This window comes from Microchirus variegatus (genome assembly GCF_963457635.1).
Source record: "Microchirus variegatus genome assembly, chromosome: 6".
Taxonomy (NCBI): Eukaryota; Metazoa; Chordata; class Actinopteri; order Pleuronectiformes; family Soleidae; genus Microchirus; species Microchirus variegatus.
The window spans coordinates 13,277,770-13,418,685 of record NC_139807.1 but is presented as its reverse complement, the minus strand read 5'-3'; the positions used below and the strand labels follow the sequence as shown (position 1 = coordinate 13,418,685).

At 41.8% G+C, this 140,916-nt stretch overlaps 7 protein-coding genes across 9 annotated transcripts in view; 3 read left to right on the top strand and 4 right to left on the bottom strand.

Annotated features, from left to right (window-relative positions):
• Window positions 1-37,245: 37,245 nt before the first annotated feature.
• slc34a1b (solute carrier family 34 member 1b) lies at window positions 37,246-53,774 on the bottom strand (the record flags this gene model as incomplete). The annotated part of the gene is made up of 13 exons (XM_083891493.1): window positions 37,246-37,839; window positions 39,989-40,113; window positions 43,004-43,120; window positions 43,234-43,401; window positions 43,547-43,604; window positions 43,754-43,849; window positions 44,343-44,538; window positions 45,066-45,177; window positions 46,066-46,209; window positions 46,465-46,611; window positions 46,913-47,068; window positions 52,703-52,823; window positions 53,691-53,774. The coding sequence occupies 13 exons, from the start codon at window positions 53,772-53,774 to the stop codon at window positions 37,246-37,248; spliced, it is 2,118 nt and encodes a 705-aa protein (XP_083747619.1).
• A 4,747-nt stretch (window positions 53,775-58,521) lies between these two features.
• Window positions 58,522-68,210, bottom strand: LOC310928841 (regulator of G-protein signaling 14-like; the record flags this gene model as incomplete). Its single annotated transcript, XM_083891492.1, has 15 exons — window positions 58,522-58,823; window positions 60,001-60,100; window positions 60,347-60,399; window positions 61,040-61,121; window positions 61,405-61,531; window positions 62,782-62,855; window positions 63,076-63,300; window positions 63,912-64,012; window positions 64,141-64,222; window positions 64,319-64,489; window positions 64,576-64,719; window positions 65,253-65,345; window positions 65,471-65,622; window positions 65,769-65,790; window positions 68,166-68,210. 15 exons carry the CDS (start codon window positions 68,208-68,210, stop codon window positions 58,522-58,524), a joined length of 1,773 nt encoding a protein of 590 aa, XP_083747618.1.
• A 6,797-nt stretch (window positions 68,211-75,007) lies between these two features.
• On the top strand, window positions 75,008-78,536 carry arl3l1 (ADP ribosylation factor like GTPase 3, like 1; the record flags this gene model as incomplete). Its single annotated transcript, XM_083891194.1, has 6 exons — window positions 75,008-75,025; window positions 75,895-76,038; window positions 76,970-77,086; window positions 78,026-78,076; window positions 78,165-78,350; window positions 78,489-78,536. 6 exons carry the CDS (start codon window positions 75,008-75,010, stop codon window positions 78,534-78,536), a joined length of 564 nt encoding a protein of 187 aa, XP_083747320.1.
• Window positions 78,537-83,145: 4,609 nt separating this feature from the next.
• On the bottom strand, window positions 83,146-92,905 carry LOC310928840 (soluble guanylate cyclase 88E-like; the record flags this gene model as incomplete). Its single annotated transcript, XM_083891491.1, has 18 exons — window positions 83,146-83,298; window positions 83,414-83,551; window positions 83,659-83,805; window positions 84,424-84,513; window positions 85,315-85,424; window positions 85,510-85,666; window positions 85,762-85,908; window positions 87,086-87,232; window positions 87,389-87,518; window positions 88,009-88,126; window positions 89,144-89,275; window positions 90,023-90,107; window positions 90,216-90,335; window positions 90,425-90,548; window positions 91,138-91,272; window positions 91,376-91,515; window positions 92,442-92,582; window positions 92,786-92,905. 18 exons carry the CDS (start codon window positions 92,903-92,905, stop codon window positions 83,146-83,148), a joined length of 2,334 nt encoding a protein of 777 aa, XP_083747617.1.
• Window positions 92,906-94,333: 1,428 nt separating this feature from the next.
• Window positions 94,334-100,575, top strand: LOC310928153 (myozenin-2-like). Of its 2 annotated transcripts, none has more exons than XM_083890643.1 (6): window positions 94,334-94,514; window positions 94,954-95,024; window positions 95,983-96,140; window positions 97,664-97,757; window positions 98,297-98,474; window positions 99,270-100,575. In XM_083890643.1, exons 2-6 carry the CDS (start codon window positions 94,967-94,969, stop codon window positions 99,451-99,453), a joined length of 672 nt encoding a protein of 223 aa, XP_083746769.1. In that variant the 5' UTR covers window positions 94,334-94,514; window positions 94,954-94,966; the 3' UTR covers window positions 99,454-100,575. The 2 variants fall into 2 exon arrangements, with proteins under 2 accessions (XP_083746769.1, XP_083746768.1); XM_083890642.1 differs by having other exon boundaries at window positions 94,338-94,514; window positions 97,664-97,829; window positions 99,270-100,569.
• Window positions 100,576-104,607, bottom strand: rbm22 (RNA binding motif protein 22; the record flags this gene model as incomplete). Of its 2 annotated transcripts, none has more annotated exons than XM_083890641.1 (11): window positions 104,542-104,607; window positions 103,385-103,438; window positions 103,265-103,294; window positions 103,012-103,144; window positions 102,801-102,901; window positions 102,331-102,503; window positions 101,961-102,161; window positions 101,652-101,816; window positions 101,204-101,292; window positions 100,856-100,984; window positions 100,576-100,730 (listed from the first exon to the last, which is right to left on the bottom strand). In XM_083890641.1, the coding sequence occupies exons 1-11, from the start codon at window positions 104,593-104,595 to the stop codon at window positions 100,576-100,578; spliced, it is 1,284 nt and encodes a 427-aa protein (XP_083746767.1). In that variant the 5' UTR covers window positions 104,596-104,607. The 2 variants fall into 2 exon arrangements, with proteins under 2 accessions (XP_083746767.1, XP_083746766.1); XM_083890640.1 differs by lacking the exon at window positions 104,542-104,607 and adding an exon at window positions 103,541-103,603.
• Window positions 104,608-140,143: 35,536 nt separating this feature from the next.
• Window positions 140,144-140,916, top strand: part of LOC310928615 (bifunctional heparan sulfate N-deacetylase/N-sulfotransferase 1-like) — a gene marked incomplete at its 5' end in the record, with an annotated part of 11,483 nt that continues 10,710 nt past the window's right edge. The window contains 2 exon segments of the mRNA XM_083891229.1: window positions 140,144-140,495; window positions 140,498-140,688. Coding sequence (XP_083747355.1) covers window positions 140,144-140,495; window positions 140,498-140,688 — 543 coding nt within the window.

Genomic DNA, 140,916 nt, shown 5'->3' with positions numbered 1-140,916 from the left:
TGCAGCAGACGGATTTCTTATCAGCAAACTCCCAAACTTATATAAGAGTCTAATCTCACACCCCCTCCACATATTACAGCACCTCACTCCACAACAATTGCCCAGCCATGGGTGTGTGTGTGTGTGTGTATGTGTGTGTGTGTGTGTTTGTGTGTGTGTGTACAACTCTGTGGACAAATCTGTATCTTAACCTTCAACTCAATCTTTTGTGTGTAAATATTTAAACCGTGAAAAGGGAATGATCCTGCTTCACAGCCTGCTTTCAGCGTCGTGGGGCAGGAGTTTAAATCTGGGTTAGCCTATGTTGTCTCACCAGCTTTTTCCTATTCTTTGACAAATGAAAAACTTCCTGGCAAGATTATGAAAAAGAAAGCAAAATAAGATGACCTGGAAATGTTAAAAGGAGGGAAAATAATAGTATTTCTGGACAAACTACAGGTATAAATGGACTTCCATCCAGCGTCAAATCTCCTTATTAGAGAGATTATTATCAAGACTCATAGCATCATCAACGATGAAGCCACATTTACCTTGATAAATACTTATATAGATATATATATATATAAATATATATATCCATACAGCATCACACTGTGGTGGGTTTATAGCGTCTACAAAGTGTTTATATGCAAATTATTGAGTAGAATACGAGCCTTGCATGAAAAGGCCATATCGTCACTGGGGAAAACTCTGGTTAGTGAGAAAAAATGCTGACCAGCTCCACATCAGGGTATTGTCTGCACGGGGGTGCTGAGGATAAATAAACTATTTATATCCTCGTAGGAATGTCTTCAAAGCTCTCCCACTGCTCGCTGGTGCCTCGCCAAAGATAATCACCAAGTTTGAGGGTCGTCACGCTTATAAGGAATTTTTTTTTTCTTTTTTTGTGAAGTGAGCTCCTATTCACGAGAGGGTCTTGCTGAAATACCGTCAAAGGGAGCACGGGAGAAGGTGGCTGAACATTTCCCTTTTCTCTCGACGTACGGCATCATTTTATTCATGAGCAGAATTAGACTATCTGTGAGAAGCGGAGCTGATTTGAGGAGGGGAAACTTTATCTCAAAGGGGATTCACGGCGTCTCAGAAGAGAATGAAATGTCTGGGCAAAAAAAAAATCGCCTTCACAAGAGGCGGTGAAATGAACTTTACATCTTCATGTTTAGTAGCGCTAATTGGGATGTGCAACATAATATGATTTTAATACGTGTAATGTGATTTCTCCAGAGACCACAGTCATCATTCTGAATGCTTTCTGCATAACATATGGCTGGAAATGTTCGCATGAACCTTTCGCATGTAATTTCCTCCTCATGGTTTACTGATTACTATCTGACAGACGTGCAACTCCCCTGTTAAATCTCACTTCCTGATTCAATTATCTTTCTAATCAACTGCGCTGCTGTAGCAAGACTGGAGCACAATGCTTTTAATTAGCTGCGGTGAGGTCTGTTACTTTCAGGCATGTCTCCCCACACGCATCACCTATATCTCTGGGTTTCAAAGTGAAAGCAGTACACAGTGAGATGCATCATCATGATTCCACACAGTTCTGGACCCAGACCCCTCGCAATCCTTCATCCTTCATCAGATAAATGCTCCTCTAAGTGAATCTTTATTGAAGATAAAACACGAGTATTGTTTTCATTCTGTTCATTTGCAAGACTCTTAAGGCTGCACACCTGAGCTTTTAATTTCTCACAGACTGTAAAATAATTCTGTATTTTAGACATTATTCTGACTTAGCTGCTCACTTTTCAGTTTTATGTTTTAGACGTTATACTTAGTCAAGCTAGAGTTATGGTGAATTCCAATTCCTTGCTTAACCCTCAATCTTAACCCTCAATGTGCTGTCTCGATTTTATGAAAAATTAAGTTGAAGGGCAAGTTTAAGGGCTGTATCGCCCTCAATATTGAGATTTTCCGAGACCACCCTTGGGAGCAAGGGCTACCCAGAATGCACTGCGTGTTTTGACATAACAAAGATGGCGCCGAAAGCAGCGAAACGAGTACACTACAAATTAAATATTTTCTTTGTAAATAGAGATCTAAAAATTATGAAAACCATTGTATTATTGTATACGTCATTTTTTATTTTACGATCTTTTGTCAATAGCCGGCCGGTGCGGACAAGCGATCGTTTGCTATCGTTTACTTTTCAATAAGCCGTGGTGTGTGGTAACTGTCAGCTGAATATGTCCGTGGTTGTGGTATTTGTATGAGTATCATCTTATAACTAACTGACAACCTAATAACTTGACTGACAAACGGATCGTAATGAATAATCGTGACGTAAATGCGTTCTTCTTCTTCTTTTTTTGGAGTTGACAGACTGGACACAGTTATATCGCGTTATTCTGCCCCCCACAGTCTGAAGATGTATCTGCATTTAAGGGGTGTCCCATATCTAAGTGACAAAATAACCCTCAACACTTGGTTTTGAGGGCCAGTTAAGATTAAGGGTTCAGCTTGAGGGTTAAGATAGGAATTGGAATTGGCCTTTAGTGTCCCATTTCACATATCAATTTGCACGTCTGTCTTATATATATACTCAACAAGCAAAGTTAAGGGAGGGAAGTGGAGCTGTGGAGATCCTTGACCTCCCAAATCCTCTTCTAAAGGCCTAATGAGGGAAACAGACCAACTGGACAGAGGCAAAAACATTTCCTCGTGTGAGAGGGAAACGCTTTATTGCGGCTCTTTTAAAGGAGCAGCGAGAGAGGAAAGTCAAAGTTGGCTGCCAAGGCTGTTTAGGGTCAACAGTGAAAAAGACTATTTGTAGTCACAATAGTCAGAGGAGATCAGGTTATAAATGTTTCAAGATGTGTTCAGCGCAGGGAAAAAACAGGAGCCACAGGGGATCAGAGAGAGAGAGAGAGAGAGAGAGAGAGAGAGACCATGTGCTTGTTGCCTGCTACATTACCTTGTTTGTCAGAGACAATCCAGCATCTGCAGGTAATTGCCTTTTTCAATTGACTCTAACAACATAAGGGTTGTGAGCGAGCAAGGCCAAAACGCGTCGCTCCCAGGATGCTGCGTATCTTAGAGAAGAAGTGCCAGTTTGTCATTAGTGTAAATCAGCTGTTGTCATGTCGAAAAGCGAGGGTGAAGCTGACATCGGTGTCTCCAGGCCATTCTAATATATTGCCCTCTTGAACGCCAACAACCCATGTATGACTTGAAGTGTCGGAGGAAATCAGGTGGCTGCAGTTGTAACTTAAAGATGACACTCACATTATAGTCGCCACTGTATTTTTTTTATCTGTCTCTAAACATTTACAGTTGTGCTCCCCCTAGGCTTCTTGATAGACCAATAATGTGGTAATAATGCAGGACGATGAAGCAAAAATCACATTAACAAGTCCAAACGTGTTTCTGTAAACAGGCAGTGGATTCATTTTTTTGCATAGTGTGTATCTTTCTCAATCTCTGCTGGAAGGTGCTATTCTTGGTACACTCAAGCACTTCCCTTGTTCCTGTGCTGAGGCAGGTTACTCACATAATACAATGCCCTCCTGGACCTCAGTGCATCTCTTGTTTGTCTACAGTAAATGTTCTCTTTCTGCCATTATCTGTAAAACACACACACACACACACAAACTTATTTGTATATCTTAGTGAGGGCACATTGTAGATACAATGCATTCCCTACCCCTTATCCTAACCCTACCATCACAATAAGTGCCTAACCCTAACCTAATCCTAAAACCAGGTCTTAACCCTGAAAAAGCCCTTTAAAGTTATGGGGCCCAGACATAATGTCCCCCTCAAGGTCAACATGTCCTCACAAAGATAGGTTGGACGTTTATTTGGACCTCACAAAGATAGAAATACATGCACACGTACAATCACCTGCATGTTGTCGTTTTGGTTTGCCCCTTTCACACACTGTGTTTTAGTAGCTGCACCATTAAATGAATGCGTCTGATGTATGACATAATATGACATCTTTTATATCTAAACACAGGAAATGGAGTGGTCTCTCGCTAACAGGGTCACTGCTTCACCAGAGAGGGGCATTGTGAAACAACATCCTTGCATGTACTATTACGCTCGGAAACGACACCTTACCGTACACCTTCTCGCGTTATTTTCATCCCTCTTGTGTTACCATGTTGTTGACTCGTATCAAAAGTAATGATGGCTTTCTAGTGCTGTCTCCTGCAGCAACAATGCATATATGCCAAATAGTATTCAGAGCCAGGGGACAATGAGAATGAGTATCAGAAACAACAGCGGAAATGAGGGAGGCTATAATGAGTTTCACTGGCGTTAGGTGTGAGTGTGTGTGTGTGTGTGTTTTCTTCACTATGTAGAGATCACCTCCAGTGCTCTTCATGACAAGCAGCCAATCCTCCGGTGCACACTCTGCTCTGCTTCACTTCCAGTAAGCGAGGAGGATAGGTGTAAAAGCTGAGGGTGTAATTAGAGGATCCCCATGCATAACATTGCCTCAGGCCTCCAAGTTACTGTATGTATCATCGAGTTGGACACAGGCAGAGAGACTGTAACCCTTCACAGCACGAGGCGTTTTAATCACGCAGCCTTGTATTATACAACTTATGTTCATGAATCTTAGACTGAGACCAATAACTCATGGTCAAAATTGACCTGCATGAGACCACATATGAGAGGTAAAAAGCAAACTGTGCATGCAGATGAGTGTATACCTCTCGTGGTTTTACAATACAGCTAAATCTCAGTTGCTCTGCAGCCACAATCAGTAATGATGCGGGACTGTTTCACGACCCATAAATGACTTGGATCTTTTATTTGGCCTTCATCACTTTGTAATAACGTATACTTATTCATACGATGAATAAATCAAAGGTGCCATATGTAAGAATGTGGCCAAAAACAGTTACTACATTCAAATTCAAAATACAGAGGTCTTTTGGGTTTCGTTTTCTGACGTAACTGGCAACCCGTGGTTGCACGAAAGCTGAGACTCTACTGACTGCAATGATTGGTAGACGGCGGTAGGTGGCGCCACATGCCAAAACATGATTTCAAAACATAAACATGATTTGCAGTCTGCAAAATATTGATTTTAATGCAAATATTTTGTCTGTACTGTTGTTGTTGGTGAGTTCAGTTTGTTTTATGAACATTATTCCTGAGTCTCTGTGACATATTAGGAGGATTTTATGTCATGTTGATTTAGATTTATTACATAATGCACCTTTAATGTATAAATACATTTATTACTCGATATTTTCATTTGGCTCCAGCTCTCTCTGTGACTCTTAAAGGATAAGCAGTAGATAACAGATGGATGGATATTTTAATGTACAATCAGTTACAGTAACTAAATGATTTATTACTATTTCTGAGGCTGGAGCATAAGGACATTAATCAATCAAATTTTATTTGTATAGCCCACAGTTTACAAAACATAGTTTGTCTCACGGGGCTTCACAGGGTTGGTAACATCCTCTGTCATTAGACCTTCGACCAAGGTAAGGAAAAAATATCAGGGAAAAAAACCCTTATAACAGAAAAAAATGTAGAAACCTTAGGGAGAACCACTGGTGAGATGTGCAGTAGATGTTACCCAAAACATACAATACACAATTACAAAAAGTAAAAAGTCTTTAAATGCCACGATCCATCTTGATCACTGGGTTTGTCGCAGCCTATAATTGTAAGAGATTCAAAATCAGTTAGTTATGCGCTACATGTAGTTTTATGGGCTACATGGGACATCAGCTAAGTGGTGAAGGTTGAGAGTCAAGAGCAAACACATTGCATTTCAACACTGTAAGGTCATAATATCAGTGTGTGTCAATGCTGTCCTTATAGCTTATGGAGTAATACATGAGTGTCCTTTTCCAGAGGAGTCAGTTGGTCGGACAAGAACTGGAGAATGGTGTGGGGAGAGGAGAGGAGGGTTCCCTTGGTCCTGGCCTCAACCACAGTGACCCTGAACCCAATGAGACACTAATGCGGCCCGACACTACACAACACGATCACCCAGAAAATATGTGGCAGTAATTTAACTGTGCCATACACTCTGTAATGATCGTGTGTGGACGGGCGAGCCAGATGAGGAGATTACGTGCTATTTGTGCTAATTCAGGAACAAGTTTTTGCCCTCGCAAACCCACACACACACACAAAACTTCACATGATGTGTTTACACAGGCCTGCAACATGTCCACAAGCAGCCCAGCGCAGGAAGAGGTCATTTTCTTTTCCATCCCCTCATCTCTTATCTCCACAAACTATTCTGGACCCCACAGTTTTTCTGCCCTGCGGTCAGTTTCAAACATTTGCAGCACTGACCGCGTGTCGTGAAATTCACCGATCCCAAGGACAACAGGAAGTAATAAATCAAAAAGTGAGGGGCTGATTAAAAGTGACTCGTGAGGAGGGAACAGCTGTGCGAGATAGTGACCCCTTATATGCAATGGATTCCACAGTGGCATAAAAACAAATCAACAAGGATAATACACAAGTAATGAAGCATTAGCTCACGAGACTTGAAGGAAATAAAGTGATGCCCTGCAGAGTGAAAAACACAAGCTCGTCCCAACAAACTTTGGACTGTTTATTTTCATGACCCCTGACCCCTTTCTACTGCATCCATTTCTCTTCACTCACCGTGTTTACAAACTAAAGTTTGTGTTGGATATTTGACCAGATTTGCATTTCAGAAGGGTCATATGTGGAATTGCCTGTGAAGCACAAACAGCTCTTGAGACATCATCAGTCAGCTCTGCACTTTATACTTTACTGTGTTTACAAAAGTATCCTTATGTTCCATTGGAGAAAGTGAGACTCACATATATTTGTTGATTATTAAGCCGCGGCCTGTAAGGTGTTTGTGAGACATATTGTCTTTGTGTCCCAAACCATATTGTTTTGTCCCAGCTTTATCAACAACACAACATCGAGAGGTCATTGCATCAGTACACTAGCAAGCCACGGTACAAGACAGAAAATGTGCAGACATATCTTCTTTTCGGTCTCTCTGATCCAAAGGTGATGCTGAATATCAAGCCGAGGCAGTGACTGTCGAAGGTTGTGTGCGAGTGTATTATTTTCATCCCACCACAGTCACTATACTCTTTTCAAATAGAATTATAATGCTCTGCTTTATATTAATACCAAAGCAATATTATTAAAATATTGTGTGGATAATGCTGTTTTTGAGTGTCTTTTCTATCAGGATCACTGAAGGTTAAAGTAACTCATTAACTCATCCATTTATTCATCTTCTATGATTTTGTCGTCCACATGAGGGTCACAGTGAGCGCTGGTGCCAATCCCAACTGACATAGGGCAAAAGGCGACAGAGACAAACAACCACCCACTCTTAAACTCACACCTACGGTCAATTTATAATGTCCAATTTGCCAAAAATATTTATGTTTTTGGACTGAGGGAAGACAGTGGGAAGAAACCCACGCACACATGGGGAGAACGTGTAAGCTCCATGCAGAAAGGCCCTTGTTCTGACCAAGTCGCAAACCCGGATCTTCTTGCTGCAAAGACAAGAGTGCTGCAAAGTGCTCGGCTGGTAAATACAAACAAAAGTATGCTACATTCAAACCACAGTGAGAGAACTTCATGCACTTGGGGTACGGCTGAAAATGTCAACAAGTGCCCATGAAATTCTAATGAAAGTCTATTCTTCTGCTGAAAATAAACATGGACCTTCAGTAGAGTAATTCATTATGATCACAATTTTCGGCTTCTCACACCTGTGATTGGCCACCATCAAGCAGATGAAGCGCTCCCTCAACAGCTGACCGCATGTGCCAAAAACAGCGGCATTGCTGCTGTTCCTGCACCATGCAGCTCCAAGTTTCTTGGATGCCGCTTGCATAACAGAAAATACATCACATTACTCACGAAAGAACTGATAAAAGATAAAGGTGTGTGTGCGTGTGTGTTAGAGTGAGGAGGGGTGAGGGAGAGAGAAGCTATCGGAATAGAAATGACACGCTGGATCACACTGGAAGAGTGACTTCACAATGTTGTGCTCTCCATATAAGCCTTTTATCAGTGACAGCCATGTCCAGTCACTCAAAATAACCATTTAATGTTTCCAGTGAAATTATGATCATGTTAGGATTTTAACATTTCAATGTGTAGGCATGTGCACTCTTAGAAATAAAAGTGCTAAGTAGAACCATATAAGGTTCTTCGGCTTGTCCTCATAGGAGAACCCTTTTTGGCACCAGGTATAGAACCTTTTTATAAAGGTTCCACCTGGAACCGTTTTGGACGGTTCCACCAAGAACCAGAAATCTCTGAATCAAAATGGTTCTTACTGGAACCATTAGTGTTACCAAGAACCCCTTTCTTCGGGAAAGGGTTTTTCAGAAGCAAATGGTTCCAGGTAGAACCTCAGCCCTTGTAGAAGAACCCTTTTGGAACCCTTATTTCCAAGTGTGTAGGGATGAAATAAACCACTGCACAAGCAAACTGTTAGAATGTTTATTACAGGAAGACAGTCTTGAAATGGGACCGTTCTTGTGGGGTCACACCTTGGCTGAATACCAATTCCAACCTTTCCCCCTACCCCTTGTTTTTGTGTGTTCATGTGAGGGGTGGGGATGTCTCATTTCTCATTTGGGTGAAGGGCTAGGGCTAAGCCGTATCGCTACGTAGCCCTTGAAATGAAGCTTCCAAACGGCCGCACCAAAAGACCGATAATCCTTGACATTACGAGTTAAGGTTTTAAGTGAAATTAGTGCGCAGTGAATTTGTTACAAACTGTGTTCACAGTATTACTTAAACATATCAGTTATTTCAAGTGTTACTATTAAGGTTTAACGCTAAATATTTAAGTTTCCTTCCGCAATTTGCATCACTGTCAAACGTTTAACGCTCAGTTAAACACTAATATTGCACTCTACTGAGAACGGCTGAACTGAGGTCTGATTTCCGTCTGAAATCAATCCAAGCTTTTTTGGCAAATGTGTAGTGAAGGATCTCTGGGATGCAACAAAAGCCCACAGAGGATTAAGAGGTTGAGCACTGGGGTGTTAACGGGATGAAGAGTTTTTTTTTTTTTTTGTTGAATAATCACATTGGATATCCTGGTACATTGCTAATAAGCAATTGTGCTTGAAGCCCGTGTCAGAGTGCACCAGTAATGAACACCCCAAGGTCCAACTGTGTGAAAGATTATTGGTAAGAGAGTGTGTCTCTTAAACACACACACACACACACACAAAAAATACACACACCACTCCATTATCGATGTGAAACATGGACAAGCTTAGAAAATGAAACACTTTGAGCAGAATGTCCTCAAATGCATGTATGTTTTATACGGCGTGTGTGTTACATAAGTCAGTGAGCCGATTACTCAAATCCCTTCTGGTCTTGTTTTGTGTGAGGCCAAGTTTTTATTACACCTTGTTTGTGTACGAAGGTTTAGGGAGTAAATGTAAAGAGTCAGACATTATTTCTCCATGTAAAATCACTTTCACGAGCCATGTATCCATGGGGGTATATGTGAGCTCATACTTTTTTAAAATTATTTTTGAATCGCTGGCAGGTCAAAGATGAGTGAGCACCTCATGGGTTGAGATTCGTATTGTCAAAGATCAAACATAAAGGTGCTTTATTTGTCATTCAACATGTAAGGAAATGAAAATGACGAATGAGATACGGTACCCAGGTCTCTGTCTGCAATACTAACACGTAAAATAATTGAATATAAAATAGGTAAAAGGCAACCTAAAAACATAAATAAATAAAACTACCTGTGTGTGCAGAACCACACAGTGATGGAGAAAGAACCGAGGATGTCAGAGTTGAGCCTCACAGACGGGCGTTATTCCCAGCAGTGAGGTTGTTGGAGAGGTCCAGCCCGAGGCTCCTGAGGGAAAAAACAGTATGGGGATAATTCGTAAATTTTTTAATACCGTGTAATACCTCAGCAACCTGACATCAGCAAGATGTCGGAGGTGAGAAGCCTGCTTTCACCAGACAGATGTGGGTCACAGAAGCCATGTTTTGTTGCTGCAAAGTGGATGTAGGTTACATCCTAACTGTGAGACAAATGAGTTGGTTTGCTGCTGCTGCTGCTGCTGGGAAGGGGTAATATGTGTGAGGAGGAGAGGAGAGGCTGTGATTAACAAGCGGATGATGGAACTGAGTTTAGCCCAGAGCAGAATGGGATGGTGAAAAGAGAGAGGAGAGGCGCAGAAATATCCAGAGACTGAGGCGGATCTGTCACAGAGAAACAGAGGACAGACTTATGATGCTCTACTAGAACCAATACATGTGATTTATTATCAAAACCATCTTATTATAGTAATGTGTGAAGGATGCTGCTTTTAAGTGCTTTTTCTCCAAGAATCAATGAAGGTCAAAGCTGTTAAATATAAACACATATATGCTACATTCAAGCCATAGTGAAATGAGTTCACACAATGCTGATTATGCCTGAGTATCAGCTCCACACAACTTTGTCTTTGTTTCAGTGTCATGCAAAATAATGGATAGTGCAGAAAATGTATATTTTCTTATTTATGACTTAGCCACAATCATATCGTAACAGATTAAGCACCGTTTATAATATTGATTTAAAAAGTGACTGTTCTGTGTTGCGTTATTTGTGTGACTGTCTGCATCTGTGTTTACTGTCAAATTAACACAATCTGCAACTACTTGCCCATACAGGGCTAATGCTAGCGCTAACTACATTCATAGTACAGTGCAACCAACAGTTTGAAAGTACATACAATACTTTCAGAACTTCCCATGTGGTCCAGCATCTACTTTCTGCCAAGCCCTCTCCCAGTTTGACTGGTCTGGCTCATTTGGACTGGAAACATATGGTAACACATATGCATTGGGGCAACTGAAGAGTCTCAACACTAAAGGGGTTTGGTGACACAAATTTTGAATAATTTAAGTGTTTTAAATAATATGTTTCCCATTCATTTAGGACATTAATCTCTCTTGCATTTTTATCTAAATCCAAACATCAAAGTCAACACTGCACGCACTGGTGCCCTTAGTAAGTCACCTGCCAAGTTTGAGGTCTATGAAGAGATCCACTGGACAGTAATGTGATTAACAGGCAGACAGATGTTCCTTGCATTTATAGACAGATGGTATCTTGTATGTGCTTGTAGTTGAGACTACTCCAGTTGCCATAGAGTTGTTGATGTTAAAATTAAAATCGAAGACGTCAACCTCACAGTGATATATGAGAAAATGTCACATGTCAACAAGCCTTACACTCCGGGGACCATGAACATCTGTGCACATTTTCATGGCTGTACATCAGATCAGATCCCCGCAGGCTGAGAGTCTGGGTGTCATCGTCGACAGTACTCTATCTTTCCAATCCCACATCAGTAACATTACCCGGTCTGCATACTTTCCTCTATATAACATTAACCTCCCTCACACCCCATACTGCTGCTATTCTTGTTCACAGCCTTGTCACTCCTCGCCGAGACTATGCTGTAACTCCCTCCTCTTTGGTCTCGCTCACAAATCCCTCCATAAGCTTCGACTTGTTCTCAATTCAGCTGCCTGCATCATCACCAGAACCCCCCTCCATCCAGCACAGCCCTGTCCTGCAGCAGCTCCACTGGGTGCCCGGTTAAGTTCCACATTGAATTCAAAATCCTCCTGTTAACATTCAAGGCCACTCACAACCTTGCTCCTTCATATCTGTCCGACCTCCTCCACTCTCCTCTCTTGTACCCTCAGATCGTCCTCCTCCTCCATCCACTTGACTGTCCCCTCTGCCCATCTCATCCCCAGCTCTGGAACTCACCACCACCCCAAACTAAGAAATATCAACTCACCTCCACTCTTCATATCCACACTCAAAACCCATCTGTTTCAGAGTGCTTTTTCTTTATCAGTTTTGTGGATGTTTTCAATCCAGTGTGTGACAGTGAACGTGGATGTGGACAGATTACCAACTGACAGACCGCTCTATAAAAACAATGTCCCTCTGAGTGAAATAAAAATAATATTCATGAGGCTAAATATCTGTTTACTTAGAAATACGGGACCATCGACAGCACACAGTACTGTACTCTACAGTGTGCTGATGTTTCTCCGACACTTCTTTTCCAGCATTGAGGTGAGGATTCGTGTCACACTGGCTTATTACAGTGATGGGTCCCTGTGGCCTACCTATGAATTATGCAACACTCAGGTAGCTTAGACTGCATAGTCTAACAATGACAGCAGTGTAGACATTCAGCATTGTATCCCCTGGTGCACAGATTTAATACAAAATCCTGTGACCGGGGTGTTGTTACAGCTTGAGGAGCTCACCCACAGTGAATTTTGTTTTCCTGCAAATGATAAAAAAAACTATTGAATAAATGATGGGGGGGGGGGGGGGGGGTTCACAAAAAAAATCCTTTCACTTGACAGTCTAAATAGACCCATGGCTCCTTTGTGGACTTCACATACAGTGTCTTGATGGCTGCTGACAAAAAGAGTGTTAATCTGACATAGTAGACAAAGAGTGAGTGCAAAAATAATTCAGCATCATGTGACTCAGAGGTTTTCTCAAAACAAATGATCTGTGTGAGAAAACCACTGATGTCTTTCTCTCCGTTCACGTCAAGGTTTCCTTTAGCTTGAGTTGCAAATGAACAAACAAAGTACTTGAGTCCACTGATTAGCACAACACCAGTGAGTGAGCAGATAGAGTTTTATTAATGTACTCAGCAGGCTGCAATATTTGGTTAAAAGAAAACAATTATAACTCTTTGGCAAACAAACAAAAAAATACTGTTATTGTAGTATCAGTTAATCGCTTACCATAACTGAGATTCAAAGGATCTCAATATAGCTACGGTGAGAAGCTCGGTCATCCGGGAGAGGCTCAGAGTAGAACCGCTGCTCCTCCGCATCGAGAGAAGCCAGATGAGGTGGCTCGAGCATCTGGTTAGGATGCCTCCTGGACATCTCCCTGGTGAGGTGTTCCGGGCACATCCCACTGGGAGGAGGCCACAGGGAAGACCCAGGACTCACTGCAGAGACGATGTATCTCGGTTGGCCTGGGAATGCCTCGGTATTCCCCCAGAAGAGCTGGACGAAGTGGCCGGGGAGAGGGAAGTCTGGGCTTCTCTGCTCAAGCTGCTACCCCCGTGACCCGACCTCGGATAAGCGGTAGAAGATGGATGGATGGAAGGATCTCAATATGTAGGAGAGCGATGCGATCAGATCCTAATGACAATCCAGTGTAGAGTAGGTGATAGCTGACATAATCCATGTGTATATTCCTTTTAGAAAGAAAGAGAAGACAACAGTTTGTAGCAGGTGGATGCAGTCGTTGGAATTGTTTGAGGCCGTGCTGTGTGTAATTCTGGGTTTTTAGGGGTTTTATAGGATTACGTTAAGACGCAGTGGGTGCGGGGAGAGAGTGTCACCCAGAGAGGCACATTTTATTCCACGTCTCTGCACTTGTTCAGAGGTTTCTCACCTCATCACAGTTTCATCGTATCACTCCACACGTCTCAATCAATAGACTCCCAATCCATTGAGTCGAACAAATAACCAGATTAAATTATACAATGTCCATGTTCAAAAGAACAAAAACAAAGCCACACAATGAATCTCTGTGTATATTTGGACCACATGGTTGCTGTAGTGGTTCGCACTCTTGTTTTTGCATTAACAAAAAACCTGGGTTCGTGACCCAGTCGGAACAAGGGCCTTTTTGCATGGAGTTTGCCATCGTTTGCCAGTTCTCCATCGTGTGTGCATGAGTTTTCTCCAGGTTCTCCGGCTTTCTCCCACAGTTCAAAAACATGCAACATGGGGATTAGGCAAATTGGATACTCTAAATTGACTTTAGAGAGAGTGAGAGTGGATGGCAGTATTTCTCTAGATGTGGCTCTGTGATGGACTGGTGATTTGTCCCCATGTCAGCTGTGATTGACACAGCGTTCCCCACAGCCCTCATGTGACTGTATAAGACGGATGGATGGACTGTAGACCTGTATGAGTATCAAGCAATAAGTCTTCCAGGCAAAAAAACTGTGGTTTTCTTTCAGTTGTAGTAGAACAGGGGATGTTGAGAGAAGAGTCAAGTACAGTCACCAACACTCAGGATGCAGGGCCATCATCCTTTGAGCACTCATTGCTACCTCTATGGCCTCTCCAGATCGCGCATAGCAATTATAAACTGTTGCTGCATGTGCTCACCTCGAGTGAGCGAGACCGAGCGAAGACAGAGGGGCCTCATTAGAGTTAGCCTAGAAGAGCAGCTTGGAAAATATGTGTCACTTGATTCAAGTGGTTGGCTGCACTGTTATTAATTGGCTGTTGGTTAGATCTAGCATTAGCCCCGAGGTTCACTCAAGTAATGCAGGTAAACACGAATAATCCAGAAATGTGAAACTGTGTATTAAAATGCATTTAAAAAATGGTTTCACATTCAGTATGAACCGAGAAAGAAAGCATACTTTAGTCAAACCTGAATAGCAGCTCTCTACAAATCACAATATTAAATATACAAAATGTGTGAGTCCAAAGATCAACAACATCTGCACATCAGCAGCACATCTTTCTTGAAGCATGTTTGTGCTGCGGGGAGAGAGCTTTAATCAAAATGACACCACTTGCTCTGTCTCTGTCATGGTTAATGGAGTCTACGTGCAGTCCTGTGCAATATAATGTCACCTAATGTGATATATTAAACATTCTATGCCCGCATGGGAATATCATTTGGCGCCCTGAATCTACGAAGTCTCGCCTTTGGCTTCTTCTGTGCTCACATGTGTTATTCTTAACTAGCACTCAAACATGAATCCTTGTCAGACCTGAAGCTTCTTCAGATGTTCCTGTGTGTTAATTAGCTTGGCTAGTTCTATACTGTACATATGCACGGCCCTAAGTGTCAAGCCTTTGGGCTCTTCATTATTGCTGATGTTGGTCAAGCTGCTTCCTCCTCTTCCTGCTGCTTCCTCACTCAAAGCTCAACATGCACCTGTTTGCTTCCCAATTCAATCTTCAGTTGATAGAAGATAGAAACACATGTCACATCACTTCACAGTTTACTTTAGCAAAAAAACCTAACCTTTAAATCATAAACAGATGTCTATGCCACACTATGCTGTTTAGGCTCCATACAACTCTCATGTTCCGTGTTCCTCACTACAGCACTGTTTAAATCAGGGGTCTAAAACTGGCGGCCCCCCAATCGATTACATGTGGCCCCCACTTAATGTCATGTTATGATGAAAACATGACCCACACAGTGTGTCGCTGAGGCACAGCTGTCAGCGAGATGATGGAATATAATATATGTTTGCTAGCAATGTTTATTATAACAGTAATAATAAGACATTTTGTCAGGATTAGTTTTACGGTTGGACCCGGAAGCAGACGAAAACGTAAGTATGTTTCAAAACAAAAGGATATTTATTTACAAAATGAATAACAAAAAGCGACCTTCAAAAACTAAGGAAGCGATAGGGAATAGATTGAGAGATAGGAGGAAATAATGTTCTTGCAGCTACTGCGGGGGTGGCTCAGCAGGATGGCAGTGTTCCAGCGAGGAACGAACTCACGAGTCTTGAGACGAGGATCCCAGGAGCGTAGGGAAAACAGGAAACAACCAGTGAGTCCGTGGAGCGGCAGGAGACGTGGCAACCTGGAGCGAAGACAGGCAGGTGAGTATCCAGAGCAGGTAAGTTTCAGCGAGAGAACGATTAGCATGTCTTTACCATGTACGTGAGAAAACGATCTGACGCCGGTGACGAGGAAAGGCTCCGCTTTTAAGCCCAGTTGATTGCTCATCTGGAGCAGGTGAGGCGGAGCCGCGCAGGTGTAGACAATCACCGGCATCAAGGAGGAAGTAGGTTAACCACGCCCCCTGCAGAGTCAGAGTGGGAAGAAACAGCAGCAGCCACACACTAATACAAATAATAATAAAAATAGTGAGGAAGGTGCGGGTGAGATCGTGACACATTTGGTCATAATTATCCCATTATTAAATGTATCATATACAACATTCAGTTACATATATAAATACACTTGTTAGGGCCCAAGCGACGAATGGCATTGGCCAAAACGGCTCCTGGCACAAATTTTAATTACAGTTGTCCACACTATTATTAATGTAATTTAAAAATAAATGTCTGTTTTTGATATTAATACATTAATGTTGCATCATAAATAGTATTATTAAGTATATGTGTGATATCATGATGCAATATTGTGAACAGTTGTTTTTTTCCCCCACTTTTTGTTCTCGACTGGCCACCTCTTGACCACAATAGATGTGCATTGGCCCCCAGGTCATTTGAGTCTGAGACCCCTGGTTTAGATGTCATATTTTTGATTTAACCAGGAACCAATTCTCAATGTCAACGTGGCCAACACGAGAAAAGTAACGACATAAAAGAAAAACAAACAATTTTACACTGTATAAAATAACCATACCTCAAAGATAATATGTACAATAAATACAGAGACACATGAATGTCTGAAAGCAAGTGCAACTTTCTCAGACTATTGTTTGTAATGAACTTTTAAAAGCGGAGTGGAAGTGGAATGAATGAGCTGAGCTTGAGCATCTTTTGCCCAGTATCGTACCGTGTTGCACACAGGAAGGGATTTGTTTTATGTCAAAGACAGATGGAGGCACCAGAAACATCACACTAGTGGAGGGAGGGAGATGCCTGTAAACAAGTTGTGGTGTGACTGAAAACAGAACTGCCTCTTCCTTCTGTCTGTCCCTGTGCTGCTGGTCTGATAGTATTGCTTGGCAGAGTGAGTTTCCAGATGAAGAACACAGCACATTTGTGTAATGTACTATCATAAATTAAGGACATTTATGTTGCTAAACGTGGGCACCTGAGGCGATATGATCAAACCTGCTTTTACTGATACTGGATGATAAGGAAGAGAGCTTGGCAGAAACACATCAAGGAAGTTGGCGTGAAATTCTGAAAATAGTTACTCGATTGCTATCCTGTAGTCACACATGCGTGACTATGGTAAGAAATGTTAGAGAAGAGATTGAAGAAAAGACGCTTCTCACTGTTTTAATTTGTGATGGAAGTGGACGTGAGAGGAAGCCGTAAGCAGCTGGTGGAGCAGAGCAGAGGGAAGAGACATGGACTTGGATGAGTCCACAGGTCGCCTCCCCTCATTCTGTTAGCAGTGGACATCATACTCTCGCTGCCTCAGTCTCAAATGATAATGAATATCTGTGTGTGTGTGTGTGTGTGTGTCAGCGTATATCTGTGGTGTATTCAGGGACTGGCAGACAGGCGTTAAGCCTGTACTGTTCTTTTTCGGATTAAGTATACTCCCATGTGACACTGTCACTGAAGGAGAATAATTAAATTTTTTCCTTCGCTAAAAACCACATTTTGTTCATTTAAATCACAATAACAAATCCGGTATGCCAAGGAGGTTCAGCGGAGCTATGCTTAAATAATTCAGCAGAGAGAAGTCACTGAAAAGTGAAATTGTCAAACAGTGTTGTTAGCGGGGGTTTAATCACGATTAACTTTTATGACGCCTTTTGAGAATAACAGAGTGACATTTTGCCGCGTCGTAAACACACATTGATATTTTTAATGGGACCACACATGAGACAGCCACTGATGGACGTGTGTGGCGTCACTCTTGGGTGTTTCTCGAAAGATACATATTTTAAAAATTGACAATATGAAAGTATACAAGAAAACTTGAAGGGCATCAACTTGGTGTTTTCATGTTTGTGTCAGTTCTCTCCATTAACTAAACATTTTTGTATACAGCTCATTTGGACCAAGCTAGACTGGGGCACAAAAGGAATTATGAGTTAAGGCTCAATGTTTATGTTGGTTACTGTATGTTTTATGCTCTGTGTTGCACCTTGGTCGTGGAGAAACTCAGCTTCACTTCACTGTGTACTGTATATTCCATCGACTTTCTTTGGTTGACCTTCAGTTTGTACAGTAGAAGATGTTTTTCGAGGGCTGCTCACATTCCTCAAGTGTGCGGCCAGTGATGCGGCAACTCGTTTTGCCGCTGTGGCTAATTGGTTGGTTTGCGGACGATGAAAAGCAATAATGAGGACAAATTTAGAATGATTTGTTATGCATTCATATTGTGATATGTGGAAAAAAACACAGCTCATTCATTGTTTTTAATGAATGATTTAATTGATGCAGAGGATTAAAATCCCTCTACTGCCATAACTTTTCCACAGTTTTGAAAATCTGCCTCATGAATTTTTTGAATAAATCCTTTTCCCTGGAGGAAACCCATTTCCACTTTTCAGACTTTCGCTGCCTCCAACACATCGAGTGTTTACATATACAGCGCATGACTGTGAAACCCTTGGAGTATGTGCATACAAAAACTTAAAATAACTTATGATAATAATATCCAATAGGTAAAAAAAACAACCTTGTCAATTGATTTCATGTGAAATCTGCTTTATTACTACAGCATATCAACAAACCCTGGAAAATATACACCATTTTAAAGTCATTTGTTTCCCTCTGAAAGGATTTCTGTTTGTTTGCAAATGTGTCTCAAGGGATGATTAAAATAAATGAGTTGCTATATACAAATCCATTGTGGTATAAAATGAAAACACACACAGGAAAGACATCCTCACCGCAGAGAGTGGCCTCTGAAGGAAAACAAATTTTGGGTGAAAACACGAGTGTATTGTGTGTATCATTAAAATCCTGCTGACCTCTTTATCTCTCTTCTCCAGAGTCCCTCTCTCTCTCGACAGTGTAGTGATTTTGAAGTTTGATGTATCTTGTGTCTTTATCAGTGGCTCACTGTGAGCTCAAAGCACACACCCCAATATATATATATATTTTTGGTGGTTTATGGGAACGGGCTCCACGCTGAGAGGTGTCTGAGACGCCACGCTGATACAATCACTGTGGGACTGAGGGTCATCAGTGGGCATTCAGGCAGGTGAGGAGCTGTGAAGGGACACACCATTACTGCTGCTTTCAACAGTGATGCAAGACAGTTGAAGTCTGCCTATCTGCAAATCTTCTGTCTGATTGGTCTCTGCCTATCTGCCTTTTTTTTTTTTTTAAATCGCATAAAAAATGTATTTTACTCTTTATGCAAATCACCTCTCTCTCTTCCGTTGCTTTTACTCTGGTGATAACACCCTGAGGCAAAATCTAGTAGAGATCTAATCCGTCACCCAATTTCTGTTACCAACACCATTTCTTTAATCCTTTGAAATGTATTGTCTTATAGTAATATCCCCCCGCCATCTTGTTTCAGTTAAATTGGCAAAACATCTTTATTGGGATTCACTTCCCATTCGATATTTGATTAATGCCTTAATTAAAGAAGGCATTAATTTAAATTTAATTAAAGAATTTGACTAATACTCACTATGACATTGACTGCACAGTGTTAACAGTGCAGTCACCAGCAGCATCCTCCATGGTCCTCTATAGTCTTTTTAGTCAAGAGCTTTAGAAACACAACATGAGAATGAGAAGAGGGATGGTTGGTTTCAACGTGTAAATAAGTAAATAGTTCATTTCAACTTTAAAAACATGCAGTTAATTTCCCGTGAATGGTTATTTGCATTTAAGCTGTCTATCAAAGTTTTTTGGTGAAGTTGCATGTTGCAGCTCTTCTCTTCCACGTGTGTTGTTGAATCTATGTCGCCTTCAGTTAGCATCAAAATTGATATATATGTGTGTGTGTGTGTGTGTGTGCGTGTAAAAGGCTCATTTTAGAATACTGATAAACAACAGTTCATACAATCACTTGACTGTACACCTACAAAACAAAGTTATATATAATTTCACCCAAATTTCACACACCTGAGAACTCAGGTAAGCTACCCCTACTTACAGAAAGACAAAGGGGCGCTACATGATTATCAACAATTTAGAAATGACCATAAGATAGACTGGACTAGAGAGTTTTTCAAAAAAAAGAGAAATGAAACGACTCCCAACACAGACTTCTCTGCATCTTTGAACCTCAGAGTCTCAAGCCACAGATTGTGTCCTCTGATCAGCTTGTGGTTAGAGATGGAAAGTCTTCCAGTTAATGTCGGATCTTCTCCTTCCTTCAGGACATTTATAGTCAGCACTGCATGAGGAAGACACAGCGAATCCTCTCATGGACTTCCTCATTCTGCATCATCACCCGAACCAGGAGTTCAGAGGCAGCCTCAAGGCAAGGAGTACATGACATCATCTTTTCAATATGAAAACAGAAACTCTCATACCGACACACAATCACACACCAACTCTGAGGGACAAGCACCTGTGTCCTCACCGGTGTTTTTCTACCGCTGCAGCTTCACTAAAGCCACCATTGTCTGTTGCCTCTTTAAATGTGTGCTTACCCGTCCACCGACCTTGCTTTGTTTCCCACTGATTAACTTTGAGTTCGAAACTCAGCACTTCCACAAACAAAGCTGCATGTTTTCACATTCAGCCGCTCATGACTCCAAACCACGAAAGCGCACGAGCAAACGCCAAATGAGACGGATACCAACATGCGAGCTGTAATCCAATGGACACGAGGCTCTGCCAGTGCTCATGCGATGCCAGGTGAGTTGAGCATCTGCATACAAATCCACTCACAAGCAACACACACACACACACACACACACACACGCACACACACACACACAGGCCTGAAATGTATCTTTCCATTTATGCCTGACAGTTTAGTTCCTCACTGGGAACCAACCCAGGTTTGTCCCTCGTGCATTATCCACAGCACATAGCCAGGAGCCATGCATCAGGAACCTGTCAATTAAAAAGGATTAATGCTGCTCATTGTGCACCGACTCCATCCCAAAATAAGAAGTTTGAAAGGAGGGGTTTCGGAGAAGAGTGGTGAGTGTTTTCATGAGGTGTCATCCTGAGTGTGTGTGAAAACAATTATATGTTTTTTTTTTAAGACACTGACCCACAGAGTGTCAGTGTCAGCGAGGATGCTCTTAGTCAGCATCTGTTCTGGAGCTTCACACATATTCACTGTGGCTGTTCAAGCTGGAAAACGACTCCCACTGAGATCGACGTGGCAACCTCTGAACCTGTTATGTACCACAAGCCCCAAGAGGCCGCCCCAATAATTTTCGTCGCACTTTCGCATGGCTCATACAATGAAATGTATAGGCTTCATCGCTGATGTCTCTCGACAGGAGGATCTGGGTTTTCTTTCCTCTCTGTCTGTGCTCGTGATACAAAAAAAAAAAAATATCACGATGAGACTCATGGAGGTTCTTCAATGCAATTGAACATAATGGCATGAATTGTAAAGGAGCAGACCATCTGTTCTTGGGGACTTAATATTCTCTGTCTCCAGCTCCCTCTCTCTCTCACACACACACACACACAGGGAAATAAGTGGAACGGCGATCAAAAACAAAGTCACGACTCGCAAATGATGCGGCTGAGATCGAGGAGAACTCTTAATCTACCTGGATCCTTATCTGAAAACCCACTGTTGTCCACCCCAAAGGAATATTCAGAATGTGCAACACAAGACAAGATCCCATCAGTCTCACTGTGAGTAGAAGTAGAAACTCACTCTTAGAAAGAAGGGTTCCAAAAGGGTTCTTTTACAAGGGCTGAGGTTCTTCAGGTTTGCTTCTGAAAAACCCTTTCCAGAATAAAGGGGTTTAAAAGGGTTTTTAGTGGAACCCCTTCAAAAGGGTTCCAGGTGGAACCTTCATAAAAAGGTTCTAACTGGAGCCAAAAAGGGTTCTCCTATGAGGACAAGCCGAAGAACCTTATATGGTTCTACTTAGGACTTTTATTTCTAAGAGTGCAGTGATCCACACCTGACATCTCTTGGGAGTTTTGGTGATCCAGTAAAATGCTCTCTTTTGTCATCCTGGGGCACAACAGCTCCACCAGTGTCATCTTCACTGTATTTTATAAATACAACCAGTAAAGAGACAATAGTTGTCTGGCAGATTGGATCAGTGTGGCTCCCTGCCAGAATCATGCTGTTTTGATGATGTCAGACACAGGAGCTCTATAGTATTGACCAACCGTATAGGATTCGAATCAAACACAGACTCAAACGTCTGGGTTTTGAACACAGAAGATAAGAATAATAATACAAAAAAAAAAACTATTGGCACTCACACCAGCCACATCAGTGGAACACTGTATCAAGATGATCTGACAGAGAACAACGGGAAACACAGACCATAACCGGAGGAGGAAGAGGAGATAATGAGGCGCAGGTGAAACTGAAACTGGGCACATGAAGTTAAAGTGATAATGAGACTGAGATGTGAATACAAGATAAAACAGGAAGCAGCAAAGGCACACGATGGTATGAACAAAAACAGATAAGTTAACTAAACTTGCAGATCAGAGCAGCTGTTTCTGGTTTTCCACCTGCTGACCAGATGCAAAGACAAACAAAAGGTCTGTTCTTGTTTGTACTGTTTCGTTAGAATGAAGCTCTAGAGTTGCAGTATTCATGTTTATCACTTGTTGTTTCGTGGGTATATTAATAGAGAGATTGATTGTTCATTAGTTGGTCTTGTTTATTCAGTTGCACAGACACAAATAATGTCTATTACAACTGTTATCTTGCAGTCATGGTTTTACATATTCAATAATTGACTTGTCTTTGAACATTTTAATCTGACTCAACACATTCATGTAGAAGGAGGACACCAACCTCGGTCTGAGCTTATCAAAGAATTCCCAAACGACACCAAACAAAAGAATTCACCCGGCGTAAAAAACACATGAACCACAAATGATGCAATTCTCTCTCTCGTCTCTCCTCTCAGCATGAGACAGAGGGCAGTGGAAGCGGTGAGCTGCAGGACATGATGAGTTCACTGCTCGTCTCTTTGTGAGGATTGATGTGTTTGCCAAGTCAAAATAGTAAATCAATACACGATGAAGAATTATGGTTTGAAACACGGGAATGAAGTTATGTTCATACATTACTGAGCAGTTTTTAACCAGCATAAATTGTTAAAATCAAGGTTGATTCATAATCACTTCTCAGTCATGCACAGACATGGCAGTTTCCTCCAGTTTAATCGCTCATTATGATGCCCCAAGGTAATGCTGTGGAATTAAATATTTAAGTTGCCACATAAACGTTTTTTTTTTTATTCATTTGAAACTGCGTTGCAGAATACAGTGTAAAGACGTTATTTTTCCATGAGACAATATCATTAAATTTGGATCACAAGGATCAAGCGGGAAACTAGAGATGCAAAATAACTGTACGGGGATATGCAAATATATTCTAATTAAATGGAGAAATAATCACACATTTCTGTTTTGAGATGCAAAAGGTTCCCTCATGATGCATTGTTCATTAACACTCAGATTAATTTCCATACAATTTAGCGAGTGAGCTAAACGGACAGAGCCACTTGACATTTGGAACTCAGCTACATGTGATTCAACCTCTGACCCTTTTGAACAAAGAGCACTGCTGACAGACACTAGATGATATAACAGGGTTTCACATGTTGACGACGAAAAACAAAAAACACTTAAGCCAGAGGAGAGAATGACAGCTGAGACGAAAGAGCTCTTCAACCGTCAATAATTCCATTAACTTTCATTTCATTTCAGGATATCAGAAAATGGGACAACGTTTTGCACACATGTACCTGCCTATCACCCTATGTCAGCTGAGATAGTACAGCACCCTCCGCGACTCTCTGGTGGAGGATAAAGCGGTAGATAATGGATGGATGGATGGATGGAGATAAAATAAAAACAACAAAACTATTAACGGATGAAAGTTGGACGCAGATACAGAGATATCCTGAAGTGTCCCTTTAATTGCATGTGTGAACACACAGACAGGATCTTAGGCTGAGGTAGGTTTTTTCCTAACGTCCAATCATCTGTCATTGGTCTGACCTTTGATGACGCTTTTATATTTGACAAACAAGTGAAATCTGTAATTAGGAAAACTGTTTACCAACTGAGAGTTTGGAGAGGGTAATCCACGTTTTTATCACCTCGCAGCTGGATTACTGCAACTCCTTCTACTTTGGCATCGGACAATCGTTAACGACTCGTCTGCAACTCGAAATTCTCTTATTTCTTTTCAAATCATTAAATGGGCTGGCACTTCAGTATCTGGCTGAACTGCTGCACGTTCACAGACCAGTCAGAGCGCTTAGGTCGACTAACCAGCTGCTGTTAGAAGCCCTGGCACATTAGAAACACCGGCACATTAGAAACACCCAGACTGTTGAGCAGTTCTTTAGAAACCCCATTGCGTTTAACACAGATTGAGTTGGACTGTTTTAGTTAGTTTGTTTTGCTTCTTATGTGCTTTATATTAGTCATTTGTGTTGAGTTGAGTGGAGTTGAGTAACAACCAGGATTCAGACAAGGCAGATAGGTCAAGAACAGGCAACGTTGGCAGCAGAAAATTGAGTCACAGAGTCTTGGGAATGGCAAAGAACACTGTGGCAGTGAGTGTGCAGCAGGAGTCTTTATACTGGTTTGATTGGTGATGTCGAGCAGCTGAGTGAAGTGAACCAGGTGAGCAGAATCAACAGATGAGGTGAGGGAGAGGTGGAGTGAATAGTGAAACTGGAGCAAATGCTGCAGATTATGACTAAAACAAATACTCTGAAATGTTAGTAAGAAGACATGGATACAAGGGTTTAAAGACATAATGAATTGTTGTTTTGATTCTGGTGTCATGATGAAACACCGCAATCTAATTTGTGTGACATGTCTTTATTAATTAGGACACTACGCTTTAAAACTCCAACACTAGCAATAGTATCCATGTAATATGAGAGAGAAAACTGAGTAAACAGCTAAAGGCCTAGTAGACCTGAGAGGCCAATGAGAACAGCAGGGAGTTAGTGGTTCCCTAATATAAATCTGTCTCCAGGCCATATTAAGCTCTCTTTAAAAAAAAAAAAAAAATGAAATAATGTGGGAAATAATGTTTGGTCCTCGTCTGGCAGAGGAACAGTAGGATGAACGCTGTAGACGATGCTATGAAGGAGAGAGCAGTTGGCGTATAAAAATAATTATGCCACTGGCTGAAATTTCTTAATCATCCCATATCTGAACCTGAGCTGATTACTTTGCAATTACAGGGAGCACTGACACATGCATCGCATCAGTCAAATCAACCACTGACTTTGCCCATCGGGGTGAAATATTATTTTGCTCTTGACGCTGTGCTGAAATTAAACATGCAGCTCCAAGGATGCATTGCTCTTTGTGAAATTTGATGCCGACTCCAGAGCAAACGTTTGGATGCATGTGTTTTGGTGAGAGGGCGTGTTTGTTCTAATAAACTCCCTTTGCAGAACACCAGCTTAAAGCTAGACTAAAGGTTTGAGGTGAAACTGTTTTTTAATGACGTTCTGGGCTGAGTTAATGGGATATGTACCTCTCGACAGGACTGTCGGGCAAGGCTTGTTTGATTCTATCAACACAGATATGTACATCGATAGTACGCGTTACAATCGATTTGCCTCGGGTGCACTGTGGAGTCGGTATGAGTGTTTTTAATGTCATGCTAACTTGTATCATTGAGTTGCGCTAGCTATAGCATCAGCGAACTCGGCAACTAGAAGAACTGAATTAAATTTCTTGAAAACGTCTCCAGACGTCTCGATCACACCGGCTGAGTTGGAAAATAGGTCTTATGTCCAAAATTCCGAACTATCCCTTTAACCCTAAGAAAGAGCATTAAGGCTGCTTTTTTGTCCATTACTATGTTAAAACATACATACAGAGGCTGTCTTATATCCTTTTTTTCAGCACAACCGATTGGCAATCTGACGACATGAGACGTGAGCAAAAAGTACTCAAAATGTATGATGGTTGATGATTGAATTTGTGAAATTTGGAAAATGTGTCACAGTTCAAAGTTTGCTTGGCTTGTTTTTTTTTTTTAAACTAAAATAAATTAAAAGTAGTCCATTTTGTGACGTTTGCAAAATCATTGCTACTTCCGCTTTAAAAAACCAAAAAATACAGAGATTTAACACACCCCCCAGGATCTCCATATAAGGAGTTGTGTATTATTCCGGCAATTTACCAAGAGTGTGTACTAAGGGTGCACTTGTGACGCTGAAAAGAACATTGTGCCATTGGACATTTGTGCAAACCACACATTCATGTGACCTATCGCTGAAGATGTAACATGTTTACCTTTTTTGCATCCTAGGATTAAAAATACACAGAGATTGTGTCTGCATAACGCCACTAAATCACCACTAAATCAATTAAAAACACTGCGGTCCTAGTAGTTTAATACATAATGACACATGACGTGTAACCGTCTCATGCAATTTCTTCAAGACGAAAAAACTGAAGATTAGCCAAAACATCCTCACTTTCTCAAAATGTCCTCACAACATGGCGATCTTGACTCTGGCAGCCATTATAGGGACAAACACCACACATAGCAGGGAAACGCAGGGGGACATGGGGAGTGAGTATAGGCAGCACATCCCATCATGTTTAAGAACCGGGGTGATGAACTGACAATTTATTTCTGTTTCAGAGGCGGAGAATAAACAAACACACTTCTCTTCGGGTAATTTAAGGGATCATTTGGTCTCTGAATGTGCGTGCACGTGTGAGTCCATGTTGATGGTGTGCATGTGCATGTGATTAGTAAGCTAATCGACAAAAACAAATGAGCTCAGAGGCAAACTCATCCATGACGCCTGGTCACGACACCAAGCAAAGGTAGAAAGAACTGTCCAGTTCATCCAGCTAAGGATCGCATGGGTTTACAGGTAAATATCTACTTTACACTGATTTTATGATCATAAACAGTTAGGCCAGTCATTTTACAGTGGTCCCTTAAAAGGTATGGGATGACCTGGTATTGTTGGACAGATAAAACCCTCCATTTACAATATTTAAAAAAAAGTTTTTCTTTCACAACAAATGTAAATTCGTACTATCAGTATCTGTAGAGTCAAACAGTGGAGATGAGAGTAACCCAGCTACTGAATCACCACTACTACAAGCACCCAAACTTAACCCGTAATAACAGCAAAGTGAAATAAGCTAAATGAAAAACAGTTATCGTTCCTCCACATTCTGAATGTTTTGGCTGTGTTTGTCTGTCTGTGGCCACAGTTTCCAGTCTGCCACTGTAAATAGAAGAAATAAACAAATGCACAATAACCCAAGTCTGTTGGCTTCACTTGTGTTTGGTTAGTTTGTATATGCTGGCTCCCATCAGCCACGTCTTTATCCCACTGATTCAGTCAGATTTTACACTTAGTCCAAGGAGAAAACACTAAAATGGAGCAACCTGCTGTGGGAAAACTCAAACTGACTGTTGGATTGTCTTTGTTTTGCCCCCCCCCCAAAAAAATAAAGAATACTTTCTGTATTATACTGTACTATACTACACTCAAGTATTACTTATGTTTCACACAAATACTGCAGGAAATACAGGTTCCTATGCCCACAAAAAGAATTCACTTACTGAACCGTGCTACGTGCACTGTTGAATCCTGTTTTATTTCCAGATGTCTGCACTGAATAGGAAACGAAGAAACTTTACTCCTACTTCAGGGTAGTTACAATAATAACAAAGAAATCAGAGATGACAGACTTCACCCTATTCACGCAACAAGCATCTGGCGCCCACTGCTGGTCATAGTGGCAAGTGCAAGTGCGGAAACACCAATATCCGGACAAACAAACAAATACACAAACACACAGAGCTGCCAAAAACAATATACTTCACTCCCTCTCCATGGGTGGATTTATGACATCCATCCATCCACAGGAGGGTCATGGTCAGCTGATATAGGCGGGGCACAACCTTGGACAGTTCGCCAGTCCATCGCAGGGCCACATATAGAGACAAACAACCACATTGACTCTCTCTCACACCTACGGTCAAAAAAAAGTTCAATTTAAAGTGTCCAATTTACCTAATCACACATGGGGAGAACATGCAAACGTATTTTTGCCACTACACCAACCGTGTGGCCCCAATAATAATAATAATAACACTGTGAGAATATTGATTTTATCAAAAAAAAAGTTGGAAAGTGTTTTCTCATCAGTTACCCTTTGCAGCATGTATACATGTACATAAACACAAGCACCTCATACCACTCTGTCCCCATCCACAAAATATCTGATCTCACTCAGTTTCTTCTTAATGAATCCCAAGTTCATTTTAAAATCTTTGCTTTCTCTGTACTTGTGATGGTTGGATATTAGGGCCCATACACAGAGGGTTGGATACAGTATAGGTGGATTAATGAACAATAAAAAAGCAGGATGAAAAGGGTGAGGGACCCGACAATGTTTGGGGAAAGACCAAGGGTGCAGATGCTTGTGGATGGGTGGGTGGGGGTTGGGAATGCAGAGAAATAGAGGAAATCGGGTTCGAAGCAGAGTCTGTCCGTCTGCTGCTGCTGCACAATAACGATTAGTCTGTCCATTACATTGACATTTAGATATTTTCCTTCTCCATTTAATTAAAAAGATTGAAGGGTTTTTATTACATTTCTATTTGTTCTCCATAGGAATTTTTGATCTTAAACCAGGGAAGAATCAAATATTCAGTTGGGGTGGACGGTATGAACTAAAAATGATCAAACATCATGGTTGCAATGTGAGTAAAAAAAAGCTGTTTTGTTGTGACATACAATAATAATAATGTATAATAGTCCATCTATCCATCTTCTAGGGCTTTATCCTCCACATGAGGATTTGTTGTGTTGGAGGGAGGTCACCAGTTCATTACAGGACCACATATATAGAGACAAATAACCATCCACTCTCACACCTATGGTCAATTTAGAGTGTCCAGTTTACCTTATCCCCATATTGCATGTTTTTGGACTGTGGTAGGAGACCGGAGAACCCTGAGAATACCCCCCCCACACACACACATGGGGAGAACATGCAAACTCCATGCAGAAAGGCCCTTGTTCTGACCAGGTCAAAAAAACCCGGGTCTTCTTGCTGCAAAGGCAAGAGCGATTGTTGAAATGAGTCTCTAAAGTAACGCTAAACTTTAAAAACAGAGGCACACATACGCAGTACACAGGTACGCTGGTTATTTGCAGCGCTGCTCTTTTCGTTTAATAAACAGACCGCTCCAGTTCCACTGTAAGCGCTAACCGTCGCTAAAAGGAGCTAATGCTGCTAACAGAGCTAACTGGTAAACGGTGCTTGGACTCCGGTGTCGCGGCACGTAAACATGTTGTAACTTCATATTGTTTGGCAAACAATGACCAAACGCAAGTGTATCTTGGCAGGAGAGGAAGATTTAAAAATCCTGACGTTAATCCTTTTCAGCTGGTGACACCATTTAACTCTCTCCTGAGTTTGGGGGTCAGTTACTTAAATTTGAGAACATCTCAGATCACAAACATATATAAAAAACAAATATGTGTATTTAATTTGAGATCGGTCTTATAATCAAGGAATATAACATATATAAATTTGTATATTACCATATTTTACAGCAGTGTTTCTCAATCCCGGTCCCGAGTTTCCTTGCTCTATCACCTGATTCTAATACATGGCTCATTATCAGGCTCCTGCAGTGTTTGCTAACAAGCTGACATCAGAATATCAGGTGTGTTAGAGCAGGGAAACATGCAGAGAGGTAGTAGGTTCCCAGGACCACGATTGAGAGACCCTGTTCTGCAGTACATTTGCAGTGTAAATAAAACATTGTTATACAAACACACTGTGAAATATTTACTTCTAAAACATATGCAGTGTGAGACTTGATTAAAAATGTATAATGCCACACAGAGCAACACCCGGAATACACAAAAGACGGCTTTGGAGAAATAAACATTTATTTTTGTCGTCTTTTCTTGTGTGTGTGAGAGGAGCCAGACTGCTGGTGTTTTCTGCTTTCCTCTCTTGCTATTTATGTTTTTGGCTTGTTTACATTCTATTGTGTCATTATATTAAAAAAGCACCGAGTAGCTTTAACGAGAAGAGTTTTTAAAATTAGACATTAAGACACATTTGTTTTTAAATATAGACTTCAGGATCGTGTTTTCCTCATTATTAATGATATTGTAGAATTAAACACAATTAAAACATAATGCAAGATATTTCCCACCACAGCTCAAACTGCATTCCCACCGTAAACATAACAGTTATTGTGTCCTTTTTCTTTGTGCGTAAATATAATTCTGTTTCACCGTAGCGACAGACCAGAAATTATTAACATTACATTTTTAAATCATGGTTGTCACATAAAACAAAGACAACAACGTTGTTCAGTTTCCTTTGTAAGGGAGACTGAGTCACACATTAGCATTCAGCAGTCCACCAACACACACACGCACTAGGGGACATTACTTTGACTCACATTACTTTCCTGGGGACTCTAACCTTGACCAGAATAACTACTGCTCTAATCCTAATCCTAAACCTGACCTTAACCTAACCTTGACCTCACCCTAACTTTAAAACATTACTTCACCTTAAAATGTAGTCATTTACATTATGGGGACTTGATTTGATTTTTGTCCCCATAAGGAAGATAGGTCCCCATGATGTGAGTGTGTAAACAGCTTTAGGTCCCCACAACATAAGGAATACCCACACACACACACACACACACACAGAGAGAGAGAGAGAGAGAGAGAGAGAGAGAGAGAGAGAGAGAGAGAGAGAGAGAGCATATAAGCTATGCAAGCAAATTTCAAATCAACCACCCACCTTGCCTCGCAGGAAGAGAGCATTTTACCTCAATAACCCAGTCTGCTTCTTCCTCTCTCTCTCTTCCTCTCTCTTTTCTTCCTCTCCTTTCACATTCAAAATGAAAGGAGATAATTATGAAAGTGTGTTAAATAGAGCAGCTAAAGTTCCTCTGCGGTTGATTTACATCCGTTTTTCTGAAGAGTGTTTTCCTGCATTCTGTCACAAAGCATTTCTGTGATGAGAACTTTTCAAAACTTTCTTAAGTGAATAAAGTGATGAGAACATTTCAAGCCTCATGAATAATTTTTGATATCATTTTTTTGTGTGTGCGGATCTTGAATGAAGTAACTCTTTTATATTTCGTTTCGTAACGTTCCCCCACTTTTCTTGCTGCAGATGAACTGTTGCGGCTAAATGAAAGTTCTTGTGACATTATAGTAATTTACAGGGGACATATTATGCTAAATCAACTTTTTAATCATTTATATTTGGGACTCTGGAGGTCCTATCAGTCGGCAAAGTGTGAAAAAAAAGATGCCTCACTCATGTTTTTGTGGTCCTCCTCAGTCTAAGTACAGGAGATGAAACACGCAATGTTGACTTCCACACTCATTGGGACGTCACAATGCGCTAAATTCATGGAACTGTTGTCTCATGGAGCTCCGCTTTGTCCATAAAAAGTGCGAGAGTGCAGGCGAGGGCACCAGAAAACCGGAAGTCCGCGAAAAGTTCTATTCTTGGCTCCACAGTGCAGCACAGAGTTCTACACAAACTTCCAGCTTCAGAGGATTTATCTGTCCAGTGGATACATGTACGGCAATATGCCTGCTAGAGCCTGCACATGATCACTTTTCCAAATGCTAACTGCTGTTAGCTCCCAGTAGCCTCTGTGGCTGATGTCATTTCCTGTCCCTTAAGTTCCTTTTTACTTTTTTTTCTTCTTTTTTAAAAGAGATACTACTAAACTGAGCGTTCTGAACAGGGCTGTTTTGGCAGGGTGATTGAACTTCTACTGTGGTGCTTCATCCTTAATGTATTTTGACCAAAGCATGTCACAGACATGTTCATTAGGACACCAGGGAACTAGGTTAACTTGGAGAAATAGGGTATGAGTCCTTTAAATCTTGAGGGAAGGTTTCAATGATGACTGAGCGTGCGAGTATCTTCCAATATAACATTATATGAGTTGCAGCAGTAAGATTTGACCTTAACTTCTTTCTCCTTGGTTACTGTTGAACAAGCAGCTTCATCTGCTGCGACTGAATCACCCCCTCGTCTTATTATAGATATCACACTTTGCCACACTTGAATCCAGTTTGAGTCGTTCGCTTTCATGATCGTCGTCGTGGATCCTGTGTTAGTATGTGTGGACATGCAGATCTGTCATCATATAATGTGAAAAAAAAAAAAAAAACACTTCTCATTCAAATGCATCCACACGCTTCCATCAAGCACTGCCACACCTCACTTATATGAAAACCCAATGCAAACACATAAAATACACAATGCATTACACGGTTATTATTATTGGACTGATATGTGAAGCAGCGTCTGCAGGTTTTGGTAAACATGTGCTGACTCTACAGCAGCCGCTCGCCGTCAAAGTGCAGCTTGTTTTCAGACAAAAAGCAGAATAGTAATATATATATATATATATATATATACGCATATATATATACGTATATATAAATATATTATTTTCAGTTCTGTTAACACCGAGAATTACACAACAATTATTACGCGACAGTTTGTGCTATCAGACAAATTCCAACGGTTTCTGAAAGCCGAGAAGTTGCACATCAAAGCCAATATTAACGGAACAAAAAATCTGTGGTGTTCATGTACAGGTACAGTGGATTAAAAAAAAAAAACATCTTGTACACTACTTTAAAAATTAAATTAACTATAACTGCCAGACATTGTAGGTTATTCTGGACAAATGGGCAAAAGCACTGATTGACAGGACATTTTCCTGGTTTGTTTATGATTAAAATAAGCAAACAAATACATCAATTTGAGGCTTAGGTGTTAAAAGGTTTAGGTGGTTACATTTTTTTTATTTTTAAGAAAAAATGAACTAGTCGTATAGTGAAAGCTTTGATTTTTGAGCTTTTAATTTATCAAAGGACAGAGATGTGGGACTGTTAATTTGTAATAAATTATGAAAGAAATTCTAGTGAATTATTACTGAATTTGACAAACAATGTGGAAGCAAAATCCACATTTCTTTCATATTTTAATTATGTTTTAATATGGTGTGCTTGGTCACTACACTCTTAGAAATAAAAGTGCGAAGTAGAACTATATAAGGTTCTTCGGCTTGTCCTCATAGGAGAACCCTTTAGGAGGGTTTCCACCAAGAACCCTTTTAAAACCCTTTATTCAGGAAAGGGGGTTTAAAGGGTTCTCTGGACCAAAATGGTTCTTACTGGAACCATAAGTGTTACCAAGAACCCTTGAAAAACCCTTTCAGAAGCAAATGGTTCCAGGTAGAACCTCAGCCCTTGTAGAAGAACCCTTCTGGAACCCTTATTTCAAGGGCAATCTGCCTTCATTTACCTCCTAACATAGTACATGTGAATCTCAGTCTGGCATTAAGCGTAATCATTAACTGTTATTAGACATGTGGTAATTTAATGACTAAAAATATTTAAAAGCATTTAAAGCACATATAAGTTTATGTTTTACTGGTGAGGAAGCTCAGGTTCAGTTTTACAACTACTTCTGTTGTTTCACCAGTAACAAGGCTGGATGATTAGCGATTAGTTGTATTGCCAATCCTTTGGGAAATACCAAACAACGGACACATCACACACAGCAAGTAAAGGCTAAGGACAGATTTCTGCTGCATCAGCAGCTGGGGATTATAAAGCAGAATGCTTCGAAAGCAAAATGTGAGAGCTTGACTGTGGAAGTTCAGGAAATCAGTTATGGATGATAAGGCAAGTTGTGACAAATTACTTTTTAGGGTCTAAAGAACGGGGCTTGAACACTTGAAAGGAGACTCCAGTCTCGGGACCCAAAGGTTTTTAAGATTCTGGGTGAGTCAAGAAACGTGTAAAGAGAGAAAATGACATTGAGACTGAACAGTAACAAAGGCGACGGGCTGAGAGCTTCGGCGACGCAGATTCCCAGGAGACGAGGGGTCTGGCAGGTGTGTGTGTGTGTGTGTGTGTGTGTGTGTGTGTGTGTGTGTGTGTGTGTGACTCGACCCTGATGGACTCAGACACAAAAGCTGCACCCACACAGGTAAGAATCAGCAGTCAGCTCAGCACTCAGTCACTTCACAGCAACAGCAGCAGCAGCGTGCGGCGGGTGTGTTGTTGTGAGTGTGCGTGCTGGAGTGAATTTCATGCCGCTGATTCCTTGTTCCTCTCAGACTGCTCCAGGCTCCGGCCCCCAAGGTTCACACTGGAATTCAAGATGATGCAAACTGTGTCCAGACTGCCATGTGTGCTGGTGCAGATGGTTGCATCTCATTTAAAAAAGATCAAAAGATTGGAGGGCACGGCAGAGTCAGAGGACTATAACGACGAGATGAGAGGGAGCTGCTTTTGTTGAAAGAAGAAAAAGTGTCTGGGTTCTAAGTTTGCAGATTAGTGACGTCTTTGAACGTGCAAAAAAAAAAAAGCTGCTACAAAAAAAGGACTCCTCTGCTTCTGGAAAGAGCTTTCATGTTAAGGCACACAGGAATGAGAGGAGTCTGTCTTTTTGACAGTTACCGACTCCAAGTGGCAATCGTACCAGTTGATATAAACACTCATGTCATTCATTATGGCTTCACTTTCATCCTGTTCACAAAGCACTGTCACACCACGTCTCTCACCTTCAAAATGAAAGTGAAGGAGTCTTGTTTTTTCTCTTTTTTTTTTCCTCCCCTCATTACAACCACAGACTGGAGTGAGCCAACACTTCTAAACATTTCTAAAATGCACGATCAATTGTCACGGTGCAAAAAGATAAAACAGCCCATATTCACACATTCTACGACACCTCCCAAGTGTACATACTCACCCACTTAGAAAACACACACACACACACACACACACACACACACACACACACACACACACACACACACACACACACACACACACACACACACACACACACGCACACACACACTCCTTTGTAGATAACATCAAGTAAATAATGTGATGATTCGTCGAATGCCTCGTGGCTGTGTGTGTATTCACTCGCCCACTAAGGCTTACATAACACGTGCATGTGTTTTAAAAAAAAAAAAAAAACATAATCAATTGTTTATCCACGTGTTAATAAGTCTGCTTCATCTTTAGACTTCAGGTTATCAACAGTGCAAACGTCTTTCTGTCTGACAGTCACACAAAAACAGGCGGCGCTATTTTAATGAGCTATGAAAATGAAGAGCTATTAAACCAAGAGAGAATACGACAGGCAGTCGCTTCCTTTAAATCAAAACTTAAAAAGTACTTTTATTGTTCTGCTTTTACAGATTTGATCTAATTTTTAGTATTTTATTCATGTATTATGTTATTACTGTGTTATTATTAGTGTTAAAAAAAATAAATAAAAAAAAAAGCATTATTATTAGTATTAGTATTAATTATTCCCACTCTTACATGTGCACCTAATAAAGTGTTCTTCTGCTGAGGTCGATGTCTGTTGAGAGATGGACTTCTACATATGTAACAAGTGAATATTTGAGTTTTTTTTGCTCTCCATCATCGCTCCATTCTCCACTGACCTTTGGCATCAGCAAGGTATTCTCGTCTCACAGAACAACTGCTCACTGAATATTTTTTATCATTTTGGTGGTAGTTCAACGACATATTGCACATAAGCAAAGCGAGCTCAGCAGCAGTCGTCCACCTTCTCTCTAACCTCTTCATCAGCAGCACAGCAGGACTTTGCTCTTCTGTCTGTTCTCCTGCTCTACCCCAAATCCTCATGTTTAGGAATATTGTCTGTGTGTTTTCACATCCAGCTGAGACACGTTTGTGGGACAAAGACATCTCAGCTATCAAGTGAAATAAAGGCAGCAGTGTGGGAGCAGGTGCAGTGACTCACGAGTGAATGTGAGATCGCACTTAAAGGCGCTCAGAGTTAATGCCATATTTGAAGAGTAGAGCTCACTATGGCTCCTGTGTGTCATGAAGCCTAAACATTTTGAAAAGACTATTGGAGAGAAACCGTTTTCAGTTTTAACTTCCCTGTTTCCCTTTCAGTCCCCCATATTTCCTTTCACCCCAATCGGTCGAGGCAGATGGCCGTACATGTTTTGAGTCTGGAAACGTTCTTTTCTTGATGCCTAGTGTTTGCTCATTGTGTGAACTATTGGGTTTTCATTTTCTCTAGAATATTGTTTCTGCCATACTATGTACAGTGCCTTGAGATAATGAATGTTGTGATATGGCAGAATACAAATAACATTGAATTGAATTACACATATATATAATGTGAAGGTTGTTTGTCTCTATATGTGGCCCTGCGATGGACTGGCGAACTATCCAAGGTGGACCCCGCCTATCGCCCAGTGTCAGCTGAGATAGGCACAGCACCCCCACGAGACCCTCTGGTGGAGGATAAAGCGGTAGATGATGGATGTATGGATATAATGTGTATGTGAACACAATAAATGCTGAATTTGCTTTACATAATCTTTAAAGTCACCTCAATCACATTTCTTCCTTATTCTGATGCTCAGTTTGAACTTCAGTGGGTTGTTTTGACCATCTGTACATGTCAAAGTTTAGTGGAGAAAAAAAGAATGTGATATCTGTACACTCAGTGTTTCTCATCCAAATTTAACATGTGTCCAACCAAGAGATGAAATCTCTGACAGAACCAGACTCAAAGATGTGCAGCCATCTGCCTCGACAGGTTGGGGTGAAATGAAAAATGGGGGACATATGTTCCTCTCAAGTCCTGTGTAAAATGCGCTGGGGTTTTTTGGGACATTTTTATCAAGGTCATTTTAAACCATCACAAACAGAGTTGACCAAAATAAAAACTCTTAAAGGTCGATTCTGTCGAGGATCTTCATCAACAGATGGTGTTTGCCCAGAAAGATAAATAAAAAAGACCTTAACATGTTCAGCAAAATGTCAATATCGACATCTCTGTGAAATCTATACAGTAATCCATAGATGTGCTTATGAAGATCATGTGCTGTCATGGAAAGCTCCACAAAAGGAATTGCCCGTGCAAGTCACATTTACAAAAACAGCAAAATATGTCATCATCCACTTTGTTACTGCAAGACTCTTCTACACATTTTTTTTTCCTGTTTACTTACTTAGTGTACGGTAGAGTTGTTTTTAATGTTATACTTTTACTTATATTTACTTAACTTCACATTAAGCAACAGTAACAAAGTATAATTTCCCTGCAGGCACCAATCATTTCCTGACTTTGATTCTGAGCATTAGAACCACATTTTCCTTAGTCTGGCTTCCAGCTGCAGAGTTAATTTGATTTGTCTGCTAATGTTGTCTGAGTATGAAATCTCACACTGAGCGCACAGCACTGAGCCTACAGCTTCATGACACAATCTCAAATGATCAGTCAATCAATAATTAGAAATGAGTTGATTTAAGTATTATACAATGGCTTTTTTCTTGCCCTTTCCCATGGTGCTATCAAAATAGAATAGAAAAGTAAGCCTCCTTTATTAGTCCAACTACAGTGGCGTGCTGTTGCACCTCTCTAACCCTTTCAATTTGAAAACCTGTGCACTTGGTCTGCTTTTATCCAGGTAGTCCAGGACTGGGTTGTCGTATGCCAACTGTGTCTTCACCTGGGGGGACTCTTTCCCAGAGTAGACAGCTGTTGTCTGAGGTGAAATATGCTCCTCATCCTCCTCTCTCTGCCTCGCTTTGCATGTAAAGCCACAGCGGACAGTTGCCTTGGTGATCAGGTGGTCGAGTGGTTTGAGAGAGTGCATCCACTGAGGCAGGAAGTCCCAACTCTGCAGCACGGAGGGCAGGCGTCGGGGGCTGTGGTTCTGCAACATATTTACCGTAACGATAAAAAGTGTCACTCCCAGGAAGGGAGTCCCAACGCCAGCCATCACCCGCCAGCCAGCCAGCGAGAGGCCCATCACCAGGGAGGGAAGGAGTAAGAAGCAAAGGAGTAGGTACAAGACTGCAAACCAGCGGTACTTGGCAGTGCGATTGCCCAAGACACGAGCCATTCTTACTGGCAGTCGCATGAAGGGCAGAGGATACCACAGCAGAATGCCAAAGACGTTGAAGAATAAGTGACACAGAGCGATCTAAAAACAAGGAGAGTATGAAAGACAGATGATGTGAAGTGTGAATTCATTTGATAATGTTGCCATTTTAATGATCTTTCCACCCTTACAGTGTGATGCCCCATTGACTGTTTATGCAAAGTGGAGGTGGTCTTCTGGTTTGCCATACAAGGTCAATGAAGTAAGTAAGAATACACTGAATAGCCACCAGGTGGTGACTCCACTGGTTGCAAAAAGAACCCAGATTGAATGGAAGTCTTTGGAAAGAATTTGCCTAAATCTCCCTTGAAGTATAAACATTTTCCTGAGGAGTTCATGAACCAAATCACTGGTTTTCTTCAAAAGCGCATGATGTCAGTTTTATACAATATGTTCCCATTTTGAGAAAAATACATGATAAAGCATATTAGGTATGCGTAGGAGACTAATGTGATCGACAGCTAATATTGTACAACAGACACTTGAGAATAGGAGTTCACATTCTTATGGGTGACGTCATGACAGGATGACACTTGTGCAGCCCCATAGTCTTTATCCTGGGATGGACTTGTGTGGAGCCGTTTGGTGCAACGTCAACATGGACGGACCGGTCTCATCATCTTGCATGCACAACGCACATCTCCCCTAAACAAATCCTGTATTCCCAGCTGAAGGAAGGCCAGCAAGACATAGGTGGGCAAATGCTTCAAGATCACAACATTGGACAACTGGGAGTACATTGCAATAGACAGGCGCTTATGGAGTGAAGCCGTGCAAGAAGAAGCTAAGACTAAGCAACAGCACTACAAAGACAGACTGGCAAAATTCCACCTCCAACACATACCATTCCCCTGTTTACACCAAAATAAGTGGATCCTGGATCGGCCTCCACAGCCATCTCAGGATCCACAAGTAGATGACCCTTCAGAGGACAGTCATTCTCGCTTCGAGTGACATCCAATGATGATGATGGTGGCGACATTTGTGGGTCTTTCTTTAATGATGGTCAAATCATGGAATGGAAGAGAGCTGTTGGTCACTGTCACAAAGCTCCATAAACCCATCTTCCCTGAAACCATCAAGGGATTCTGTTTGCTTTTTTATGTTACTTTCCTGCACACGTTGATGCATTCTTTAGATTCTTTTGCTTTTGTTTAGTACATTTTTACTTTTGATGCAACTCCCTTGTGTCGGCTTCCTCATTTGTTATAGTATGAGCCAGATCATAACAACAGCCATGCACACATACAAAAAAAACAATATCTATAATCAAAGATATATCCTTCTAAAACTTGTTCTCACTCAAGTGGGTTGTTGAGTCCACACCACAGCTACATTGTCACCAAGCAAAATGAATCTAAATGAAAACTGTACTCACTAATAAGAACAATGAACACTTGGATATTGCTGCTCCAGTGATTTGTCCACATGCATTTATGTGTGAAAATGTAAAATGACCATTTATATCCGTATCATCACTCATGATCATCACTCAAAACTCACTCACTCTAAGCTGCAAATGAAGATACAAAAGACAACAATTCATTATCTACATTGATATACTGTTATTGCAGCATTTCATTGAAAACTACTCCGACTTGAGTGAATATGGGCTTTGCTGTTGTGGCTCATAGACACATAACAGGCTGCTGCTGCTGGCAGGATCTGTCAGTGAAACGCTGCAGGCTCACTCTCAGAATTAGTGCTAAGTGTCTTGGTATCTGATGGAGCTGGAGTGGACGCCGCTGTTCACAGAATGTTCCTTCATCAGTGCGGATGCAGTCATTGTTTTGTTTATTACCTCCACCAAAGATGTTGTGTTTTTAGTCCTGTCGGTCAGTTTGTTTGTCTGCTTGTGAGCACCATAAATCATAGAGTAAAGGATGGATTTTGATGACATTGATGAATGGATCATTTTGCTCGATTTTGGTGGTGATCCAGATTCAGTTTTTTCAAACATAAAAGAGTGGCCTTGATGGCGGTTTGCACTGTGAGTGCTTAATTATGCAACACTTTTCCCTGGATCACTCACTTTCCTCCAAAGTTCTTGCTCCCACGTTTTTTCAAGCATCATTTATAAATTATCGAGTCCCTGTCTACATGTGGCAAATCAGTAGAAATACACAGTATTTATCAACTTTCCCTCTGTCATCTATCAGCACTTTCACTTCCTGATAAACCACCAGCCTACCTGTATGGCTGCAGCCAGCTTTTTCCCAGGACTGGCCAGCGCCGCCAGCAGCGCCGTGGCAGTGGTGCCAATGTTGGATCCCAGTGTGAGAGGATAGGCTCGCTCCAAACTGATCACGCCAACACCTGAGAGAGATGGCAGAAACATGGCATGTCAGTGGAAACAAGGCAATAATTATGGTTAACCAAGGATAGTAATAGCTCTTGTCATCTCGAAAAGAGCATTTGCATAACTTGACACCACTTTTGTGTCATATTTGCACCATGTTCCCCACAAGAGCCGATGACGAGTGTCAGCACAGATAAACCCAGTAATTATTCCAGTAAATGTCTCTAAACTCTAACAAATAACAAATCTGTGAGACGTTATAAGAAGAAATCTACCCCCACGTGAAAAACATGGGAGCTATTACCAAGTTTAGTTTTTTTTAAGAGTCGTTCCAACTATTTCAACTATTCATCTCAAATTACATCTCATACTGAGATAAACATACAATGGTTGATATGCGGTGCTTTAATTAAACAAAATCCAATATTTAGAAAAGCAGCAGTGCAATTACTGAGGCTGAAATAATACTTTGGCAGAGAAGATGACTAATGGTTGTTCTATGAAGGGCTGCTAGACAGCAACTCACAACCAGTTCTGCTGCAGCATCTACATATGTAATCACAATGAATTAAATTATTTAAAAGGTGATTGTTCTTTTACTTGTTTGTTTTGGAGACATGATGCATGACATGGTAAGTGCTGAAGGGGGGGGGGGTTGAATTACATAAATGAAGTGTATATGAGGTTTGGAAATCCTGCTGTGCTTGTTTAGTCTCTTGCCTTTTAGCTTTATTTTCAATGCAGCTAATTATTCCTGTTCAGAATGAGAAATGATCCCCGTCTCACATTTATCACTGTGTAGCAGGCTGATGACTCTGATTCTACATGCTTCATTTAGCCTGTGGCATAAAGTGCTGGTTATGTAACCTGTTCTTACAAACGTCACAAGACTCAAATCACTAGAAATAAGTCGGATTATGTCCTTATTTGGCTTCATCCAGCTGGCAAGTGAGCTATTAGTCAACACACACACACACACACACACACACACACAAAAAAAAAACTTTTAGTAATTTTCAATTTTTGGTTTGCATGAGAACACAGAGACATTTCAGTCAGACAGCTCACATTTAAACATATTTCAGTTTGGTATGCTGCGATCTCATCACTTTTGGCAAATAATATTAAACGAGCTATGAGAAGTAAAGAGCGAATACCTTTTAAACCCGCTGGCACGCTCGTGGAGCTGAAATGAGGTCGCAAATGGAATGACAGGCAGCGAGAGATGAACGGTGTTGCCGTTCAAACCGACCGCTAAATTGGAAAGGCGTGTTTAATATGTGTGAGAAGGTTCTCAGTCATCCATGTCGTTGTCATCGTCAGGAATTCACTGTTGGAAACTGGACTGGCTTTAGTTAAAGGAGACATATTTTACCCTATTTCTCCAAGTTAACCTAGTTCCCTGGTGTCCTAATGAACATGTCTGTGACATGCTTTGGTCAAAATACCATAAGGATGAAGCACCACAGCAGTTCAATCACCCTGCCAAAACAGCCCTGTTCAGAACGCTCGGTTTTGAGTGCCTGTCTCTTTAAATGCAAATGAGGCACAAGAAACTACGTCAGCGTCACTGAGGCTCCGGCAGCTAACAGCAGTTAGCATTTGGAAAAACCATCATTTGCCAACTCTCGCCGAAACATTGCAGTCATATATAAAATGTATCCACTGGACACATAAATCCTCTGAGACTGGAAGTTTGTGTAGAACTCTGTGCTGCACTGTGGAGCCAAGAATAGAACACTTGACAGACTTCTGCTCTTCCGGATACTATTGCCCTCGCCTGCACTCTCACGTTTTTTACGGACAAAGCGGAGCTCCGTGAGACAACAATTCCAGGAATTTGTCATTGTGACGTTACAATGAGTGCGGAAGTCAACATCGCATGTTTTATCTCCTGTACTTAGACTGAGGTGGACCACAAAAACATGAGTGAGTCATCATTTTCACACTTTGCCTACTCATAGGGCCTCCAGAGTCCCAAATATAAGGATTTAAATGATTAAAAAGTTGATTTTGCATAATATGTCCCATTTAAATCCAGCAGGTCCATTTGTTCACAGCAAACTCCTGAAGAATGGAGAGTGAGGCGAGTCACGCGTATGCAGAACAGCATCCAGTTGACTGGTCGAAGCAGCTTGCAGGCTTTGCTTCATTAATGAGTCATTAAATACACGACTGAAACAATCTGTTAACCTTTGGTCAGTTAATTTATCACTGAAGCAGAAAATGGCAGTGGCCATGAAAACAACAGCCCAGTCCATCAGCTACATGTACTAGTTATTCCCGGAATGATGGACAGAGAACATTAATAAGTGCTGTTTTTTTAATGATTTTCTATATAACGACACGTAGAGTCCACACAATTAACATGACAGATATCCAGCTGTGTAGCCGCCTCATCCAGACTGATGCTCAGACAGAGTCGAGTTTTAAAGACATTACGGAAGACAATGTTCCCAAAGGACTCTAAAAAAATAAAAAACAAATGAGACAGTGCTGTAGAGTCAGTCAGAACTTTAAACTGGGCAAATGATGACCCAACACAAAATCAAGTTTGCCGGTGAGAGACAGTCGATTCTGCTTAGTTTATCGATCTCTGGTGAGAATAAGAGTTTGAACAGATTAGAACAGGATCATCACTGTGAAGTATTAATGTTTAATGAGTGGAAGCGTTGTGTGAGGTGTGGAGGCTACAGGTTTGACGACAAAACTCAAAACGCTTAACTTCAGTTTTATTCACCCACAATAATAGAAATGGAGGTGCATTCCCTAAGATTTCACTTTTTGTTTGGTTTATATGTGCTGATATCTGTCTTGGCCTGGTCTACCTTGAAAAAAAGCAGGATTTTTTTCCTGGTTCAATAAAAAAACAAACAAAAAAAACACATCATATCATATCATACCCACCTATGAGGGGAGTCATGGCTGAGGTGAAGACCGAGCTGCTCTGGACCACAAATGTCACTCCTGCACCCACAAACATAGCCATGTATCCAGACAGCCACCCGAATGGATAAGGCAGGTCTGTTGAGATAAAGAGCAAACACAATATGTTTACTACTTGTAAAAAGGCAGCAGTAAACTCAATGTATTTGTCTTCTGCAGCATGTAAAGACAAGACTGAAAGCTCATTTCACCCGTGTTGATGACTTTATGTATGGTCTTTGCTACATGGCCTTTGAGAAGAGAGTTGAGCAGCTTGACCAGAAGCAGCAGACAAGTGCAGAGGACAACCAGGGAGGCCGTGAGGAGGATCAGCCCCACCGTCAGGTCTGACAGGGAGGTGGAAGCAAATAAATGCTGACCTGCAGAAGGGAAGACCCAACAGTTATCAGAACATCAGCCCACAGACAGTCAGGTAGAGTGATTTAATCACAGGACCATTACTGAAAAGAAAAGGCACACGAGAAATACATTGTGATAGTAAAGAGGCTGGGAGTTTAAACTCACACTTCACAGAGGGCTGGGACAAGTCATGTGCAAGGTCACAGTGTTCAGTGCTCACGTTCTGAAAGAAAGACGGAAGGAAGGAAGGATAATAGGACAGAAGGAAGGAAGCTGTGATGAATATTGGCAGCAGAGACAGGCTGTTTGGCACCAGCCTGTGACACAATGTGTCTGCATGTGGAGGAGACAGAGATGGAGACGAGTCATTACCTTAACAACATCAGACTGGCACCATTCTCTCACCAGACTCCTGTTCCTCATGTCCTCATTTCCCATGGCAATTCCCATGATCACACATTTGTCCAGCTGAAAGTAAAAAAGATCCAAGCTTATAACCAGAGACAAATGTGAAGGATTAAATTAACCTTTATTCACAAAACGGACAGAGTTGCGTCAGCAGATTGCTAAGCTTTACTATACCTCGCAACTTTGTGTATTATTTGTCTTCTGGTTTTTTGTTCTTGATTTAAACCAGATTGAGGCTGGGGGTAGGAGGAGGAAGCAGCCTTCTCTTGTCTAACCACTAACCCACACATTTGTCAGCTAAAATTACAGCTGTCATTGGACAATTTTAGCACCGAGTTGCTCAGAAACACCAGTTAAAATTGACACAGAGACTCAAACTGCATGACTCAGGCAAAAAACAGCATGTTCAACAGATCCATAAGACGTGCAAACAAATGGCCTAACCCCTTCAATCGAACGATTGGGAGACTACATTCACTTCTTATATGTCCATAGTCAATAAGCTATGATTGAACAATCGCTGTTTAGTGGAGGGGTTTATCAATAGTTGTACCTGTATAATGAGCCCAGTCACTGGCTCCGTGATGACCTTGAGCAGCTCAGGTGCCTCCTCACCAGGCTGTAGCTGGAAGCTGGTGAGCAGCAGGTGGGACAGACGGGTCATGACCCCGCTTACCACCTCCAGCGGCAACAGCACCAGCACCGACAGCCAGTTAAAGCAGTCGTGGATCGTCGCACCAGCAAACGCACTGCAGTGGGTCACAATGGTATTGCTCGGTGAGGTCAGCCATCAGCATGATCAACTACTCTGAATGATTGCTCGGTAATCTGCTTTTCATGGCTTAACTTCCTGGCATACGTGTGATGAAATAAGCATTTTAGTCTTGGCTGAATGTGCTGTCGTATAGCGTGGAAGATTAAAAAAAAAAGAAAAAAAAAAGATATTTATTTTACCACAAAGATTAGATAACATTGCCATCTGTTCCGTGAAATATCTTTTCATGCCAAAGGGTGACTGGTGTGCGAAAAATTTGAATTGGTTACTTTATTTAATCTGTTAAAGAAATGACACTCAAATGGAGGCTATGGTAGTGTCTGCAAATAGCTAATGCTTTCTCTTCACCCTCCTCTGCTTTCTCCTCTGCACTTTTACCACTTTTGTTCCTTTTTGTTCTTCCATCTTCTCAATTATCCTCTTCACTTTTTCCATTTCGTTCGCTCGTCGTCGCTGCCCTGCACCTTCTCCACTCATCCTCCGCCTCGCTTCTTCACTCACCGCTGGAACTCGGTCCTCTCCGCCGATTGCATCATGGCCACGATGGTGTTTGTGACCGAGGTCCCGATGTTGGACCCCATAATGATTGGAACGGCCGACCTCACGTCTAATACTGTTGCGATTATAGAGTTGAACAAGACAAACACTGTGAACCGTGAACAGAAATACGTGCACAATGCATCAGGAAATCAAAGGTTGATCGCTGGTGAGGCAGATTAGCCTTTAAGAGATTTTACTGTTACGCCCATTATGCACACACTTACAGATACACTTTACATAGATACAATCTAAGGCTTTTCTATGGTAATTACCTATCATTTCCCTCTTAACTCTTTCGCTGAAAAGCTTTGGGAGCAGAAGGGCGACTCCTGCATACTGATTCACTTCAGCCACATTAAAAAATTCAACATCTGCATAGATAGGTCACGACCTCTCCGTGTGTCAGTCTAATGAGGCATAATAATTTGTAGGCTGACTGAGATGGTGGGAGACTACGGTGTGTAAAATAGCTTGATTTAATTATCCCTCTTATCCTAGATGACAGTTGTTTTTACAATTACAGTCCATCTTCAGTGAGGGTGTTATTTGGACTTATTTTGCACAAATGGTGCCGATAATTGACATCGCTTGAGCCCCATCTTTAAATTCATGTTACGCCATTTCTGCTTCTATACACTTGACTCAATGAGTACACTTGACTATATACAAAACTAATACTTCAGTTTAATAATGTAAGCTATACTCACTAATATGTTCATTTATCCTAAGCAGCAAATCAAATAGCATCATTTAAAGTATCCTCCAAAGGGAACACAGACATAATTGCGCTGGGATCCACAAACATAATCAAAAGATGTATTTGTTTTCATGCATCATGGGAGTTTTCTGTCTACTATGTTCCTGGTTCTATTGTTTATTGTTTTATAGGGATTCTGCAAGCCTGTAAGACAAGTCTAAGCCTAGAGGAGGCTGTAACAGACGCACACTTTCCTATACTCACATCCAGAGGCCACCAGGCTGACGACAATAGAGGTGGACGTTGATGAGCTCTGAACCAGCACAGTCACCAGGATCCCGACCACCAGGCCTGCCACGGGGTTAGACAGCACCGCATTGTCCTGGAAAATGCTCCCTGCTACTTTACCTGGATAAAATATACCCCGCACACACACACACTCACACATGCCGGGAGCAATGTGACGAAAAAAAAAAAACATGCAAACTACTTGTTTCCCCAAATCTAAAAAGGTCCTCAGATGAAGCGCTTTGCAGTAAATTATACAGCAGAGCTCAGCGGGGACAGTGTAAACTGTAGTGACTCACTTGTTTGTCACACATCAACGCGCTGAGTCACTGTAACCCCGCTGAGGGCCAGGGCACTAAGGGTCAGAGTACTTACCTCCTGCTAACTGGAAGGCAGAGCTCAGCGTGTCCAGGGAACAAACAAAGAGGAAGAGGAGGACAAAGACAACAGGTATCTTGGACAGACTGATGAGGAGCGGCGTGATCTTGTTTGAAGTCTCTGTTTCGGTCTGACGACAACTGTCTGTGCAAAACATCAACAGCGGGGAGAGGAGAAGGGGAACGTCACCACGTGCCCTCAATATACGAGTACGAGGCTGACCAACAAACACGCTTACAACAATGTGGTTCATATGTGTGGCCGCAGCACCACACTTTGTTTTCAAGGGTTGGCTTTTATTGCCCAGACCGTATGATTTCACTAGTTCTGTGTCATTTGGTCACATGTGGTTCAGCTTCTGTTGTTGTAATTTGCTTCTCTTTTTAAGCGATTCAAACACACTGCTTTCCCCAGGAGTTGATTCTCCTCTGAATGCCACTCTCACCTTGCTCTGTGTGGAGTGCGTCAGCCTCTGGGAGTGAATTCAGCTTGTTGGACTGGTGATTGGTAAGTTGGTCATGACCCTCGAAGCTGCTGCTGAGGTTGAGGGTCGAGCCGATACCAGACTCCGTGTCCTCTGATAACAGAAGAAACGTGCACACTGGAAAACATTTTAAAGGCATAAAACATAACAAGAGTAATAACTGAGGCTGAGAAAATTACCATTGTTGATGAGCACTGTGTTCCCTTCACGGGTCACTATAGTTATAGATCTAGAGGACATGGTGATTTGAATGCTGTGTGAAGACATGGAGAAAATTAATGTGGCAGGATGACACCATCGTGGAGGGAGTGAATGTGTTTATCAGCCACCTGCAGCAGTAAAAAGAAACCAAGTGAGACTGACACGTCCGTATAAGAGCCAATCTGTCACCACCACGCCACTAAGATCAACAGACAAGCAATTAGAAGAGAATAAAGGCGGCCCACGCTGTTTGTAATTGGCACCTGTCCTTGATTCGAGGTCACATTGTGCACTTAAAAGCACATACACTGTGAGGCATCATCTCGCCGTTCAGTAGATGAAGAACACGGCCTTGTCACAATCAATAAGGGACCATCAGCATCCATGCAACTCGTCCATTTCCTGCAGCTGCAAGTCGTGCAACTCCCCTAAGAGGTTTTCACACTTTCTTTTTTTTTTTTTTTAAATACCCTTTTCATGTCAGCCTCTTTGACACATTTTGGGGACTCCAGTGGAGGAGGGAGTTCTAATGTTTCTCTTAAAAGCAAAGAGGGTGGAAGCAATAGATCGGTAATTACAGCGAGGCAAAATTACAGTAATTAGAGCCACTGCATCATTCTTATTCAGTATTGCATCCTACCCACAGGTTCTGATGTTCACCAAGCATATGTTCACGTACTATTTGGGAGTGTGAGACATGTCCCATAGACTGCAGCTGAATGGACTCTGAATGTGCGCGTGTGTGTGTGGTGTGTGTGCCGAATGTTGTCCTCTAATCCACCTGCCCTACTCACATCTATTTGCTTCGGGCCTCTTTTCCATGCATGTACTGCTTGTACATTTGTACATTTTCTGTGATCATGACATGTTCTGTACATTTCTATTCTGTCTGTGTGTGTCACCATAAATGAGTTTTCCTTGAAGTGGTCAAGTAAAAGCATGAATTAAGCATTTTAGCATCTGCCGTGTCAGTGAGTGCCAGCTAATTCCCCCTCATACTTTCAAAGGGATGTACAAGCTGTGGGTCCCACGACATATTGGATAAGAGGCCAGAATCTAGAATCATTCCTTTTTCAATTGTAACAGAGAGTTTCAGTAATAATGATAGTGGCTTTTAACCCTTAGTGCTCACACGGCAAAGATCTGTGCCACAGGTGCACCCTTGGTAAATTGCCGCAGGAATAATACACAACTCCTTATATGGACATCCTGGGGGTGTGTGCTTATAGGTCACATCTTCACATATTTTTTTTTTCTTTTTCTTTTTTACATTGGGATTAGTGATAATTGTCCACAGGTCACAAAATAAACATTTTTTTTTTATTATTTAATGTTGTTCACAAAAACTATAACGTATTTCCAAATTTTCCAAATTCAATCTGATTTTTTTTTTAATTGAATCATTTTTACTCAGGTGTGTTTATATAGTTGGTGAAAAAAAAAAAAAAAACATCCTTTTCATCAGATTGCCTATAGGTTGTGTTGGATATAAGACACACATTGCACATTCTTATAGCCTCTATTTATACATTTCAATACAGTAATGGAAAAAGCAGCATAAATGCTCTGTGTTCGGAGGGTTAACTTGTGATATTAGCAGCACTATATATGAATATTTCCAATTCAGTTTGTTTTTAGAGCACGTTCAAAACAACATTGTTGGCCAAAGTGCTGCACAGTAACAAAAGTATTTAAAAACATTAAAAAAAAAACAATCAGAAGCCAAACGTGTTGTCACATTTGATATATTTGATCAAGGCAGTGTAGTTTTATCTTACCTTGGTCTGCCGTGTTGTGCTCAACCCTCTAAGGAAAGAGTCAAGTGAAGTGCAAACCACCTTTAAATAAGCTGCCAGGTGTGAAGGTGTTCCTGCTGACACCTCCACACCTTGTTGATTACCTTGTTCCCCCAGCAGACACCTCATAGTTAATCAATAACACAAAGCCTTTAACTTAACTTTTACTTGCATACGCTCTGAAAGCACGTTGTATATTAGGTGATGAATGATGTGTGTGTGCAACGGGCCGGTTTTCACCTGATTTGGGCCCAGATCAAGATTCCAAGATGTTGAGGACTGTTCGATGTGATTAATGACCCTTGTTATTTGAGGTGTACATTTTCCACATGCATGAGCAGGAGAAAATGTGACATCTAGTGGGAACTGTTGGAAGAAAGCATTAGTTCTGCATTGCTCCACACGTCAATTCATATTCTCATGGAACAGTTTATTTGTTTTTTTTGTTTTTTTTATCACACACTGTCACCTGGCAAAGGTTAAAGCCACGGTATTAAACGATCGTTTCTTCCACATGATAAGTCAGCTGAAGTATTTCAACTTGTGGTGGATGCTCAGGTACTTGGCCAGGTTTGAGATTAAGCATGTTGTGATTGGTAATGAGACGTCCTCTCGTACACACACACATTTTCTCTTACACACGATCACCTTCTCATCACGGGGGAACACTGCGATGGCCTGAGTAATGCAGTAATTGTTAATAATTAGACCAACAACCATTGTGCCATATCAGCAGGGCTCTCAACCAAATCTGCCAAAGCTGCTGACCTCAGACTTACATTGCTGAACTCAGAGGTACAGAACTTAATAACCCCCTTGACAGAGTTGTTACTTTCCAAACGGTTATGAGAGGTGGGAGCCAGAGAGAGATAACGGCTCTGTTGTTGTGCAGACAAGCTGGACCACAGCCAAAGCTGCTTCTGTAAGTGGGAGCAAATAGAAGAATCCTTGAGATTTAAAGCAGCATTAAACAGAGACATACTGTATGTGCACATATGAACACACACATGTAATTACTTATTCACACACATGGCAATGCCGCAAATCTCTGGTTTGGTTCCAGAGCTCAAAACCCTCCATGCTGCTGCTGCTAATCCCCCTCTCCAGATGTGCTATTCATGAGGACGTCGATGCCACCGTGCAGCCTGCAGGATAAACCGAACAGAATCCACCGGGTCTACAGGAGCCATATCCTGTCGCTCCAAACACCTGCCAATCAAACGATAATGTTGCATACGTGCAGACGCGGCACGAGTGCTGTTCCCTCCTTTTGCTGGCTGTTAACCCCGTGATAATCTTACACTGAGAATGCCAGACGGTGCTTTCGTAAAGCTCTCATTCCATGATTTTAAATTAGGAGATCACAGTTTGTCATGTGCAGTCATGTGGCAGCTGATTTAAAGGGTTTATGTTGTATTTGTTGTTTTTAGTAGTAAAACTGATATCAAGTCCTCATTAATATTAACAGTAAAATAACAATAACTCTGGACCCGGAGACTCTGCAATGCTGTGGCCTTAGAAATCAGGTGAGTTGAAGCAGATCAGAATTCCCTCCTGAAGACATTTATATCATTATATTTCTGTTTATCAAGTTGGTTTTATTGACTTGGTCTTTTTAAAATCGCTAATTTAATTAACTATGCTGATTTTTACGACCTGCTGATGTTGTTATGCACTTTAAAAGTGACCTTTAGGAGACAGCTTTGTAAAATCTATCAATCTATTTTACTAAAACAAAAATATGGCATGTTTTTTTTTTTTTAAAGAAAACCTTAATATAAAAGGTTGATGACTTTTAAACGTTGAGGACAATCAATTAGGATACAGCTGTTGCAGTTTCATACTATAACCTTTGGAGGGCGCTACAGGGCAGAGTCTCACATCAACGTTTGGAAGACGGATTGAGAAAGTAATCTGTTCTTATAAGATATTGACAGAAAAGCAATAAAGAAGTGGTTTGGATAGAGCGTATCATGAAAACTGAAGCTGCTGCTGGTGAAGCTTAAACAGTTTATGAGAACGAAGAAATCCGAGGAGTCGTGAGATGATGAATGACCAAAAGAAGAAGAGGAAATGAAGTTCTGATACATAAATCTGTTTCCTGTCGGTGCTGTCAAGTTATCATCATACAGTATGTTTTTCCTCTGATTTTCAACAGTTATTGGCTCGGGCACTTTGATATAACATATACTGAAATAACCTTTTGTCTGGAGCTGAAACTCACGTGGCTCCTTTCTGTGCCGTCATTACACTCCAACATTCTGCCACCATAAAGTCTGGTTTACGGCCACTTTCAGGATATTCACAAGTGACTCTTATCAATCCACTTGTACCCAGCAGTGCAGTCATCTTATTTTAATAAAGCAGCAGCACGGAGACATTTCTTATGCACACAAACACAAACACTATGCATTCGTCAGCTCCACTAACTTCACATCACAGAACTTCTTTCACCGTATTAAAGGTCTGCAGCGTCGATGGAGGCGCGGTTTACATATAATTCATTACTGGTGTGGGTGAAAACAGATGAGTGACCACTTTATTGTAAATACACATTCAGTGTGTATGACACAGTACAAGGACACGGTATCATCATTTGTGTTTTTATGTTCACATGCAATCGTCTCAGAATCGTCTCAGAATCGTCTCAGTTAATTGTTTATTATTCATCACTTAATCGATGTGTTTCGCATTTACAGTTCACAGTGTGTACATTTCAATGTGTGTGTCATGTCGATTCATGGTGACCTTTGTCGCATCGCTGCAACGTTACTGTCCAACCGATGCTTTCCCTGATCACTTCACTTCAGTGGAGGATGAGGGCACCTCAGAGCCCTCTGGACACTCCTGCAACAGAAGAAAACTAGATCGATTTTGTAGCACTGGTGCAAATCCACCAAAATTGCCAATTAGTGAATTTTTTCAGTTATTTACAGTATTTTATTGTTCTATATATTTATATTGTTTTATAATGTGGGCTCTTTACAGTGTAATGTATTTCTTTTACTAAGTTTATATAGTTTTTTAAAAAGCTATTTGCAGTATTTTATTGTTCTTTACATTTATATTTGCACATACTTTTTAATTACAAGTTTTTTCCATGTTATTTCATTCATTTTGAAAAAAAAAAATATTTTGAACTCATACATTTTTCATTAATGTCAGATTATTTGTAACATAATGGTGATAAACACTGGTTGGAAGGGCCCCCTGGGAATGTTTGCTTAGGGCCCCTACAGACTCTAGAATCGCCTCTGTGAACGTGCAATCCAAGATGGCGGCTTCCCTGTTCGTTTTAAAGCATAGGTTCAAATAGATTTTTTTGACCGTCCTGACCTAATGAACGCGTGTACCAAGTTTCATGCATGTACGTTAAAAGCTGATGCTATGGCCAACCTCTTTTGTGGGGCGGAGCAGTTATTTGCCCCTCCCACTTCCAATTTTCCACACTTTTTCCCCCGAAAGACTTTCACACACACACAATCATTCACCAGGTCTGATGCGATTGCAAAAATCTGTGAGTTTTGGCACATGGAAAAGACCGCAAAAATGCAATTCATTCGTGCACGAACACTAAATATGAATATGAATATGCAATACAATAAAATACTTTTTGGAGGACTTGGAAGAGAGACACACAAGTATAGATTGCAATCAGAGTTCACCTTTACTTTGTCCAGCTCTGGTCTGCCTGGGAGTGACTTTTGTGAGGAAAAGGCCTGGGAAAAATAACACAGGACAGCGATTTAGATACAAACGGTTACAGAGGAAGACATGGACGTCAGGCTGCTGCTCACCTTCCTTGACTGTTGCATCTCCTCTGTTGATTTGGACCTGTTCTTCATGTGCTTCTGAGGAGAAGTGGAGCTGGGACTCTGCAGAGAAGACGGATGCTCTTATTGGAGACAAACACAACCATTTGTTTGATACGTGTTTCATATCACTTTTTTTTTTTTTTTTTTTTCCTTCACACACTTCGTTTGTCTTCTGCTCCATGGCTCACTTTCTCTCTTTTTTCGCCCTTTTGGAGACGTTCAGTGCCAGAGGTTTAAGACAGATGATGTCCTTCGGAAGTTCTGACTGTGTAACTGAAAAGAAAAAAATCCCATTAATCATTGATTACAGCGAAACACATTTTACACAGAGCCTGCAGTTTATCAGAGGGAACACTGGCATCAAGCCACAGACCAGTGTCTGCCTGGATTAATATTGATATTGCGGGATGTCTGCAGTTATGGTTTCTTTTCACTAGATGGCGACAGGGACTGATCTCACTGACATGTTAGTTGTGGGATTTTCCTCAACTGAGTTACACTGGAGGGATTTTTGTTTTGTATTGTATTGTTAATCTGAAAACATCAATCTCATCAAAAAAATCAGGATTATCAGTTCAATCAATCTAATGTTATTTATACAAATATAGCTTCACATTCACGTCATAAAAACAGAATCACTCCCACTCTCCTGTCCACCCCTCGTCACCTCTACCCTTAATAATAGAACGTGTGATCAAATATAATGGGTAATAAAATAAAAAAATATTGTCATGCAGAGGAAATGCCCACCAGAAAGAGGATGAACGCACAGACCTAAATGATGTCCTTTTACAAGTAATAATGTCAACTACATTCACACATTAAAATAAGAGGAGGGTAATAAAAAGGCTTTTAATAAACTAAAAGAGAATCCTACAATAGAGTGAACAAACACCCCACACAGAGCAGAAAGGCCACCGTGATCACCTGGTTGCAGACACAGCCGTGTTCACAGCTGCTGTCAGGAGCCCTGGTGACCAGAGACACAAACACCTCATGGGTCTGGGTCATTTTTCCATGTCAGATAAAAAAAAATTTCCAACATAGTCTAGTGATCTCAGTGCTGCCTGTCAATGTTTGCCTCCGTCTGACGCCTGAACCAGATCAATCACACCGAGCACTCGGCATCTCAACATGACTGAGCTGTTCACTGGTTTCCTTTTTCTGGAAGGCTTTTTAAAAACAGGAGGCGACACAGAAGGGATTTTGAGAAGAGAAAAGCACCAGGGAAATCGAGACAATGTTTTCCAGAGTCACCAACAATAGTGAGCCCTGCTGAGTAAATCTATGTTGTAAAAAGGTTCCTCGTGAAAGGAATTCATTATTTATTTTGTAGGATTGAGAATTGTCAATTGCTTTCCAATGAGTTGTTTAGTTGATATATTCCAGGTAGAACACCTAATATGGCAACGTAAGCCAAATAAAACTTGATGAAACAAACATACCTGCCTTCATATTTATTATTTCAAGTATTTTTCTTTAACATCAAATATTTACAGACTACATAAAGCCAAACCAATAGACACATTATGAAACCATCATGGCTAATACGGGACACTTGTACCATTAACTGTGTAAGGAAGTTTTGATTGGACAATTTCGGCTTTTCACACGTGTGATTGGCCACCATCAAACACACAAACCAACCAACAACTGCCAACATGTGCCAAAAACAACACAGCTGCTGCTGTTCCTGCACCATGCAGCTCCAAGTTTCTTGGACTCCATCTTCATAACAGAAGTACAACACATTAAATTAAATCTTCCTTACACATTTAATGGTACAAGTGTTCCATATTAAATTTAATGTTTTAATGTTTTCCTTACCCTGGTTGAAGGTCTAAGGACAGAGGATGTTACCAACCCTGTGAAAGCCCTGTGAGACAAACTGTGTTTTTGTAATTGTGGGCTATATAAATAAATGTGATTGATTGAAGTATAATTAATTTGTTTATCACAGAATGCACACTTCAAAAATCAATATAACTGCTTATTGTTGTCTCTTTTTATTATCTTATTAAGAAAATATCTTAAATCTCATCTGGTTCCCACACCTCTTGCCTATAGGTGTTGCAAATTTCAGATTGATATAATTTGTGATATCAATTTGTGTGTTATTGTGCATTTAATCATTATTAAATAATGTATCTGTGAGAATGTAAACACAGAAAAGGTTAAAGTCACATGCATGGCATTTTTCTGAAATGACAGTGAAGTGTTTACCAGCCCGATCCTCACTTTGATCTGCTGCTGCTCCACAGGAAGCCTTCAGCTCCGGGCCGGATCAACACAAACTCGCTCACCTACTGTGACGACTGACGTCAGCGGTCATGGTAGCACTTACACCCGATGTTGCGTTAAATTAAGTTGGAAATGTGATATTCAACAAGTTCCTACCTGCTGTACTCGACAGCAGATACTAAGCTAACTAACTAAACTGAATGAGCTGTACCAGAGGGACTAACCCAGCAAAGTGTTTTTATTCTATGACCACTTATATAATAACATGAAGGAAATGACCTCATTAAGGATGATTTGCCTGCTTGCCTTACCCCGTTCTCGCCCACTGCTATTCTCGGTCACTGTCTGCCCATCTTTGACAAAGGGGACAGGACGGGACAGCCACACAGGCTGAATGTGAACCTCATCACCAATTCACACACATCAGCAGACCAACGACAGGCAATGTGGCCACTAGTGAAGAAAGCGCATGAGCACAACTGAACAAAATGCTCTTAACATGCTCCATCATCAGTGGAAGAAAATATAGCCTATGTGACCCTGAACAAAACGCTAGTATGTGATTAGAATCCACTGGCAAAGACCAGGATTGACCACTGTACTGGATATAAAATAGACATAGTCTTCTTTAAGCTGATTTGAGAAGCTCCATGACAGTTTTTGAAACCGAAAGTTCATGTATTTCACCCGCAACCAGGGTCCCATTGAACGATACTGGCTGTCAATCAATGGATGGCTGTCCAAATTGTGTCGTGCTTTATCATCATTTACAAAATGAATATTATGCTCCATCGAATTAAGACCGCTGCATAGTAACTGCTCCTTCCACTTCCTAGGATTTCCATTTGAAACTTTCTATATACAGTCTATGGTCAGTAATTTATCTGAGTGGAACAACAACAACTTCAAATCTTGTGTGAAAAAAAATGTCATCAAGAAAAGTTATATTTACTTCATCATCCTGCTTCCTCCTCACCACAAAAGGTCTTCCCATCCATCAAATGACAAATCTGCTGGAGATCATCGTGTTCATTCATTCATTCATTCATACACCCAGCACCAGTCACGATGACAAGAATCATCCTTTATAGCCTCGAGATGAGCGATGGAAGACCTTGGAGACAGTTTCTGCTCTTTTTAGGTCAACTAATCATTATAGCCGAGGGGTGAAACTGCAGCCTTGGTGTGACAAGGCGTCACCTGGCCACAGATGTGCTGCTGAATGTGCAAATCAAAAAAAAGGAGCTCACACAATCATGTGGTAAAGCACATAATTATGTGCACACAGAGCGGCAAGGTGAGCGTGCGGCCAGTAACTGCACCATGAAGGCAGCTCACCTCACAGTGACAAGGACATAATGCCCTGTAATTGATGATGAGCTGCCATATTCAGGTGTGATGCTGCAGTACGAGCCAAGCCAGCTGGATGAATTCAGTTTGGAGTCGCCCCGACGCTGCTGCTCTCAGCTCAGGCATGACATGTGCTGTGTCAGTGCCCAATGAATGAAAAATTTAATATTTTTTTTATTTTAAACACAATGAGCACAGACCCCGTCCTTCACCAGCTGAGAAGAACAGTCAATGAACAGTCATGTGCCAGCACTGAGTTAGTGGATGCATTTGTTTTACACCACTTATGTATTTCTCTGCAAAAAAAAAAAAAACATGTTACTAGAAGCTCAACTAGAAACAAAATAACCAAACGCAGAGAGGAGAAATCACGGGCACTTGATGCAAATGAAATTAAGTTACACAAGGTTTTCTCAAAGACAGACAGGAGGAGAGGATGAAGGATGAGAGTGACAAAGGGAGGAAGAACACCCAGACTCCTCTACCAACTGTGCACATATACACACACATACAGTGATAACAGCAGAGAAATGATATGGATGACATGCTTGGGGCGGTTGAATTTCAGACACTCACCTCCTTTTCTCCCCTCTTCCTTTTCCCTCCTCTCGTCTTCCCTCAGTTCAGCAGACGTGCAGTGGAGTAGACTGCGCTCCTCATCTCACTGCTGCTATGGTGTCTGTGAGGGCACACCCCTCTCTGCCCATTCAGAACACAGCACCGACGCAGCAGCACCACTCACTCACACACACACACACACACATATGCACACAAACACCGTGCCAATCATAGCCGTGTATGCAAATGCCTGTATCCTGTCAGCTCGTGGTGTGTGGTGACATAAAAGGTATGATTCACGTACACTTGCACATTCATGATGACAGAAACCGCTCTGTTCCATTATCTCAGGTGCATTATTCAGTGACAATTACGCCCCAACAGATAAGTGCTTTAAACACCTCTGTAAAAAAAAAAGAGAATTAACCCTGATGACAGCATCCATGTGGGTGTATCCATCTATGACTCAGCCAATTTGTTTTATAACCCTCACGATGGCCAAATACACCCCATAATAGTCCTGAGCTCCTCAACTGAGAAGACACCTACCAGCAACAAGTCTGTAGACAGACGAGGCCCGGTCATTGGTTCCAAATCCATCACACAGAGCCAATCACAGGACGGCAACGACCGCCGTCACCGTGCAAAACTGACATCATTACATGACAGCGTTTTAGGAAGGAGAAACCTGATGACTCATGCAAACAGTCCACTGGGTCGATGGCTTCACTTTGCAACTTCTGTCAAGTGACGTCAGGGATTCATCCCCAAACAAGTAAATAGTTTGCTCGAAAAGCAAACGCAGAGATAAAAGGGATCAATTTTCACCATGAAGCATTTTAATTATTTGGCTGCTCCCAGTGATTTCTGATCATCACAACATCCGAGTCACCCTGTGAAATATGCACTTTAAAAAGGTGAGGAACCGGAGAAACTGTACAATCTAAAGTGACAGGAAGACGTGACATGAGCAGGGGTTTTGTGAAAGGCCATCGCACAGAAAACATCACAAACACACATCGCAAAATCCCAAGTAGGCAAACAGAATATCAAACACAGTTCATTTAAAATATTAAGAGCATAAAACATGAAGTCGTCTAAAAAAAGAAATGAAGAAAACACAAGTTGTGCAAAAGTCTTCAAAACCCCGTCTGCACAGTCACTAGATCCTGCAGAGACAAACTTTAGAGTTTAAAGAATAACATTAAATATGAGAGAGAAGCCATTTAAACACATGTTTCAGGGTGATGAGCTGAGCTAAGACTTATTTTCATATACATATTCATGGGCGCATTAAACAATTCATAGCAAACATTTCCTGCATGGGTGTGTAGTGTTTTCAAATGACACTAAAAATGCTTGCCATGAGTTCTTTTCTTCTTTCCAATTTGCCTCAGAAGGCCAATGATCAGCAGCAGAGATGGTGGCAAACTGCTGGATTAGAGCTTATTAGTAAACAACTGTTTTTTTGTTTCATTAATTTTCTTTTCTTTAAAAGTGCTTAACAATTTTGGACTAAAATTAGTTTTCCATCAGTCATTTCACACGATCGGCGGCATCACGCCAAAATGTTCTCACATCTTCGTCCATCCAAACCAATCAGAGTCTTTCAAACCGACGTTTCCCTTACGTCTTTAGGTTCCGATTCGGCAGAGCCGGAGTTTCCCTCGGCTCCACCGGCTACACCGGCTACACTCGGAGACGATGACGTCTTATCCCCTGAATCCTCCGTGGATTCTGTGGAGGAAGAGCAGTTTAAACCGGGCTCTGCATGCTCTGCATCCTCTGCATCCTGGTCCTGGTCTGAAGACTTCTGCAGGAACAGAGGAACCTCCAGCTGCTCTTTTGTCAAAAGGCCTCGCTGGTCGTCCACCCTGTAGCACTGCGCTTTCGTCAGCATGTCCAGAAACCCTGACATGGACAACAGATCATGTTAATGCTGGCATTTATTTCTAAACATCAATCATCTGGATCCCTGCTGAGACTATGGAAGCAAAGCTCACCACTTGAGCAATAAAGCTTTAAAAATGTAGAATCTATCTCAAAAGGCTCCTGTCCTTGCTTGACGCCATAGGGTTGGATGGTATATATTGCTGTAATATTGATGTATATTTCTCAGAGATGCAGATGATAAACCTGATGCATTACCTTAAATAAAGTAATATTTTGTAGGAATTGCAGTTTATTTCCAGTTTCAGGGTGTCATTGTTATTCCAAGACTGTTTGTTCTTCATCATGGCAGATTATAATCGACAGTAAAACCAAGGAGAGGTTTACACCATTCTTGATTAATCTTGTCTGTTTTTTTGTTTGTTTGTTTTAAAGGCAATGAAGATCATTCAAGGATATGTCAGCAATAGCACATCACAATGCCCTGTAACCAATTCTTAGGTTAAAGGTGCATTATGTAATAAATCTAAATCAACTGGCCATAAAATCCTCCTGATATGTCAAAGAGACTTAGGAATAATGTTCATATAACAAACTGAACTCACCAACAACAACAGTACAGCCAAAATATTTGATAAAAAAAAAAAAAAATTTGCAAACTGCAAATCATGTTTATGTTTTGAAATCATGTTTTGGTATGTGGCGCCACCTACGGCCATCTACCAATCATTGCAGTCAGTAGAGTCTCAGCTGCCGAGCAACCATGGGTTGCCAGTTACGTCAGAAAACGAAACCTAAAAGACCTCGGTATTTTGAATTTGAATGTAGTAACCGTTTTTGGCCACATTCTTACATATGGCACCTTTAAGTAACCTGTGCCACAAGATAAAGTTGATGAATGAATGTAAGAAAACATGATCATTTGATGATTTTAGGGAGAATCTTTTGATCGTCTTCCTATTTTCAATTTGTTCCATCTCTTTGGAAACCACTCAATTTATATTTGCAATCCCATCTACAGAATGTCAAGACTGCTTTGTCAAAACTGTCCACAGCAAAACTATGAGCCCAAATGAAGAAACTCTTCAGAGATTTTACCGTATTGGGCAAAAAACCCCTGTATTCACCTCACTCACACACACTATATAAATTTTACCATTCTGCCCAACTCTTCTAAATGACTCCTAACGTCTCCTACCATCCATGTCGCGGTTCTTACTGGGCTTGGGCTGAGTCTTGGCTCGGTCGCTCTGCGGCGATGAACTGGCCTCCACACCACCTCCACTCGCTCCTCCAGTCTATGAGCAAAAACAGATTTCAGCATCGTCAACACATGAAACAATGATTCATAGCTTTCAAATCACAGTGATGGCATGAACTAGAGAAAGAAAACTTGATCCAACTGCGGTCTTTAGTTTTTGTCCATTCTAAGTGTGAATCTAAAGCACTCAAATATTATTCCTTGTTTACACATAACCTCAGATTTTAAATAATTACATTTACTATTCTCCTTTTAATAATAAGACTAAAGAACACCGTCTCACCTGTGCACCTACAGCAGAACCACAGCCTCTGGACACATAGGTCTGGTCTTTTCCTGTCCAAAGTACACACAGAATTGTTCATCTGCAGAACTCAGCTTCCCCATTGTGATACATACTGACATCAGCCAGATATAATATTCTTTACAAGAAACGGACTAGCATTCCTGGGATACAGTTACTAATTATACCTCCCTCTTCTCAAATGCAGAGAGCAGAGATGAGGCGAGGATCACTCATTCAACGTGAACTTAATTCTCGGGAACCAAGGTGAGTGAACTTGAAGTGACAGAGGACTCAACAAACCAAATGTGCTCTGACATTTCAACCCATGGAGAAGAATGGAAGAGATAGCGAGACAAACACACACACACACACACACACACACACACACTAAAGAAGTCAGAGTAAGGAAAGAGGAACATGCACACACTAACACAGGAAAAACCAGGGCAGTGAAGAGGAATTACTTTCTCAATTGCTGTCATCTAAGAGAGCATAGAGGACAACTTTGACATCAAACACATCAGTTTAAGGGAAAAGGACACAGGCTGAATTCAGAGGAGGTCACACAAAGCACACAGGGAACAGAGAGGTACCATGGATTCTTGGGGTTCTTCTGGGTGACCGCATTAAGATTAAATGATGCAAACATGACACTGGTTCTGGTTCATAAAGTGTGTGCTGAATATTAACCTTTGGATCTGTCGAGTCGTAGCGTCTTGTTGGCTAATCTGAACACGGTGCTGCTCATGTTTACAGGCTCATCACTTCCAACCTTAAAAAACAAAACAGATCATGTAGGACACAGAGAAAACCCATTTAAACATGACTAAAATGATGTCACCTGATCCTGTATTCTAATGTTAAACATATTACACAGTTCCCTTTTCAGTAATCACACATTTTAAATATTAACTCGCACACTCATGTTGCCTAGCAACAGCCCCGCAGACAGGACATATTTATGTTGGTGTGTGACATTTCAATTACAGAGGGCAACAATCATTTAATCTACTACGTACAGTACATACATTGCGGTCTCATTCGAATGCTCTCACCATGGTGACCACAGCCTCTTGTGGCCTGAGGTTGTGCTTCTGCATCACTATAGACAGAGCGTCATGCAGCGTCTTGCTAGACTTCACCATGATTCCCACCGTCTTACCGGTGAAGACGATCTCCAGACTGACAAACAAATGGACAAGAAGTCGAGTCAAGTGGAGCAACAGTATAGGCAACAACATTATCAAAGGTCTGATCTGGAAGATTTCGTGACAGCTGATGGTGAGACTCCGCCGCGAGACTCCCCCTCTCTTTCTCACAGTGAGGATGTCATTTTATATTAAGCTTACTTCCTCCTAAAAACACAAACCACACGCTCTGGCTGGTTTGTCCACTGCTGCTGTGGAAGCACAAGATGGTGGCCTCCAGAAAGCAAGGACTTTGCCTAAAGTACATATGAAAGAGGCTTATTTTCAAGTTATGAAAACTTAACCATTCTTATTTTAACCCTCTTATGAGCATCACTGGATTTTTATTGGTTTTATGAATTAATTATGAGTGCTTCTGCCACTTAAAGGTGCATTATAAATAATAATAAATCTAAAGCAACTGGCCATAAAATCCTCTTAATGTCACAGAGACTCAGGAATAATATTCATATAACAAACTGAACTCACCAACAAAAAAAATATTTTGCAGACTGCAAATCATGTTTATGTTTTGAAATCATGTTTTGGCATGTGGCGCCACCTACCGCCGTCTACCAATCATTGCAGTCAGTAGAGTCTCAGCTGCAAGTTACGTTAGAAAACAAAACCTTAAAGACCTCGGTATTTTGAATTTGAATGTAGTCGTTTTTGGCCACATTCTTACATATGGCACCTTTAATGCTCCGTTTTCCAAGATAACTTTTGCTTTCGATATCTGGCAGTTTAGCCGTTTAGGAATCCCGTCTGTGATTGGACGGTCGTTTCCGCGGAAGTACATGGGCGCAAAGCTCTATTTCGGTTTCTATCCGTCCATCGTCTACAGCTTTATCCTCCACATGAGGGTTGTTTGAGGTGCTGTGCCAATCTCAGCGGACATAGGGCGTAAGTTTTTTGAATTTTCTAGATATCACAAACGGTCTAGGACTTACGGTAATGAGGAGTATGTTGCACACTCCTGCTTTAATGTCACATAGTCACAGTGACAAGTCTTACCCAGTGATATCCGGGCAGGAAATATAAATATGACTAAATGTGTCAACTAGTCTAATTACACATGGAGACTAAAATGACTCCTGCCCACAGAGCCTGTCACTCCTTGTGTTCACACCAGGACTTCCCTCTAACACCATGGTGAGACGTGACATGTTGTTGCGGGTATCAAAGCTGTGAAAGAGAAGAGGAAAAAGAAAAAAAAAGGAAGCAAAGGAAACACGATTGACTCACGCAAACATCACCCTGAGCTCGAGAGAGACCTGCTGATCCCGAAGCACAGAGCAGTCCTGGTCCAGCGATAAAGGCTGTGGAGAGAACAACGCTGCATCAGACAAGAGAGAAATCACAGCTTCAACTAGAGTTCTTAATAATAGGTCTCAAAGATTCAGATATTTAAAAAGCCTGAGTGTGAAATGAGGCCTTGAGAGCCTGAGAGGATGTTGGAACAGGAAGTCAACTTTGCATCGCAGCGCTGTGCAGCAGATATTTTTGAAGTGCTTCTTAAATCTAAAGCCAGGCGCTCACTCTCACCTTGTCTTTCCCATGAAGATAAATGATCACATCCTTGAGTGGGAAGCCTCTCTTCTCACACAGGCTGGCCAGCATCTCTTTGATGGGTTGGCCATTACGTGTCGGGGCCAGGGAGGCACTGCCATCTGGAAGGTAGACGCAGCAATAGCCTCCTTCCACCTCTATACGACTCCCAGCTCCACTTCCCTGATCTGGAGACTGGACATTTGATTTGCCATTCTACATCACATACGGAGGAGAAAGGGACTCTTCTGTCATTTTTAAGCAAAGAAAGTTTCCCTCCAGAACTGCACTTCATTTTAAGCTATTTATTCACACATATCAGGGGTCTGCAACCTCTTTGGCTCTTCAGCACCTCTGCAGTGGCTCCTAGTAGCTTTGGAGCCACTGTGAACATCATGTGCAGAATGGTTTTGTTAGGGGAAAATGATATAAGTGAAGCCATTCCCGACACTTAAATGCAGTAATGTGTACATGAAGAAGTACACATTTGGAGTTCTGTCCATCTTTGGATCCACATATACCCATTTATCCCAGGCAGGTTTTTTTTCCAAGCATGAAGTATATACTATCCAAATATTTCTTCATTTATTTCAAAGTCTTATTAATGTTTGCTTGATAAGAAATTGTGTATAAACGCAATGAAATTTCATAAATGCAACAAACTACCGTCCATTTAGATCTGTATAAAAACCCTATATACATGTCATTATCTCCACATTCATTTGATTCGGGTGCAGAGGGACATAAAAAATGTCTCTTCATCCTAAAGGTTGCAGACCCCTGGTCTACATCAACATGCTCTGCTGCTTTCTCACTAATGCACTTACGTCAGTCTGCCTGTAGAGGGAACCAAGCTCCACGCTGCTGGTCGACTTGAGCGACATATGGGCCTCTTTATGGAAGTTTGCACCCTGGATGACGGATGTATCTATTGTAATTGGTGGGAAAGAAAAGAAAAGCTGAAAGAGTCAGAGTGAATTGAAGTCACAGCATGTACTGTATATCAAGGCATAAGACAGAAGCTCACACTCTGCCATGTGACAGGAAATACTGTACCTCCCCAGGATCCCCTTTTCTGTCTCTGTTTCTCTGAGGCATTCTTGTCGCCTGGTAAACTGTTCGAGTCTGTTTTTTTATTCTGTTTCAGACAGTGAGGAAACACAAGTCAAAAGGAAAAATTAAAAACAAATCATCCCCTCCCTCCCTTCCCTGTCCCTCGGGCCATTTTCTGTACGTCAGTGTATACCTTTGTGTTTGTAGCCACATCCTCCCAGGATCCCACGCGAGTCTTGTCACTGGAGAGCTGAGGAAGAAGTTTTCCTTCTACGCTCGCCAACGTGCACCTCTGGTAAAGAGGGGAGCGCACAAAGCGCCTGTAGCTATCCATCTTCATCAGCTTAAATATCTGAAGCAAAGACAGAGAGACGGTGGTACAAACAAACAAAGACTGCCGACACACGTACGTAAGGTGGCAGAAGAGACTACACCGACCTGAGCTTGAGCCTTGTTGAACATGTCAGGTGAGGGCTGCTCCAGGTCCTTCTCCTCTGTCTTGGCAGTGTCATCGATGTTGACCGAGTAGGGAGCGCTGTCAGACAGGTAGGTGTTGTAAATGGAGCGAGCGACTCTTTTCAGCTGGAAGAGCGACAGTTTCTTCAGAACAGATCATCCACTCAATGGGTTATCACTTAAAACTTAAAAAACTGGGGGTCTGTGAGTTATGTTTTCCATTTTAGGGGACTTCCTGTGCAAAGAATCAAAATCAGTCCTTTCTATACATCCATACTGCAGAGCATGCAATTAGTAATTCACTAAAGAGCTTAAGGTTTTATCCAGAAAACTGAGAAATTACAAAGAATGTTCATGTTTTAAGTTCATCAGATGGCCCCTGGTTACAAGAGATGAGTGTAAATAAAGAAAACATTTCCAAACATCAACAGCAGATCTAACAATCGTCACTTTAAAGAGAGAATCAAACATTGAAGATGAAAATCTATTATAACAATATGCATCCATGTTCCCTCACTGCAAAAAAAAACAAACACAATAATCTAATTCTTGGTTACAATAAAGGAAAAGGAACAAGGATTTATGAATGCAGAGTGAAATACACAGCAGTATGATGAAACACAATTTACCACATAAGAGAGGAAAAAGCGCCATCATACCTCCTCCATGCAGGTGGGTGAGATCTTCCTGAACTTTTCACAAGCTTGCCAGAATAAAATGTTCTCTGCGCTCACTTCAGACATCAAGAAGGACTGTGGAGACACATTTACTCTGCATCAACACACATGCTAGAGAGAGCTTCTTAGAGAAAAAAAATCTGCAATTTTGAAATGATTGAAAATTCCCAGCATAACACCAGTGTGTGTGTGCGACTCACCGTAAAGTAACGGACCCCAGAAGGGTCCTCCAGCAGCTTCTCAAATGACACGGCCCAGCTCAGCACACTGTTGGCGGGGCTGGCCTCTCCGCCCGGAGTCCCTGGAAGACTGCAGCTGCTGCCTCCACAGCCCCGTGCAGACATGTTCAGTTCTACAACACATCCAGAAAACGAACACACCCAGTTATCAGCACAAAGAAGCATGACCAAGAACAAGGCCAAATCAGATATTTCCAGCTGTCGTGCATAGACACGTTGAGGTTGTAGAAACGTGTGCACGTTGACTGCTCATGCTTACCTCCATCTGAAACTGCCTGGCTCTGTGGAGACAGACGGAGAGAGAGATAAGGCAGGGGGACTTTTACAACAACACTTCGACTAAAACTGAAGAAAACACGTGAAAAGATGGCACACACTGCACCGATGAGATTACTGGACAAATTCAATAACTTGCCTTTAAGCAAAATAGTCACTTGCCTTGACAGAAATCATCAAAACAAAGTCTAAGATGGTGCAATCAATGACTGAGCTCCACTGCAGAAGCAAAAGATGTTTCAATAATCGATGAATCAAAGCACACGAAAGAGACATAAACTTAGAGGCAGAGATTCAAAGCATTGACGCACGCATACATCGAGGAAGTCAAATGTGAACAGCAGCTGCATGTTGTTTTATTTCTCCCTTTACAGTGCAATCAGCCAAGGCACAGGAAGTGGTTGTGACACTGATGACAACAGCTCTCATTCATTTTTCAGAGCTCACAAAATTTTCAGCTTGTTAAAAAAAAAAGCGCTTTCTCTTTCAATTCAAAACAACTTAACCACGAAAAACATGTGAGCCACCTCTGTTTAAACTTTACGCATCTGTAGAATGCTGTTGAGAACAAAAACAATTGGACAAAATTGCCTTTTTGAAGCTATTCTATGATTAAAACGAATCATCAAACCAGTCATTTTCGTCCTAGTGTTAATATGTGAGCATGTAAAATCTAAAAAGTAGAGGCCCGTCTGAAAACTGGATCACATGTAAGTGACCAAGTGAAAATGATGCTCATAAGCAAGAGCAGCTCCTGCTCCTTCAATAGGTACATAACCGTACCATGCTGTTTTTATGTCTGTTCTGTAAACATTGTCATTCAGATTGCAATGATGTGACTGAAAGTTGGTCTTAACCTCGTTGACAGCTTGCTTATGTAGAACTCACTCATTTTGACATGAAACAGAACAAACACAGGTTTGACCAGTGACCTTAACTAGGAATCCACACCACTTTTAAGAGAGACAGGATCGTGCTTTTGTTCCAGTGCAAGGTTATAGTCTTTTGAGCTGCTGTCTCGATCTTTATCACACTAAAACAGATTTGAATTCGGAGAAGTCTCCTTTAGCGATTCAGCTCTAAACTGCAGCCAAATCAAGGTTTTCACAGAAATCTTGACCTCATGTGTGGAAAAACCCCAAGTCATAATCAACTGCTGAGTCAATCAGAAAGGTAATGTTTTTTTTTAACAAGTTTAAAAGTAACACTTCTTTAACTCCTGTCTTAAAGCAACACTGCGCGTGTTCTGCTTTTACCTGAAAGCAATGGCTTAGACCAGGGCTGTCAAACTCATTTTCACTGAGGGCCACATCAGCATAATGGTTACCCTCAAAGGGCCAGATGTAACTGTCATACGGAATAAATGTAACCAAAGATAATGTAAAATAAAGGTAGCTACTCCGTAACATACTGATAAATGACTTTCTGTATTTCACTCGTTGCATGACGCATATACAATGATGCACTGCGATCTAGTGGCGGTGCAGGAAATGCAGTATATGGTCAACGCACGCCTTAAAGCAGCATAGACCTATTTTAACACAGATTTTTAAGACCAATTAATCACTCACGGGCCCACATCTGGCCCCCGGGCCTTGAGTTTGACACATGTGGCTTAGATACTGCACATGGACCTCTGTACTTGTACCATGCAAGTTCACTGAGCGGGTAAACACGGTGAGAAGAGTGGAACTTTGGTAATCAGAGACTCAAACTACCAGAATCAGGCCCGACAAATTTAAAAAAAGGGGAGTAGTGAACTGAGGGGAGTAAAAAAGACAGAAGTCATTGCGTCATGTTTGCTACAGTGACACTACAGCCAGCCAAAGTGTTGCCCAACGACTACACTGAAACACCCTACTCAGGAGAAGTGGAGCCAGACATTTTTTTATTTTATTTTTTTCATCGAATGCATAAATATGTGCAAAGTTTAAGAATTGTCAGTGTGTACAAAAAGACTGTAACTGCTCTTTTTAAAATTTGACCATATAAGGTTGATAGCTGCAGCCTCACTGACTCCACCCCTTCACTTTTTGATCTACTGTTCAATTTCCATCTCAATCATTGTTCTTCTCGTGCACCTTTTGTTGATATTCATGACATTAGGATGTTTGCACATGCTCTGAAGGAGAGACGAGATACTGCAGCACTGGTGAGTAGAGGATGAGCAGTGAACCACAATAATTCTGCACCGTTGTACTGTCTGGATAGCATCTTTCCATATGTTTATATGGTAAAAGGTGATTGTGAAACACTTTTCTGTTCTTTACAAGGCCTACAATATTAAAATTACAACATGTAAGGGCTGATCAAACGTCATCAAACAAACTACTGCATCCAAACAACTAAAACTAAACCATTAAGACTGTTTCCAACTCACCATGTGTCCAACAGGGATCGCTAGAGCTTTGCAGTTCTTTGCCATGATGGCCCCAACACCAGATTACAAGCTGGACTCCAGCAGAAGCGACGTGTTTCACTGTCAGAGGACACAATGAAGTGCTCCACCCAAACATGATGCACACTTCTTATACACACACACTCTGATCTCAAGAGCTCACCACTTGTTCTCCCTGTCACATCCTGTCTGTCAGGGAAGTCTTTGCCGAGCAACAAGCCACCAAAGAGGAAGTATGGTTACTATGATCAAACTGTTCTCGGCCTACGTCTTGAGAAACACTGTGATGTGGGGAACGCAAGACGAGACGCATGCACATCGTTGGGCTTTTGATGTAGAGTTTGGTTATTTGATGCAGCCTCACACCGTTGGATAATCTCAGGCAGGAAAATGCACAGCTGCTCTTCTGCATCCGAGACGTTATTTAAACGTGCCACAGTTTTCATTTTGGACACAATGAAGTTATTTCCATTTTACATGTCTCAAGGTATTTTAAAATACATGTTTACACTGGTCATAATCATTCAAAAATAATTTAAAAAAAACAATTTTATTAATATAGATTGCACAACTTCCTCTTCAACTATTAATATATATATATATATATATATATATATATATATATATATATATATATATATATATAGAAAACGCCCTCAGTTAGCTTGTGAGAAATGCTCGTCATACCTTCTCATGCACCATGATGCCATTGGCTATGGAGCTCCACTTGTCATATTTCCTGTTTTGTTTCAGTGCTACAACTTTTGCCAGGCGGCAGAACCTTTGATAAAGTCTTCTGACAGTGACCATCCTCGAGAAGCAAAAGCACACGGCGAGTCCAGACAAGCCAGAGCTGGAGAAAAGAAAAGGCCTCTCAGGCCAGAGTAAAGCTCTTTTGATCTTACCTGACTGCCTTCAGTGTGGCTGACCCAGGTGAGGCAGGACATGTTGATTAAAGGTGCACACTCCCCCCCCCCCCCCAGGAACAGCTGCAGTTTTGTCAGTTGGCTGTCAAGTATCGTCAACAGTCCTGCCTACTTTTACCAGGATATCAAAGCTTTTATGCAAAGAGGCTCCAGGGAGCGGAAAAGGCCACAATGAGCACAGCCTCGCTTTCTAAAATATAAGAAGAAGGTGAAGCAACCAAGAAAAACTTTATTTCTGTCACACAATTTATCCCGGGTGTACGTGCAAAATGTTCTGAAGCAGCAAAATGGATGAATTGCTGTATAACTGTCCATCTGCACAAGGAATAAATATAAACAAAAATGTCTGTTTTAGTGTCTGTGGTGACATCCCCATGCACATGACACATTTTACTGAAGAAGCACACTGTTCATGCTTGATTCCACACAACAAAAATCAGATTTTTCAAAATATGTGTGTAAAAAAAAAAAGCCACAACCAAAAGCAGTAACGTAATTAAGACATTTAAGAAACTAGAAAAGAACTCGGAGATCGCAGACCTCCGCCAAGGCAGCTCAGCCCCCCACAAAATAGCCATAAAAATAGTGATAGCATCTACGGATCACGCCCAAAATGTAATCACTTGTTCCTGGTCCCATTGCGGACATTTCCTGAAAATGAATATTATGAGTTACAATATGTTGGTCACTAACAGACAGACAGACAAACAAACTCCAGCAAAGGCATATACCTCCTTTGTGGGGGTCAATAATGTTAAAAGTCCAGGTCCAGATTTATGTTCTCATCTCATCCAATATCCAGTCAGTGTTCGTGAAGGTGAGATACAGCTCATCATTTATTTATTTCTTTTTATTTCTGCTTTGTTTTGAAATGTGTTGAATGTGTTGTGTTTTATTGATGCAGCCGTGTCAAAGAAAATGTTCTGTCACTGATTGGAACAGACAATAAAGTCTATCTGTCTATCTATCATCTATCTATTCTGGGAATTCGGCATCTGAGCTGACCCTCAAAGTCAGATCACATTATTGGAAGTTGTATAAATTGAGGGAGAAGATGGCTGACGAGCAGCACTCTCTGCTGGACACTTGAGGAACAGATATTGTGAGAAATAGTCCATTAAAGCCACATTTCTGCTCTTTATATTCAGTCAGTGAGACACAGTGTAAAAACAGAACATTTTGAGTAAAGTAAAGCACACTCCTACACTTCAGGATCTCTCTCTGTGTGTCCACGCAGCAACACGTCGCAAATAGCAAACCGCAGCCTAACATACAATAGTGGTATTGTTTGTGCATATATGAACATCCAGGAAAAGAAAGCTCGATTTGCATCAGTATCAGTGTTTATGATCAATGCTGCCCTGTCTATTCCACTGCGTTGACTGTTTGTTCTGGCAAAGCAGAGCAGCTCCATCATTCAGAGACAACACCAGCACAGGTAACATAGAAATAAATAAATAATAAATTCAGCACGGTGATATAAAGTTATATAGTGTCCTCGTATGTGACGTTAAACTAATTTGTGTAAATGCTGTGAGCTTTTTTATTGTTCTACACACAGGCCTACTGTACACAATTCGGTTTATGATGTTTCAGTATCTTTTGCTTGGCCATCTCTTCACAGGTAAGGGACCTGTATGTGTGTTTGTCAGTAAAGACAGTACATGCCTTACCTACGTTTCCTCTGTTATTTCCAGTTGGTGTTGAATCGACCTGTGTTTCTGTCCACTGTCTGAGATGTAGCCCCAAACAAGGTAAAATTAAATGAATAAACAAAAATAAATACCTGCTCCTATATTTGCATCTGGAGGCTAATGTTGCTCAGACATTGTCTCAAGAGACAAGATGCCAAAGGAAAATGTCATTGATTGTTTTTGAATTCCTTCACATCTCTGTTTTCCCCTATAGAATCTTGTCCGAGCTGCCAAAACATGTCGTGCATTGTTGGTCGGTGTCGTCTCATTTCTTTTACTCAAATAGAAATGCATTTATATAAATTATATAGAACACAATATTAACATTATTGACTGTGACGGGGGTAGAAGGGTTAGAGATCAAATATAAATGTGTTCTCATGTTCTCAGACAAATACATGCACTGTTTTTTATCTTAAAATTATCTTTTTTTTACTTTATATTGTTTATCATGTAATTTTAACTTTTTTCTCCATGATTTTTGAGTGTCTGTTATTTTCAATTACTATACCATATATTCTTCTTTCTACTGCAAATTTCTTATTGTTTTTAACAATAAATAAAATTACATTTAAAATCATGTACACAGCACACGTTCAACAGTTTGGCGTCACCTATACAATTGTTTGTGTTTTCCATTAAAACTCACACTATTATTCATCAAAACAAAGTTGCAAAATGAATAGAAAATATAGTCAAGACTAATTTTGCCCTTCAAACTTTGCTTTCATCAAAGAACCAGCAAAACGGTTTTCAGCTGTGCTAACATCATTGCACAAGGGTTTTCAAGGGTTTTCTAATCATCCAATAGCCTTCTAATGCATTTAGCAAACACAATGTACCATTAGAACACTGGAAATGGGCCTCTATACACCTATGTACATATTCCATTAAAACCAGACGTTTGCAGCTAGAATAGTCATTTACCACATTAACAATGTATAGAGTGTATTTCTGATTCATTTAATGTTATATTCATTGAAAAAAAGTGCCTTTCCTTCAAAAATAAAGACATTTCTAAGTGACCCCAAACTTTTGAACGGTAGCGTATATGATAGGTATTATCGTATGCTTCCTTTGATTGTGTCATTTGATGCTTTGTTGTGAATGTAAAAGCTGCCAGTGCCTGTATTCATTCCTTTCCTTTACTTGATTCTGCTCTCTTTATACATGCAGATTATGCAAATATTTCATCCAAATGCAAAAAAGGTAACCTTCAGAAAACCCCCAACTTCTGAGTGAATACATAAAAATATCACGGTTGATTTCCCTTCGTGAAAAAATATTTCTCCTGCCCCTCAGACTTCCAGATATCCGTCAAAAGCAGTCCACTTGAAGTAAAGGAGGGTGATGACGTCACGCTCACGTGCGACCACAACCATCACAATTTGAGCTTGACCTTTGGGTGGATGAAGGAGGGCGTGAAACTGCAAGGAAATACAAGCAAGCTGCTGCTGAAAAAAGTGCTCACATCTGACAAAGGCGCGTACTCGTGCTGCGTGAACAGCTCCTGTGGCAGTTACAAGTCTCCACCACACTATGTCAATGTAAACAGTAAGTAAACATCTCCCTGTTTATATCACACACCCACAAAAGACCCTCGTGTTTATAAAAAGCTAAAATATTCAATAGATTTGTACACCCCCCCCCCCCCCCCCCCACTGACCCATAATAGCACTGTGTCACTGCCTGTGTCTGTGTGTCCTCATCTAGACGACAGTATTTACCTGCTGGTGATCTGTGGTGTTGCAGCTGCCGCTCTGATTCTGGTCATGAGTCTGATCATGAAGTTCAAGCTGAAAAGAGAAAACGGTAGGAGTTCGAGAATGGAAAAAAGAAGTTTGTGATCATCTGTCCTCTCTCAGATTTATCTTTTCACATGCATAATGATATGATGTGATTTACTGAATAATATATGGGTTAAAATTAGTTATTTTTGAAAATGCAAATGATTAATCATTACTGTAACCTTCCATTTGACATATTGATTAAATATAACGTGCAGCCACATGGCACGGATCTGTGCTGCAGGTGCACCCATGGTAATTTGCAGTGGGAATGATAGACAACTCCTTATATGGACATCCTGGGGGTGTTTATAGATTGCATATTCAGGTGTGTTTTTTTCACCTTGTTATGTGTTGTTGAGTTAAGTTATGATTCATTTTATGTTGCATTTTTAGTCACGATATAAAGTAGCAATAATTGTGCAGAAGTCACAAAATTAGACCGTTTTTTTTCTATTCTTGTTGTTCATAAAAACGAGCCAAGTCAAATTATGAGTACTTTTTGCTCAGGTGTGTTTATAAAAATGGTCCAAATTTAAAAATAAATGTTTCATCAGATTGCAGAGGTTGTGCTGAAAAAAGGATCTAAGACACTGTATATTACACATCCATCCATTATCTACCGCTTTTCCTCCACCAGAGGGTCACGGGGGGTGCTGTGCCTATCTCAGCAGACATTGGGCGATAGGCGGGGTACATCCTGGACAGTTCGCCAGTCCATCACAGGGCCACATATAGAGACAAACAACCATTCACTCACACACTCACACCTACGGTCAATTAAGAGTGACCAATTCACCTAATCCCCATATCGCATGTTTTTGGACTGTGGGAGGAAGCCGGAGAACCCGGAGAAAACCCACGCACACACGGGGAGAACATGCAAACTCCTTGCAGAAAGGCCCTTGTTCCGAAGTTGTTCCAAACGGGGCTCAAACCCAGGACCCCGGGTCTTCTTGCTGCAAAGGCAAGAGTGCTAACCACTACACCAACCGTGGGCCCCTATATTACACATATATACACATATTCTTCTGGCCTTATACTGTACATTTTATTATAGTTATGGGGAAAAGGCAGTCTAAATGCTCTGTGTCCATAGGGTTAAAGGTTAAAACAACTAGTAAGGCCCTTTTTGAATATAATAATTAATTCCATTGCAAAAAGAAAAAAAAAAAGGATTCCCCTATATTTTTGGAAATGAAACTTCATGATGATCTCAATGCTACTAATGTCTGGACATTTATGAAGGCAGGGTGGCTGAACTGCACCACTCAGAGAACTAAGAGGCACGTAAAACCTGTAAAACATGAACTTTGTGCAGGGCAGTGCTGCTGAGAGGATTTACTTCTGTTTAGTTATCAAGTGTGACAATTGCCTCCTCCTGTTGTGTTTCTTTCTGCAGCAAAACACAGAGAAAGGATGGAGCAGAGGGCTCAGGGGCCCAGTTCCAACGCCGCGTCCTAAACGAGTCCTAAATGAGGATATCACATTCCAGATGAATTAATCTGATGAATATTGAAATAAAATGACATTAATCCCTTGCCCGCTCTCTCTCTCCCTCTCTGTGTGTGTGAGTGTGTGTGCATGGCTTACGAGCTTATACAGGGACCACTTCCAGACCAGTGTAACACAGCACTTCTCTTAACCACACCCATTAACCAGAAAGCCTGCTCAATAGAGGAAAAGAGCCTGGAAATGTTTTAATCCAGACACAGGACAGACTTGTTCAAACTAATCCTAGAGTGAATGCTCCACTCACAGGCGTGCAAAAGATACAGAGCAGCTGTAGTGGCTGACATGTAATGGAGATATGGGATGTTAATGCTTGATGTGGGCTTTAAACGTTGATTAAACCTCAACAAGGTGATCTAATCTTTTGAAGTGTGTGGGAGCATTAATATCAACATACTGCTGCTTTGTTTCTATACAATAACAACATTTTCCTCGTACACATATGGCAAAATGTCTTTTTCCTCCACAAGGTATAGTGTTGAGTGTGTGTCCCATAGCAGGTGGCTAAGGGATAATCCAGGTAAAGCCACTGCAAAGTTGAGATGGAGGGATGGACAGAGGAATGGGGGAGGGTGGATGGGGTGGCCTTTGCATGGACAGGGCTAATTCTGGCTTCCTAATCCCAGTCCCATCCACCCCTCCTCCTCCTCCTCTTCCTCCTCCTTCCTGCCCACAAACTCCACAGCAATATTAAGAAGCCATCCAGGTAGACATTACTATCAGAGACACATATAGCACTTAACCCACCCTGGTTTACTGAGGAGGAAGCAGAAAAGGAAGGAGGCAGCAGATACATTTTCTGTAAAGGAGACCTGGGCCACCTGGATAGCTGAGACACCTGTTTGAGCTTGACTGGAGAATGTAGCTGCAGCCCCCTATAGTCAACACGCAGGAAACAGGCCACCATGGGAGAAGCTCAAAAGGTAAGTGCCCTGATTCTTGAGCGGCAAGACTTTGTGGAACCGAATGTGTGACGCTTTGGTATTCGTTTGATTCAAAAGAAGAGGTGGACGTCTGGGTCGTGTCAGTGACTCCTGTGGTGTGAACCACCAAGTCATCAAATATCTTTATGTGGATTTAGCCATGATGACTGACAAACCAAACCTTGAATGGCCTTTGACATACTGTTGATCACACTGTAGTGTCCATTGCCCTAAGTTAATCATTTAAAGCCACAGTGTGACTTGCTTCAGACTAATTCAAAAATAAGCAGGGCAACATTATATCAACAGAGTTCTGATTAACTTTCCTACATAAAGCACTCGATTCGTTAATGCAGAGTAAGGGTGGCTGCACTGAGTTCCAAAAATCAGGCCTGCAGATTGGCTGTGGGTGGAGAAAGATGGTGCAGCCATATGTGAAGTCAGCTGTGCTGTAGGTGGAGCTGTGACCTCAAAACTGAAAAGAGATCAGTGGGATGATTTTTGTACATTTTCAGGTATAAAGTGTGTCATGAAGCTTTAGTCATTTTGTTTACCTCCAGACATTATGTGAAACGGTGCCGCACCCCTGTGGAAATGTCAAGATATGCTGACATTTCCTCGGCATACATAAGTTAAGAATTCTGAACTGAAAGAATAGTTTTGCAAATATCGAAATGTGCTATAAATGTCTCTGATGATGGTTCGAGGGTACAGTCAGCGTTCAGTTAACCTCTGTATGTTTTTGGTCTGTGGGAGGATGCCCGGATTCAAACCGGTGACCTTCTTGCAGTGAGGTAACAGTGTTACCCACTAGCCCCCTTGTGACCTGCTTCACGTTTCCCTCCCCCACACCTTCCCTGTCCTCGCAGGGCTTACTCTCTGTCATTGAGAAACTGAAGGGAACCACAGAGCAGGAGGTCAGGATCGTGCTCCTGGGGCTGGACAACGCCGGCAAGACCACCTTGCTCAAGAGCCTCGCCTCTGAGGATGTGAACACTATCACACCAACGCAGGTGAGGGGGTGTTGCCAACTCGTGCTCTCACACTCACACAGTGTGTACAGCGACATTAAGGAAGGTCACACGGCTGGCAGACGATGTCAAATGACACCTTAGTGAACATGATGCTATGTTTTTTATTGAATTTTACATAAACAAGGTGCAGAAATATTCCCTCTATGAGCCACAGTCCTATTATTCAATAGATATTTAGATATTGTTATGTCGCCGTGACCCAGAGTTTAAAAAAAAGGCAGTGGAATTGTGTCTAATCTTGTGAGAGTGATGGGGTTCAGATCTGTTTTTCTGAAAAGCATTTTACTCTGATTGGTATTACAGTACAAATGCTTTGGCTTCTGATCAGTAAACAAAATAAAATAATGATGGGAGGTCGGATCATCCTCTTACACTTGATTTTAAATAACCTATGTGTTTATCTAGCCTCTAATATGATTTTCTAACAGCTTAGCATGACTCTGAAAAGACAAGACATAGAGCAAGGTCCTGGATGAGTGTGACATGGAGACGTGCAGTCCAGTCACCACTAAGCTAAATCAGACTTGACACAAAAACACACCTTGCACTTGATCCTTCCACTCTTATCCTCAGACTCACATGGCCGCAGGATAAAGTTGTTATACAACCTCAACAACTGTAACAGAAAGGAACAGCGTTATGAAAACCAGCCACAGATTAAGTCAGTGACCATTCGCTTATAAATGCACTTATAAAGACCATATGTTGCTCCTGCTGGTGACATGCAGTGACAATGAAATGAAGAGCAAGTGAACCGTGACTAATATATACACACCTGCATGTTCTGCTCCGTTGCCTGTTGATGAATTCCTGAATTCCAAAACTCTTTGGCCGGGGCCCTCCAGATGCTGTTGAACTGAAGGCAGTGATGTGCAGCATTGTGACCGCAGCTTTGTGTTGTCCACTTCAGGGCTTCAACATCAAGAGCGTCGCCTCTCACGGCATGAAACTCAACGTCTGGGACATCGGAGGGCAGAGGAAGATCAGGCCTTTCTGGAAAAAGTACTTGGACAACACAGACCTGTTGGTGAGCGTCCACTGTGTCTATTGTTTAACAGCTCCATAAAACAAGAGCTAATCCATAATGTTTATTATTCAGGACAACTGGCACAGGAATGCACAATTTGGGCAACTCTATTTGTCTCTTTAAGCAGTGACTTAATTATGTTTTATTACTTAAAGGTGCGTGACGTAATAAATCTTAAACAACTGGTCGTAAGAATCCTCCTAATATGTCACAGAGACTCAGGAATATTATTCATATAACATACTGAACTCACCAAGAACCAAAAACATTTGTGGACTGCAAATCGTGTTTATTTTTTGAAATCATGTTTTGGCATGTGGCGCCTACCAATCATTACAGTCAGTAGAGTCTCAGCTGCCAAGCAACCATGGGTTGCCAGTTACGTCTGTGCTACAATGGCGGAGAAAACAAGACTCAAAGACCTCGGTATTTTGAATTTGAGTGTAGTAACCATTTTTGGCCACATTCTTACATATGGCGCCTTTAATTTCATCCTTTTAATAACAAAATGCACCCTAGTGACTTCATATTAAAAGCATCATTTAATGAGATCTCTTTTACAATTGTAAGTTTAAAGGTGCATTATGTAATAAATCTAAAGCAACTGGCCGTAAAATCCTCCTAATATGTCACAGAGACTCAGGAATAATGTTCATATAACAAACTGAACTCACCAACAACAACAGTACAGACAAAATATTTGCATTAATAAAAATATTTTGCAAACTGCAAATCATGTTTATGTTTTGAAATCATGTTTTGGCATGTGGCGCCACCTACCGCCGTCTACCAATCATTGCAGTCAGTAAAGTCTCAGCTGCCGAGCAACCACGGGTTGTCAGTTACGTCAAAAAACGTAAACCTAAAAGACCTCGGTGTTTTGAACATTCTTACATATGGCACCTGTATACTTTGACTGTTTCCTATTTGCTTTTTCAGATTTATGTTATCGACAGTGCAGACAAGAAGAGGTTTGAAGAGACAGGACTGGTGAGCGTTCTATCCACAGTCAAGAGACCGCATGGTGTTGAAGTAATTGTTATATGTACCTCAATAAAAGATGTGTGTACGGTTGCAGGAGCTGTCGGAGCTCACTGATGAGGAGACCCTAAAGGGTGTTCCAGTGCTCGTCTTTGCCAACAAGCAGGATCTGGCCACAGCATCACCAGCCAGTGAGATCGCCGAGGGACTCAATCTACATACGTACCGGGACCGTGAGTGGCAGATTCAGGCCTGCTCGGCTGTGTCTGGGGAGGGCGTTCAGGTCAGACCTCGCTTGAATAAAAAAAACGTTCTCCGCCTTCGTAACTTAACGTACATACGCTGAGAATCAGTCTGTGTTTAAAGCAGCAACGTTTTGTGCTGAAACTGAAACTGATCGTGAGCCTGATTTGTTCCACAGGATGGCATGAACTGGATTTGCAACAACATCGTAAACAAGAAGAAGTGAAGCAGTAACCACGCTGACCAGAGCCTAAATGAGAAGCAGCATCTCATCCTGCTCTTCTCATAGAGCCCACTGTTTTTACAATTTGTGTCGTTTTTATGAACATTTTGCAAATGTAGCTCATTTAAATGTAATGTTTTAGCACCAGTATAGCTGAATTAAGGGTTCATCATTGTTCCGCCCCTTAAAAAAATATGTCTATGTGTGGTGAGTCTGTGTGCTTTAGCCATGTAGAGGTGCTTGGGTTTGGTCATTTTCATAGACAGCAGTCCAGTGTGAGTGTCAAGTATGTGTTTGGAGGTTTTTGTCATTAAAAATAATCATTAAAGGTGCATTATGTAATAAATCTAAAGCAACTGGCCATGAAATCCTCCTAATATGTCACAGAGACTCAGGAATAATATTCATATAACAAACTGAACTCACCAACAACAACAGTACAGACAAAATATTTGCATTAAAAAAAAATATTTTGCAGACTGCAAATCATGTTTATGTTTTGAAATCATGTTTTGGCATGTGGCGCCACCTACCGCCGTCTAACAATCATTGCAGTCAGTAGAGTCTCAGCTGCCGAGCGACCACGGGTTGCCAGTTACGTTAGAAAACAAAACCTAAAAGACCTCGGTATTTTGAATTTGAACGTAGTAACCGTTTTTGGCCACATTCTTACATATGGCGCCTTTAAATAAAATGTGTTTCCTATTTTTTTAAACTTTTGTCACTGACTACAAACATGCACGCGATGCTATTCATGCACAAGCAACAGGACCGGACACATTAAGGGTCAAGAAAAAATGTTTTAAATTGAGTTTGTGAATGTCAACATTTCCCTGAGAGACACAGGGAACAATAACACGCTGATCCACTGCTGCTCAGCTGTCATTCAGCTTTACTTCCACACCGTGATGACAAGGTATGACATTGTACAGTGAGAGAACAAAGCAAGAATTAATTTCCTGCAGTCACATGGCACAACAAAATACCAAATCTTCAAGGCCCTGTAGAACAGGGTAGGAAATTACAAGCACACATTCTAACAGAATTTACATATGACACCATCAATCTGTTCTGAGATCACACGATGAAATGTTCTTCAAATCTGTGATTTAGTAAGAAACTCACCTGGGCTTAAAGGCCTATACATCTCTGTTGGCTTTTCTTTACGTATTTGTCCTTTTAGGCTGACCTGAGACGTTATATGTGCCGCGTCCTCGCTTCGGCCATTTTGACTCTACTCAGCTGCAGCTGGATCTAATTGGTCTTTTGTGTCTATTGTCTGGAGCTGGGCTGGAACTAACCATGTGAAAGTCTTCTGTAATCACTTCAGCTGCCAGACTTTCTTCTCTGCCTTCCTGTACATTCAAATTATAAATCAGTTAATGTGTTTTTACTTCCGTCTTATAGCATTTTTTTTTTAGTGGGGGGAGTGTTAACAAAATGGCTGAGTATCATTAGAAGAAATAAATCATCTCCATGGTGACTTAAATTTGGATCACGTCCTGACACTTTTTTTTTTTCAGGCGTGGACAGTTGAGGCAGCACAGCAGGGGTGTGGAACCAATTATAACTCACACTAAAGGATCATTATGGCTGTTTAAAAGGGAGGCAGGAGCTGGGCTGCTGATGAGATGGGTTTGTATTTTGCCATGTTTTGTTCAGTGTTGTTTCATTTACCAACAGGTGGCACCATTGGGGAGCCTGATCAGAAGTCGGTGCTGTGTGGAGGCTCTCCTCTATACATAGAAGTGATACAGCACACTGTAATTTCATTAATTTTAATTGTAGCTTACCGTCTCTGAGGACTTAAATGTAATTTGATTTGGTTTTATTTATTGATCGATTTTGTCCCCATCATCTCTGATTGACTCGTGCACCTCTGTCTGCTTAAAATCTCCATGTATCTCCATTTGTATCCTTAAAAAAATGCATTCTTGAGGTGATGTGATGTCACTTTGATACAAGAGGCCCCTCAGCAATGTTGCCATGGCAACTCTCCCTGTTATTCGTGGTCCACAAACCGCTTTCATTCAGTCCAGCCCTCCCTCTCTGTTCCTCCATTTCTTTCATTTTCCCAAGCTCTGCTCATCAAAAGACAACAAAAAAACACATCCAAGGTAAGAACAAATGACACTAAACACTGAGAGACTTTGATAAAGATAATTAACCACTGGCTTTTAAATACAGTGTAGTGTTGTGTTTCTAACATGACTGGAAGAAAATTATTGTACCAAAATGTATTGTTTATGCTGGTTGTTTTTTTTTTAAATTATTATTACTTTATCAGCTTTAATTTATCATTATTGCTTTGCTGCTATGTTATCACTGTTTATTTTGTGCATGCAAGTTAAATACAGTAAAAACTGTCTTTCACCTTAAGGCTGCAATAAACGATCCCAAGCCACAGAGGGCACACATTGTCCAATCATGCCGGAAGTCGCTCACCTGGCCTCCATGAAGCCACATTTGCCTGCAGTGACTGCACAGCCCGGTTTCACTGCGTCCCCCTCAGCCCTCAGTGTCCTGGCGACGACCACGCTGCTCCCATGGGAGGAGCTGCACATGCAAGTGCACACCATCCTGATAATTGTCATTTTCTGCGTGGTCTGCCTCCTGCTCCTGCTGGCTTTGCTGTACGCGTTCTGCTTCCACTGCTCCATCGGTTCACACCCTAAAGACTCGCAAAGAGCTCGTGGAGGCAACCTAGATCGCGAGGACGCCACCTATAAACGCAGCTCATCTGACAACCAGTCAGTAGGGAACACTGTCTGAGTGGAACACTGCACCAGGATGACACCATATATGATTCATGGTAGTATTGCGTTGGTCTTGTTTTAACGTGGGTGTGTGTTGTGTTGCTGAAAACTTTTGAGATATTGTTTAACGCATGGGGTCTCAAACTGGCGGCGAGGGGGCCAGATGTGGCCCCCAAATCAATTGCATGTGGCCCGCCAATTAATATCAACTTATAGTGAGTTTAGAGCTGAAACAATTAATCGATGAATTGCTTATTAATCGATTACTAAATGAATCGTCGGTTTGAAGCTTTTTTATTTTTTCATAGTTTTAGCTTCTTAAATGTGAATATTTTATTATTTATTTATTATTTATAAACAAAGAAATCATTAAAACTGAATAATTTTTTGGTTTGTGGACAAAACAAGACATTCGAGAACATGCATTTTCCAGGGTTAACAAACACTGATCAACGTTTTTTTTAACATTTTCTGACATTTTATGGACCAAACGATTCATCGAGAAAATAATCGACAGATTAGTCGGTTACGAAAATAATCATTAGTTGCAGCTCTAAATTAGTTATTTCTGTATGTTTTTTTATTTACTATGTTATGTTTGCTATGTCAAAAAATACAATTATATTGTGATATATTATATGTGAAATTATGTGAAATATCACCATAAACATTATTATTTCCATGTCTTTTTCTCAAAAAAGTTGGCCTTTTTTTACTTCACCGGCCTCTTACTGACCAAACTCAGTGACCCAGAGGTCATTTGAGTTTGAGTCTCCTGGTTTAACTCCCACTTGATATTAATTTGATGTACAGTCGATTATTTGACTGACGTGTACCTTTGCCAGACCACAGACATCAGACTATCACAAACCTCAAATACAAGGAAAAGAAAACATCATTTACCAGGGTCTCTTCACTGGAGTTTAAGATATATATACATATATAAATGCATGTATATCAGGTGACCAAGGTACAATAAGACATGTCTATATATCCATGGGTAAATATGGGTCTCATTACAAAAAATTTAAATATTTTTGTCTTGTCCGAGTGACAAGACAAAACCAAAACAAACCGAGCCACAGGCCCCTCAGAATTCATCGCTCTTTATTTTTCACTGAGCTGACAAGCGTTAATATTGTGCAGTGGCTGTGCATTTGACAAAGCTGATATAGAATAATGAATTCAGACATGCAAGTGGAAGGAAGGGGGGAGGTGGGAGAAGAAAGGAGATGAAGGATTGAAGGATTTCTTTTCTCGCGGGGTAAAACAAGACGTCAAGTCTATGAGCCACTGCAGAGCAAATAGTGCACGAAATTAAAAAAAAAAAAAATGTTGTGTCCAGCTGAACCATATGGCAGGGAACACTTTTTTGGGGACAAATATGTACTACACACTGCAGTGCACAGCAGCATTTCTCAGAGTTGACTTTGGAGTGATAATTGCCATGAGGTATTCATCGGAGAAGTGTCTGCTCACTCTCGGGGCTGTTAAAGCTCTGAGGCAGCTGTTGAAAACAATCAGGTGTAAAATGAACACTAATGCTTCTGATTGGCATCTGTATTGTCAGGGTTTAACAAGCGCTGATGATTTCGCTGTGCAGTATTAACACCAACACACGGGGGCCACGAGAGATTTGAAGCATCACAGTCTAGCGCGAGTACAAACAACATGCCATCGGAGATTACCGCGGCGTCATCACTAAAACACAACGACAAAAAAAACACACAAAGAAAACAGCAAAACCTGCTTTTCTATCTGACATTCTCTGATTGAGCTGTTCGGAAAGCGCTTAAGAAACAGTAACATGATATTTACTACTGCTGCAGCATTACCGAGCGCCTTCTTAGGGTAGCTCAAGACACAGAGCACATGGCACTTTTGGCGCAGTGGGAGTCACAGGAGCTGTCATGGGAATCCATGATGGAGTCTCTGCCGTCGAACTCGGGTGAGTCTAGTTCCAGGTGAGCGTCCTGGAGGCCGTCCTGCAGAGCGTCCTTATAATGGGACTGCAGAGGGAACAGCATCATCATAAAAAAAAAAACATAAATATGTAAAATCAGTCGTTGAAAATCCAGCAATCTAGAAATACAAAAAAAAAAAAAAGTAGATATTCCCTCTTACTTTATGAACAGACATCTCCTCCACGTGGCACTCCTGCATCGACTCCTCCAGGGAATGGCCGGAAATATCCATCTTAATGCGATGAGAGCGAATAGATTTGACATCGTCCTTGTCCTGCCCTGCCACCAGAGGAAAAACCTGGGGGGCATAGAAGAAAGAGACATAAGGAATCAGACAAAGATGGTGGCAGTAAAGCAAATGTACCATTTAAGCATGACTTTGCTGATTTTTTTTTTTTTTTTTACCAGTCCCTCCTCATTCCCTATAGCCTCAGGGCCTGCGATGGTGGCCTTGCTGATGGTCTGAGTCTCAAACTGAGGACATGCAGCCTGAGCATTCCCATCCTTGTCCCTCTTTCCTTTCAGCCAGTAGGTCTCAATTTCAACATTCCCCTAAATATGCAGCGAGCACAGGGAAAAAACAATGATTAAAGAAGTGATTTGCCCAAATGCCATGTAGCAGATTTTCAAGTAACAAAATTCCCCTGTTGAAAAATAAATCACTGTTGGTTTCATGAGAGTGGAACCTGTAATCAGAAGAAAGAACCTTTGGGAGTCGCTGGTGTTATCAGGAATTGTTCAGCTCCAAAGTCAGGGTTTCTCACTCCTGGTCCTGAGGAGCCACTGTCCTGCATGTTTTAGATGTTTCCCTGCACATCTGATTCTAATGGTCAGATCGTCAGTAAGCTCTGCTGGAGCCTGATAACATTTATTTGAATCAGGTGTTTTGGAGCAGGGAAACACCAAAAACATGCAGGACCAGGAGTGAGAAAGCCTGGTCTAGATCGACAAATCAACAAGAAAGCTGCAACATAACATGAAGGGCTCTGCACATGTTAATTGCTCCACTTAGGATAATTAAAGTTCAATTAAAGTAACATTTTTATTTGTATTTAATTAAATTATGTGTGTTCCTCACATGTTCTCCAAAAAACATTTTGTTAATATGTTGTTATAAAAGCAAGTAATGTGGTTGATAGTGTTGCTATAGTGACAGTTTAGTCCACAGACCTTGATGGTGATGATGCCTCTCCTTTCAAAAATGAAGTGGCTTCCTTTCAGGTGCTCATAGGTGGCGCTGCTGAGCTGAATGTGCATCTCCTAATCGAGGGAAAATAATAAAACGGGTCACAACAAACACATAGAAAACTGGGGCAAGTCATTATATGTACACGCTTAGAAATAAAAGTGCTAAGTAGAACCATATAAGGTTCTTCGGCTTGTCCTCATAGGGAGAACCCTTTTCGGCTCCAGGTGAGGTTCCACCAAAAACCCTTTTAAAACCCTTTATTCAGGAAAGGGGTTTTAAAGGGTTCTCTGGATCAAAATGGTTCTTACTGGAACCATTAGTGTTACCAAGAACCCTTGAAAAACCCATTCTTCGGGAAAGGGTTTTTCAGAAGCAAATGGTTCCATGTAGAACCTCAGCCCTTGTAGAAGAACCCTTTTGGAACCCTTATTTCTAAGAGTGTAGACACGAGGGCTGCTTTTGTCCCGACTCTATTGCATCGCTGCACTTGGATGCTGATTCGATCTGTATTGTGATTCTACAAGTGTTGTGATTTGATAGTGTTGATACTTGCCGTTTTCATTTCCTCCTTAAATCGAAACTGAGCGATACATTTTTTTGAGAAAAATAAGCCATGAGTCATACAGTACTTCCACAACATCTGACATTAAACTCACTTGAATGGGACATAACAACAGAATGCCAGGTAGAAATAGAAACAGAACACAGCACAATGAGCTTTCAAATCAACATGCTTCAAAATAAACTGTAAAATGTCATCTTCAAATACATTATGAGGCAACTTTTCACTATTCTGGGGCGAAGACTATTTTAAAAAACGTCTTCCCACCCCAACAGACAGTCTGACTCATGTGTCATCATTGTGTCATTACCTTGCCGTTGCTCTCCATGGCAGATGCAGTGTGGACCGTGTCGCCATGCAGACCATAACGTGGCATCTTGTGTCCGACCACACCTGCCACAACCATGCCGGAGTGGATCCCTTCAACCAGAACAGCAGGTTATTTCACGCAGTAAACACATGGGACAAGTTCACACACACACACACACACACACATCCTACCCACCAACACGAATGTGTATGTTGTTGCCATTGGAGGGATCTTTTAGGTGATCGATGGAGCGCACCATGTCCAGGGCCATGTCACAAATGTTATGAGCGTGGTACTTTGTCTTCTCTGGAGTACCAGCAACCACCATGTAGGCGTCTCCAATGGTCTCAACCTGAAGAGGAGCAGAAGAACAGCAGCTCTTACACAGAACACTTTACTTTATGTGTGAACTGCATGACACGGACACACACACACACACACACACACCTTGAAGACGCGGTGTTTCTCGCTGAGCGTGTCGAACAGCGTGTACATGGTGTTGAGCATGGAGACCACCTGCATTGGAGTGATGTGGCTGCAAATGCGAGTGAACCCCACTACGTCACTGAAGAGAATGGTGACATCTGGGAACACCTGGGAGAGAAGGTCGGAGAGGTGGTTTAGGAGGTGGTTTAAACAGTTTTGACCAACAGGAAGCCTGAATTTCACTTAAGTAGATTCAAGTTTCAAGGAGTTTTATGAAGTTGAAAACAATAATAATTTAGAATCAAATTTCGCACGAGGATCAAGAGGGAGTTATACACTTATCTCCGTTCTCAATTATGTTTTGGCACAATAAAAAGTACAGTCAACATTAACTGACTCAGGGCCAGTGTTTAGCTCAGATGGTAGATCACCCAACCTGCCCCATGTGTTGAGGCTATAGTCCTCTCTGCAGGCAGCCCCTGGTTCAAATCCTGCGTCGAGTGGCCTGTCCTGCATGTCATTCCCCCTGTCTCTGCCTCCCATTTCCTGTCTCTCTCAACTATCCTGTCCATTAAAGGTGCATTATGTAATAAATCTAAATCAACTGACCATAAAATCCCTCTAATATGTCACAGAGGCTCAGGAATTTTGCATTAAAAAAAATATTTTGCAGACTGCAAATCATGTTTATGTTTTGAAATCATGGTTTTTTGGCATGTGGCGCCACCTACCGCCGTCTACCAATCATTGCAGTCAGTAGAGTCTCAGCTGCCGCGCAACCACCTCGGTATTTTGAATTTGAATGTAGTAACCGTTTTTGGCCACATTCTTACATATGGCACCTTTAAAGACAAAAAAGCCTAAAAAATATACTAACTTAGATGAGCCTATTGGTACAACTTTGATAAATGTGAAGCTATAGCAAACAACAAGTTACATAAAATAACATAAATATCACAATCAGTCATCCTGGCTCTGTCCCAGACTCCAGACTCCAGACTAAGACAAATACAAATAATATATCATAACTTATTATAATTAGTGGACATTAAATGGGCAAGTAGATGGATTTTTTTGCCTTTGCGTAGAGCTAGGCTACAGGCGTTTCACTATACTCAGTCTTTGTGTGGTCCTCTAAACAGCCCGGCTGCTATAAATGTGCAGTTTATTCAGTGTACAGCCAGCAAGAAAGACACTAGACATATTCCCTACAGTGTTGAGCTATTGCTGTGTGGCAGGAAAGTTAAAAATAGCTGAGTTAAATGATAAATTCTGATTTGTATGGATTTACATGGTAAAGTCACAGGCACACAGGTGCATCAGGCACTAAATACCTGACCCTGACCTCGCAAGTGTTTACAGCAGGCTCTCCTTTGCGCAGCCGCTTAGCCACTGGTTTTGGAATCATCCTGTACAGAAGGTCGTCAGTCTTCTTCATCTCATAGTCCAACATCTTCATGCTCTCCTCCAGCTTACTGGACTTCTTTTGCTCCTGCGGTCAAAATGAAGAAGAGGAGAGAAACACCATCTGAATCTCTGTTGTTCAATCTCGGGTTAATGAGTGGACGGTGGCGCTCGTCTGAAAAGAGCAACTTTGCGTGATACAGTGTGAAAAATAAAATCTCAGCAGCCCTTTGGCTCAGTGAACCTGTATGAGGGCTCTCTTCAACTCCTCTGACTGCTGAGTGCCTGCCAAAACCAGGTCTCTGCTGGAGTCGTGCATGCTGAGGTCATTGATGTACAGGCCAGTCTTAAACATGGCACTCAGACTCTCCATCCTACACATACATACATTTTTGGAGAGAAAAAAAGAAATCAAGAAAATGTGCAGTATTAGTAAAACTTCAAACTTCAAATCAAACAGGCACAATGCAAAATCATATAAATAAAATGGTCCCTATAGTGTAGATGATTAAGGTTTTGTCAATACAAGCACACAGAGATTTCTTAAAACAATGTTTTGAGAAGAGGAGGGAAATGTTTTGGTAATGTACTCTGTGGAAAACACTCAGTTGCAAATGGGTTCCCATTACGCTCACAAGAGCTGCACTGTCTGATTACAGGCTAATTAGCAGCTCATTTCATGCATGGTAAGTGCTCCTAGAATGGGCCCCTGATTTGATTCACTGCCCAGGCTTTTATTTCCAGCCTCGTAATTCCGTTTAGCTCTCACAGCTTTTTAGACTGTTTTACTTTTTAAATGCAGCGTTTTAATAAAGATGTGTGAGTGCATGTGTGTGTGTGTGTGTGTGTGTGTGTGGGACTTACACAGGAGTTCCCAGGAAGATGATGGACTCCCACTCTGGCATGTATCTCATTTGTCCTTTGAGTCTCAGGCAGCGGCTCCCATCGCCCCAGCTCTCCATCGCATTAGCGCTGTTGCCATCTAAAAGAGAGGCAACGCATTCAAATACCGCAACGACAAATGTGTGTTATGTTAAACTGCAGCGCTAAATAACAACCGTGTTAATGGTCTCGGCCTTGTGACTGTGGCAGTTTAAATTGAAAGTTTAGCATTTTGTAAAAATGTGCTCATTTGCTTCCTTGCCAATGGACAAGAAGACAATACCACTTTCATATGTAGTCTGATACAGCAGCCAATTAGTGTATCTTCACATGGAAACAGCTTGTACTGGATTCTTCTTCTTGGATGGAAGCAATTACTTTTAGTCAGCCAAAAACTTTTACTAAATCACTGCATATGAAAAATACTGTACTTCCCATATTAATCCATCCCTCCATTTTCTACTGCTTTATCCTCCACGAGGGTCGCTGTGGGGGTGCGCTGGTGCCAATCATAGCTGACATAGCGCAAAAGGCGGGATACCAGTCCATCACAGTGCCACATAGAGACAAACAACCATCCACTCTCACACTCACACCTAAGGTTAATTTATAGCAGGGATTCCCACTCCTGGTCCTGAGGTTTCCCTGCTCCAACACACCTGATTCATATAAAAGAGTCGTCATCAGGCTTCAGCAGAGCTTAATGACCAGCTGACCATTTGAATCAGGTGTGTTTGAGCAGGGAAACCTCGAAAACATGCAGGACAGTGGCTTCACAGGACCAGGAGTGAGAAACCCTGATTTATAGCGTCCAATTTGTCTAATCCGCATGATTTTGGACTGTGGGAGGAAACCAAAGCAAACTCCAAAGGCCCTTGTTCAAGAACCTTGGTCTTCTTACTGCAGAGGCAAGAGTGCTAACCACTGCACCAACCATGTGAAATCTATTGAAATATATTTTAAATTCCACTTCAGTTGTTGCACAAGGCAAATAACTGGTACATTTAAGAGTTATACTGGTGGATTGTTTTTCTATATTTGGTCAATTAGACTAGTTTTTCACAATTTCTTTCACTTTTTAGTCAGTGATGCTAAAGCCGAAGCTATGGTGGCTAACATTCTTTGCCCTCCAGAAGGCAGGAAACACTTGAGAAATCATAACCTTTGTAATCATCTCCAATGATGGACTGGAAAGCCATGAGCTCCACATCTACGTCAGCAGAGCGATTGGCATTTTCATAGTCAGAATCTGTAGGAAAGACAGGGTGAGGGTTATCAGAGTCATATTCATATTATCCTCACGCTCTGTCGATGTTGAACAGGGCTACGATCATTCCACTAAATAAAAGTTGAACCGAGACATCAAACAATTCAATTCCAGCAATGGCAAAGCTCCTTGAAGCTGTGTGAAAAATAGAACAACATTCTACAGCACGCCTGCTCTTTTTAATGACTGACATTCTTTTGTGTTTGAGTTCAGTGTAATTAATCTGACCTCAAACCTGCGAGTCCTCTCCCACCAGACTCACAACCTTTCAAATTAGGTGTGGGTTAAAATATCGATTCGGTGATAAATCTCGGCTTCCTTCCTGGTGCACTACGTTAATCAATACATCAGGGCATAAATCGATATTTTAATCAATAAATTTAGGCTCTTTAGTCTCCTCAGGGTGGCGTTGCTCAAATGAATGAGGGAAACTTGGGTAGAAGTTACCTGGCCAAAGAAGAGGGAGTTTACAGCAGGATAATGGTGGAGAAAGCTACATTAACGTTCAATACATAGACTTTATGCACTTTGTTCTCTATGTTGTGACTAAATAGAGAAATCCTGCACTTCTAACTTTTCACCGATGTTTTGTTTTCTTCAGTGAGACAAATACTGTGATGTATCGCTGTATAATTGTCTTACAATAAATTGATTATCACATAATCGCTGTCTCGTGATATTATCGGTATCGTGGTGGATCATGTATCGTATACCGACTTTCACTCTTACTCTGAACTCGGTTGTGAAGGTTCCTCTCTCTTTTCACAGGCTCCTTGGACATGATCTCAAACAGGTTGTTGGGGTGGGAAATGATCTGTGAGCAGATGAGAAAGTCAGCGTTCTCATACCTCATCATGTTTACTACAGAATGCTGTATTTAAAACTCAGAATTTAGATTGTCATGAAATGTGGACCGTCTCACCATGTTCCAGGTGAACTCCACTAGGGGGCGAGCCAGCAAGAAGGCATCAGTGATTTTCTTCCCATCCAGATCAGGGAAGACTGTAGACAAGCCTGAGCCCACATTATGCACCACCATGTCCTAAAGAATCAAAGAATCACTGGCTGTTCATTCACACCCAATTTACTTCATGCGCTGCCCTGTTAAGGATGGTTATTGAGCGGAATTACCTGTCTGAAGACAACATTGAAGGGGAAAACCTCAAAGAAGAAATCTGAGGTAATGGGCAAGATCTCCTGCTCTTCCTCATCCTCCTTCATGATGTAGCGGTAGGCTGAGTTGTCAAAGTTCAGCCTGTGTAGACACACGGATCAATATGTTTTAGCTTTTTGTTTAATTGACTTTCATTTTCAACTATACAAAACTGCACAAATAAAGTCTACATATGTTACAGATACTGGGATGGCACCAAGGAGACAGATGATAGCTTCTGCAAACAGGTAAAATTAATCAGAAAAGGCAACTTTACGTCTGTGTAAAAATTAAAAAACATTACATCACAGATCAGAAAATGTTTAGTACAAGGAATTTAGACGAAGAACATAGCACAAGGTAGGAAATGTGGAATGATAGTACTGATGATTCATGGCATAAGTAGCATTGTACTGTTGTGGATAGCAGAGGTGTAGCTATATTTAACTATGTGAGCACGTTTGGTCTTGTAGTTCCCAACATATTGTTGATATGATGATATGATTGTTGCAAGGAAGGAAATGAAGAAAAACATGTTCATGTTGAAATGTTTGCTATTTAAAAGAAGCCATATGAAACACATTAAATACTACATTTTAATCATAAGGGTCATAAACACAGGAGCAGCAGAATCTAATTTCTGAAGAATTGGAACTGGTTTGGGGATTAGTCTGCCTGTGTGTGTGTTTACCTCATGGTGACATGGGAGTAGTCTCCGACCATCTGCTCAGACAGCACCTCCACGTGAATGTCAGTGTCGTAGAACTGTTTCCCCATCTGCCTCAGCTGACCCATGGCGTAGTGCAGGTAGCCTTTACGCTTACTCCTGCAGGCCACACAGAAAGAAAATGCTATCGGTTATGTATCTGGGAAGATAACATGCATCCAACTTGCATCTTTTCTTCCCCCTCCTTCTCATCATCCCACACCTGTAGTGGAGGGTGACTCCAGTGGCAGACTCCTCCTGACAGAAGAAGGTTGGAGGCTGCACCTTGGGGTAGCTGAAGCGCAGGTACTCGTGGAGGTTGTCAAGGCCGTTGACAAAGTCACGTACATGACGACCCAACACCTGACAAGGACAAAAGGTGACAGGTCACCATGTATAGTAGATTTCTATTTTACACATTATTTATGAGCTCTATCACTTAAAGGTGAAGTAAGTAGTTTATAGTGACATCTAGAGGAGAGGCTGAAATTTATAACAACGAACTGCTCCTCTTCTCACCCCCCCCCCCCCCCCCCCCCGAGCGATATGGTATCCTCAGCCGGTCAAATGTCGTCCTCGTCATCTTTCTCCGTGTCAGCAGATGAGGTTCTAGTATTTATTCAGATGTATGTGTGTCTCTTGTATATCGTATCTGCTCCGTCAGTGGAGGCCGGGACTTCTGCTACAAGTAAAGCAACGCTTGATTTGTTCTGTCGGGTTTGTCCTTACAGGCTCCGGTAGAAACATGGTCGTCTCGCTGCTAACAGTGGCTATGCAACAGCGGCCCGCGACCATGTTATTTTACATGACTTTTTGAAACACTACGAAAATGAAACAAAAACTATTATACAGCGACTAGACAATGCAGGAGCACATCATATGTATGAAAAAGTGGATTTTGGGTTATATAAACCCATAAATACTACGCAGTGTCCCTTTAAGCTGCGGTAACAGTGAAAAGTATATTCTTTTTACTTTTGTATGAATCCTGTAAGTTGTAATAAATAAATGGCACATTTATCAGTTCTGCAACTGAAGTGGCCTTCACACTGTTTTGAAATCACATCAATAATTATATATTATGTCAAACAGAGTCTGTTTACTACAAGTGCAATACAGTGAGTCATTTCATCGTCTCCTTTTAATTTAATTTAAAAAAGTATTACAATTTAAATATGTTGCTGTTACATTATAAAAAGCAAATGTATGAAACATAAAATATAACAGAATATCATGGTACATGTTACTGTTTTATTATTACTTCCTTCCTTACTGCTAGTTTTTCTTACCTTAAGGATTCTGTCGTAGCCGTACTTCCCTACAAAGCCCAGGAAGTAGACACCCCAGGAGTTCATCAGCTCATTGTAAGGTGTGCCTGTCACTCCACTGGCTGCCTTCGCAATACGGGGAATTACACTCTCACTGTACACCTGCAGGTACATGTATATAATCATTATCAAAAAGAAAAATTGATATTTAGGCCTTTAAAATAAGCAGACAAAAGTGTCAGATAAACCTGTGAAGTTGACTCTGATGCTCACAGACAGTACAGACGCCACAGATATCATTATTCTACGCATTCAAACAGTACTGCATCATCATATTATTCCTGTCAAGAGCACAGACGTTGTACCTGGTGGGTGACAAAGGAGTGTAACCTGACATCTGCTCTCTCTCTGACCAGCTTCCACACATCATCTCCGTACGACTCCTTGATGAAGTCGTGAAGACTCTCACACAGCAGCCCGTACATTACGTCTCACTGGATTGAAGCTCAAATTGAGCACAGTCCAGACAGCTCCCCGACTGATTGACTTCCAGCAATCCTCACAAAGGCACCTGCAAGCAAATGAGAACAGTTCACGCCGATGACCTTCTTCTGTGCTGCACGGTGAATTTCAATGCAGCTATTTACAAGAGTGTTGTATTGTATATTGCTGCCTCCACCGGTCCTAACGCTACCTGTGAAGTTTTGCACTTCCTCAGATTAGCCAGGTTTCATCTGAAGGCCAACTGAGCAAACGGTTTTAAAGGTGCCCTAATCACACAAACCCTTGGAGTCTCTATTGTTCCTGTGTCAGCTGTCAGTGCCTGGTGGCTGTGGGGCCTCTCTCTATGTGACATAAACACACTGTGGAAGCCACCTCTCAGACACAGATGACTCCAGTCACCAGAATTTGTCCTCTTTGTGAAAAAGACACTCCATCACCGAAATGAGACGCTTGTCATATTGAATCAATTTGCAATTAATTGTTGTGTGAAGAAGGTGGAAATGTGCCACGTATAAAAAATGAAAATGTTATTTGTGCTGCCAAACCCAGTCTGATTTCTTTTTTTTTTACAAAGCAAAATATAATTTGTGGCTAAACAAGCGACCTTAATGTGGAGCAACTCTTCAACTTCTGCACATGATGTTCTATGACTCGGGATGACTCTCCTCATTTTGTGTCAGAGATAGTGATACTCTGCAGGGCAGGTGAAAAAATCGATATCCAATCTCAACAGGGAAAAAGAATATGTTTTCCCCCCTCCTGGCTCCTGCTGAGTTCAATGAATCAATTTGTGGAGGGGAAAGCTGCTTGATAAAGACAAACATGAGTTCCAAAAGGGCAACTATATACGATTAAAGGGCATCTCTTCTGGTGGAACACAATGAGAGTTTGCGGAGACTTCACAACTACCATTTTTGTTGCAGTTGGTGCTGAAACCTAAAACAGAACAGTTATAACAATCTTTTACCGTACAATAAATAATGAAGGGACACAAAAACAGGGAAACAGAAAACTCTGATCTCAGCAACCTCGTCAATTTTACAGCTTCTCCCGTAAAGCTGCCTGTATGCGGGGAAACACACACTGTGGGTGTGTTTGTGAGCAGCTAATATATAGCCCTGTGGTTACAAATGCTTTTACTGAGGGGAGGGAAAAAAACAAGGAATTGTGTCTGCGTGTCTGTGTGTGTGCAGTGGAGGGTTTAGATACCTGCCCTCTCATATAGCTGTCACTGTGTGGCCTGCAGCTGCTGAAATGTGCACACACACACACAAACAAACAGAGGGGGTATCAGATTTTTATTATAAGAGGCTCGAGGTCAGAATGTAAATCTTTATCCTTGCCCCTGCCCCTTAATGGGCCTTTTATACCCTCCACCACTCCCTCCATCCATCCTCACTCTCTTACCCCTCTCTGCTAAAATAAACCGAATGAGCTAAGTCCCGCAGGCATCCTGTAAAGAGTTTTATACCGACTGTTCCCTCTCTGCTGGGGAAGTGTCAAAGTGGAGAGTGGAAACATCCCTGCTCCAGTCCAGGATCAACCAAGACAAACCCCAACACTGGACAGACAGACAGACGGGAGAGTCAGGTAAGGACTGAGTGAGTGACATGTATTTGCTGTGTTTAAAATAAGTGATGAGAGAGGGCACAGCTCACGGACTGACACGGAGGAGTGTTACGTTTAAAAGGTCCTTTAGTGAGAAGCAGTCATATATGTCTATGTCGCTGCTTTAAATGATAAACTATCATATAAATATGATTTACTGTGGTCGTGCTGTGGTGCAAGCAGAGCAGTAATTGATGCATTTAATTAAGGAGAAAATCTTTCAATTACAAGATGCGCTTTGTAAGCTATATAATTTGCTATTTACCAGATAATATAACATATAGTTTAGGACTCGTAAGCTTTTTGTGTTTGTACTTTGTGCATTTTTCTTTGCTTGTCAACTAATCAAAGTCGTATTTTATCCACTGAAAGCGTGCGATAACACACATTAATAAATCATTGTGCTGTTTTTGTACATCAGAGACGGACAAGAGATGAATGACAAACAGAGAATGTTGCACGCTAAGGTTCTGTCCAGGGAGGCCAAAAGAGGTGAGTGTTCACTGTGAGTGACCTGGTTTAGCACCAGGTCAGGTAAGGTAACAAATCTGCATATAATATCTGGAGCCGGAAAAAACTACAAATTGCATCGACATATGTCACAGTGTGTGATCACAGCCGGAGCTGCCAGATGTAATTGAGCCAAACATCAAAGTGTGTTGGAAGGCAGTACAGCCGAATCCCTCGAGTGTCAGTGTGTTGTTAAAATTGTCCAAGCCTTCCAACGGGGGAACCATCACAGTGGCTTTGTTTGTTTTCCTGCACTGTCTCTGCCACAGCTATGCTTTGAAATCGAGTCCCCTGAACTCTGCCAATGCGATTCCCTCCAATCAATTAACCAATGTAAAAAAAAAAGGCTGATCAAAGGCTGCCACTCAAGGACGGCATATGCCCCTGCTCCTCCGAAAACCTGTGCGAGAAAGAGACCCATCCACTCTTACATTAGTCTTTCATCGAAAGATCCTATTTATATGCTCAGTTACCCGTGCAACCCTGGACCACAACAAACATTACGCACCTCTTGACATCATCTTGAGGCTATTTCAGACCCTCCACTGCGTCACGACAGAACACGAGAAGACACTCGCTGCCAAAGCCGTGTGGATACTAACTTAGTGATGCAGTTACCACAGTTTGGCTTTTCTCATATCACTCCCCTTCAGCTGTTTTCAAGATGACAGAAACAAGGAGATCCGAGGAGACGTTAAGATTTGCCAGAGGTCCCTATTAGTGTTCCTTTGCTTCTCTTTCCAAATGTCTTGAAGTTTCTGCTGCCTTCAATGCCCTTGCACTAACAACTAAATGTCATGATGTATTTATGCAAGCAACACAAAAACCTAGGGCAAAGAGAGTTCTCTCAACTCTGACACCGCCTTGGTGAAAATGCACAGAGGCATTAAATGTGTTTCACTTATTAAAACACTGCCATGTATCTGTCATGTTGTGCCAGGGGGTCTGAACCTGGGGAAGAAGATTAGTGTTCCAAAGGATGTGATGATGGAGGAGCTGAATCTTCCCTCCAATCGAGGCTCTCGCATGTTTCAAGAGAGACAGAAGAGAGTCGAGAGGTTCACCCTGGAGAACAGTGGTGCTTACAACACCAGTAATGTAAGAAACTGACAGGCGTGGCATGAAGCCATATTAGCACACACGATATGAAGAACCTTTGTGTCTGGCATGTACTTAAATCCTAATAAGTTCTTGCTGTGTAAAATGTATCTACACTCTTAGAAATAAGGGTTCCAAAAGGGTCCTTCTACAAGGGCTGAGGTTCTACCTGGAACCATTTGCTTCTGAAAAACCCTTTCCCGAAAGAAGGGGTTTTTCAAGGGTTCTTGGTAACACTAATGGTTCCAGTAAGAACAATTTTAATCCAGAGAACCCTTTAAGACCCCTTTCCTGAATAAGGGTTTAAAAGGTTTTTTCGGTGGAACCCTCCAAAAGGGTTCCAGGTGGAACCTCACCTGGAGCCAAAAAGGGTTATCCTATGAGGACAATCCGAAGAACCTTATATGGTTCTACTTAACACTTTTATTTCTAAGCGTGTACATATAATGACTTGCCCCAGTTTTCTGTGTGTTTGTTCACGAAAAAAGGTTTTTTCAAGGGTTCTTCAAGGGTTCCTGGTAACACTGATGGTTCCAGAGAACCCTTTAAACCCCCTTTCCTGAATAAAGGGTTTTAAAAGAGTTCTTGGTGGAAACCCTCCAAAAGGGTTCCAGGTTATAAAAAGGTTCCACCTGGAGCGAAAAAGGGTTCTCCTATGAGGAGAAGAAGCCGAAGAACCTTATATGGTTCTACTTTGCACTTTTATTTCTAAGAGTGTATACTATAATAGTCCATCAGTCTTCTTTCTAATTCTAAAGCCACAACAACAAAGGATTCTCCAGATTAAATGCATGTACAACATATTAACAAATAACCAGGGGGCAGAGATTAAAATATCCTGACTATTATCCAGTTAGTGCTGTGACTATTCCATTTACATGGCCAAAGTAGGAGCAGGCAATTACATTACACATTTTGGGAAGTGGGGTTTGCTTAAGCCAGGTTAAAAACAACATGGCAATACACACAAATAGAAGTTGAGCAGTGCTGTGAGTGCGGCTGATTTAATAAAACAAATAGGCTATATGATAACATCAACAACAGCCGTTTTTGTTGACGTATTTCCAAATTGCAAAAATGACTTCAGTTTCCAGCTTCCCATTTTAAATGCAACACACAGTGAGAGCCCTTCCTGCTACATGTCTTTCAGTGCCCACACTCCACAATGCATTAGTCCATAACCCAAGCTGTTATAACCCTGCTGGCAGTGACAGAGGAGATTTTAGTCTAGAACTGTTCACACAGAATATTAGACAGGCCCCTTCACTTCCTGTTTTTAAAGACGCACTTCTTCTCCTTTACCTCTGACGCAGTGTGAGCTGTTGGTGTTGTTTTGTCCGTTTCTATATCCTTGTGAATTCATTTATTTTCGCCTGTGTTTTATGCCATTTAAATTTTGTTGTTAACATTGGTTTGGATTGGACTGAGCAGTACTCCTAAAAACTTCAGCTACATCTCTACAATTAGTTTTGCAGTATTTGTCGAGTAAATAAATTCACAGAAATCTAACTCGTTTCCTTCAGGTGCTTTTCGAGGCCACCCCTCCCCCACAAAGCATCCCAGAGCCACAAGGAGGAAAAGAAAACCAGGCTTTCTCCGTCCCTGGCTCCATCCCTGGTAAGCATAGCCTGGTCATGAACCTACAGAAGACCGTCTCAAAGAAGGGCAGACCCGACGTCATCGCTCCAGGTACAACATGGTGATGAGAGCACTTACAGGCCGTAGGAATAGTTCGCCACAACGCTTGCAGTGCAGTGCTAGTGTTGAGTAATGCATGGACAATCTACATGCTGAGCAAATGCACCGGTTGTTATTGTTGTTGTCAGTGCTGGAGGAGTGTTGGCATTTTGTAGCGAGTAATTATCCGTGAGCATATCGAGTGCTGCTGCACATTTGGTCTGACAGAAGGCACCACCATCAGCCTGATTGATGGTAAACTCTGTTAATTATCAGTTTCACACAGGGACCTAATTACTGTTATTCCTGTTGTTGATGATAGGAGTAACAGCAAAGATATTTATATGTATATTAGATTACTTGCTCTTCGTTGGGGCTTTATTTTTCATTTTTAAATGATCTAATTGGTTTGATATCTGAAACACATCACAAGCTTATTTATTGTTTGCCCACTGACATCAGACGTGTTATCGTTTCAGGATACACTGGCCCTCTGAAGGGAATTCCTCATGAGAAGTTCAACACGACAGTAATCCCTAAATCCTACTGCTCCCCATGGACGCAAGCTTTGGGAAGCACTGAAGACCTCCTGAACACCCTCAATATCCAACTGCCCCAGCTCCCAGAAAGGCCTGCAAACTATAGATGCTTCAACAGGTAAATAGGTCACTATCATCTTAATAAATCATGAGCCATTAAATCCTCTTCTGGAGGAAGCGCAGGAATCGGGACCCACCCATCTTCAAATAGACAGAAGATGACCTAACTGTGCCATCCATCACATCATCACTTTCCTTTGCTCCACTCCCATGTTTCCCTAGTTTGAAAATTAATCCAGTCTCTGGCTTGCACCTCCTCAAATTGTGGCTATGTGACGGCTATTTTCAACCCAGCGTTTGAAAGATTATCTGCTGGAGGGCACTGAGCTTTTTATGTCTCGACAAGATAGATTGCGCATGAATCACCTTTCTCATGGCACACAAGGAATTGCATCACAGTAGTAAGGCAGAACAAAGGTTAGGCCTGGGCAGATGAAGAAGCAGACAAGATACGAAAGACAACCTCAGACTTAACTCAATTAAAACTGTCAATCACACCGTTTCTGCCAGCCAGTCTGGAACTTCACCACAAATGAAGGGATCTGTTTACACCCACAAGATTTTTCGTGAAATTTCGAAGCCTTAATCAAATCTGAACTCAACAAATGGTCAGAGCAGATGTGAAAGAGGTCGAGTTTTCCGCACACCTACTTTCCTGAAGAATTCCTCTTTACAGAACACTCAGTTAATATCAAATGACCAGACTAGACATTATTGAACATCTAAAAGCCCTTGCCCCCACTTTCCACCCAGCTTTTACGGGAAGGTGCATGAACCACCTCATACCCAAGGTCACATTTTCCCAGTAACATGAAACACAATGCACTGAACCTGCCTCTTCTGTGTTTCTCAGATCTGCCATGCCATTTGGGGGCATTATGGCCAGCAAGAGGGTGATACCAGTGATTGACTTTGAGGCAGTGGAATCTCAGAGTCTGCCAGGCATTGCTCTGGACCGCATGTGCCGACGACCCAACTTCAACAGGGCGCCCATGGGATGGGGAGTTCATTACAACCCTGAAACTAATGAACTGTGAAGCAAAACTGATAAGCCAAAGACTTTTAAGTGCTGACCTATGCTTGGTCTTCTCCTACGACGAAAATGATCCTCCTGTTCATTAGTTGACGTAAAAAAAGGGGAGGGGGAGCCTGCATGATATAGACCAGGGTTTCTCACTCCTGGTCCTGGAGAGCCACTGTCCTGCATGTTTTAGGTGTTTCCCTGCTCCAACACACCTGATTCAAATAAATGGGTTGTTATCAGGCTTCAGAAGAGCTTACTGTCGAGCTGACCATTTGAATCAGGTGTGTTTGAGCAGGGAAACCTCTAAAACATGTAGGACAGTGAGTACCTAGGACCAGGAGTGAGAAACCCTGATATAGACGCTTGCTAATGCAGCAAGAACTGACAAGCTGGGGCTAATACTGGATGCTTAAATAAGTTAATACCACAGTAGATTATAGGACAATCTCCTGACTTTACTCCAAAAAAATACAGCAAAGTTTTTTTTCTACCACAGTCAATGCAAGCGATAAATCTTTACAGAAATAATAACATGTACACCAAGATGATCAATGACAAAGTTGAGTCATTTTAATGACAAATGAAAACATAATACGAAGTAAATGTCACATTAAAAGTCTTAATCTTGTGGAATATTAAGATTCTGCCAAATAAAAAAGGTCAGTGTAACCGAAAATGAATAGGTCTTAAAAATGTTCCATAACAAATGAAATGAGTGATGCTTTGGGCAAGTTGACAACACACAGATTGAACCTGAAGTTTACATATTTGTATTTACACACAATGGCTCTGACCACACAAGCCCTTTAAAAACAACCCTGGTCGCATTGGTCAGTGTCCGAGTTTGCAATATCTATACTTTGTGAATTACCACTGCTCAGATTCTGTTCTGGTACATTTAAGCTCAAACTTTCCAGTAGTGACACAGTCTGGATGTTAACAGATCCTGGATGTCGTCTCTCCAGACACAGATGGTGCTCCCTCAGTTCATTCACTGCATTGCAGGTGTCAAAATAAATCGCATGCCCTCCGATAAGAAATAACTGTCGTTCCTGTGTAAAAGTACATTTCTAGGTGACAACACCTGACCAGGTTTGAAGAAAAGAATGTTATCACAACATAATTTTACTAACAGCTAATCGCCATGGCGAGCCCCATGTGCAGCATGGGCGCCCATGCGTTGAGGATCCTGGGAGGGGTAGTGGATTTGACCAGGAGGTCTCATGTTCATTGGAGGAGGCATAGGTGGTGCCATGTGACCCATGGGGTGAAACATTGGTGGTCCAAACCCTGGATGAACAGATAATAAAGAGAATACAGCATAAGACGTCTACCTTTCATTTACATGTCAGGGGCTGCGTATATTCATGTTAATGTGATTCGAACTACATCTGAGGTCAAAGTTATGACTTTACCTGGAGGAGGTGGATTGATCCCAGGAGGTGGGGGTAGAGCAATGTTCATGACAGCAGTAGAAGTGCTAGGGTCCAGGTTGAAGTAATTTGCAGGAGTCTCTTCATCCAAGGGTGGAGGTGGAGGAAGAGCTGCAACGCAAAGAACACACAAAATATGTTAAAGTGTTTTTATTTCTGCATGCATAGCCATCAGTGAAAGTCCTTCAGTAACCAACAGCATTGAATGGTGATTCAAACGTACAAAATACAAACTACATGATAGTAGTTTAAAAACTCATTGTAAATCACTATACGCAAACATCTCAAACCATGCGCAAACATTTCAACTCTCCATGTTTGTTGACTCACCTCCAGGCAGTCCAGGAACGGGATCAAGCCTCGTGCCCATCTCACTGACACCATCTTTGATGCCCTCCTTCCCTCTTGCTGCTTGAGACCTAAAAACAAACCGCAGAAGTTGTATAGATTCATCACATATTCTACGAAATACCAATGCAGTATGAGCAGCTGCAGAAAAGTGTCCAGAACAGAAAATGTCCCAAAGGACAAATTTTTTGCAAGGAAAATGAATTATTGTGGTTTGTTGGGATGTTTTAAAATCATTATGCCATTGTGTGGGTAGTTGTCATCATTATGAGTAGAAGTAGATGTAGGAGTAGAAATGATCTTGGGAATTCCATTTATATAAACTTAACTATACAGCGGCACAATCTGCTGTAACTAGATTAATTTTAAGGTCATCAGGTTAGAGATAAACCACAAAAGTTGACTTTTAGCATCTTTGACGTTGTCTTACCTTCCCCACTTGACGGTGAGCCTCCGCCCATTAATGATCAGTTTGTTGAAGGACTTCTCAGCAGCCATCTCGGCTGACTGTCGTGTGGCAAACTGGATGAAGGCGCACTGCTGCCTCTGGACTATGGTAATAGTGCGAATCTCACCAAACTGGTAAAAGTGACTCCTGCAATAAAACAGATGCAAAACAACACTAGATAAAACAGTCTAAAATGTAACCAGTGTCAATTGTTGTATTATTAGTGTACAATCGAATGACATCAATGTGTCTACAAAGTGGAACAGAGGAAATTTGAACATAAATACTTACTTGAGGTCTCCATCTGTGACAGTATCTCCCAAACCCCCAATGTACAGCGTGGTGATAGACTTGTCATCTGGTGGGTCGAGTCGGGGCATCGTTGAAGCTCTTTTCAGCAGCTTGTCTGCTACTGGGTCATTGATACCGTAGTAACGGTCTTTAATGTTTTGGTCGGCTAGAGGGTCATCTGGATCTGTGGGTTTTTCATGCCTTTGTGAAAAGAGAAAACCACGGTTAGAAAAATTATGCTTAGTACAAACAAGACAAATAAATTACACTCAAACTGAGCCAAAGTTAATTATCCGATTAGGGTTAGGCCAATAAATATAAAATAAGTGTAAAATTCAAATATAAAAAAACAAGTGTAGGTGTCACTCACCTGTAGGGACACTCCTCCCCTCTTTTACATTCTCCCTTCACCCAGAAAGAGCAGATGTGGGGCCGGTTTCTCTTGTAATACGGTGTTGTACGTGCCAGTTTCAGCAACATGTCACTGGAGCTGGGAGCCTTACCCAACTGGCCCACTGGCCGTGTGCCATCAGAATTGGCTATCTAATGACACATAAATACAAATACATTAGACACTGAGATTAGATGAATCACAATTTTTGAAAGAACCAAGTTTGGAAAGTCCTGTTTTGATGAAAGTCTAAAGGTGAAGCAAACTTTGTGATTGTGCTATTGATAGGAGTGCAACAATCATCAGCTTTATTGAAAATTGATTAATGAGGTTTTTTTAAATTAAAATAAGCTCTCTGGTTTTTCAGGAGTATCAACTTATAAGCCATTGAAAAAAAAATCACAATATGCAGACAAAATTATTTTGCCCGCATACAGTAACAACTATACCTCTCTCTCCATGTTCTGAGTGTAGTACTCTTTGTTCACATCTGACCTAGGAATGTCTTCCTTAACAGAAAGTCCAGTGTCACGGACCTGGATAGGCAAACCTTTAAAACACAAAGTGTAATGAAATGAGTAATCACAAAGCTATACATTCATTAATGTATGTAGACCATATCACATTTAGAGATTGAAAGCAGTCACAACCAAAACTTACCATACTCCAAGTCAAGCAAACATGTCTGACAAACATTCTTCATTTTACTGCAGGTCTGACAGACCTCCGTCTTCTTGAAACGCATCCGTGTCCCCGGACACCATCGGAACACAGTAAAGGGACGAGCACAGATCTGATGGGAAAATAAAGAAAATGAAGGGTTTTCGTTTTTTACATAACACAGAGTAATACATACAAGGATGAAGGTTTGGTGCCACATTAAAATGATCTGAAACATTCATGTAAAACATACCTTGCATTCTTTCCCATATTTCTCCTTGGTCTGCAATAAACAAAGAAAACAAAATTTCACACACAAACTGGCATAAATAATAAAATCAACTCATCTTCTGTGACAGTTAAGCTCACTTACCATTCGAATGTAAGGGTTTTCTCCTAAACATGTCTGACACAAAATTGGAAAATCCTGGAAGACAAAAGAAAACAGATGATTAATTATCTTTAAGTAAAAACAAGCTCCACACCATGTACAAAAACTGTCTGTTGCTGAAGCAACAACCTGACCTACAGTCTGTGTTTCACTCTACTGTGGGGGTAGTAGCCAAGCATCAATACACTGAATCAAGGACTGGCTCACTACTACTTTGCCATCTGTTGAAGGATGCTGTTTCAGTTCATGTGCTAACTGAGAAAACAGACCTTGCTTAAATCCATGCCACTGGTGGCATCAGCAAAAAGCATAAACTTAAGCTGCTCTTGAGCCAAAAACGTCAACTACATCATCTAAGAGCTGCTAAATTTATACTCTGCTAAGACCAACGATGACGATGTTGTTGAGAATAAACTAGTGTGTCCACATACTGATGGGGGATTTCAAGTGGTAACTAGTTCAAACAATACAGTTGTGATTGATCTGCTAATAGTGCGCAGAGAAGTATAAAAGTTGTATTGTATTGTATTGTATATTCCGGTGACGATTGACTATTAACAGTTATTCTAGCTATCATATTCATCAGAAGACAACGATTGTTTCCTCGTCTAACATTCATGTATGATCTTTACTCAGATTTCATGCTAAGCAATATTAGTGGCTAGCGTATGCTATGTTATAATGTCAGGCCCATGCTCTAAAACAGCCAAAGCGTCCTCATCAAAGTGTTGCTTGACAAAATGTGGTTTATTGTTGTTAGCCTGCTAGTGCTACGTAGCTTTGTTAGCTAACTTTTAGTATTGTCCATGTTTAGGTCAAGATACCGAAAGCCCCGTCGCTATGGTACACAATCTGTATATCACTGTCGCTGCACTCGGGTGAGACGAATGTGTACGTTCGCACATTTCGAATAAAAACGAATCAACGTTTAATGTCCGTCGACATGCTAACGTAAAGTCCATGCTTTGACTACGCGCTAATAGGGAGCTAACAAGCTATCGAGTAAAATTGTCAGCTTTGTGAAGAGCGGGCGGGGTTTATCGTCGCAATGATTACAGTAGTATATCTGTAAATTGTTTAGCCACGCAATCTAGTCACACTTTATAACGTGAGCGTTATATTTTGTCGATTAAACTTACCGCGTCTTCCCAGTTCTGCCTGTTGTAGGTGTTATTTCCTAGGGACGTCGCCATTTTGCAGAATGTGAGCCAACCGAGTCAGTGTCAGCCCACAATGCACCGCGCCATAAGGCCACGTTTCACCTTAGGGTGTCGCCCTATTTCAAGGTAACACTGGGTTTAGGGTTAACTAACATAATAATATAAGAAAGAAAAACACAAACATTGAAATGAGATATAACTAGAGCTATGTTAATTTATAAAATACAGTTGGAAATGCTGAGAATGCTTAAGTTATTGTACACAGAATTTAAACTACAGTAGGTCTGATCTGCACATTCCATTCATTTTCAATGGTACACAAATTCCAGAAGTTAAAATACAAAAATTATGTTTTGCAGAAAAACAAGTTGAATACAAGGCGTCAAGTCCTGAATGAGCTGAACATTTTTACATTGGCCAAACTGGCTAAAATGTAGCAGGAGATAGTGACCAAGAATGACAGATGACGATATATCTCTATTATTCAAGGACTGACTGTCTGTCTGTCTGTCTGTCTGTCTGTGGTCCCATCATCCATAGAAAACATCAGTTTTAAATTCCTGTGATGTAAAATGTGACATCACAGAAGATGAAAGGAGCATGATGTCACCCATCGATTAATTAAAAAAAAAAACATCTGTCTGTATTCTGTCTGTCTGTTATTTGCATAACTGTTAAATGGTTTTGTTCGGTGGTTTGAACATAGCTGACAAAGGATGACACCTATACTGTACACAGAAGTCTGTAAGTAGGATTGCTTTGCAGGGCAGGCACCCGATGGAAAAGATGGTAGATGGTCACTCGGTGTCCACTGCAGTACAGCCCAAACTATTAAACATGTAAACATTAAACATAATAAATTCTAAGACAAGCTCAGTAAAGAAAAACTTTGTCTCGGAAAACATCAGAGAAAGTATATAAATATTTAATGAAATACTATAGGGCAGGGGTCACCAACCTTTTTGAGATGAGAGCTACCTTAAGGGTAAAAAATAATATGGAGGGCTACCACATTAACATTTTATTTTTTTTGTTTACCATTTAAATGATTAATATTATGCATTAAACTGCATACACATTCATTCCAGTGCTTACTCCTAACGATAACCAGTTTTTATAAACAATATCAAAGATATTTTACTGAGCGATCATACGGATACATGCAAGTGAGGTGAAGTGAAGTGAGCCCGCGGGCACCGTATTGGCTGCCTGCGGGCTACCAGGTGCCCGCGGGCACCACGTTGGTGACCCCTGCTATAGGGTAATGATGAGTTTAATGAGAATGTGACTTTGTTCCTGCCAAATCTATCCAGTCCAGTAGGTGGCTGCAATGCACATTAGCTGGTTGCCAACCACCAATATACTCAGAGGAAGAAGAAGAATACGCGAGGTTGTGGTGATGCTGATGCTTGAGATGAGGGTACCAATCTAGAAAAAAAGGGAAAACAATATTTGGGAATGTACTGGCTCCGCATTCCAAACTAATAAAAAATGTGTGTGCATGTGTGCACTGCAGCACACATAATATTAATGTACTTCATTCATGTCATTCATTCATTCATTGTCTACTGCTTTATCCACTACGTGAGAGTCGTGAGGGAGCTGGAGCCAATCCCAGCAAAAGACGAGGCACACCCTGGATAGGTCACCAGTCCATTGCAGGGCAACCGCATAGAGACGAACAATCATTCACTACAGCCAATTTAGAGGATCCAATTAACCTCTACATGTTATTGGACTGTTGGAGGAAACCAGACCAATCGCAATGTAGCCCCGCAAGTGTTATATTCCACCTTATTTTCTGCATTTAACTTTGCAGCTATATTTATTTGACATCATACATATAATCATTAGATATGTGGTCTCATAAAAATATGCAATATTCACGAGTTAACCGTATATCAGCCATTTACATTAATGCTGAATGCATGAGTAATTGCAATGATAGATTTTATGTTATTGAGAAGAGTTGGTCTTGAGAATGAGTTGCTTCCTCGTTTAATATTATAAATTGTTGAATGTTATACTCGATGAACTACGTGTGAGCGAGTGAGAGACATGCCGTCTTGGAGAGTGATGGGCTGGAGTATGTGTGACCTTGTATAAGCCAATTGTATAGTCCACTTACAGTTTATCTACCCACCTGTTCCAATTCAGGTCAGGGTGTCTTTACTGTGTGAAACTCCTATTAGTGGTGTGGCGGATGTTTGAGATTACGGATGGGCATTTTAAGCCTCTAATGTTTATTTAAGGTCAGGGTGAGGTTTAGAGGCAAACGACAGGGATCAGACTCGGGCCTGAATATCTTCCAACTCTTTCACAGTTCAGCTGTCATCCAGGAGGCCATAAAGGAAAGTAAAAAAAAAAAAAAAAAAACTCATATGTGTTCTCTTCTGTTGCTTTGATGTCTAAGTCAGATGCAGGACTTTCAGGGTATAAATCAGTTTACTGTGGTCATCAGCTAGATGAAACAATCAATAGCTGCTCCTGTCATCATATTTCCTGAACAAATGTCAAACGTCCACTGGCCTTCCCCTCCTCATCCTCCTCAGCCAGTCTGTGTATTGCTCTTTGTTTCCACGGACAGCAAAAGTAAATCTTCCAGGCACCACCTTCTTTGTCTATAATGAGTCGTGTGACCCCGTCTCCTCTATCATGTGATGTGGATGAGACGACCAAATCTGTTTTGAAGGATGACTTTGTCTTGGATTAAGTGACTCCATAATCAAAATCACCAGTCTCCTGAGTTACAATGTAAGGGGACAAGAGGTTTAACCAACTCTTGCATCTTTAATGCTCTGTGGGTCAAAGCTCAACTGAATTCCTAGACTAGCGTCAATGGATGACTTGAGTTTACTTTATATTTCATGTATTCTTTCTTTCGTTGAATACGTTTTGCTTGTTATTAAACTGTATTTCTTTATTTTTGTTTAGTTTAGCAGGATCCCCATCATTACACAAGGCAATTGCTTCTCTTCTTGGGGCCACATTTAACATGAAAGAAAAAGTACAATATTGTACAGTACAATCACAATACCATAACACCACAGTTATCGAATGAAAGAAACTGACAAACACACGCATATAAGAAAAACACAAAACACAGTAGAATTAATAAGCATAATACATTTAGTATTGTTATTATTGCAGATATAAAATCAGATAAACTGTATATCCCCTAATATGATTAAAATATCTGGCAACACATGTTAAAAAAATACATTTTGCATGGGTTTATGTTGTGTAATTTGTGACAGTGGTGACTTAGTAAGAAACGGGAACCATAAATACATTCAGGGTAATCTCAGTATCACTGCTGAGCTCAAATCATTGAGGGCAAACGTACAAGGCCGCTCTATTTCCTTCAGCGTCAATACGCTCAGAAGCATCGTTCCAATCAACGTGTCTGATTGCAATCACGTAACCTTTGGTTGAATGACGTTTAACTGCACTTTGTGTTTTTGTTTAAACCTGTTACTACAGATGTAAATACAATTTGAATGCAACAAAGCTCAAATTGAACCCAGGAGCAATTTTCAAACATGAGTAAGATGAAAGACAAATTTTGTCCACTAACATAATCTACAGCAGGGCTATTCAACTAAAATTTCCGGAGGGCCAGCTTTTCAGAAGGCTGTCCAGCCACTGTATAACAGTCGCAATGGGCTCTTACAAAATTAGAGGTAACAATATGAACAACATTTAGGTGCAATGGCCACAATAGGCTATTTTTGCAGAAATATAAGTAACAGTACCAACAAGACACAGGTACCGCTACAGTTGGCTCAAGTGCTAAGTATTCTGGTACATACATAGGCTGCCTACAATTACAGCTGTACTAATATTTGCCAAAAAGGGACACAAAGTACCACAAAGTGTCAAAGTATACCATAAACCATATACCATAAAGTGTCACATTAATTGTTTATGGGTTTAACGGACCACGGGCAGGTCCAAATGGCTTGAAGGGCCGGATCTGGGCCCCGGACCTTAGGTTAAATAGCCTTGATCTACAGGCAATGAAAGGGTAATGGTTTGAAAGAATTACCTGATTTAATGAATGGAAATTATATGAGACAATTTCAGCAGTGTGTGTGATGTTTTACCATCATTATTATTATCAAGTATGTTTTTTAACAATTATTTTAAAAACACTAATATTGAATAATTACTTCCTTGTTTCCGGAAAATATTTACTCCACCTTGTAAGTATGCTGCTCACAAACAGACAAAGACACGGCGAATGGAATAAGAAGAATCAAACATCTGATTTCTTAAGGACGTATATATATATATTACTGCACTGTGTTGGCGCCCCCTATCGGCAGTTATGGGCCGCTCTCGGCGCACACAGAGCCGCAGAGAGAGCGAGAGAGAGGCAGAGTGAGAGAGAGGCATTCTCAGATTTCCCAGTTTCTCCCAGCCGGGTCCGCTGTGCCGCTTCTTCCACATCACGGCCGACAGCAGCCCGAGACCGCGACGACGACGACATGCGCCCAGTGTGCTTCAATCCCCCTCCGAACCCCGCCGGCCTGCGCCGTCCCGAATCCACGCACACCCCGACGAGGTGAGTACACCCGAACAACAAGTCTCGTCGCGGTGTTTTTTTTCCGCCACGCTCGGTACACCGATACCGAGAGCAGCGCTGCTCGCTCGCTCGCTCGCTGGCTGCCTCTCTCTCCCGGGCAGGCCAGGCCAGGCAGTGAGCGTTGTCTGGCGCAGACGGAAGGCCAGTTTCTCGGCCTGAATGGGAACGTGAAAGCCCCAGAGCAGACCGAGACAGAGGGTCGGCGGCAGCGTTCGGCTCCTCCGTATGGCAGCGGGTAGAGAAAGAGGAGGCTAATGTGACCGTGGAAGCGGCTTGTGTCGAAGTTTTTCGCCCTGGTTAGAGCAGCGTCCGCCGGCTCGGGATTCCTTTATCCAGCCTGGTCTCGCCATGCAGCCCCGGCACCAGCGACTAACTTGTTTGTGTTAACTTTGTAGCTGCTGCGACGCGAGGGAGCGTAGGTTTTTTTTGCGGTATGAAAAGCCTCAAGTTAGCTTCGACACTCCGGCAACAATGTTTGCGAATTGACCACAAATGTGATTCTACCGGCGAACGATTTTGTGCACACACTTTAATTAAAGGTCGATACAACTGTGTCCGCCACCTCATCCAAACTGCGCTCCACTGACTGGACAGAGCTGGACACAGCCGGAATGTCCACCAATATTTGTCCTGATGATTTCAGGAGAAGTTGTTGTGTTTTTTTTTTTTTTAATAATGAGTAGTGATGATGACACACGCTGTGTTGTGATGACAGACAATGACATCAGATCACGATAAAGGAATCTCCTGCTTTGATGGTTATTACTACCACTCAGAACACAAACACTGTTGACTTTTCAAAAACAACAACAATTAGTCACGATTCTTGAGTAATGGGGCTGCAGCTGTTTAATGTAACACTGGCACTTGGTTGTCTGAGCAAAAATCGCAAATCATAAAAGGCTATAACTCAATCTGTATTGTTTTTGATTGTCAACGTCAATTTAATGAATACTTATGTTTGGGACACATGTTCACATCGTTCTGTTCAATCTAAAACACAGCAAACATTGGACCAGTTCTTGACTGACAAAATCATATTGCAAATTCAATCACAATCACTTTATCTGTCAGATTAATAGCAACTAGATATTTTCCCTAATTTCTAACTCATTTAATCACCAGCTATTCTGCTTGTTGATTTATCACTTTGCTTCTGATAAATAAATGAATAAATAAACAAAAAAAGGTCTGTGATTGCAGCTTCTCGAACGTGAACACGCTCTGACTTTTCTCTCTTCCTCTTTATGATGATAAGCTCAGTATGTTTGGCTTGTGGACAAAACTGATTTGAGGATGTCATTTTTGGTTTGGGAAATGCAAAACAAGTTTCACTATCTTGACATCTTGCTAAAAAACAGTTGATTTGAGAAAATAATCAGATTAACGAGTAATCGATGAAAAAATAAAATAAAAACCCAGCCCTAATAAAGCACAGTAACAAAAATATGTTCACTTTGAGGAGTGGATTTCATGCGTTTTGTTGACATCAGTTCCTTCATGAGATTAGTCTACGCTGTACCAGTGTGCTCTGACGTGTAAGACGGAGCAAATGTTTGCTCCCACATCGATTAAATGTTATAAACACTTAGGTTGTAGGGAGAAAAAAGTGTGTGTGTGTGGGGGGGGGGGGGGGGGGGGTTGTAGTCCAGACCTGCCTGAAATCTGTTGCCTCGGGGTGTACACGCATGCAAGCATGCACCTATACGCGAGTAAGAGATTACCGAAGAAGAGTGACTCACTCAGAATGTGTTTTGGCAAAGTCATAAGGACTTTCCCTGCATTCGCCTCAGCTGCAGAAGATGTTCTTGTAACTTGCTGTATGTATATCATGAGATTAATTTAAGCAGTTCTTTGCATTTTATTTTCTTGTTTGCCTTTTCCCAACCATGTGCTGTTCATCACATGCTCCTCTCTGCATTCACAAAAAGAAAGAGGGGGGAGAAAAAAACGCAGAGCTTATTCCATTTGCAGATTTGATTAGGAGGAGTGTGGCTGCTGTCATTTGTCTGTCAAATCTGCGGAGAGCTGATCCCCGCGTTGTTTTTTTATTTATAGGTGCCAACTGTTTGTCTGGTTGTTGTTCTAACCCTCCATCTGACTGTTCCTACTGGCTGCCAAACATGCTGTGATCTAGCACTTTCAGCTGACGAAGGCTGCCGCAGCCATTTGATCATATATCAGCATCTTTTTCACTTAGATATGCCTGTTTAAATGCTGCGACTGGGTAACAATGCCTGCACATGGAGGTAGATAAAATGCTGTAGGCACGACGGTATACGACAGATCATGTCACCGAGCAGTGTTTGGCCTTTTATCAGAATGAGACATGATCACAGGATATTCATCACTTTGAATGGGGAAGAGCAAGAGGGAACATCGCGTGTTGTCTTTCATTCATTCGACTCCTTTATCGCCGTGTATCTCCACACAGAGAGGGATGCAAATGTAACTGTGCTGCAGCGCATATACTAGGGCTGAACAATTAATCGAAATGTTATCGAAATCAGGCAATATTTGTTCAAGCCAAATGTGTGTCAAAATGTCATTTTAGATGGATTATTGTCCTGATCTATCTTATTCTACTGAAGAGAGCTGCACACATATCACACATTAATCCTTTTAAATATATTTTTTGAAGGAAAATATCGCGAATCATATCACAATCACATTTCCTGTCAAAAATAATCGCAATTAGATATTTATTCAAAATTGTTCCACCCTAAAATATACCATTAATGCCACACCAGATAACATTTGGGGAACTGCAGTGCCCAAGATATGTCTTATGTTCCCCGCTGTTGGCCCAAAGGGTCCTATATTCCCCACTTTGTATGTGACCGGGGAAAAACACCCTTTTTTTGAAAAGGGTCCCGTGTTCCCCGATCACATACAAAGTGGGGAACATAGGAACATTGGACCCTTCGAAAAAAATACAAAAAATAACACTAACAGGTCCGATGCTCCCCAATCGGGGAACATAGGTACGACCCCTTATTTTTCCATGCCAGTGCCCATTGTGTGCCTTAAGCCAGCCAGGCATCTTTCCGAAACTCAAACCATCTCTGCTGGGTATAAGCCCTGCTTTGTGCCACAGCACTGCTCCCTATGGTTCTTCTTATTCATATACTACTACAAGTCAACTGGTTCCACCAGAAACTGGAATCTCCATCTGGATATGTACCCAAAAATAGGCTGCTGTTTGACAGGTCGAACTCGGTTGTTTCCTGATCGAGTCAAATTTTTGTATTAATATGCCCGATTACAAGAAGCATATTTGTATGGATGTAGCCTGTTAAGAATTGAGTTTGTGTTGAGGTTCAGTTTTCTGCCTGGAATGTGGCTGTGGCATTTCTTGGCTTAGGCTTTGCTATGCTATCATGAGGGATATTGGAGAGCAGGAAAAAGTAAATACATTTTGAGCGGCACAGCATATTTAAGTATTAGCAAATTATCCGATAGCATCTGTAATCTCCGGGAAAAACCTGGAGAGTTGTTTTTAAATAGTGCTAACCTCCATCAGATAGTTGGCAGGCAGCGGGGGTGTCCACATGTGTGACTGGCTGGCTAGGCTAGTGGTTCAACTGAATGCTACAGTATGCAGGCAGATCAGATTACTGAACGATTAGCCATGGCCTCCTATCCCCAGCCCAGAGAAATTATTTTCCACTGTCATAATTCCCAAGACTGAATTACGCAGGCCAGTGACTCAGATACTCAATACTACAGCCCCGAGTACTGTACAGCATTACTGTTCCTCTCTGGAGAGAGGAGATAGGACAAAATAGTTTTCACTTTGAATTTGTGGTTGAGCGTTGGTGCTCGCTCTTTAGCATGGAAGCCAGTGTGACCCAGCATCAACAGTGTCTTGGGGTAAAAGGATATTGTGTTTATTATGATCTTTACAATTTCACTGGGACTTTGATGGAAGAGAGGCAGCTGCGAAATGGTCACGAAACTTTACCCGGTGCCTCACATGTGCTTCCATTGTGATGTGTACATCAAAAATGTGAGGATGCGTTTGATGGGCAACGAAGCGGTGTAAATCAAGCAGCCCTCTGGTGGAATTTTGCTGAATGGAACGACGGATGAGAGGGAGAGAATGAGTAAGTGTGTGGGGGGACAGAGGAAGGCAAGCTGGTGGAGGTAGGACCATGTTTCCAAGGTGCTTACCCCCTGAGGCAGGAATCTGATACATTCCAGAGGCTCCTGTATCCAGACGAATAATGGTGACTAGGGTGTAGTGTTTCATCAGGTGACATATGATTGGAGCGTAAGTGCTGGGAAACTAAGAGCTATGTCATAGGCTCAGAGGTAGCCAGCTCTAGTTGCCTGAGGGATGGGGAAGTATGCCAGAAGAGCACGATGGGTTATGTGAGATATGGATTTATCCTCAGAAGACGACAGCCTGGTTTTTATAGCTCTTCTACTTATCTACAACCGCCCCCAACCCCCTTCCTCCCTGTGCTACCGTTTAGATACAGGCATTTACATCATTGAAGGCATTAAGGTGAAAACCGTGACCCTAAACAGGTTACGATGAATAGCACAGTAGGAAAACATTAATTTGTCTCTGGTACGTTATTCTCCACGGTACTCTTATTAGGCCCACAGTGGAAGTTATACTGAATAAGGATTGGCACTCAAATGACTACTGATGAATAACCAAAAAAGTCATTATATCCTGCCGGCTTGTCTTTAGACAAGTTATTACATGAAGCTGTTGTCTGCAGCGCACATGCTTCTGAGAACTGTGTTCCAGTTTACAAATTAACCTGTTCCTAGACCAGCACCCGTGGTTATTAATAAGGAAGCCACATCCTAATCTGTGGATTCTTGGAGTGATGATTTCAGGCCCGTAATTTGTGCCTTCTCAGCAATGCAACGGGTCTGCTGCCACAGAAAAATACAATGATTTATTTAGTGGTCAAAAAACAAGCTGCCGGGTGTTAATGGACTTCACCTCAGCCGTACTGGCAGACCCTCGGGGTACAGTGAGCGCATACACTTTGGTGAGCGAGCTCTCTGCACTGGTCCCTTAATGAAGCCATTTGTACAGATGGAGAGATGCAATAATGGGAATGCACCTCTTCACTGCAGGATATTCTAACCCCATCCTCATCTCAAGTGCTATCAGTCATTGGATATGATTTTTTTTTCTCTCTCTCTCTCCATCTCCTTTGTCCATTTAGCTATTCAGAAGGCTCTTTTTCAGACTGAGGTTGAAGACGAGTTTGTGTTCGCTGCCTTGGTGTTGCATGGAGACACCGATTTTATTATTTCTACTGAGGAATTTGGAGAATGTTTTGTTCTATTACTGGAACACACAAAATGTGCGATCTGTTCTGCTATTGTAGGTGTAAGTGATACTGTCAGTCTGTTGAAATGTTCAGCATTAGACTGACATCACTGGACCTATGGCTTTGGCGCTAAAAGCTCTATAAGCATGGAGGGGCAGACAGGTGGTGGTGGTGGTGGGGTTGTGTGTTTACCCAGTTGTCTGGTGGCCTCCACCACACTTAAAAGCTCTTGTGACTTCTGTCAAACTAATGTGTGTACACTTAAACATGCGTGCGTCCACTTGTATACACAGTGTTGTTGTGCATAATATACAGCAGCTTTAAATAGAAAAAATGCTGATTTCCTGTGTTTATCATTGTTCAATTTAAGTGTTAACCATTAGTTTAAAGTTTTAATGAAAATATTGGTGTAATATTATAGCGGATAAGGATCAAGTGTATGTAAACCGTTCCTATTTATTATTATATGTACATATTTTGCTTATATGATCAGTATCACATCACAAATTACCATTTTATTGAGTTCTTATCAGTTTTTGAGGGGTGGTGAGCACACTTTCAAGTCATATAAAGGCATCGGTTTGTCATTATTTTCTCGATTAATCGATTGGTTCGAAAATGTAAAAAAAAAACATTGATCAGTGTTTGTCAAAACTGGAAAAATTACGATGTTCTCGAATGTCCTGTTTTGTCCACAAACCAAAAAGATTCAGTTTTAATGATTTCTTTGTTATGTGGAGAAAAGAAACCAAGAAAATATTCACATTTAAGAAGCTAAAACGATCAGAAATCTTGATTTAATCATGAAAAAAGCTTCAAGTCGATTATCAAAATAGTTTGACGGCTAGGATAGGATAGGACTACACTCGTTTGTGTAATTCAATACATTTCAATAGTGCGATAACAAGTCTAATATTAACTTGATTCATGTTTGCGTTAGTTAAGTGAACACATTTAATGTGTACACATGGTGTCCTTATCTCCGCCGCAGTGATCTTTGCTCTGTTTGCCTGTTCCTCTTGCTTAAACAAGATGGCAGCTGTGACCCGATGCTGGAAAAAAACCCATGCATGTTCAGTGTATACAAGTCAAAGTTTGTGTTTAAAGCACACGTCATGGTCAGCTGTGATGGTGTCCGGGAAGTGACTGTGAAATGCTCTTCCTGTCCACTGTCCTGGTGTGTGAGAGCAGACCTGGCTGGAGCACTGTGGCATCCCACCAGAACTACAGGACTGAAAAAACCGCAGCAGGGCATCTGGTGCCTAGTGCCCTTGTACTTTAGTCTTTACCCTCGCTCTCTCCTGTGCTTTAGCCTCAAAGTAGACCAGGCCACCACACGCAAGTCATCTGGTTACCACTCTGCTCCCATCTGTGTGTGTATTTGGCTTCACTGCAAACAAAGCACTGTGGCATGTGAACGTCTACTATGTCTGAACAGCTCAGCCCAGCTATCTCCCTTAATCTTTGGATGGAAACTATGAGCTACCGTTATGGGTCATCTCTATTTCATTTCATTAAACTGTATTGAGGCTTTGAGAATCCACCGTAACAAACTGACCACAGCTGATGCATGCTCTCCATTTTGAATTGCTGAAGTGGATAGAACTGTAATGGTGCTGACCCAAGGTTTTGGCTGCCGGCAGCTCCAAGTGTATCCCCCTCCTCTGATCCGTGGCGGTGCCATGTCTGCCCTGCCTGCTTACGCTCATTCATACCAAATTTTAGAGAAGTGTGTGTGTGTGTGTGTGTGTGTGTGTGTGTGTGTGTGTGTGTGTGTGTGTGTGTGTGTGTGTGTGTGTGTGTGTGTGTGTGTGTGTGTGTGTGTGTGTGTGTGTGTGTGTGTGTGTGTGTGTGTCCCTGTCTGTGCAGGACAGGTGTTGGCAACCTGGAGGTCAGTCCAAACGCAGCTGGGACACCTAGGCAGGAGGATGGCCGGAGACTGCAAATGACAGCAGGATGAATGAGCTTTGTTTTGCCAGTTTTATTCAGAGGGTGGGTCAGTTGTGATGGTCAGGTGGTGTAACGGCTGGCTGCTCTCAGTGGGACGTGCCACGGTCTTAAGCATTTGGTCCATACAACAGAGCTGGGAGGTAGTTTTGGGTAAAGAAGCTAAAGTAAAGGAGCCATAGTGGGATGTGCAAGCCTGCAAACACAAACAACACCGCACTCCCTCTGTGCTGTGTTAAGTGGCCGGATATGTTTGGTGAATGGAACACAGGTGTCTGGGCCACACTGTGTGTGCCTGGCCAGTGGTCTGTGTTTGTTTTCTCTCTGTAATGGCCCCCAACTCTCTGCTGCTGCTCGAGCAGAGCTCATTGGTTCTCAATGGGCCGGGATAGAGGGCCCCCTTTTTTCTCCTATTCTGGGACTGAGCAGTGGGTGAATTTGATTCAATTGTGACTAATACCGATAAAGAAAAACAAGGAATCACACAACACATTGTTGAGGCTACACACTAAGCAAGCTTGATGCTTTTTAGCTTCCACATTCTTCCGTTCTTCTTGCCTTTATCCCTCAGATTTGGTCCAGCAGAGCACGCTTTTGAAGTTGTCAAGTCTCTGGCTTTACTTTAGAGTCCTGAGAGTGCTTATGTGACAGGTAGAGAAGAGCTAGAGGGGAGTAATGTGACTCCCACAAAGTCCACAGCCTCACTATTCTCCATCCTTAACGCCCCTTTCACTTAGTCGTGTCCTGCATGCAGACCTCATCTCTGTGCTGATTTCACTCTGCTGGGCTTCCCTTTGTTGGTGCGCTTTGTGCTGCGAGGAAGACACGCACACCACTACCCATGACCCTATACTTTGTCTCCTCATGAAATGCAGCTGAGTAAGGTAATGGGTTGTTAACCCACCAGCCACCTCTATGCTTGGGCATCATACTCGGAGCAGTGGCTTCTATCAGCGCCTTAATCTGATTGTTTGAGTAACCCTATGGCCTTTGCAGATGGTCTGGCCTCTGAGCTGGTACAGTACAGTTAATATTAACCATACAGTTAATATCATGATGTACATAACAAACACACACACACCGCTCCTCTCAAACTCTGCTCACATCTCTCTCCGCCACCCACCGTGCTATTGTCACCGACGCCTTAACTGAGTGCCCTATTTTATTTCTCTATTTCACTCATCTTTTTGAGTTCCAGAATCCATTTCTTTTGCCCCCCAGGCACAGGGGGGTGATGGCTGGAAACGGTGGAGCAAATTAAATTTGGTCTCCCCTTTTCTGCTCCCCTTGGACATGGGTGCGACAGAATTGTAGAAGGACAACCGGAGCAAAGAGAGCTGCAGGAAAAAGCCCACTTCGCATGCATTACTGTCTCTTTCCTCGGGGTCTATATCATAGTAACACCACCACCTCTATTGCTTTCTCACCCTCCTTTTTAATTTTCTTTTTCTGGTTCTCTCTCTCTCTACCCCCTGTCTTGCTCTCATTGCTGCTATTCCCTTTCACAGCATAACCTGAAGGTCTCTTTGCTCTTTCTACCACTTACACAGTCTGACCCAGTTTATTAGTTTGGGTCTAGTGAATCATTAATCGAGGTTATCTAACTGTTCCTGTCATGATTCTGCTGTGACTCATGTGTCAGTGCCTGTCTGTGTTAGTAACCGATCAAACTCTACCCTCCTGCTTCTTGCTCTACCCGTTTGTACTCCATCCCAACCATTTTCCCGGGAAAAGTAAAAAGCATAGTTCGTCAAGCCAGACGATATGTTTAATAGGTGTGCTGTGCACTGTAATATGTCTTTGTGTCAGAGCACAATACGCGGACTAAGTGCACTGAATGCAAATTAATCTTGTGGGATGGCAGCAGCTGAATAGAGTGTGGTTTTGGGTGAGGGAGGGGAGCAGAGGGAGGGACAGAAGGAGGGCTAATAGTGGCGACAGCAAAGAGAGGCAGAGAAGAGAGCATGTGAGGAGGAGGTGGAGGGATGTGGGATGTAGTCATCGCCAGGCCCATTCATCATGCAATGCCTGCTGGGATGCGCTGGGGTCAGTCCCGCACAACACAATTACAGCCTGTTCTAGTGTGTTGTCCTAGACTCCACAGACTGTGTTCTGTTGTCTTTTTTTTTTTGTTAGATTTCCTCTGTTGTAGCGCTCTCGTTTTCCACTTTGCATGCTTTTCTTCTCCTCACTGCTCTGTACGCTTCTGTGTTTACCGTTTTGTTTTGTGTGTGTGTCTGTGTGTGTAACATTTTTGAAGTTGCTGCTCGAGCACTCTGTGCCGCACTGGCTGAAGTCCTTTGAGCAAAGCATCTCAATTAACTGAACGTTTTGTGTTTCTGTCCGTTTCACTCTTCAAATCTCGGCTTCGCCTTTGCACTAAAATGCCGTGTTTCTCACTTGCGGTGAGGCTGTTGTTGCCGTGTTGTTGTACATGACTGCTTTGATCCACATCTGAATGGCAGCCTCTCATATGGTCCAAGTGATTGACAGGCTTGGTTAGCATGGGGGTGTGAGATGCTAGTAAGCATGTTGTTTACCCTGCCTGCCTGACAGCCCTCTATGAGCCTACAGATGTTTCAAGAAAGCTGTAAATGTGTGCTGTGTGCGCTCTAATGGCAGTTGACAGCATATCTGATCGTAAGGATTCCCCCGTCCTCCTGTCAGTGTCTTTCCTTTGTGCGGTGAAATAGTTTTTTCCTCTGTCAGGGAACCTTTTTTTAGGTGGTCTGAAGGTTTAAATGAAAATATCACTCAGGGATTCTGCAACAACAAGATTTGAAGGCTCACATGGATATATCTGTTCTAAGTTTCCGTGATGTTGCTGTAGCATCTCTCGCTGTCACTTACCTGTTTGGTGCTGAAAAAGTCTGCCACGACATAGCTATTCTTGATGCTTCTGTAGTTGTTGTGAATAGAATGGCTTTGTTTTGACTATTCTTAATCTGACTGATTAATTCTATTCCAAAAAATGCAATTTCAAATCCAATGTGATATTTGTCAGCTAAATTTAATCATCATCTGATTGCATAAGCTGCCAATGCACCGATGTAAACGAAATGGCACCACAGAAATGTTAACAGGTCCCACTGAGTTACTGGCCAGCTAATGTCTCGTTAATGAGTGAGTTATAGGAGCCTCCACTTCATTGTTTGTGTTTTAATGATGAGGCTGCTTCTCTGTGGTTTAGATTTAAATGACAAACTGTGCCGTTTTAATTAATGATGTCGTTAGAGCAACTGGTCATGTTGTGCAATGCATCATGTTTATTATTGTGGAACATTGTGCATGTGGTTTGTTTTTTTTGATTCTGAGCTTCATGTGTAATTTTGAAGATAACCCTTCCAAAAAAAGGATTCCAAAAAAAGACAAATATTTTACTGTGGAAATGCATACTTGGCATAAACAAGCTGTTTATTAAGCTGCATGAGGACCATGGGTAATTGTGTGTGTGTTTTTTTTTGTGTGTGTGTGTGTGACTACCAGAGCTCTCTTGTGTTCTGTGCATACATTTCCAGTAGTTGCTGAATGATTTCTTGTAACAAAGGAGAAGACAATCCGCACCCTGGGGTCACAGAAGTTCACTTTGCTCACCGAGATTGCACTGGGTGGTGGCTTGGCTGATGAAAACTAATATGAATCCCCAAGATTGACTGAAGGAATGACAAATCATGGCCAGAAAATGCAATGGTTTTAAAGTACAGAGCATCTGGAAGCAATTTGAAACAATGGATTGTCTTCAGCAGGCCTAATGTTGAACTCTATAGATGCCTCCCTCGTGACTTTCCTGAGTTTTGGCCCCCTGAGACATACTTCGGAGGAGTTGACTTTGGAGGAATCACGTGGCATTCTTTGATTTGAAGTTGGCCGTAAGACACATCACTGACAGGAAGACAAACACTTAAGGTGTACTGGCACAGGCTCGAGGCACTTTTAACTGCCGCTGCAAAACAAGACAAGGTAAAGTTACACCCTAATTCCACTCATGTCATCCGTGGGTAGGTTTTTCTTAATAATGCTGGATTTTTACTCAGTGACTAATCTAATCACTCGGGCTCAGTACAAACGTGTGATCGTGATTTGAAAGAAAAATCATCAGTATTTTAAAATCAAAGTTAAAGTTAAGAGACTTTGAACACACCCAAACATCTCCTTTTACTTTATGCCCTATTTTTAATAATTGGTGGACATTTTTATATAAGCCAAGTGAGGAAAAAAGTCTGACTTTGACTAAACACAAGCTCCATACTTTCTAGAATGAATAGAGCCATATTGCATTATCTAGGACAACTCCTAACCACATCCCACAGCGACCGTCTAGATTGCTACGTACACCTGCTCACCACCTCGCCAACCTGCAGACGCAGCAGACTGTGTAATCAACCTATCTATTATTGTGTGCTGCGATGACGCCAACGGGATGTGACAACTTTCCTCACATTTTACTCTTCAACCCAATTGTGTTGTGGATGTGGAGGTTGATATTTGTGTTGTGGTGGTTAATCTTCCTTATGAGTGGAAATGGCAGAGTCATCAAGGGGGATATGATATAGTTAATTAGACTCGAGTATGTTACCCTGCGCGAGGGGAGAGATGTAGAGCTTAGATCGGGCCGAGCCTGTGCAGGTTGTGCCCGGCCCGGCCCGACACATTAACTGTAATCACGAGCCCACGTCCACGTCCTCCCCACAGCAGGAGCTTGTTGTACCTGCTGCTACAGTCTAATTTACAACAATAACAGAGCGGCTGAGATCCGCTTCCATGAACGCCTATGTTATGACGAAATGTTTCCCGGTTTTTAAATGATGCGTTCACGGCTGCAGGTTTTTACACCTTCACACAATACGACGTGCTATGGTAATACCACGCGAACACGACGAGGCAGAATAAACACAAATTAATCAAGGGCCCGACCCGGCCCGGCCTGTGGATAGTGGTGGGAAATATCGGTCAGAGAATCTAAACTCTTGCGAGATGGGAGCGAAGCAGGAGGAAGTCGTATCCAAGTAGTTAAGTATGTTAAAAAACATTTTTTTAAATTAATTGAGTTGCACATACTCTGGCATGTTCTTTAAATGTCATGCCACATCTACCTTTTGAGAGACAAATGCGGGAAACCATAGCATTCATTACTGGCTGACATTTTGCATTCTAGAGTGTGAAATTTAAGTAATTTGAAGTTGCACATGAAGCAAATGGACTACTGATACAATACTGCTGTTTCTGACTTCATCGTCTCCTGAGGAAAGCTGTTAGCTGTTTGACTGATTGGGGCCTGAAGCCGCTGGCTCTCAATTAGACCGTAGACAAAAGCGCGCTGCAGGAAAATCAGAAGTAATGAATTAGTGATAAAGGTTTTAAAGACAACATTAGAGGGGGAGGAGGTGGATTGCTTTTGCCCTAACAATTTGCAGAGTAGGTCATTTAAAGTCTGGAATGCAAGAGTAAAAGGCTTTAGATTTCTCTTTCATTTTTGCTCCTTTTACTCCTCTGCTTCTTTCTTTCTCTCCCTCTGGCATTCAGTGACATAAATATTAACCTCATCTCCATTGCGGTGTCCTCCAGCAGCCTGGAAGTCATTTCGAGGACTGGTCAACTCTTTTGCCGCTCAGGGTCTCCAGCCTCACTGAGGCTCATAATGCATTATGGCTCTATCGCTCAGTGGTGGGAGGATCAAATAATATATTAAGATTATATTATATGCTGTCACGCGCCACTTGGGTAAAGAAGTACTATGCCAGCAGAAATTTCTGCAGAGTCATGCTCTGGTAGTTTTTTCAAACGCTGCCCGAGGCCTTGTTTGATTTTGTGTTGGATTTTGACTCATTGCCAAAGACATTCACAGCGCTCCTCCCCCATATTGATGGGCATTAGCACACTTTGCCCGACCGCCCAGCCTACCTCTGTCCATCTCTGTTAGTGGAGGGAGCCCAGTCCTGTCATCTGAGGGATACACAGTGTGGTGGTAACTGAAGTATGCAGGGGCAGATACGGATGCTTCGTTGGTTCAGCTGTTGTGCTTGTGCAGACAGGGAGTGCACAGCATGTCTCCGTCTCTGTTATTGGAGGAGTTTAAAAGCCAGACTAAGATGTTTACTGTTTGCAAGGAGCTGTTTTTATGCCTGTGTAAATCTCAATAGAGAAGCATGGTGGTCCCTAAGCAGGGGCAATTCTATTTAACTTTGTATTAATCACGTCCTTCCATTCTTATTTCACATTCATACATTTCTTATTGATAAATAAACACCCAGTCCAGTCACCCAGTGACAAAAACAACAGCACAGGCGTCCTCTAAGCGTCCCTATATTTAACCTCTCCTTTCAAAGACATTGGTTGGTGGTCATGGTTTTGTTGGACATGGTGGTTTGTCTGAGGTCAGCCCAGTTGTGCTGTTGACGACAGGGTGTCGTTTTACAGTGTCTACAGCGTCGGGTTGTAGGCCTTGTTGTTTTCTGACCCAAAACCAATTAACAAAATAGTTTTTTGCCCACAAACAAACCAGCAATGAACTCCCAGGAGTCACAGCAGTCTAATTCAGTTTGTGCGATAACCGAATTATAAGATAACCTGTATGACTGCTCCGTTTTATAAAAGCAGAGTGACTTTAATCTACTTGAAATAACACATTTATCCTTGTTCTTTTCTGACCTTTTAGTCATGAAACTAAAGGAAACCGTTGTTTAAATGAGAACAACAGTTGCCTACAGCAAAAGTCAGGGCATTGTCTTTCCCCCCGACTCTCTCAAGTCACCTAAGTTATATCAAGTAGCACGGTAGCAGAGGCTTGGTGCTTCGATTGAAGTAAACTTCTCTTTTTACTTGGGAATGATGTTTTTAACGACCTCTGTTCGCCCTCTAACCGGTCTCCATTATTTCAGGAAAACTGTCCTTCCTTTTGTTGGAGAAGTGACTGGATGTCGCTGTGACTGTAGGACACATCTGCACAACACCTGGATAATGAGCGCTCCTTCTCTTTCTCTCCTTCTCAGTCGGCCCTCGATTCACCTTTCAGCAGCCCCACCCCATTTCACTTGACGCACCGGTGACATCACCCTTGCATAATGGAATGCGGCCGTCCTCTTTGCTCTCATCAGCTGCCGCGCTCTAATTAAATGAGGGTGATTTCAATAAAGTCACTCTGTCGTCCTCACTCCATTGCTTATATTAACACTCTGATTCCTCTCCTGTAGTTGTCTATCTGTCCTCTGCTTTTCAGCGGGAGGAGTTGGGGGTGGGGGGGGGGGGGCAGTGCTCTTCTTTTCATGGATCTGTGTAACCTAGTTACTGAGGCTCAGCAGGCAAGGCCAATCAATTAATGAACAAAGGAGCCCGCTCACTGAGCAGCGGCGCGAGTCTGGGACTATAAACAGGGTGCTCCCAAAACATGGTTGCTGTCAGTTGAGTGCTCATCTGATGGATGTTGCTTTGCTTTGCTGTTTTGGAGTGTGTGGGTACTGTGGGTGAAGCCACTGGATACTGCCTGTAAATACCAAACGAACACATCCAGGTGTCTCTTTATTGATGATGAGGGGGAGTAAAAAGATAAATTATAAGCACAAAAATGGCACGATTGTCATCATATTTTCAATAAATGGACTGTGGCGTTTTTTTCTGCCACTGTGCCGTGAAAAGGAAATACAGCGTTTCAGATGTTGCTCAAAGCCTCGGGTTCCCTCAGACAAACTGGGTCGGTGAGCTACCGAATTATGTATGTAGTCAAAGGTTAAACGTCCATTTTTATTGGTTCAGATTGGTCTCCCCTGGCAACAGGCAGCTTTGGATGACTGGCCTTCCTCTGTCCACCTGTGCTCCCTCAGTCTTTCACCACTTTCTCATCCTTTTCTCAAGACCTCTTTTCATCCCACTGACCACCCCTCCCCCCCTTTTTTTTTTCTCCACACCTTACCATTTTTCCCACATCCCACAGGTCCTCCCCTCATTCTCTCCCGTCTTTCTTCTCTCTCCAGCCTTATGGCCTTGCTGTCATCCCTTCTCCCTAATCTGGCCTTTCGTCCCCGGCATTCCCCTCCCTGGAGTTTCCAGCTCTGTGTCCCAGTGTGTGAGATCAGGGAGCAGGCTGTTGTAACAAGCTGTTGAATAATGTAAGCACAGAGGCTATAGGCCAGAGTTTCAGTTAACCCTTTAATCTTTGATCATATAGTGGGTGCAGCGGGCACATCATAAATGACAGCTCAACAGCAGGGGAAAGCAGCCAGAAGGCGTTTTTGCATCCATCCTCCTCCAACCCCTTATTCTAAAGGCTTAAGTTCCTCCATCCAGTTTCATTGTCACGGCTTTTGTCGGCAGTAAAACAGTGAGTGTCCCTAGCCTTTGTTATTTCAACATTGATGTATAATTAAAGGGTTAGAAAAGGCGATGCTGAATAATTGATACTGGCGCAAAGATGTCATGGCATCCTTAACCTCGTCAAACAGCGTATTTTTCACTTGCAGCTCAGATTAAATATTCACCGGTTTGCTTTCTGTCCAGGTTTGTAGTTCGGTTTGTGCTCATTCTCTGTGCAATACTCTTCTGTGACTGAGACCCTATTATGATTATTTAATTCAGACTTACTTCAGCGGTGCTTTTACTTGCAGTGACCAAAAAAGCAAGGCTACGGTCAGTAGAATGTCTGTATTATGACTCCTCAACGGTCAAATAGTGCGTGTTCCCGATTTGTATCAATTAACTGACTTGATTTTCCAGACCTAAAAAAGCGTAGCCAGTACAAAGGTCTCATTAACCCCTTGTGATCAATATAGACCCACTTCCCTCTTGGAGTCCTGTATACGCTCATATCCTGAGGCTAGCGTGTATTGATCTGCTGGACCTATTTGAAGGTTGGAAGAATTACTTTGCAACTGAGGATATTTTGGCAAAAGTGAAGGCAGGGAGAGGGTCCTCATGGCCGGATCAGCTTACTACATCCTCCCCCCCAACTTCTATCACCACACCTGTTCCAGCTCGCTGGGACAACACACTACCCAAACTGTGTGAGTGGGTGTCTGTGGGTGTGCGAGAGAATGACAGTAGAAACGGCTGCTCCAGAGAACAAATGGCTGAGAGGCGTATCAAATGAAAAATGTGTTACATAGGGTTTATGGTGACGGCGTGTGCCTGAACCACGACGACTCTTGCAGCTGCTGACCTACGGACGAGTGGCAGGAAACGCATTTTTTCGATTTTACATGGATATCTTAACCGATGCATGGACGTGCACACAAAAAAAGTCACAATGTGTTTGCTTGTGTGCACATGATGCGTCAGGGTGACGTATATGCAGCCAAACAGAGGTTTTGACACTGTGCACAGTCTTCAACTGACCCCTTCTGCAAACTGATATTGATATATATGTGTGTGTGCGGTGTGTGCGGTGTGTGCGGTGTGTGCGGTGTGTGCGGTGCCACGGTACGATGCGCAGCAGCTGCAGAGGCAGCAGCGAAGAGAGGAAATGGGAAGAGCCAGCACAGTAGACAGAAGCCAGATAGACCTGTCAGCTTCATGACACTTACACATGCCTTACCCTCTGGTCCAGGATGATAGCAGAGGAGGAGGAAGCAGCAGCAGCAGCAGCAGCAGCATGGCCAGGAAAAGTTGGAGCATCAAGAGTGAGGACTAAAGCTGTGAAAGCAATAACAGTGAGCTGTGGCAGGGATGTGTTTATATTTGGAGACATAATGGGGTCTAAAAAGAGAGTAGATGGGAGACCTGGCAGGTACAGTAATAAAAAAAAAATGTCACCTTCCTTTGTCTTCAATTTTTAATATCACAAAGGGTCTAATTAAAATGTTTTTTCACCACTTTATCTGGTGAACATGTAGAGTTCTTTCATTAATTCCCCATGGTCACAATTCTCTATAATCTATCCAGTATCATAATTATTCCTCTAAGCTTTGAAACATGAATAACAATAACTGCACCATTTAAAACATAGTGCTCCTTGGAAAGAGTTGAGCTTCATTTTATATACAGGTTGTAATCTGAAGTAAATACAACCACTGAACAAAGTTTTAAATTTAGACGTCAAATCGTTCTCTAGTTGTGTTCCGTGGAAATGATGTTGACATTATGATGATGGGAAATGTCTCTAAACTCTCAGCATGTTCCCCCGCTGCTGCTTTTTTTTTTTTGAGCTTGAACAGATTTGTCATTATATAGCAGGAAGTGCTCGACAGTCTTTATAAATATAAGTTCAAGGTTTCATTAACTGAAGGTTAAAAATGGTTCCGCTCATTGTTGAGTTTAGGACATTCCTCTCTCGCTTTTAAGCCCAACAATGACTGAATCAGAAGTTCTCCTGATTTACAGTTTTCTGTCAAAGTGCAGCAGGTTTTTGTTGTGTGCTTATTTCACCATCCCCCCCCTTTGTTATTCCTTGTCTGAGAGCAAATGCTTCCACATGCTTTCAGACAGACATTAGCTGAGATGTTAAGTCAGTTGATTTAGCAGAGGCGTTCTCTTTGCCGCTGCGCTGTAAAAAGCTCGAGCACGGCCTGGCTCGACTCTTCATGTTTCTTTTGCTTTTCCATTAGCGATATTATCTGGTGCTTTTTTAGTACCTTCTTTGGCGAGATTCCAAGCGAGCCGAGCCGATGTGACGTCGTCAGACTGTCGGCCACTGATTTGTTAGAGAGTGTCGTCACAGGAAGAGGCTGTTAAAAAGATACATGCGTTAATCTCCAACATTTAGCAAGGGCATTTCTAAAATCTCAATATTCAACAGTAGAGGAGTCTGGGGTATTTAGCGACCACACTGCCAAATGCTGGCGATCGTGAGCTGAATAACAACTCTGTCTGCTGTATTTTAGTTCAGTGACTGTGTCAGACAAGCCTGTGCCCCGGTGATGCTGGAAGTACTGAACTTATCTTTTTTAATTAAAGGCGCCATATGTAAGAATGTGGCCAAAAACGGTTGCTGCACTCAAATTCAAAATACAGAGGTCTTAGGTTTTGTTTTCTCTGCCATTATAGCTCAGACGTAACCCGTGGTTGCTTGGAAACTCTACTGACTGCAATGATTGGTAGACGGCGGTAGGTGGCGCCACATGCCAAAACATGATTTCAAAACATAAACATGATTTGCAGTCTGCAAAAGTATTTTTTTTATGCGAATATCTTTGCTGTACTGTTGTTGTTGGTGAATTCAGTTTGTTATATGAACATTATTCCTGAGTCTGTGACATATTAGGAGGATTTTATGGGCAGTTGCTTTAGATTTATTACATAATGCACCTCAAACTGATTCTAATGATTCAGTACACCGAAAATAACTGCTTTGCTCTTCACTAGTTTTTACCAGTGCTATGACAACCCAAACCACGTTGAGGAAGTGCTATGAAGAGCTGAAACAATCGATTACTAAATTAATGGTCAACTATGTTGATAATCGATAATCGGTTTGTAGCTGTTTTCATTATTAAAATGAAATTTCTGATTGTTTTAGCTTTGTAAAAGTTCAATTTCCTTTGTTTTTTTGCTCCACATATCAAATAAATCATTAAAACTGAATCATTTTGGTTTGCATACAAAACGAGACATTCAAGAATGTCGTAATTTCCAGGTTTGACAAACACTTATCAATGTTTTTTAACATTTTCTGACATTCGTTGCAGCTCTAATTAAGTATGATGCGCCTGACACTCAAACCGTGTAGAGTCGAGCTGCGCCGAGCTGACCCGGCTTTGCAGATCATCATGTACTATAAGCAACAATTTGGTGTTATTTCCGTTTGTTTTTTTGGATGTGTTAAAGCGCTAGTTCACAAGTATCAAATCCACATTTTATTTGTTGAAATCCTCTTCACCTCCTAATAGCCATCAGTGAATGATGGTTTTGAATGAACGCTTTTATAGGCTCTTTGTGAACACTCTTAGTCATTCAGCTCATCGTCATCTTCAGTAGTTAGTAGTTTGTTGCCTCCAGCTAACTACTGAATATACCTGTCACTGTAATGACTCAGTTGATGTTTTCTTCCAGGTGATTCAGACACAAAGCTGTCCTTGAAGTGCTCTCTCTCCTCCACTCTGCCTCCAGCACTGTGTGTTCTTTACGTTTTGAGGGAGGAGCTTTAACGAGAGAGCAGACAGGTGTTTTTTTTCTGTATTTATCGACGGCTATCTGGAAGTTAAATGAATTTCTCAAACAACATAAAAAGGTAGTTCTATTAGAGAGCTTTATTTGACATTGCTGAAAGAAAAACACTTCACAGTACAATAAAGAGGTAACATAATTGCCTGACAGGAAAGTCCATTAAAGTGCTCCAGTAAATAAAAAAGTGTATTAAATGTTGGTTAAAAAAATCTAAATTATTGCTGTGAGAATAAATATTGCACGCCAAATATAGAAATGTTGCACAGTATTTTTGTAGTATGACTCAAGCTCAAATATCAGGTGTGTACTGGACATAACACACAGTGACAAACATTTGCTGTCTACTCACTTTATTATGCAACCTGCAAACTTAATAGACTGTACATTATATACTCTATGAATATATTGGATAACGCAGTGACAAATTTTCACTATCCATTATCGCTATTGGCACCAGGCCCCAGCAATCCATAGCATTATTATTTTCAGTTGAACTAATGTTAAGAAGCAGAAAAAGAAACAATCCACCGGGGGTGAGTACCATCAGATTGGGAAACTGGGGGGAATACAGCACAGACTGACTCTGGCTGTGCTTTTAAAACCGAGGCTGGAAGCAGAATGTATAAGAGAGCAGAGAAAAGCTCAAGTTGAGCCTCGGGTAAAAAAAAACTTGGCGGGTTTATAATAGGATTCATAACTGGGGCTGCTACTGGGAGTGTAATTATTCTTATTGCAATAAGACAATCATGAACCTGGGTGTTCTCCCTGTCTCTGTAGTTTTCACACTTTAGTGGCTACAGTTAACATGTTGGCTGGATGTGTTGTGTGTGCTCAGTTTGTGTATGTAAAACATTATCTTACACAGCCCTCTAAACAAATTCCCACTTCTGTCCATTGAGCTGTTGTTCTTGAGTTTGTTTTGAAGGCAAGCTGATGATTACAGAAGTGTTTTCATGCAGGTGGAAAAAAAAAAACTATCTTGGTTGATCTCGCAGGCAAAAATATGGGCAGCAAAATGGAAATCTCATCTCTTGTGTCGGCTATTCTTCCACAAGGTGATTTTCCCATGGGGACACATTTGTGCTGCGTGAATCACAGCTGGATCAGTGCGGGCCGTGTCTTATCTGGACATGAAAGAAGGGAAGATTGAGGAGGAGGTGTAAGAGGAAGGAGTGAGATAAAGAGGAGAGGCACGGCTCCTCTAGGAATGATTATACTTGTGAATTCACTGGGTGGCCTCTTGAATCTAGCTCATTATCATTTCATGAGCAGGAATTGTACTTATCCTGATTTCCTACGTACATCCCTTGCTCGGCTGTTTTCTCTTACAGCTTTATAGCTTAAATTATATATATGTGTATGTATGTATATGTGTGTATATGTGTGTGTGTGTGTGTGTATGTATGTATGTATGTATGTATGTATGTATGTATGTATGTATGTGTATATATATATATATATGTATGTATGTATGTATGTATGTATGTGTATATATATATATATGTATGTATGTATGTATGTATATATGTATATATACACACACACACACACACATATACATACATACACATATGTGTATATATATATATATATATATATATATATATGTATGTATGTATATATGTATATTTATTCGTATATATATGTGTGTATATGTATGTATATATGTAGTGTTTGTGTTTATGCTGTAGCGCATGTTAACAGCATGCCTTGTGGTTTTATTATTAGACTCACTGACCATATTCTTTAATCCATCTGCGGTCATATCACAAGCATTGTTGTGGTTTGATAGCATCTCAGGTTCACGTCGGGTCAGCAAATCTGTTATTGCTCTTCCGCTGCAGGTGTAAAAGTCTTAATAAAACTGTTGTGCTTTCGTCTGAGCTTGTGTGGAGCCCTGGATTGGTTTTCTCTGCTGAATAGGCAGTTGATTCAATCGGCAGACCCTGTAGCATGAAACCACCCTGACAAATACCGTTATCTCTTACTTTTTCAACATAGAGTCCCTCAAATCTCTATAATCATTCACACACAGAGACTTATGCCTCTTTTGGACTTAAATTGAGCACAATTCACAGAAGTTGCTCAGTTGATTATCTCGTGCATGAATTGTGATGTCATGGATGCTGGAAACAAAACAAGCTGGAGAAGGAAAACTTTATAGTTGTCAGTGCTAATGTTATGGTGGTTATCAATTAGAGCTGCAACTGGTGATTCTTTTCATGTTTATTTAATCTGTCTATGTTCTCCATTAATCAAGTATTTGGTTGGTCCATAAAATTTTTCATGAGAAAAATTCATGATCGGTGTTTCTCAGACCTCAAAATTATCATTTTCTCACAAACTAAATTGGATTTAATTTGAATGATTTCTTTGTCAAATGGAGCAACGAAACCAGGAGATATTCACATTTAAGAAGCTGAAAATAACAGATCCTTGGTTTAATTATCTAAAACCAAATTGTTGATTGTCAAATTGATTTTTATTTTGATTGCAGCCCTGTGATCAATCAGTTATTTTGATGATATGTTGAAGTACATTGCATCATATCCATAGTTATAAAATGAAGATTGCAACAAACATTGATGCTAAAAATATGAAAAGCATTGCACCAAAAATGGCACATTGCAGACAAAGAAAGAAATTGGCATGTGCACCCGACTCATATGTTGTGACTCATGCAGATTGAAGCTGAAGCCCAGAAAAACCCACCCACTTTGAATCATTTGACCTGGGAGTGAACGTCGATTCAACATATCCCCCTCAAGTGAAAAAACAGTTTAAACCCGGGATTAAACAGGTTTTTTTGTGACCAGTGGAAATGGTTAATAGAGACGTGGCTTATTCATGAGTAGTTTGGCTTTCACCTCTGAGTGATGTCTGTTGTCTCTATAAGGAGAGGCCCATTACCAATCCTAAGTCCCAACGGAGATATTGTGCTGCCTGCCATCCTTCCTTGTCCTTCAGCAGCGTCCTGAGATGACGGTAGATAAACAATGGGAGCAAACAGTCACTCCCAGCAGCATTGATCTGGCTCGCTCACCCCTCCCTGCTCTCACCAACAACGCCACATTGATTCCACCTACACTCAATTTATATGAAAGCCCCTCCACCCCGCCTCCTTCTTCCAGCAGGACTGACAAAAGTGATAAATGACCGGCCCCTTTCCTCCCTCTGCCACCACCTCCCAGTGCCTTGCGTTGGCTGTCCGAGACACTACAAGCCTATTTCTCCCTTCAGAAACCCAACAGAGTTATTTCTCGTAAAAGTATTTCATTTTTTTAGAAGGATGGTAGGGGGTAATTCATTGCTTTGGGTTCTTCGTGTAATTTCCTCACATAAACACGTCACTGGTGTAGTTTCAACGCTGCAGGACATCCATATGCATGATGTCAAACCATCAGAAAAGACGAATGAGGAAAATAATTATTTAATTCAGTGGCGCACACACACTAAAGGACCTCCTCGCCTCTGGCTGCTGGCTAATAGCCTTTGTTGTCACTCAGATGAAACCATGGCGAGGCTTTTAAATGGGGTCAATTATTTTCCCTTGTCATTGGCCTGATCAGACGATTCCATCCATCTGGTTGTGATTTCGTCGGTCCTGCATGTGATCACATGAATGAGGTTGCAGCTAATTCAGACATGACACGCTGGCTCTTGGGATCTGCCATGTGCGAATAATGATAATAGTTCAACTTTACATCTTAATGGACTTTTCAGCACATAGTAGTAGTTTCTGAACTCCCTCACACTTGCTAATGAAGGTCTACGGTATACGAATTATGTTGTCGTGCTGATTTTATTGTACAAATCCAGTGTCCCCATGCTTCTATATGGGGCGCAGAGTGTCTATAAATAGAGATACAGCGGTAGCAGGCAGGCTGTTGGTGGTTTTCAGCAGGAGGGTTTTTGTGTGTCTTAATGTGTGCGGTGTGCGAGGCATTTTATGTGCGGCATGGAGGTGGCTGAGGCTATTGATGAAGGTTCCATTCTTGCCGCTCTTCCTCGCAGCCCAGCGGCTAATGCTGTGGAGGAAAGTCTCCCATTCCACATCTTCCCTTGCCCCGTCTCCACCCCACCTCATCTACGTTTTTTTTTACCCATGGCTTCCACAGCTCATCCGCACTGCTTTTCCCCACTGTGAGGTAATCCATTTTACACCACCTCATGCTTAGATCCCCCTGTCCCTATAGCTTCTCCCTGAGAGCCAAGATCTGAAGAGGATGGGGGTTTTGGAGTCTATCTATGATGAAAAAGACTCACAGAGTGCCATCTATATTTTATTCTGCGCTTTCCGTTCTTAATAATCGTGGTCCTAATCATCCCCACATAATCTGAATGTGTGATTGTGCCATTACGCCTGTGCCTTCTCCTCTTAGCCATGTGGCTGATATGTGTAGATGTGATTTGATGCGATCCCTCTAATGGAAGTCTGAAGGTTGGATCTCGCTCTGTCTGCTGGAGATTATATTGTAGTGCAGCGGACGAAGCCGTGTCCCAGTTCAAGTGTATTTGTCATTGAACACACTTTTGCTGTCTTCCTTTCAACTGATAATTGCTCTAAAGGAAAATATTGCTGTCCCTTGTCTGGATTTAAAGACGAGTCTACCTCTTTGTCCCATTAGTGTCCCAACAAATAACACTGCAATCACTTCAATTATGACAGCGCAGGGATCAAGGTCTTCAAGCAGGGCCTTGAAATGTAATTGGAGAGGCATGGGCAAATTTAGGAAAGGCATTTCTCTTTTGCGAAATTGCCTCAGTCTCTGGGACTGTAAATTGAGGTACTGAAGGATGATGTGATAATTCAGCCACGCGGTTGGTAGAGGAAATGGTATGAAAGTCACTTTCTTGAGAATTAGATTGCGAAACTATCTTTCCCCTCCTGAGTCCTCTGTCCTTCATGCAGTGGCATGAAATGAATTGATGGAACTGTGAGAGAGGGTAGTGACGGTGTAAATGTTTGCAGCTAAAATGAGGCCGCCTGCTTGTGCATTCAGATTTACTGAAGGGCGACTGGAGTGAGGATATGCCTGCACGTACCCCACTATTTCACGGCCTGAGCCTTTAATCGCAGCAACCAAAATGGATGCGTGAAAGGGAATTTGAATTTCAGATTGATTGATTCTGTATCGATGAATGCCAACGCTGGTTTGAGCAAAACAAAGTGTGACCATAAGAGGAACAAATGCTTCTCCTCTCATGTGCCAGTTTGTTGTTTCAAAAGAATTATGAAAAAATTGCTTTTTGAAGTTTAATCTCTCAAGAGAGGAGGATGCAAGCCTGAATGCAAATTGTTTGCTTTCTCTGTTTCTTCCTGCTTATGGGGGAGAAGACAGTGGCCATGTTGCTGCTGATAGCCTCGAACCCTTTCACCCCATGTTGTTTGTGTGTGTTTTTCATGTGCTTTATGAGTAGGAGTGAAGATTCGAAGCATTTGACACCGCTCTCGAAGCAGTTTTCAGTCCTCGTCTCCCTCTCGCTATTGTCTTGTCTCTTAATCCCTTCAAGGCATCTCTAACAGTAACAAAGCTGGCATAAGCACATTTGGTACTGGTTTGCAGTGTCGAGATTAACAGGATTACAGATTAGGGGAACTGCACTGGCGTCATTCTTACCCACTTAACCTTCACCCGTACCCCTCTGAAATAATTCAGACAACCCAAACCTGTTTTTGTGTTGGTAAGACGACCTTGGTGTTGGCTCAAAAGCTCAGAAACATTCCTTCAGGGATAAATACAAACAAAATGTGTGCACTTTTTTTTTTGTAGTGTGATCATTTGGCCTGTAAATCCTCTAATGAGTCTCTGGGGTCTCTGTCCACTGTGATCGAGCCACTTTGGTACATGCACATCTATACACACTGAAAAGTCACAACAACAACAATGTCCTCTGGATTACCGTTCTCTTTTCCATTTCCTTCCGCACAGTTTTCATGCCTCTGAACACAATGCAACTCTGCCGTTTCCATGGAGAACATGCATTTGCCACGACCTGTGCTGATTGAACACAGAGGGTCGTCGTTTATTTCAGTCAGTGGCGAGGGGACGCGTTGGGTAAAGGGGGCAGCAGAGGAGTATATGGAGAAGGGGGAAGGGCCAGGTCCTGCGAGGTCCAGCTCTCCTTTACAAGTTCATTTGTCAAAAGGGTCACCTACAGTTAGACAGACTCGGGTTGACGGCGTTAATGCACCGGCTCTCGTCACATAGCCCGAGGCTACTTTGTCTTATTCACACTTGAACAGAAGGGCAACTGGAGGGAGAGGGAAAGAAGAGCCACGACATGTGCTACATATGGCCAAACTCAACGCTGTTTATCCAGAGAGTTGTTACAGCTGAGGAGCAGGCGTTGTCCCTCCTGCTCCTCGTCATTAATCTAGCGCTATGGTTCTGGCTGGCTTCCCACAATGTAGAGCGAGCAGGTTTGAGTGACCACCCACCCGGAGGAAAAGCATTAGTCTGTCCTCTCGGCCGTCAACCTGCTATTGTTTATGCCGCCACTTCATTCTGTGGCCATCACTCGGCTGCTATGAAAATAAGGAGGTAAACATTTTTAATTCATGTTTTCAAAGCCTCTAGATTGATGAGCACCCTTGGGGCTGAATTTTTCACCCATTCGTCCCACCAATTTGGTTTGTGGGTCTGTTTTTCTCCCTTTCCACTTAATATTTTTAATATTTCTCGTTTTTGCCGTGCTAGTTTTTTCCCTCCATTTAGGGAGACTGCAAGAGGTCATATTGCACGTGAGCGCTTTCCATCAAGGGAAAGAAAAAGTTGCCTATGAGATATATATATTCCTCTCTGTCCTTTATGCACGTGTTTAGACGCTGATCCTGTTTGGCAGAGTGAAACACGCTTCTCAGTCTTTGCACACCTTTTAGCTGCTTTTTACCTTACGGATACGTCTGCTGGAAATATCCTGCATCGGTTTCTACTAAACATGAAATATTCATGTTCCCCTTTCTTCCTCCTCTGCATTTTTACATCTATTATTTTGGAGGAATGTGGGTGGAGGGAACGGCCGTGGCTGTATCTTAAGAGCCCAGATTGTATAAGGTATACATCGGAGAAGACTCAAGGTGAGAGAAATGTATGGACATTTGAGATCCATTAGCTGTTCCTCTATTCAGTGCCGTGTCCTCATCTCCATTATAGTCTAATGTATTGGAGTCTGTATTTAGCTAGCCTGAGCGCTCACCATCCACTCTTCTTTGCTTCAGCCGCAGCGATGTCCATCACAGACTGAGGGTCAACATTGGGAAGCAGGCATCACTGCTTCAAATTACACAAGAAGGGAGCTCTTCTGTGTCCCTGCTCTGTTTGCTTTGTGTCGCCATTTAATCTGTTCCCAACTAAGCCGTGTAAACACTCGGTGCGTTTCCATTCACAGTCAAGTGCATGGAACCGTACTGGGCCGTACTATGCCATTGAATTGGACTGTTACTCTTGTCACAGTATACAAGCACGAGTGGGGATTTTCTATTTTTTGTTTGTTTAATGAAGTGTGTCCACAGTGAACGCCCCCTTTTAGTTTGTTAATATAAGGCCGTTTCTGGTTTAGCATGTGGTTAGTCGTTAGTGTGTCAGATAGGGGTGGGGGAAAAAAATAGATTCACATAGGATCGTGATTCTAATCATCCACGATTCTGAATCGATTAATAAACATCAAAAATTGATTTTTAGAAAAAAAAAAAAATATATATAATATATTTTTTTTTATTTTTTTTAAGTTTCTATTTTGAAAAACCACACAAAACACTGGTTTGTGTTATTTGTGTACAGTTTATTTTTGTAATTTCTTGGAGAAAAAAAGCAGCCAGTAAGCTTTTATTTATACAGTAAATTAGTATTAGTATTATTAGTTTTTAGTTTTTATTTTATTTTGAAAGAATAAATGTTAACTTTTGTCTTAAGTTTGCCTTTGTGTGATCACATTATCACATTATCTTTTACAGACTGTATTGTTTTGATGCCGTAATTTGCCTTAACACAATATGCATTGTATACATTTTTGAATCGAGAATCGGATGAATCAAATCGGTTGAATCGAGAAACGATTTTGAATAGAATCGTGACCCTAAGAATCGGAATCGAATCGTGAGCCACCCAAAGATTCACATCCCTAATGTCAGAGTCCTCCTAACAGCCATAAAAATATCCTTTTTTTAAACTCTCTGCAAGGTAATACAGGGCTCTGCAAAAGGTTAGTCTGAAGAAAACCTTCTGCAAAACATTTCTTTATCTGACTTCATCACCCCACAGAAAAACGTGTAATCACCTTGCCAAAATTGAAGTATTAAATAAGTTCCTAAGTGCTAAGCCGAACACGCATTATGGTAATGAGACGCATGATTTGAATTGTTTGCTACCCGTCAATGAACATTTCCAAACACCCACTGGCCTGAGATTCTTAGATTTAATCACTAGATGCTTCTTTTTTCCTGTTTTTATAATCCTCAAATATAACTTGCTGTTTTGACTGTTGGTTGGAGAGAACAATCTGTGAGAAAACATGTCAGCTTATACGGTAAAAACCTAATCTTATAGAGTAATCAAATCAATTATTCAATAGGATAGCCAGCAGATAGTCAATAATGAGCAGAATCATTAGTCACAGGGTTGTGTGATATTAAAAAAAACATTAAATATTAATCTTAAGTTATTGCTGCATCCCTCCCAACTACAATTTAGTGAAGAGGAACTTCAAGTTATTTTTGTTTATTTTTAAGGGGCAACGCACACTGTTTGCCCAAGAGACGTGAAAGAAATTGGGCCTGCAGTGTTAAAAACGGTGTCCTCTGTCATGTTTTCTCCTTCACTGTTTTGGAGCCGTAACCATTTCCTTTGGCTAATCACACGTTGATATGCCATGACACGAACCGTGGCTCCGTCAGAAATGAACAAACAAGACACCAGGGGATCTTCAAGTGACCAGTGCTGTGGGTTTTTGCGCCTGCTCCTCTGCGATACATTTTCTGAACGCCCACTGTGTGTGTGTTTTCTTTTTTTTCTTCCACGTCCTCTCTTTAAATTAGACTGCCTCACTGTGAGCAAACTTGGACACGACTCAGAGAAAGTGAGATGTTCTTTCACTTGGCTTAACTTTGTGTGCGTGTGTGTATGAATTAGGGCTGAGTGATTTGTGTATTATACATTTTTGACTTGCATTGTGATTTGATTTGCAAGTTTTATTTTAGGTTGTTCAAGCTTCAGTTCTGTGAGATACTGTCAAAATATTAACTTCTATAATCTAAGCTCTAATGCAATGAATTATATATATATTTTTAACATTTATTTGTTACCTTTTTGAAATTGGTATTGAACACGGAATAATCAACACTAATTGTGTTCAAAGTGCCATTTTGATTTGAACATTTTTCAACGATCAACTGATAATCCTTGATAATAGAAAGCATATTATTGATTTTAATGCTATCAGATGGATAACCGCTGGCCATAGGTTTAACTGTGTTGAGCATGGCCACGCTTGTATTTTTAATGCGACTCGCCTTCAGTTAAACCTCAGTTCATTTCGTTGCTCATAAACCTTTTGATGGCATCATCAAGTCCAGTTTATGTCTGATTTGTGCCCGATGAGTCTTTATGGGTTTAGTGGTCACTGTGTAATGTCTTTGGGTTGAGAGGGTTGTGACTCTGCTCTAATGTGGTATCAAGGGTTGTATAAAAGCGTGTGCGAGCGCGCTGTGCTGTGCTGTGCACCATGATGGTTCCCCAGTTTAATCAATGGAGCATTTCCATGCAAAGGTAGCGATGCTGCGTCTCATTTTCTCCACTAACTCTCTAAATGGAGAAATTATGTTTTTGTAAGTGACGAGCTCACACCTTGCTCATGCTGCGTCTTGTACTTTTCACACTTGGCTTGACGAAGACCGACTAAAGGGCTGGTATGTCATGACGGGTCTGCAGAGCGTCAGGGAGCGTACAGTATATTGAGTGTGATAAGGGGTTTTCTCGCAGAGTAAAGAACTCTAGTGGTGCAAGGTTTATCTGTCACTGTGATTCACTCCTCTGCGCTTGGATCAATTCCCTTCCATCGGCTTGTTTTCCTCCCTTCCCCTACCTTCCATTTTGCACCAGATACTGTTAGGATTTTAGGGTAATGGAAGACGTATGTCCCCGCAGGTGATGGCTTCACCACTGGACTGGGAATTGGTTTGGTTTGTGGCCTTGTGTCACTCACAGTCTGCTTATTGATTGTGTGGAGGCTGCATGATATTTTTTCTCTCTTTCTGTGTGAGTGTGTGTACAGGGATTAGGTGTTTGTGTGTAGGGAGGGATATTGGCAGCACTTACTCTGTGTAGGTGAATGCAAGGACTACTTTGGAGTGAACTTTTGAGTATAGGCACTGGCAGTGCACGCACATCCCCCCCCCACACCACCACACACACACTGCAAAAACAAAACAAAATCAGGACCGCTCGCAGGACTCACAGTCATGATAGGGCCCTCGCCCCATGCAACAGATAATTCATGTAGTTCTGTTTACGTTAAAGCTTTCAAAAAGCGGACTTTTAAAGTAGTTTTCCTGCCATTTTAACATCAATTTGTCCAAGCGCTGAGGTCACGCCTTTTGATGTAGAGAAAATTATTTCATAACTTTTAATCATTAACTTGTCTAGAACATACCGAGTTTGGCGGGGCTAGCTCAAACGTGCTAGGAAGAGTTTGTTTAAATGCGTAGACTAGCCGTTTTCCCAAAATGGCTGACTTCTGGTTGGGCGGAGCTAATGGAAATACATTGGAAATTTGTTTGGAATCATGATTGCAACAAGTGTACCAAGTTTGGTTAAAATCGGAAACAACTATGCACGACTTTGACACGATTTAGAAGAAATCCAAAATTTAGCATTTAACCCAATTTTGGCCACTTTCTCTTGCGTCAAAAATTCACCAAATTTTCACCCAATCTGACGACATATTTCTGACCATGACCTGACTTCTGGGGGCGCTATAGAGCCCTGGAGCTATAAACAAGATGGTGCCCTATTCCACTATCACATTTTTCAGATTTCAAGAATTTTTATGCACGTTAAACGCCTCAAAAATGACGTCGGAGAAAAATAACACGCCACATGTCATTCATTCTGTCGAAGTTTATGCTGTGCTTTCAGATCTTAACATTATTTCCCTCTGTCTTGCTTTTGTTTTTTAGGTCAGGAGATTTGATCCCGAGGAAATGGTGCTGCTGAGATGACCTGCGTGACCTCTCTTTCCTCTCGAGATCATTCTCCAGTCAAGAGTGGAGCAAAATTTAGTGGGTACATGGCTGGCAGGTTCACATGATGGACAGGTGATGGAGTCTTCCATCATCTTTCTGCACCAGTGACTCGGCCTGTCAGCCCTCCCTCTGAGGCATACGTGTGTGTGTGTACCAGCAGTCCAAGGCCCCGTATTTCTCTGCCATGGTGACATAAGCGGCGCAGCAATATGAGGGAGAGCCAACGTGAGACCGCGCATTTCTTTCTCCAGTAGCTGCAGCAGCTGCTACCTTGATGCCACTTGTATTCATCTCTGTAAGAAGACTGACTTTGTTGTGAATAAACCCTGCTTACCGTCGCATACCCGTACAAAAAGAGACTGCCCCCAAGTCGTGTTGCTGGGCTGGTGGGGTGGAGTGGTGTGTTGTGAGACGATGCTGGGATGCGTGACACGCCTCCGTCGGCTGGTCCGTCTCCTCCCCCTGCAGACCTCCCTCCTCCTCCTCTTCCTCTTCTGCACCGTCAGCGTCTTCATCTCTGCCTACTTCCTCTATGGCGTCAAACGGGAGCTGGAACCATCTGGAGGGGGCGTGTCGGGAGCCGAGGGTGCGTCTGCGGACACCGATGACCCGAAGGTTACGCCGTCCCGATTGCTGCCTCTGCGGGGCGTCTCGGGAGGCCCTGGGGTGGACCCCGGAGGGGCCAGGACAGATCCTGTGGTTCTGGTGTTTGTGGAAAGCCAGTATTCTCAACTGGGTCAGGAGATCGTGGCCATTTTGGAGTCCGGCCGTTCAGGTACCGGACTGAGATCTCTCCTGGCAAAGGTGACATGCCCACATTGACGGACAAAGAGCGTGGGCGTTTCACACTCGTGATTTATGAGAACATTCTCAAGTACGTTAACTTGGACGCCTGGAACCGAGAGCTGCTGGACAAATACTGTGTGGAATATGGAGTTGGCATCATTGGCTTCTTCAAGGTAGGACAACAGCACACACCCCCTGCCTTCTCTCTCTCCCTCCTCTCTCTCTCTCCTCTCTCTCTCTCTCTCTCTCTCTCTCTCTCTCTCTCTCTCTCTCTCTCTCTCGTCTCTCTCTCTCTCTCTCTCTCTAATCTCTCTCTCTCTCTCTCTCTCTCTCTCTCTCTCTTCTCTCTCTCTCTCTCTCTCTCTCTCTCTTCTCTCTCTCTCTCTCTCTCTCTCTCTCTC

What these genes read in the sequence shown, in the direction of transcription:
- LOC310928153 (XM_083890642.1), top strand. Translation starts at nt 94,967, where the DNA reads ATGAATGACAAACAGAGAATGTTGCACGCTAAGGTTCTGTCCAGGGAG. An exon ending in GTCCAGGGAGGCCAAAAGAG is followed by an intron (nt 95,025 to 95,982) that starts GTGAGTGTTCAC and finishes ATGTTGTGCCAG; the next exon opens with GGGGTCTGAACCTGGGGAAG. An exon ending in AACTATAGATGCTTCAACAG is followed by an intron (nt 98,475 to 99,269) that starts GTAAATAGGTCA and finishes TGTGTTTCTCAG; the next exon opens with ATCTGCCATGCCATTTGGGG.